The following is a 125,378-nucleotide window of genomic DNA, read 5'->3' as shown; positions in this document are numbered from 1 at the left end:
AAGGAGCTGGACTTCGTGCAGACCCTGATGGCCGCCTGAGAACCAATGCCTTACCTCCCTGAAAGTGACAACATGAGTGGTGGAGTGGTGAAGAAAACATATTGCACGCTTGCCTTCATGACTAGGGACATCAAGTTTGAGAGTCAAGAGTTATGATGCAATTGCATAAAGCTTTGATTAGGCAGCACTTGGAGAATAGTGTGCAGTTTTCTCCTCCCCATTAAAGAAAGAACGATGAGGCTTTGGGGGAGATAGAGAAGAGGTCTACGGGGATTCTTTCTGGATTAGAGGGCACGTACTGTAAGGACAAACTTGGTTTGTTGTCTCTCATCTGGCAGAGGCTGAGGGGAGAACTGATAGAGGTTTGTTAAATTATGAGGGGCATAGATAGGATAGGCAGTCTGGAGCTTTCTCCCCAGGGTAAAAAACATCTTGAATACCTGAGACCATAGCTTTAAGGCAAAAGGGGAAATGTTTAAGGGGCAAACAAGGGAAAATCTGCAGATGCTGGAAATCTGAGCAACACACACAAAATGCTGAAGGAACCTCAGCAGGCCAGGCAGCATTTTGTGTGTGTTGCTCGAAATGTTTAGGGGGATTTGTGGGGCAAATTTGTCATATTTAGAGTTGTTGACGCCTGGAAGGTGCAGCCTAGGATGCAGATTTAATAGCGATGTTCAAGAGTCTTTCAGAAAGGCATCTGAATACCCAGGAAATGGATTGTGTGCAGACAGTAAGGATTAGTTTAATTTGCCAACACGTTCAGCACAGACAGCCCAAAGGGCCTGTTCCTGTTCTGCTATTCTATGTTTTATATTCATCAGACTTGCCTTGGGCCTCATTATAACAGTGCAAGAGATCACCAGCAGGGTGGTGAGATTAGGAGTGGGAGAGGGGATTAATCTGGTAGTGAACTAAACACAAGTCTGTTACAAGAATCACGCCTTGTAATAATGATCAGTAAGGCACAGAAAATCTGTATTTACCGACTAGTAACTTTTATTGTTTCAACTAAAGAGCGTGTGGGTTCACACTCTTATCTACCTGTGTGCTCCCTACTAGAATCCCTGAGACTCCATGAACAGTCAATGAAGAGAAAGAGTATTACCCAGCAAAGGAGTCTACACTGGCTAGGGGTTGCTCGTGGTCCCGATTTCCACGTGTCCGTGGGATCCTTCTTATCCGCGATGGTTGGTCTCTGGCTGCTGGAGAGTTATTGCCCCTGCGTATTTGGAGCTCCTGAGTCCTATACCTGTTCTTCATCAATTGAACCATTGGATCTCCATCCCATTGACTCAAGGTCACCTGACCTACCTGGGTTACCTTCTTACCAGTCATTGTACAGGGCTACAACCAACATTGTTTCATGGTTCTGTTCACCCCAGCCTTGTGTATTTGTGTCTTTACACTCTGACTGGTCCAAACCAATTGAATGAGGCAACCCAGACGGAGTCTAAGGAGATTTCAGATAATTTCTTTGGTAGGTCTGGCATTTTACATAACAAGTAGCTACTCCTCTGAGAACGTTCTCCGAGTATTGCTCTGATTAGATTGTCCCAGAGTCAAGAATCAGTTCAGAGTCCACGCCCTTTACATAACAAATGGCTACTTGTTTGAGAGTGGTCTCAGGTTTAGCAGATCATTACCTGAAGCTTCCTGTGTCCACCTTCAGTTGCTGATTAGATTATCCAAGAGCAAGAATCAGTTTAGAGTCCATAAAAAGTGGGAAACAAAGACAACTGGCTTGTCTGGGGTGCTTCCCCTGTCCTTGATTAGACTATAGTTTCTTCTGGCCAACAAGTCTTTCTCAGAGCAATCACCCAGCCTGTGTTCACATTGTGAAAATGGAATGCAGTACACCAGCATGGAAGACATTCATGTGCAAGACTGTTTGGTTCCCTGCATTGTGGGAAAGAGAAAGGTGAAAGGAAAGGTTTAGTCATATCCCACATTTAAATGGGAATCTGAAGTCAGTGAGTTAGAGTGATTTTTGGGTTTTACACATATAGCAAATAACTCCAACCACCAATCTTCAAATCTGAATATGGATTGTGGATTTAATTTAAAATGCAGCTCTGAACAATCCATTCCTAAAAGCCTTGAGTCACATACCAGACAACGCTGATTATAATTCGTTTAGATGTCTGTGGTGTGGGTGCGAATTGGGAGGTGTGAAGTTTGTGTGTAGTTTCAAAGAAAGAAATGTGGAAGCATTGTAAATATGGAATTGTCCTTTGATGTTTAGCACATAAAATGTCGGGTAGCGTTGGGTTAGCAGACCTTTCCACCGAAGGTTCTCAATATGATTCCTGCTTCATATCTACCAGTAGTACTCTATGGTGACTTAATTCATGCAACAACAAGGTGGATATTTTTTAAATATTGGCAATGCTCCTGGTTGGGTGGAAGCCTTCAGTTAAAGCAGTTTGGGTAGAATCCAGATGAGCTCAATGGCTCCCATGTTTGCTTTGACCATTAAAATATGGAGGAACCATCATGAACTTCCACATCCCCTGATGATCCAATGATTTCAGTCTCTGAAGCTGATGTGTGAACTTCCTTCAGGAGGGAGAATCTATGAAAAGGTCTGTCCCAGTCAAAGTACCTGACCATGTACTAAAGACCTGTGCTGACTGGTGTGTTCACTGAGATCCTTACTCTTTTGCTTTGGCAGTGTATGGTACCCAACTACTTCAAGCAGGCTTCAATCATACCGGAGCCCAAGAAGAGCGTGGTGAACTGCCTCAGTGCCTGTCGTCCAGTAGCACTTACATCCACAGAGATGAAGTGTTTTGAGAGGTTGGTGACGAAACATATTAACTCGTGTCTGAGAGGTGACTTGTAGTCATAGTCATAGTCATACTTTATAGATCCCGGGGGAAGTTGGTTTTCATTACAGTTGCACCATAAATAATTAAATAGTAATATGTAAATTATGCCAGGAAATAAGTCCAGGACCAGTCTATTGGCTCAGGGTGACTGACCCTCCAAGGGAGGAGTTGTAAAGTTTGATGGCCACAGGCAGGAATGACTTCCTATGACAGTCAGTGTTGCATCTCGGTGGAATGAGTCTCTGGCTGAATGTATTCCTGTGCCCAACCAGGACATTACGTAGTGGATGGGAGACATTGTCCAAGATGGCATGCAACTTGGACAGCATCCTCTTTTCAGACACCACCGTCAGAGAGTCCAGTTCCATCCCCACAACATCACTGGCCTTATGAAACTGGAGTATCCTCTCCAGTTTGCCTACAGGAGCAATAGGTTCACAGCAGATGCCATTTCATTGGCTCTTCTCTCAACCCTGAAATATCTGGACAGCAACGATGAATAGATTACGATTCTCTTCATCAACTACAGCTCAGCATTCAGTACCATCATCCCCTCAAAACTAATCAATAATATCCTAGACCTTGGCTTCAATACCTCCTAGTGCAATTGGATCCTCTATTTCCTCACCTGCAGACCTCAGCCAGTTCAGATTGTCAACAACATCTCCTCCACAATCTCCGTCAGCACAGGTGCACCACAAGGTTGTGTGCTCAGCTCCCAGCTCTACTCACTTTACACTTATAACTGTATGGCTAAGCACACCTCCAATGTCACATTCAAGTTTGCTGATGACAGTGCTGTCGTAGGCTGAATCAAAGGTGGTGATGAGTCAGGGAGATTGAACCTCTCACTCAATATCAGCAGGACCGAGGTACCGATGATAGACTTCAGGAAGATGAAACCAGAGGATCATGAGCCCGTCTTCATTGGAGGATTAGAAATGAAAAGGGTTGGCAACTTTAAAGCCATAGGCATTACTTCAGGGGACCTGTTCTGGGTCCTGCATGTAAGTGTAGTTGTGAGGAAGGCTCGGCAGTTTGGGGGTTTGCTGAGAATTGGCACGATGTCTAGAACTTTGGCAGGCTTCTGTAGGTATGTGGTGGAGGTTGTACTGATGGCTGTGTCATGGCCTGGTGTGGAAGTGCCAATGGAAAGTTCTACAAAGGGTGGTGGATGTGGCCCATTCTATCATGGGTGATGCCCTCCCAACAACTGAGCACATCTACGTGAAGCGCTGTCACGGGAGGGCAGTGTCCTTCACTGGGGACCCCCGCCACCCTGGACATCCTCTCCTCTTGCTGCTGCCATCAGGAGGAGGGTGCAGGGGCATTAGAACTTGCACCTCCAGGTTTAGGAACGGTTGCTACCCCTCAACCATCAGGCTCTAGGAAAAAAGGGGGAAATCTTCACTCAACTTCACTTGGCCATCGTTGAAACATTCTCACGGACACCACACTCACTTTCAGGGACTCTTTATCTCAGGTTCTTGACATTTATTGCTTATTTATTTATATTATTGTTTCTTCTTTTTGCATTTGCTCAGTTTGCTCCCTTCTGCACTCTGGTTGAAGACTCTAGTTTGGCGGTTGCTCATTGATTCTGTTATAGTTACTATTCTATAGATTCATTGAGCATGCCCACAGGAGGATGAATCTCAGGGTTGTATATAGTGATATATTTGTACATTGATAATAAAACTTACTTTGAAGTTTGAACCCTTTCCTTTTTGTAGATTCAAGTCCCACTCGGTGTTTTTAACACGCTCTGCCTCTTTGTATGTTTGATACCGTTTTGAACAAGTGACCGCCGTAAAATGTTCCATGTTGTTTGAGACTATTGTGCTTGCCAGTGACCTTGATCTACTACTGCGCTCGGGCACCAGAATCCAGCAACAGTTCTGTTCCAACATGTAAATGGCTCACCAAGCCCAACTGAGCACATCTAGTTTAGATCATCAGTCAATTTGAAACAAGAATGGCTGAGCAGACTTGGTGGGCCCAGTAGTTTAATTCTGCTCTTTTATCTTATGATCTTATGGATTAAGTTCCAAGCTATCTCAGAATAGCACAGCATAAACACAAGAGATTCTGCAGATGCTGGAAATCCAGAGTAAGACACACAAAACGCTGGAGAAACTCCACAGGTGAAGCAGCATCCATGGAGAGGAAACTTTTCGGCCTGAGTCACACCGTGGGGACTGGGGAGGACGAGGGCCAGAATAAGAAGGTGGTAGGAGGGGAAGGAGTATAAGCAGCAGGCGATAGGTGAGACCAGGTCAGGGGTCAAGTGGGTGGGTGAGCGAGGAGGGATGAAATGAGAAGCTGGGATGTGATAGGTGGAAAAGGTAAAGGGATGAAAATAAATGAATCTGATAGGGCAGGAGAGTTGGACCATGGAAGACAGAGAAGGAGGAGGGGCACCAGAAGGAGGCGATAGGCAGGTGAGGAGAAAAGGGGTAAGAGGGCAGCCAGAATGGGGAGTGGAAAAACAGAGATGAAGTCCTGAAGAAGAGTCTCAGTCCAAAACGTCAACTGTTTATTTGTCTCCACAGATGCCACCTGACCTGCTGGTTGCCTCAGCATTTCTTGTGTGTTACTCAGAACAGCACAGCACCAACTTAGTTCAGGTTTCCACGCAAGAGAGCGAAGTCCAACCTAAACCTTGCGGAGCAGAACAAAAGGAATGCTGCACCATCAGAGGTGGTAACTCTGGTGCAAGTTTACCCTTCATTCACTTTTCTCATGAGCAGGTAAAAGATTACTGCCATAATTTTACTTATTGGATTGCAAAAAAAATTATTCTTGAATCAGTATCAACATAACAAGTTATTTCCTTATTAATGCAGAACTTGACAGAATATTAATGTGTGGAAAATGTCTGCTCTGTTTCCATCTCCACTCCACTTTAAGTGTTTAGCTAGGCAACAGCTCAAGATGTAATAAACAGTGATATTTTAGGTATGCCTACTCTGTATATTAGTGCTATTCTACCAAGAGTGCATTGAATGTTCTGCTATGACTGCACTGATTAAAGTAGGAAGCTGGTGTCCCTGATAGTCAAACAATATGCTGGAAGAACTCAGTGGGTTGAACAACATCTATAGGAGGAAAGGAATTGTTGATGTTTTGGGTCAAGATCCTGCATCAGGATGAAGTGTTGCCAATTTCTTTCATCCCACATGTGATGCTTGATCTTCTGAATGCCTCCAGAATATTGTTTGTCACTTCAGATTTCAGCATCTGCAGTCTCTTGTGTCTCTGGAGCCCCTGGCACTTCCCTCGGATTCCTCTCCCATTTCCGGGACTGGCTAGTGGATGAATCTTTGATTGCTGACAAAACCATGCTTATGAGGGTTCTCAAAATAGAAGAAGGAAGAAGAGGAAATTTGCCAAAGGGCCACAAGAGGCGAGCCTTGGTGAAAATATGAGAGGCTTTATGTAAAGCTCTGGCATAAGGGCTTGAACTGTGGAGTCGCAGAAGAGAGCAACCATTTGAAAAAGCATCTGTTTGCAATTATGGGTTAAGATCCAGTTGCTATGATAACAGTTACTGGTTTAGTCTAGCTCACATTAGATTTTCTGACCAATAGTAACCTCTCATATGTTAACTGTGGCTTCTGTAGACTATGATTTTGTATACTTTTAGCACAGATGAAAATATGTTTTAAATGATCAATGTTCCTTTTGTTCTTAGAGGAGGTGTTCTAACAATGTAGGAACTGTTTCTAAGACTATTTGCACACACAAAAGACTCCTTATCATTGTAATGCTTTGTATTGCATCCAAAAGCCACAAAGCACAACGGACTTTACCACTGAAGGAAGGGAGACAAATGAAGTGTATTATTAATGGGGTGTATGGGGTGTCAGGGAGGGGTAGCACCTCTGGTGGGGGAGCAGGTCGCGTCCTTTTCAGGGCGGCTTGTCCACCTTTGGTCCCCACCTGGCACTCAGCTCTCACCTGTGGCTCCCCGTAGCTGTTTGCATGCGACAGCAGCCACACCCCGGGCAACGGCTTCGACAAGCTGGCTAAACCAGGTGAGGGTAGCTGACGGGTCTCAAACCCTCGGTGAGATAGGGAGTTGTCTATCCCTGCATGTGAAGACAGACTCTGGTGGACTGAGCGGACAAGACCAACGGAAGGTCCAACAGTCAAGAAGGCGGTCTCTGCAAGCGTCGTGGAACGTGTAGAGCAGGACAAGACACAGAAGACGTCCTGGTCATCCACTGCGCCTAGTCCCATCTCCAGCCGTCTAGACTCTGTCTTGCCACTGGATCCAGATGGGAATTGGGAAGAGAGAGTGAGGCTGACGCTGTGCAACTCTCCTTCACTTAAATCCAAATCACGCGCTGGTCTCGACACCATCATTGTGGTGTCGAGGTCTTCATCGGCGACAACGATGGACAAACAACAGCAATTATTAATTGTATTATAAACACAGATGCTGACCGGCATGTTGAGTTTTTTTTTGTTTCTATTTCAGATTTTCAGCAGTTCTTTTTTCAAATCTCCCCTTCCAAGTGAGGGTTTTGTTTAAGAAACCACTCTGAGCGGGTCAGGTATGGACCTGACACTGCCAAACAGTACTGGTGTGCCAGATCTTTCATGGTGTAGCACTGGGATGTTAAATACAAGAACGTTAGTTGTAACTGGGATTTAGTAGTCTGCAAAAGCTACAAAACAGGAGCAGGAATAACCTGTTTGGTTCCTTGAACCTGCTCCGCCATTCTATAGAATATAAAACAGTTCAGTGCAGGAACAGGCCCTTCGGCCTACAATGTGGAGTGGAATCAATTAAATTAGTAATCAAATGACCAACTAAACTAATCAATTCTGCAAACACAATGCCCATATCCTTCCGTTTTCCTCACATTCATGTGCCCACCCGAAGTCCCTAATGTATCTGCCTCCACCTCCACCCCAGGAGTAGTTTATTCATTTAGAGATACAGCACAGTAACAGACCCTTTGTGGCCCACTGAACCCGTGCTGCCCACTTACACCCAAGTGATCAATCAACCTGCCAAGCTACTCTGGAATGTGGGAGGAAACCGGAGTACCTGGAGGAAACCTATGCAGTCGGGGGGGAGGGGGAACGTATGAGCTACTTACAGACAGTGGTGGTATTGAAGCCTGTAGTAGCGTCACGTTTCTGTGCCGCCCTACAATAAATCGTGGCTTCTTTAACTGCAGTTTCAACTCCACATTTCTGCCTACCCTGGTAGATGTACAACCCCTGACTTCTGACCAGTGAGCTTGAGAGCAACGCACTCAAAATGCTGGAGCAACTCAGCGGGACAGGCAGCATCCATAGAAATAAATAAGCAGTCGATGTTTAGGGGCAAGACCCTTCTTCAGGACCGAAAAGGAAGGGGAGCAATCCCAACCTTACCATCAAACCCGCGGACAAAGGGGGTACTGTGATAATGTGGTGCCGTGACCTCTACCGTGCTGAGGCCAGGCAGCAGCTCTCAGATACCCTTTCATACCTACCCCCTGAAGAGAACCCCACTCTGGACTATCAGAAAACTGTCTCCAACACCATCACTCATCTCATCAACTCACTGCCACCAAGCTCATAGTTCCCTTACCCTGCACTGCTGGCTTCTACCTCCTGCCCAAGATCCACAAACCTGACTGTCCATGTAGGCCCATTGTCTCTGCCTGATCTGAACTCGTGTCCTCATCCCTCGACTCCATTCCATTTCTCTTGGTTCAGTTCCTTCCCACCTCCATCCGTGACACTTCTCGTGCTCCCGACCTCAGTAACTTCCAAATCCCAGGCCCTAACCACCTCATTTTTACCATGAACACAGGCCCAGAGCCATCAAAGATGCAAACTTATTATGCTGATATGTATATGTTTTTCATTGTGAAGCATGTGATTGCTGCAAATAAAAGTCAGGTGGTAAGGAGAAATTTTGACATCCATTAAATGTAATTTGTAGCTCTTGAGTTAATTGTGGCTTAAGTCGGAAAACATTACCAATGACATAAGTTAGTACAACATTACATGTGAGGATAGCTCTATCACTACATACCACAGGATTATAAAATTGGTACAGATCTATCATCGTGTAACAATGGAGTACACTACTAGTTGGTTCAGGTTTATCACCTTACAATACTGGGTTCAGTTTTGCTTCTTGCTTTTCTCCTTTAAGACAAACTTCCCTTCATTTCACATGGCCTGTGAGGAACTTTAAATGATTTTATTATATTAAGATTCAAGATTGTTAATGTCAATTCCAGTACACAAGGGTAAAGGAAAACAAAATAATTGTTACTCCGGATCAAATGCAGCACAGGAAAAAAACACAATGGGATAAAGGACATGATAATTTAATAAAACAATAAATATAAACACATAAGGTAGCTTATTTACATAGATTGATTGTATGTACATAAAGTGACGCCAGGTTCAGGGGTGTCTGTACATAAGGTGACTGACAGGAAATGATAAAGTAGTGGTGGGTGGGTTAGTGGGTGGAGGTGTTGACCAACCTTACTGCTTGGGGGAAGTAACCATTCTTGATTCTGATGGTGTGGATGCTAAATAGCCTCCTTCCTGATGGGAGTGGGATAAACAGCCCACGGGAAGGGTGTGTGCGTGTGTGATCCTTCATGATGTTACTGGCCCTTTCCCGGAACCTTTCTGTTTATATGTCCTTGATGGCAGGTAGAGTGGTGCCAGTGGTGCCCGTTGTAGAGCTTCTCCGGTTCTTGCAGGGCAGTTTCTGTACCATGCGGTGATGCAGCATGTTAGGATGCTCTCCACTGCACATCTGTAGAAGGTCATGAGTATTGATGCGCGTAGCTCGGCTCTCCTCAGCCTCCTGAGAAAGTAGAGGTTTGGTGAGCTTTCTTGATTGTGTAGGATGTCTTCTGGGTTAAATCCGCAATGTAAATGTTCATGGTTGTATAATAAAAAGAGTTTGCCTTTCACAATTTTTTTATAGCCAATAATGTAAGATCATCATTGTAATTTCAGAAATATGGCAGCTAGTTTATTTTATTCACCGAACAAAAGGCCCTGAACTCTGGACCCCTCAATGATGGGACAAGGCCTCAAACTCAGGTCTCACCGGTTTGCAAACCCACAGGGTCCTTGGATCTTGTTCCTCCTGCCAGCATAGAACTCCATCTCTGGAACCGGCCATCAGCTTGCTGACGTGGGGGTGAGGGGGGTGATGTGGGGTGAATACCACCCCTTGTTCATACTGGTCTATCAGCCCGACATCCCAGTCCAGTTTGCAAATGCCCCACGTCTACGTCGCTGGCTTTTGAACATGGAACGGAAACTTACTTTTGCCTGTCCTCTAATTCCCCTATATCAGTATTCTTAAACCCTAACCTGACCACAAATTTCCTTCTCTGTCTCCAAAACTATTCCGATAAACCTTAAAAAAACCACTAAAAGTCAATTTAACCTGAGTCGTGATCTCATCAGAAGTTGCAGCTTGGCACCATCTTGGTACTGGCAATGAGACAATAATGTTGGCTTGGAGGCTTAAGTATTGTTACTATTCTGTTCAAGTAATGCTAGTAATGTTTTATTTAATGCTTCAAATATCACAGAAGGTCACTATTTAGTGCAGTCAGCTCATACAAAGGAGCATTTCATTCCTCTCCACGTATTTCCCTATAATTATTGTCTCTCTCACACATCCAGCAACTCTTCTTTGATTCTTTTCTGCTGTTTACTATCCTACCTACTGCCCATCACACTGCTGGCATTTAGGGCAGCAATGAAGTCCTCCACCTCTGGCTGTGTTCAGGGCTTCCTTCATCATGTCAGTAGCTTCCTCTCAGTTTTCACTACTGTCAGTCATGCAGGGGTAGACAACCATGACTGACAAGGAAAGTTAAGGACTGCATAAAAACCAAAGAAAAGGCATATAATGTTGCAAAAGTGACTGGAAAGTTGGATGATTGGGAAGTTTTTAAAATCCAACAAAAAGCAACTAAAAAAGCAGTAAGAAGGGAAAAGATGAAAGGTGAGGGCAAACCAACCAACAACACAAAGCAGGATACTTAAAGTTTTTTTCAGTGTGATATAAAGAATAAAAAGGAGGTGAGAGTTGATACTGGACCACTGGAAAATGATGCTGATGAGGTAATAATGGGGGACAAAAATGGCGGATGAACTTAATAAGTACTTTGCATCAGTCTTCACTGTGGAAGACATTAGCAGTGTGCCAGATGTCTGTGAGTGTCAGGGAACAAGAGTGAGCGCTATTGCTATTACAAAGGAAAAAGTGCTAGGCAAACTCAAAGGTTTTGCGGTGGATAAGTCACCTGGACCAGATGGACTACATTCCAGAGTTCTGAAAGAGGTTGCTGATGAGATAGCAGATGCATTGGTTATGATCTTTCAAGAATCAATTAGTTCTGGCATGGTTCCAGAGGATTGGGAAGAAGCAGGATCTCCCAGTAGCCACTCATTTTAATTCCACATCCCATTCCAATTCTGATATGTCTGTTTATGGCCTCCACTACTGTTGCAACGGGGCCAGACTCAGGTTGGAGGAACAACACCTTATATTCCGTCTGGGTAGCCTCCAACCTGATGGCATGAACATCAATTTCTTGAACTTCTGATAATGACCACCCCCTTACCATTCCCCATTCCCTTTTCCCTCTCTCATCTTATCTCCTTGCCTGCCCATTTCCTCTCTCTGGTGCTCCTCCCCCCCTTTTCTTTCTTCCATGGCCTTCTGTCCTCTCATATCAGATTCCCCCATCTCCAGCCCTGTATCTCTTTCACCAATCAACTTCCTAGCTCTTTACTTCACTCCTCCCCCTCCTGGTTTCACCTATCACCCTATGTTTTTCCCTCCCCTCACCCCCACCTTTTAACTCTACTCTCATCTTTTTCCCTCCAGTCCTGCTGAAGGGTCTCGGCTTGAAACTTCGACTGTACTCTTTTCCATAGATGCTGCCTGGCCTGCTGAGTTCCTCCAGCATCTTATGTGTGTTGCTTGGATTTCCAGCATCGGCAGACTTTCTCTTGTTTGTGAGAGACAGTGGGTGTCATTTACTTGGATTCTCAGAAGGCATTTGACAAGGTGTCACACATGAGGCTGCTTAACAAGATAAAATCCTGTGGCATTACAAGAAAGATAATGGCGTGGATAGAGGAATGGCTGACAGGAAAGAGACAGTGAGTGGGAATAAACGGAGGCTTTTCTGGTTGGCTGTCAATGACGAGTGGTGTTCCTCAGGGATCAGTATTGGAACCACTACTTTTCACATTGTTAGTCAGTGATTTAGATAATGGAATTAAAGACTTTGTGGCTAAGTTTGCAGATGATAGAAAGATAGGTGGGGGGGGGGGTATATAGTGCTGAGGAAGCAATGTGATTGCAGCAGGATTTACACAAATTGGAATAATGGGCAAAAAAGTGGCAGATGGAATATAGTGTTGGGAAATATATGATGATGCTTTTTGGTAAAAGGAACAAAAATGCAGACTATTATCTAAATGGGAAGAAAATTCAAACATCAAAGGTGCAAAGGGACTTAGGAGTCCTTGTGTAAACTCCTAGAAGTTTAATTTACAGTTTGAGTCTGTGGTAAAGAAGACAAAAGCAATGTTGACATTCATTTTGAAGGAACTCGAATTCAAAAACAAGAAGATAACACTGAGCCTTTATAAGACACTAGTCAGACTGCACTTGGAGTATTATTAACAGTTTTGGGCCCATATCTTACAAAAGAGGTGATGTCATTGGAGACAGTCCAGAGGAGGTTCAAATGGATGATTCTAGGAATGAAGGGGTTAACACATGAGGAGCATTTGGCAGCTTTAGGCTTGTACTCACTGGAATTTGGAAGAATGCAGGGTGGTGGTGGTGGGGGGGGGGGGGATCTCATTGAAACCTACCGAATGTTGAAAGGACTAGATAAGGTGGATGTGGAGAGGATGTGTCCTCTAGTGGAGGTATCCAGAACTAGAGGGCACAGCCTCAAAATTGAGGGGTGACCTTTTAGAGTTAAGGAGGAATTTTTTTTAGCCAGGGAGTATTAAATTTGTAGGATACTCTGCCTCAGACAGCTGTGGGTATATTTAAAGTGAGTATTGATAGATTCCTGATTGGTCAGGGCATCAAAGGTTATGGCAAGAAGGCAGATATAGGGGGTTGAGTGGGATCTGGATCGGCCATGATGGAATGGCGGAGCAGACTCAATGGGCTGAATGGCCTAATTCTGCTTTTATGTCTTGTGGTTTTATGGTCTTAAGTCCCAGCTGGAGACTCAGGAATACCACTGCACTCACATGCAGAAAGGTTCTTCATTGCTGTTTTGGTAACAATTTTGTTTTACCAGTCGTGGTTGTTTGCCCTGAGCTGAACCTCCGAACCCGGAGGACTGGTGGACCACTCTATGTCTGGTCTCTACCCTTTGACCTGTTTGGCATGGGTGACCCTACCAAGAGCCAAAGCATAAAGCCCTGACTCCAGCCAACATAGCTCTCCGGTTCATTGAGGCATGCAAGAATCCAAACTCTACAACTAAGTTGTGGTTCTTTTGGAGGTTTTTTTGGCTATTTGCAGTTAGCTGATTAACTTATCAGTACCTAACCCTAATGGTATCCCTAATGCACTCAAGGCAAACCCAGACATTCCTAGAGTAAAAGAGCCCACTTCCTCACAAACTGTACCTGAGGTCAAGATCGAACTTGGTTCTCTTGGGGCTGAGAGATGGCAGCATTAAATGTTGCACCAACCTTCATTCACTTGAGATGTTCGTCACTTTATCAGTTTCTTCTCTCATCTGACAGATTCTGCTTCTGACAGGGCAGAAGCTCCTTTGTGCTGGTGACATCTCTCCCATGTCGATGTTATGACATTCTCAACAGCTTATTGTATCCATTTGTCCTTTCTATAATGGGAATTAGGAGTAACACTCATGCTCTACACTCTTGGAACAAACTGACCACATGACTTCATGGGATTTGCTGTGTTCTCAAGCAACCAGGACCCCCGTCCAAACTTTGACAAGAATAAAACAGGTTTGCACAGGGCTTAATGCATGTCTGATTTTTTACGGACTGAACGTTACGACAGTGAATGATGGGTGCTTTGATGACAATTGAGCCATCTATCTCTCTCTTCTGGGTGACAATGAAATTCTTGGAACTTGCATTAAATTTGAATTGGTGAACAGAACAGGAAATGACTGTGCAATATCATCTGTTGAGAAGTACTCAATGTCTTCCAGTGTGATTAATGCAGCCTGCAATGTCTTCTTTTTTGGTTTGCTGAACTGAAACACATCTTGATTTTCCGCTCCATGAACAGTGACCACAGCACACTTGAGGATTGTGGCTGAGGGGAGAGGCAGATGGCATGTGTAGTCTATGAGCTGCCTGATTGGTAAAGGGTGGGTTGGCCCAATTCCTCCTTTACTCAGGCAAACAACTGACCCTTCTGTGAAAAGTTGCATCAGCCTCTGAGCAGGGGAATTTTTTTTAACTAGTTCTTTGCCTTATACCAAGAAGGTCTTAACAAGGAGTCTGACTTTGCTAATCCTTGGTTCATTGAGTTATATTTCCTGCTTAAATGTGTAGTAAGGAAAATATGTTTGTTTGTTTATTTATTTATTGAGCTACAGTGTGGAGTAGGTCTTTCTAAGCCCCTTTGAGCCACACTGCACAGCAACCCACTGATTTAACCTTAATCTAATCATGGGACAATTTACAACGACCAATTAATCTACCAATGGATACATCTTTGGACTGTGGGAGGAAACCAGAGCACCTAGAGGAAACCCACGTGGTCATGGGGAGAACGTACAAACTCCTTACAGGCAATTGAACCCGGTTAGCCTGTACTGTGTAAAACATTGTGCTAACCTCTATACTACCCTGCTGCCCTCCCCCTCTTAATAGAGCTGCCGCCTCACTGTAAGAGGCGCGGGATTCCTTGTACAATATCACACAGTGAAGGTAGCCTTGTCCATCCTGGTGATGGTTAATACCTGTCGTGGAGTAGTAATGGACTATAGTTTGTACAGGAGCTATTGGTCCGCATTTTGGAGCCGGTAGGGTTTACTTGGAAAGGACTGAAAATTGCTTAAACCACTATCACTGTTGGTGTGGAGTTTAGACATTCTCCTTACATGAGTTTCCTCTAGGTGTTCTAGTCTCCTCTCCATCCCAAGGACGTACGGTTTGGTAGGTGAATTGGTCATTATAAATTGCCTCTAGTGTTTACATGAGTGTTAGAATATGGGGAGATTTCATGACCTGAAGATGATAACAATGATGACAATGTTATGGAGCGAATGAAAAAATAGGATTAAAGTAGGATTAGAGTATGTGGGTAGTTAAAACAACCATGACTTGATAAACTGAAGGACTTCTTATATTTCTATGATCGAACAAAAAATTAACATGTAATTGATGTTTCTGTCTCCTGAGTCCCCAAGAGCTTCATTCACCAGTTTCTGTGCAGTTTTAGGTTCTTCAGGCAAAGTGACTTCCAGATCACATTATTGAGGTTACATGTTGAGCTTTGCTCTTTAATATGGAGGTGGCTTTTACAGTTTGTTTCACGGAGACTGGAAGGAGCTAATTTTCAGGAACCTAGAGCAGTGGTCCCCAACCACCAGGCCGCAGACCGGTACCGAGCTGCGAGGAAACGATATGAGTCAGCTGCACCTTTCCTCATTCCCTGTCACACATTGTTGATCTTGAAATAACCTACCAAATCATACCAAATAACACATAAAACCTAAAATAACACTAACATATAGTAAAAGCAGGAATGATATGATAAAATACACAGCCTATATAAAGTAGAAGTAATGTATGTACAGTATAGTTTCGCTTAACAGAATTGGGAAGATTAAGCCGAAACCGATTTGTAGAAAAAAAATTGGCATGTACACACATGTGCATGTCATGTATGCGCACACAGGCGCCCGCGCAAGGCTTCATGGTCATGGTAGTATTTCTCGGGGTAAACACAAGTGTCCCGTATTTGACTGTTACTTTTGTCCCTTATTTGGGAGTGGGAAAGTTGGCAAACCTACTTGAACACCAACCGCACCCCCCAGTCGGCCGGTCTGCAAGAATATTGTCAATATTAAACTGGTCCGCGGTGCACGAAAGGTTGGGGACCCCTGACCTAGAGGTTGAATACTGATTTCCATGTCGCATGTTGTATAGAGGCTGAATTGTCCCAGGCAGTTTCAGAGTTTCTGAAAAATTGTCAATCGTCAGAATTGTGGAATCTCAATAGGACACCTTACCTTAGTGCCTGTGTGCATAATGGAGCTTCTGTTCCTCTTTTGGGTACAAAACTAATGAGAGAGTTGGGTATTGCTTTCAGATCAGAAACTTGGTGAGTTTCTGAATGGTAAAGTGTGATCTATTAGGGGGTGGTGGGGGAAGGTTCACAGGTGTGAAGATAAGCAGCAGGAATTTGCACTTACAACATTTTTCACAGGCTCAGAACATCTCAAAATATTTTATCAGCAGTTCGTTCTTTTTGAAGCTACATGTATCACTGTTACATTTAGGGAATGTGGAAATCAATGTGGAAACTGCAAAATAACAGAAATAACAAAGTAACAATGATCACATCAACTGAGCCTTAGCGATATTAGGCTGAAGGATAAAAGTTGGGTGAGGTCATTAAGGCACATGGACAATTCCAAGACATAGGTCAGTTTACTGTTTATTGAATACAGCTTGACATTCAACAATGTCATTCCGTCATATTAATGGCCAATCCTTAAAACCAGGGCTGCTGTACAACTGGATTTTCAATTTCCTTATAGGCGATCACAGTGTGGTTTGATAATAACCTTTCCTTCTTGCCGATTAATCAACACAGGCGTACCTCAAGGATGCGTGCTTAGCCTACTGGCCTTCTCTCCCTATGACTACATGGCTAGGCTCAGCTCAAGTGCCATCTATACATCTACTGATGACACCACTGTTGCTGATGAAATCTAGGATGATGACGAGGAGGCTTGCAAGAATGCGATAGATCATCTGGTTGAGTAGAGTTGCAACAAAACCTTTGCACTCAGCAAGACTAAGAAATGTATTGTGGGAAGCCGATAGAACACAGACTAGTCCACATTTAGGGCTCTGAGGTGGAAAGAGTGAGGCACTGACATCTCGGAAAATCTATTTTGCACCCAGCAATCATGAAGAAGGCACGCTAATGCCTCTACTTCATTTGGAGTTTGAGGAGATTTGGTATGTCAAAAAAGACTCTTAAGAATTTTTATAGATGTACAGTGGGGAGCATTCTGACTGGTTGGTCCACATCTTGGTCTGGAGGCACCAATGCACAGGATTGCAAGAGGCTGCAGAGGGTTGTAGACTCCACCGCAGACACAACCCTCCCCACCATTGAGGACATCTTCATAAGATGGTAGTTCAGGGTGGTTGCATCCATCATCCTCATGAAATGGGGCGTATCCTCTTTTTGTTCCTATAATCAGGGAGGCAGTACAAGAGCCTGAAGACCCACACTCAATGTTTTAGGAACACCTTCTTTCTCACCAAGATCAGATTTCTGAACAGTCCACAACCCTATGAACACTACCTCATTAATGGAGACACAAGCGTGATTGCAGATACTGGAACGGGGTAAGGCACAAAAGGTCACGATGAAGGGTCTCATCCCAAAATGTTGACTCTTCATTTCCCTGCATAGATGCTGCCCGAGCTGCTGAAGTCCTCCTGCATTTTATGTGTTTTATTTCCTTATTATTCCTTTCCTTTGGACTACTTATTTATGTAACTTATAGATTTTAGGTTTTACATTGTTCTGTTGCTGCAACACATTTTATGTCAAATGTTGGTGATTATGAACCTAATTCTGATTCAGTGAGATCTCCTCTGCTCATCTTTGAAGATGATCTGAGAGTGTTGCTGGGAGCTGGGTTTAACAACTAGTCTGTTTTCTGAAACGGCACCTGACCGACTGTGCAGTCCTACAAGCTGGGGCTGGCATTCAGGGTGTTAAGTGCAGAGGTAGCCCTTGCACCAGCAGGCAGGAAGTAACAAGCAGGCAGTCAGTAAGCACCTCAGCATCTTGGACTCTGGAGGCTGTTTTAAGCAAGCAGCTCAGAAGACATTTGATAAAGAACGCTTTGTTTTAGTGACGTGGTCTGGATGTGATTTGCATCCACATCTGATGAGTGTTCTGTTGTTGCTTGCAGGCTCTTTACAAAGGAGCCTTCATCCAGCTGTATCCAATTACATTGCTTGCTCCCTCATCCCAAAGTGAAAACATAAGTTTGGGACAAAATGGTAAGAACGATTCCAGTCCTCCAAGCACAATGCTAATTCAGCGACCTCACTGACCTTCCTGTGGAAGCCATTGGCATGGACAGTCCTCAGGTGACTTGTGCCATATGACCTACGAAGCTTTTCGTGCCATTCCATAAGACCCTGGGTGAACTTCTATCTCAACTTCACTCTCCTTCTCTACCTCATCTTCCTTGTTGAGGTTACAGATGAGAGTCAAGATTTGTCACATACACATTAAAAATGAACAGTGAAATGCATCATTTTGTGTCAATGACCAACACAGTGCTGGGAGCAGCCTGCAAATGTCGCCATGATTCAGATGCCATCATACGATGCCCACAACTTTCCAGTCCTGAACGTATGTCTTTGGAATGTGGGAGGAAACCAGAGCACTCAGAGGAAACCCATGTGATCACGGGGAGAATGTACAGACTACAGAGAGCGGCAGGAATCAAACTACTATCGGTGATCGCTGGCACCGTAAAGTGATTGCACTAACCACTCTGCTTACTGTGCCACCCCATTGGTATAAAGATTCAAGACTCAAAATTGTTTCACGTCATTTTCAGTATACAAATGTAAAGGAGAACAAAATAATTGTTACTTCAGATCTGACACAGCTCAAGAAAAGTAGAATAAGATAAAGAACACAAGAATAATAAAGCACAATAAATATAAATAAATAAGATATCTTGTGTACATAGATTAATTGTAAGTCCATAAAGTGACGTTGGACACAGGAGTATTGGTACATAAGGTGACTCTTCTAGGAAATGATGAAATAGTGGTGGTTGGGGGCATGAAGGGGTGGGTTATTGGGTTGAGGTGTTGATCAGCCTTACTTCTTGGGGAAAGTATCTGTTTATGAGCCTGAAGTGGATGCTACCTAGCCTCTCCCCAGATAGGAGTGGGACAAACAGTCCATGTACAGGGTGATGGGGTCCCTTATGACATTACAAGCCCCCTCTTGTTTGTTATGTCTCCCCTCTTGCTGTGAAATGGAGACACCCCTTTGTCTCTTATTAGGGAGAGAGCGAGAGCTTGTGGTATGTTGAATACCGGGTGAATGAGTAGTCTTTGGGGTACTGCAAGTCTGTGTCTTTACTGTTGCTTTGCTGCATGCTTGAGTGCTTAGTGGTGGTTGCCGATGCTTTCTTTTTTTGCTGGTGGGGGGAGGGGGGAATATTGCTTTGCTGCTGCTTACGTGCAGGAAGGGGGGAGCTGGGGGGGACTTTGGGGTTCTAACATTTAACTGTCATTCAAACTTTGGGGGCACTCCTCTGTTTTCGTAGATGTTTGCGAAGAAAAAGCGTTTCAGGATGTATATTGTATACGTTTCTCTGACATTAAATGTACCTATTGAAACCTTTGAAACCATTTCTGTACATATGTCCATGATGGTGGGTAATTTCATTGTAGGATATAAACAGAATGGACTTCAAGTCAGGTTCTGCCCTTTAATTAGATCACAACTAATGTGCATCTTCATTTTCGCTGCCTTAGTTACATCACATGTACTAAATGACATTGCCTAACAAAACCTATCCATTGCAGTCAAATATCTTCATTTGACTACCCTACCCTGAATTTCCCAACAGCTTTAAAAACTTTTGTGGGGAACGTAGTTCTGATTTCCCCGGCAGCTGTTGAAAGTTGCTTCCTGATGTCACTGACAGCTTTAATTCGCTTTCTCCTCCTTTATTCTCCCACTGAAGGATATATTTTCTTTCTGAGCTGGGGATATGAAAGAATCTGCAGTTAGTTGTTTAGGGGGTTGCAGGAAGTAGTAAGAAATTATTCTGAGGTGATTTAAAGAGGCTGTCAGAACCTTTAATCGCTTTAAACAATAAAATGAATTCCTCTGGCAATTTCTACTTCTTGTTTCAGTTCATGGCAGTAATTTTATTTTCAAAATGGTATCTTATTTCCCTCTGAAACAATTTCTGTCTGTGAGACCTTCTTTGTTTTTCACAAACAATATATTGGCTCATTTGATTGAGCTTATTTTGAAAATGTCTATGCTATTACACTGTGGATATTTACAGTATAGAACAATGTTCCATTGGGTTCTGCAGCATGGGATGTTTAACAGGGACTATGTACATCCCATGTGCCTTTGTCAGCAAGACCAAGAACCTGATTGTGGACATTAGGAAGCTGAAGTCATGCAAATATGCATTAGTCCCCATTGAAGAGTCTGTGATGGAAAGGATGAGCAGCTTCAAGTTCCTGGGTGTGTCAGCATCTTGGAGGACTTATCCTGGCTGTGCCATGTAGATACAGTCATGAAGGAGGCCCAGCAGAATTTCTACTTCTTAGAGTAATGTTATCAAAGGTTCCAAGAAACTGCTATGGCTGTATGGTGGAAAGTACAGTATTCTCATGGGTTGTATCACAGCCTAGTATGGAATCTCCAATGCACAGGAAAGCTAGAGAGAGGGGGATTTAGCCATTTTCATCACAGATACAATTCCCCCACCATTGAGGACATCTACAAGAGGTGATGTCTTAGGAAGATGGTATCCATCTTCAGCGTCACCCCCACCATCTGGGCTATGTCCTCTTCTCAATGCTGCCATCAGGCAGGAGCTACACATCAAAGTTCAGCAACAACTTCTTCCCCATTGCCATCAGCTCTTGAACCCACCTGGTAACCTTACAGATCAAACTCTAATATTTGTCGATCTCTCTCAAACTTGCCTTAGTGTCGTTATATTTATTTTGTCATGTAAGCTATTAATAATTTACATATGTTAATGTAAATTAATATTAACTTACATTTGTCATGCCTGTAATGTACTATGCTGCTTCTGCAAAAAGCTAATTTTCTTGGCATTTGTACCCTGAGTATGACTGCCTATGACAACAGATTTGACTTGTTGTAATGAAGCACATTTGAATAACAGTATTGAAGTACAAGAGTTTCTGCCTTTCTGCTTTACCGAGCTGGTCTATGCACCTTTTGTTGTAACGTAACAGTTTGGCATAGTTGGCGAAGGACCAAGCGAGTGTGATAGTAAGCAGAAATGTTTAGAAATAAGAGTAAGAAGGAAGAATGTGTGAACAGTAAGATAGTTAGTACTGGGGTGGACCAATAGCTCTGCAGGGATTGGCAGCCGGGCCAATTTGCTGGTGGACCATGGTGCACCAGTGGAACGGCCCCCTCGAGGGGGTGACAAGTCATCTTGTGTCCCTACCAAAGAGGTTAGGGCTCCCCGGAAAGAAGAGGGCGAGCCAGAGAGGGGCCTTTTTGCTGCCGGCGGCCATCTTAAAACAACACAAGAAATCTCTCAGAAAGAGGAGGAAATTGGGAGTCTTAAACATGAAGGTGGAGGTACTGAATCAGTGCTGCATGATCATGGTGGGGACCACCAGGTTGGCGCAGACCTGGGCTGAGGAACTGGAGGAAGAGAATGTCGACATCACCTGCTTCCCGGCCGAGTTTCGGCAGCAGGAAATGACCTGAAGAGCTAATTGACAACTGGACCCTGTGAAGGTTCGGGCTGTTATTTTATGGGGCTATGACCCAGACACCTGAGATGGGGATATTTCTTGGGAGGGGGGTGGAAGGTGGGCCAATCTAATCTGACCAGGAAGTTCAAGTTCAAGTTTCATTGTCATTACACCATACATGAACACCCATGAATACAGCCAAACAGTGTATGTACACAACCAAACAGCCAAGGTGCAAACCACAGTACCAGCAGTCATATACAACACAAGGCAGTCACACAAAAAACCGTAGTCCAAGCCCCTGACTCCATGATTGTTGCAGCAGTCTGCAGTCAAACACAATAGAGCTTGTCTTCTGTGAGCGAACACTGGGGGGCAGCACTGACCCCAGCTTGGACATTGCCACTGGTGGAGCGCACCGACAGTGATGAGAGGGAAACGTAGTCACCAAACCATGGGGTAAGCAATGCCCTACGATGAATGGTTGAGGAGTATAAGTCTGTGGGAGAGAGTAGTGGTCACAGTAAAGTTCAACCATCCTTCCCTGTTACATAGGGATTTAAATTCTCAGAAAGAGTGCAATGCAGCAGAGGAAATGACTAATGCTCTCCATCAGTGGCCCTGATCACTGGTATTTCTGAGGGTGGGGAGCACCTACTAGAGGATCAAAAGTTCTCCTCAACCATGGTAGGATACCTGGTTAAAACCGGCATCCGCCTAGTAGAAGTAAATAATTATACTGATGGAGAGGGATCCCACCTGACCCGTAAGGAGATGATTTTGTCCCTGAAGCAATGGGTGGATGGGATACCCACCACTGTCTTTTATGCTTCATGGAGTGACCCTTGTCAAAATAAAAAGGGGGAGTTGTCACGGGGCGGGGGGATAAGGGAGTGTTGCTGATCCCTTACCCAGTAGAGGAAGTGCATCCTCCCTGTACCTCTCCTGAAAGGTGCTGGAGAAAGCTCTCCAAGAACCCCAGCAGCGGGTAGTGCCCTCCTGCTCAGCTCCCGCAGGGGGATGGTCAGAACTCCCTGTATATATTCTCAGTGCCCCTTTTCCCAGCCAGGAGACCTGAGATCTGATGTGCCTACTGTGGTACATCGGAAAAGGGAAATGCCCGATGATGGGTGGCAATTGTTGATACCGAGGCTGAGCATACTCACATCTCAGGTGTCACAAGGTGATGACTGAAGACTGGGAGGGTCTCTTATCCCAGCCTGGGCAGCTGCAGTAATGGTGGCTATCTGCTCGGATCAACCAGGACCTATGTTACTGCTGAATGCAGCATCCCACGAGTGCGTTTTGCATATGAACGTGCTGAAAGGTGGGTTATTTTGCTTTTGGGAAGGCTTGAGTGATGGTACTGGTGAGGCTGGCCACGTGGGAGCCTCTTGACATCCCACCCCCTGCCAAGGAGGTGAACCTCAAGCAGTACCGAATCCCGAGTTGCACCAAGGAGATCAAGGAAACAGTGGAAGCATTGTTGAAGGTGTGGGCTATTCGGCCGAAAATGTCACCCTACTACAGCCCAGTGTGGCAAGAAAGGAAGGGGGATGGAATGTGGTGAATGACGATAGACTTTAGGTATTTGATTAAGCATGTCCCAACCCTCGTATAAGCTGTCTTGAATATAGTGACCATTGTAGAAGACATAGGAGGTAGGGAGGGGAAGCATTGGTTTGCTATAGTGGATTTTGCCAACACTTTCTTTTCCATTTCCCTGAGCCCTGAGTCCCAAGACCAGTTTGCCTTTACAAGTGAAGGCAGACAGTATACCTTTTGGTGGTCTTTCACAGGGATATGTGCACAGCCCGGTCTTGTGCCATGGTTTTATAGTGAGAACTACAAGAGATCTTGCTTGACCCAAACATCTCAGTATCCCACTACATAGATGATATCCTATTGCAAGGGCCCTCGGAGGAGATGGTGGGGGAGGCACCAGAGAAGGTAGTTACTTTCCTGAGGGAGAGGCGATGGTCTATTAACCCTGACAAGATCCAGGACCCAAGCCAGAATGTGTTAATACTGGGATTCTGGTCTTTGGAAAATACCGGAAAAGGCCAAGCGAAAAATATTGGGAGCAGAGATCCCTACCTCTAAAGAGAAGACCCAGCATTCTGTGGGGCTACTTGGGTACTGGCAACGATAAATTCCCCACCTAATGATGATACTGAGACCATTATATTGGGTATCTCTGAAAAAGACCCCTTTCCAGTAGGGTCCTGACCAGCAAGCCACCTTTTGAGACCACCAGACAAGGTGTTGAACAGGCCCTCCCCCAGCCCTGAGGAAACATGGGATATCTTTCGAACAACAGGCCTCCTTAGCCTTAAAAAAAGGAGTGACCAGGCACTGCACTCCTTCTGATGAAAGTACTTCCAGTGTTGTCGGGAAAGTTGTTCCACACGTTAACGGTGAGGAGGTAATTCCATATATCTTGGACGTAGGATGTTGTGTGACTTTGAGGGGGATCTGCGCTTGGTGGTGTTTCCATGTCCCTCTTGGCCATAGAAATGACAAGTTTGCGAGATGTTGTTGCAGTCGCCTAGGTGAGTAACTGGGGTTCTCCTTGCAACAAAGGAGGATTTGTTAGAACTAAACAAAACCATGAAGGAGTTTGATAAGGTACATATGGAGAAACATATGTCCCATTTTGACGTATCAACCCATGGCTTCCTCTTCTGCCTTGAGGCCACACTCAGGCTGGATGAGCAATACATCATATTCCAGTTGGATAACCTCCAAACTGATGGTAAAAATCACTGATTTCTCTGACTTCTGGTAATTTCTCTCCCCCTTCACCTTCTCTCTTTTTCCATTCCCCACTCTAATCCTCACCTCACCCTTTCTCTTCTCCTCACTTACCCATCACCTCCCTCTAGTTATCCTCCTCTTTCCCTTCCTTTCATGGTTCACTGTCCTCTCCTATCAAATTCTTCCTTCTTCAGCCCTATAGCTCCTCCACCTATCACCTCCCAGCTTCTTACTTCATCACCCACCTTGCCCCGCACCAGATAATACTCCTCCCTCTCCCCCCACCATCTTGTTCTGGTTTCTGCTCCCTTCCTTTCCAGTCCTGATGAAGGGTCTCAGTCCAGAACATCGACTGTTTATTCCCTTCCTACCTAACTTAGATGCTACCTAACTTGCTGAGTTTCTCCAGTGTTTTTGTGTATGTTGCATAAAATTTCCGGCTTCTACAGAATCTCTTGCTTGTATGGAGAAACTGTTTCCTTGGCAGAACGGTTCATCTCTTTTGATCCATTGATGGACAGATTGGGATTTGTTTGTCTGGTGAATGGCAAGAACAGGATCATAGACAGAAAAACTCCAAAGACTTCAAATTTAAGGACAGTTGCAAATGATTTTAAAACTACATCTAGAAACATTTTTTAAACAGCCTGAGTTAATATGGCCTTCAAAATCATGTTGTAACTTTGGAGAAAACAGAGATAATAGCATTTTCAATAGAGCATTAACAAACTTCTTAACCAAGTAAGCTTTGTCAGGGTACAGGGAAAGAGCGTGGCCAGTGTGATTATCTGGATGGATTATCAATAAGCTATAACAGGCACAAGGGGCTTTGTGCCCACAAGGTTTAAACATTCTATGGTAAATGCAAGTCATTCTCCTCAGCAAATTGACAATTCTGGAACTTAATTAATTCTCAAAAGTAGGTCACCTGTCTTTGTGAAGAAGTTCCTCTTTTTATTAGAGAGTTCCAACTGTTTGAGTCACACCTGTGGAACTATTATGGATGGCAGATAGATGACAGATTGATCAACAGTCCATATTAATCCTAAATCCACTGTAAAACTGCCGTGCCACTGTGCCCCATTACTTCACTCACTGTTGCTGCAGGCCTATCACTCCTCCATGCTGTGGAATCCCCTTACAGTTCACCCACAACGATTAAAAAAAAAGATCTGTTGGAGTAATTTATGAAACTGGACTAATTGTGATGAAAAGACAAAAGAAATTGTGCTGTAATTATTTAGTTTATCTAATATATATATTCCCGCCGCTGTCCATAAGGAGTTTGCACGTTCTCCCCGTGACTGTGTGGGCTTCCTCCCGGTACTCCAGTTTCCTCCAGGTACTCCACTTTCTTCCCGGTACTCCAGTTTCCTCCCGGTACTCCAGTTTCCTCCAGGTACTCCACTTTCTTCCAGGTACTCCAGTTTCCTCTCAGTATTCCACTTTCTTCCCGGTACTCCAGTTTCCTCCCGGTACTCCAGTTTCCTCCAGGTACTCCACTTTCTTCCAGGTACTCCAGTTTCCTCCCAGTACTCCAGTTTCCTCCAGGTACTCCACTTTCTTCCCGGTACTCCAGTTTCCTCCCGGTACTCCAGTTTCCTCCAGGTACTCCAGTTTCTTCCCAATACTCCAGTTTCCTCCAGGTACTCCTGTTTCCTCCCGGTACTCCAGTTTCCTCCAGATACTCCAGTTACTCCAGTATCCTCCAGATACTCCAGTTTCCTCCCGGTACTCCAGTTTCCTCCAGATACTCCAGTTACTCCAGTTTCCTCCAGATACTCCAGTTTCCTCCCGGTACTCCAGTTTCCTCCAGATACTCCAGTTTCCTCCAGATACTCCAGTTTCCTCCAGATACTCCAGTTTACTCCTGGTACTCCAGTTTCCTCCAGGTACTCCAGTTTCTTCCCAATACTCCAGTTTCCTCCAGGTACTCCTGTTTCCTCCCGGTACTCCAGTTTCCTCCAGATACTCCAGTTACTCCAGTTTCCTCCCGGTACTCCAGTTTCCTCCCGGTACTCCAGTTTCCTCCAGGTATTCCAGTTTCCTCCCAGTATTCCAGTTTCCTCCAGATACTCCAGTTTCCTCCAGATACTCCAGTTTCCTCCCAGTACTCCAGTTTCCTCCAGGTACTCCAGTTTCCTCCCGGTACTCCAGTTTCCTCCAGGTACTCCAGTTTCCTCCAGGTATTCCAGTTTCCTCCCAGTATTCCAGTTTCCTCCAGATACTCCAGTTTCCTCCAGATACTCCAGTTTCCTCCCAGTACTCCAGTTTCCTCCAGGTACTCCAGTTTCCTCCAGATACTCCAGTTTCCTCCAGATACTCCAGTTTACTCCCGGTACTCCAGTTTACTCCCGGTACTCCAGTTTCCTCCAGGTACTCTAGTTTCCTCCCACAGTCAAAAGATGTACAATCGGTAGGCTAATTTGTCATTGTAAATTGTCCCATGATCAGGCTAGCATTAAATTGGGGGACTGCTGGGCAACATGGCTTGAAGGGTCAGAAGGGCCGACTACATGCTGAATCTCAATAAATAAATAACTATTATTTATTGATTGTATTTATAGTTTTTTATAATTATGTATTGCACTGTTGCTGTATAACAATACATTTCATAACATATGCCGGTGATATAAAACCTGATTCTGATGTATTTTGTGAATGATGAAACATATTTGGCTGTCATGAAGTTGCATAAGTGTGTTTACTTTTTTCTTTCTATTAATCTTTCTCTTCCTCTGTGTATTTTTCTCTTTCCTTTCCCTCTTGCTCTCCTCTCTCTTTCTCTCTCTCTCTGTCTTTTTCTCCACAGACCAGAGAAGCTCTCTTTCGTGCGCAAGTATAGTACATGTTGTCACACACTATGTAAACAGAAACAAGTGGGCAGACACACACACACACAAAGGCAAGTTCAGACTGTGGGGGAAACCAGCGGGAGGAAGAGCATGCAAGTGCATTCACATGAACCATCAGAATGTGCTAATTCAATTTTGTTGTTGTTTAATGACTTTGTGTGAGAATGAATTGAATAGAATTTGTACAAAAGGGGACTTCTATATGTACTTGTTATTGTAATCTATAGTTTTTATTATTATGTATTGCAGTGTACTGCTGGCTGATTCTGATATTTTTGTTTGGCCTGCTTTAACTGGTTATTTTCCCTTCCCCAATCCTATCACAGGGAATAATGAGTTAGTAGGGAAGCAGCAGCAAATTCGTTGGTATGATCCTCAAATCCCATTGGAAGATCAACAATGTAAAAAATGGACATTTGTCTGCCTGAAATTTGCTGGTCTTCTAGTTCAACGGAACATCCTGAAGAGATGCATAGAGGCTTGGTGCAGCCAGTCCAAAGGCTTTGTGAGGAAGGACGACAGCCCACGATCAAGTCCCAGAGGAAAAATCTTTTCAACATTCGAGGTGTGTATTATCCAATCAGGCCTCCTGAGATGGGTGTTCAGTGCCCCCTGCAGTCTGTAAGGGGTTTGTGCATTCCCCCCATGACCGTATGGGTTTCCTCCAGTGGCTCTGGTTTCCTCCCTCAATACAAAGACACGTCAGGGTTGGTAAGGTGTGGGCATACTCTACTGGTGCCGGAGGCACCATGACAGTTGTGGGCTGCCCCCAACACATTCTGAATGCAAGCGGCGTACTTCACTGTATGTTTTGATGTTTCAGTGTACTCCGTACGTGACAAATAAAGCTAATCTCTTTAATGGTGCTTTGTACAAAGAGGAAGGTGTCTGCGTGACAGTCTCGGTCTCACTCTCACTCCTTGCTCCCGGTGGAAGGTCCCTGCGTTTGAATGGTCTTCCTTTCCCTCGACGCTGTCGGAGGATGGTGTTAACCAGCATAGTTTGTGAACCGGACTCTGTGTTTCTCTTCGTCATGTCTTTCTGCTCGCTCCTTTTTTGGTGGCTATTTTGTGTGATTTTGGTAGAGGCAGCCTGCAGATAATGAACGACCCTGCACTGCATTGAACTGAACTGAGCTGAGCCGAAAATGCCTGGACTCCTTTGAAGACTTTGTGGATTGGTGTTTTGTGTTCTGCGTTTTGTGTGTGTGCGTGTGTGTGTGTGTGTGTGTGTGTGTGGGGGGGGGGAGTGCAGTTTAGTGTTTTTCTTTGAACAAGCTCCATGGTTTTCTTTGTTTCATAGCTGTCTGTGGGAAGACGAATTCCCGAGTTGTATACTACCTACATACTTGCTTACCTACTGCCCATTACGCTATTGGCGTTTAGGACAGCACTGAAGGTCCTCCATTTCTGGCAGTGTTCAGGGCTTCCTTCATCATGTCAGCAGCTCAGTTTTCCTGCAAATCCCAGGTGGAGACTCAAGGGTACCATCATGCGCAGATGTAGAAGGATTCTTCATTGCTGTTTCTGTAACAATGCTGTTTTACCAGTCAGGGTTGTTAGCCCTGAGCTGAACCCCAGAATCTGGAGGACCCGTGGACCACTCTTAGCCTGGCCTCTAGCCTTTGACCTGTTTGGCATGGGTGATCCTACCCACAGCTAAAGTAGAAAGCCCTGACTCCAGCCAGTGTAGCTCTCCGTATCATTGAGGTATGATGGCCTCCAAAACAACACAAGATTGTGGTCCTCTTGGTGGTATTGGCACTAATGGATGAAACAAACCCCGTGACAAAAGACAGATTGACCAACTGTCCATATTAATCCTAGATCCACTGAAAATCTGAAGTACCACTGTGTCCCATTGCTTTATTCACTGTTGCTGCAGGCCTATTACTCCTCCACACTGTGGAATTCCCCCATGGTATGAGATGTTGAATAATAGTTCACCCCCAACAAATAAATAAGTGACCTTACCAAGAGCCAAACACAAACCACCAACTCCAGCCAACATAGTTCTCCGGGTCATTGAGGCTCGCAAGCCTCCAAACCATGACAAGCTGGAGTACTCTTGGAGGACTGCATAATACTTCGATAAGAAATGTACTTTGAATCTTTGAAACTACAAAAGAACCAATAATATTATGAATGCATGGACCAGATGCCACTGTGGCTGTCAAGAAAAGCCATGCACTGGTTTTGTATTTCCTGCACACATATTTGTTATGAACGGAGTTTATTCTTGAAATAAAAAAAACATGTTCCTCTGTCAGTTTCTGGACTACTTTGGACTTTGATGTTGCATCCAATAAAATTGATCAAAAATTATACTGCTGGGTCAAAGTCTCAACAATCCCTCACGTCAGTAGTTCCAAGTATCAGTGATGAGATTCTTCTAACATGATTTCAGGTCCTTGTTAAGCCATTACAGAGAACATAAGAGTTTATAAGGTGATTATGTTCAGTCATTCAGGATGACTTAATGATTTAACAAAGTTGATAGACCTCTTACATCAGCTGATTGGTGTAGGAACTCAGAACAACAGAGAATAAAATTGGCGCTGGCATATTCAGTAGGATTTCAGGAAGCATTTACATTAAAGGCAGTGGAAATTTGAAACGCTCTTCAATGAAACCAGAGGGACAGTGGTAGTAAACTAAAAAACAGTCAAACCTGGGATTGATGCATCTTTGTTGTACAGGGATATTATGTAGTGTGGGCTATACAAAGATGCCCTAGGGGTTAGAAGTAAGTATAGTTGCTATTACTAAGAAGAAGATGCTTATGAAACTGGAAGGTCTGAAGGTAGTTAAGTCACCTAGACCAGATGGACTGCACCCTTGTGTTCTGAAAGAGGTAGCTCTGGAGGTATTAGCAGTGATCTTTTAAGAACTGTGTTGAAGAGAAATTACTTTAGCCAGAGGGTGATGAATCTGTGGAATTCATTGACACATATGACTGTGGAGGCCAAGTCACCAAGTATACTTAATGTGGAGGTTGATAGGTCGGCGATTAGTAAGGGTGTCCGAGGTTCCAGGGAGGAAGCGGAAGAATGGTGCCAAAAGAGAGAACTCAGTTGGACAAATGATCCATTTCTGCTCTTATGTTCTATGTTTTTATGGTCAAATGATGTACCTGTGACCTGGGCAAAAGATATGTATACAAGGCAAAGAACAAAATATCACTCCTGGTAGTAAGTCAAATAAAACTCATGCTACCTGGGGTAAAGTGACTCATTCTTATGGTAACAGTGGTATGGACCATGCTAAATTCCGAAGCAACCGACCTGCAAAAGTTATCAGCCACAGTATTCAGGTGATACTGTACCATCAATAATTTAAGGCAAAAATGAACATAAATTGAAAATGAATAGTCAAGTAAACCACAGGTCTCAGACTCCTTAATTTTTCTCTTTGCATATTGGGTGTTTGAAGGTCTTTTTTCATAGTCATAGTCATACTTTATTGATCCCAGGGGAAATTGGTTTTCGTTACAGTTGCACCATAAATAATTAAATAGTAATAAAACCATAAATAATTAAATAGTAATATGTAAATTATGCCAGGAAATAAGTCCAGGACCAGCCTATTGGCTCAGGGTGTCTGACCCTCCAAGGGAGGAGTTGTAAAGTTTGATGGCCACAGGCAGGAATGACTTCTTATGACGCTCTGTGTTGCATCTCGGTGGAATGAGTCTCTGGGTGAATGTACTCCTGTGCCCAACCAGTACATTATGTAGTGGATGGGAGACATTGTCCAAAATGGCATGCAACTTGGACAGCATCCAACTTTCAGACACCACCGTCAAAGAGTCCAGTTCCATCCCCACAACATCACTGGCCTTACAAATGAGTTTGTTGGTTCTGTTGGTGTCTGCTACCCTCAGCCTGCTGCCCCAGCACACAACAGCAAACATGATAGCACTGGCCACCACAGACTCGTAGAACATCCTCAGCATCGTCTGACAGATGTTAAAGGACCTCAGTCTCCTCAGGAAATAGAGACGGCTCTGACCCTTCTTGTAGACAGCCTCAGTGTTCTTTGACCAGTCCAGTTTATTGTCAATTCGTATCCCCAGGTATTTGTAATCCTCCACCATGTCCACACTGACCCTTTGGATGGAAACAGGGGTCACCAGTGCCTTAGCTCTCCTCAGGTCTACCACCAGCTCCTTAGTCTTTTTCACATTAAGCTGCAGATAATTCTGCTCACACCATGTGACAAAGTTTCCTACTGTAGCCCTGTACTCAGCCTCATCTCCCTTGCTGATGCATCCAACTGTGGCAGAGTCATCAGAAAACTTCTGAAGATGACAAGACTCTGTGCAGTAGTTGAAGTCCGAGGTGTAAATGGTGAAGAGAAAGGGAGACAAGACAGTCCCCTGTGGAGCCCCAGTGCTGCTGATCACTCTGTCGGACACACAGTGTTGCAAGCACACGTACTGTGGTCTGCCAGTCAGGTAATCAAGAATCCATGACACCAGGAAAGCATCCACCTGCATCGCTGTCAGCTTCTCCCCCAGCAGAGCAGGGCGGATGGTGTTGAATGCACTGGAGAAGTCAAAAAACATGACCCTCACAGGGCTCACTGGCTTGTCCAGGTGAGCGTAGACACGGTTCAGCAGGTAGACGATGGCATCCTCAACTCCTAGTCAGACTTCCTCCTAGTAAACTGGAGGGGATCTAAGTGCGGCCTAACCATAGGCTGGAGCAGCTCCAGAACAAGTCTCTCCAGGGTCTTCATGATGTGGGAGGTCAATGCCACCGGTCTGTAGTCATTGAGGCTGCTGGGGCGCGGCATCTTCGGCACAGGGACGAGGCAGGAGATCTTCCACAGCACAGGAACCCTCCGGAGCCTCAGGCTCAGGTTGAAGACATGGTGAAGTACTCCACATAGCTGAGGGGTACAGGCTTTGAGCACCCTGGTACTGACACCATCCGGTCCTGCAGCCTTGCTTGGGTTGAGACGTTTCAGCTGTCTTCTCACCTGTTCAGCTGTGAAGCCCACCATGGTGGTTTCGTGTGGGGAAGGGGTATAGTCATGAGAGCAGGGTGGGGGACTGTGAGAAGGGGTAGGAGGGGAGAGTGGAATATGTGTTGGTTGGGGGCCGACAACAGATGACTCATGTGGGGGTTGGGCAGTGGCCACAATGTCAAATCTGTTAAAGAACAGGTTAAGTTCATTGGCCCTGTCCACACTGCCTTCAGCTCCTCTGTTGCTAGTTTGCCGGAACCCAGTGATGGTCCTCATCCCACTCCAGACCTCTCTCATGTTGCTCTGCTGGAGTTTCCACTCAAGCTTCCTCCTATACCCGTCTTTAGCCTCCCTGATTCTGTCTTTCAGGTCCCTCTGTATTGCCCTCAGCTGCTCCTTATTTCCATCTCTAAACGCCCTCTTTTTAGCGTTTAGGATGTCCTTAATGTCCTTTGTTACCCATGTCTTGTTATTTGAATAACAAAAGACAGTTCTTGTCGGAACATTGCAGTCCACACTGCAATGGTCACTTATTGGTCACTTTGGGTTTCTTTGTTTCATGTCTGTCTGTTAGGAGACAAGTCTCAAGATTGTAAAATGTATACATACTTTGATGTATAAATGTACTTTGAACTTGGGTCTTAAATGGTCTGATGCAAAGAGAGGGGTTGTTGCAAAATGCAGAGATGCCTTAACAGCTTCAAATTCCAAGAAGTACAATTGTGGTAATGCTAGATATGTGGATAAGTGATAAATGAGCAGATGGGCTGTGGAAAGGATAAGACAAGTAGGGCAGAAGGCTTCTGTGGAGCACAAGCCAGCTGGTTTTAGACAGAGACTTAGTGGCTTCCCTCTGTGCTGTGTTCTGCTGCTTCTATGAGTCATACTTTGATGTAATACTTGAACTTGAATGTAGGCAGTTATATTCCTGAGGTGCACAAACAAGGCTGTCAGCTAACTCCATGAACTGGTATTATTTGGACTAGTTCCTTAGTGCAAGCTAAATGCAGAATAGTCTCTTCCTTAAAAGTTAATGGGAAAAGGGCCTTTGAATGTTTTTATGGCAGTTACTTAAGTTTTTATAAACAATGGGTAGTTCCCATGGCAGGCGAGAATGTGGATTGGATATTACAAATGCTATCCTCTTGCATGGTGGGCCAGGATTGAGGAGTCAGTGATTCTTGGCCCTAATTTGTATTTTCATCCTCAATGATCCCAGTGCTTGCCAATGTAAGGGAGGCTGGCAGCAGAAACACTGGTGTAGTCAGGGAGTTTAGCAGACTGAATACAGGGCTCCTATATAACTTGCGCCACACTTTACGGCACTAGCGACATGGGTTCGATTCCAGCTGTTGCCTGTAATGAGCTTGTACGTTCTCCGCGTAAGCTTCCTCTGGGTGTTCCTACAGTCCAAGGAGATACTGGTTAGTAGGCTAATTGATCATTGTAAATTGTCCTGTGATTAGGCGAGGGTTAAATGGGGGGTTGCTAGGTGGCATGGCTCGAAGGGCTGGATGTGCCCACTCCACATTTTATCTCGATTAGAAAATAAAAAGTACTGCCCACCTGGACGAGCCAGCGAGCATTGTGAGGGTCATGTTTTTTGACTTCTCCAGTGCATTCAACACCATCCGCCCTGCTCTGCTGGGGGAGAAGCTGACAGCGATGCAGGTGAATGCTTCCCTGGTGTCATGGATTCTTGATTACCTGACTGGCAGACCACAGTACGTGTGCTTGCAACACTGTGTGTCCGACAGAGTGATCAGCAGCACTGGGGCTCCACAGGGGACAGTCTTGTCTCCCTTTCTCTTCACCATTTACACCTCAGACTTCAACTACTGCACAGAGTCTTGTCATCTTCAGAAGTTTTCTGATGACTCTGCCACAGTTGGATGCATCAGCAAGGGAGATGAGGCTGAGTACAGGGCTACGGTAGGAAACTTTGTCACATGGTGTGAGCAGAATTATCTGCAGCTTAATGTGAAAAAGACTAAGGAGCTGGTGGTAGACCTGAGGAGAGCTAAGGCACTGGTGACCCCTGTTTCCTTCCAGGGGGTCAGTGTGGACATGGTGGAGGATTACAAATACGTGGGGTTACGAATTGACAATAAACTGGACTGGTCAAAGAACACTGAGGCTGTCTACAAGAAGGGTCAGAGCCGTCTCTATTTCCTGAGGAGACTGAGGTCCTTTAACATCTGCTGGACGATGCTGAGAATGTTCTACGAGTCTGTGGTGGCCAGTGCTATCATGTTTGCTGTTGTGTGCTGGGACAGAATCAACAAACTCATTTGTGAGGCCAGTGATGTTGTGGGGATGGAACTGGACTCTCTGATGGTGTTTTTTGAAAAGAGGATGCTGTCCAAGTGGCATGCCGTTTTGGACAATGTCTCCCATCCACTACATAATGTACTGGGTGGGCACAGGAGTACATTCACCCAGAGACTCATTCCACCGAGATGCAACACAGAGCGTCATAGGAAGTCATTCCTGCCTGTGGCCATCAAACTTTACAACTCCTCCCTTGGAGGGTCAGACACCCTGAGCCAATAGGCTGGTCCTGGACTTATTTCCTGGCATAATTTACATATTACTATTTAATTATTTATGGTTTTATACTATTTAACTATTTATGGTGCAACTGTAACGAAAACCAATTTCCCCTGGGATCAATAAAGTATGACTATGACTATGACTATGACTCTGCCGGTGAAAATAGGGTTAAGTTTTCCGCTCCCTCTTTCACAATAAACGACCCGCTGTTTTCACAGGGGTGGGGTCTAGCTACTATAATCTTCAAAGCACTTTCAGCTGCTTAACCACTTTGTACAGATCTGTGAACAAATGATTTGGTAATTGTTGAGTAAGTGTGTGGGTGTGGGAGCATTTCTTTTCCTTGTAATAGATATATGTTAGTTATGAAATTTGTTGCGAGAGAACACTACACGTACATTGCTGTGCCCCTTCTTCATATGATCCATATTATTCTATTTCGATTTCATTAGCATGACACCAATTTTCCTTTTGCACACATACCCTGAACAAAATGTCTGAGAGGATTTCACATTCCGTATATAGTGAGGCCTTAAACTGGCAAGGCGGGCTGAATATCTCACTCCTGCTTGTACTTCTTACATCCTTTACCATGTATATGTGCAATATTCTACCAAAGGCCTTCTGCTAGTAAGCTAGTGTTTACCCACTTGACCTGCAGCTGCCCAGGAGAGAGGTGTCAAAGTTGTGGCGCTCTACTGGAGTGCCAGAGGCAATATGGTGTGGCGTCCATGCTGGCACAGGTGCTGCCCTCGCGTGTTTGCTCAGCAAAAGACAAGGTGTATTGTGTTTGACTGCAGACTGCTGGAACATTCATGGACTCGGGAGCTTGGATTATATATATTTTTCTGTGTGACTGTATTTTATTGTTGTCATACAGTATATAGTACGTACTGCAGCTGGCTGGTGGTATACTAGCCTCAGCACCGGATTTCGAGGTGATTGGTCCCAGGATTGAACCCGGCCGGCTCTTTGGCTCCTTGCACACTTTTCATCCATGCTGGTTGAGCATCGAGCTGGCAACTCTCAGCCCCGGATCGACACTGTTTTGTTTGGTTGTATTCATGGGTATTTGTGAATAGTTGAATGACAATTAAACTTGAACTTGATTGTAGGCAGTTATATTCCTAAGGTGTGCAAACAAGGCTGTCAGAGTTCTTCTTGCTGGGGGACAGTAGGGATTTGATCAGAAGAAAAGACAAGACCCAAGGTTGGTATGACATCAGAGACTACAGATGCTGGAATATGGATTAAAGAAAAACAGTTGGAGGTACTCAGCAGGTCAAGCAGCGTTTGTGGAGGCAAAGAAATGGCTGACATTTTTGGTCTGGTCCTGATGCCATGTCTCAACCTGAAGTGTCCACCATTTCATTGTCTCCACAGATGCTGCTAAACACACTAAGCTCCTCCAGTAGTTTGTTGTTGCAGTTGATATGACAAATTGGCATTGACCTTGGATGGAACCTTGTAAGCCATATTAAGATGGTGAAATAGGTCACTAATTTCTGATTGCTTCTTTCTCTCCTTTCTCTTCTGGATGAGGGGTTTGACGCTTTTCCTCGTGGATTCCAACAAGCAACTGGAAGTATGTTGATCTAAACCAGTCCAGTCATGAGGAGCCAACTACCGCTCAGCCAGGAAGCCATCATCTTCCGAAACTTTATCTGACACAGAGTCATGGAATGATACAGCATGGGAATATGCCATTTGGCCCAACTCATCCATGCCTACCATGTTACCTACCTGTTAGACCCATTTGCCTGTAATGAACCCACATCCCTCTAAAACTTTCCTATCCATGTACCTTTCCACATGTCCCTTAAATGATATAATTGTATCCACCTCTACCACCTCCTCTGACAACTCATGCCATATACGCACCGCCCTTTGTGTGGAAAAAATTGCCCCTCAGATACCCTTTCTCCATCTCATCTTAAATCTGTGCCCTCTAGTCTGAAACTCCTCTGCTCTGAGAGAAAGACTCACCAATCACCTCATGATTTCATATACTTCTATTAGGACACCCCTTAGCCTCTTACACTTTAGGAAAAACACCCTGGAGAATCCAGTTTCTCCTTATAGCTCATGTCGTCTAGATCTAGTAACATCCTTAAGAATTGTTTCTGCACCCTTTTCAGCTTAATGACATCCTTTCTATGACTAGGTAGTCAGAACTGCACATAATACTCAAAGTGTGGTTTCACCAACATCTTGTACAATTGTAACATGTATCAAAGCCGTGACTGATGAAGGCATACGTGCCAATGCTTATTGCACTAGTCTGTCTGACTGTGTCTTCACTTTCATAAAACCATGTATTTGTATCCTAACTCTTGTGTGCTGTCATTTATAGCTTCTCAGGTCAAGTCTGCAGGTTCTGGAAGACAGTGGCCTTTGTAATCTTCAAATCAGCAAGTAGAATTTACTGATCTGAAATAGATCTGGCAGCAAGACTGTTACAGAACCATCCTCATCCTTAAAGATACTTTGCATATTGTTCATATAGATAATTTCATCATAATCTGTATTGATAGGATGGTATGCAAACCAAGTTTTTTTTTGTTTGCATTTAAAACTTGCAAAGGTGCATGGAGGTACTGAAAGGTAAAGTGGTAACTGAATGCAGAATGAAGTATTACAGCAACAATGAAAGTGCAGTGCAGGTGGGCAATAAGGTGTAAGGTGCTAACGGAGAAAATTATGAGGCCAGGTGCCAATCTCCTTGTACTAGGGGACTGATCATTCTGGAAGTTAGAGAAGTCGATGCTCTTGCCCAGGTTGAAGGCTACCGAATTGGAATATGAATTGCTCCTTGAACCTGAGAGTTGGATATCCAGCATCTGCAGAACCCTTTGTGTTAACGAATTTATCTAGAAATTTAATCACATGACCAATTGAATACTTCCCTAGTACAATAAGATGGATTATTGACCTCACAGTCTACCTTGTAGTATTCTTAATGTCTACATTTTCTCTGTACTGTACCACTTACCCTTCATTCTGGTGTTGTTTTCCCTTGTACTGCCTCAATATACCATTGTAATGAATTCATCATTGTGGACGGTAAGCAAGACATGTTTTTCATTGTACCTCGGTACACGTGACAACAGTAACCACTTTTTCCAATTTACTATCTCCTACACAAAAGAATAGATTGTTTTGTGAAGAAGGCTGTGGAGGGGTTAAAAAAAGTACCATCCATGATTGAATGGTGGAGCAGACTCAATGGGCCTATTTCTGCTCCTATGTCATGTCAAATAGTAGAAATCAAAGTAAATTCATTATCAAAGTATATATATGTCACCATATACTACCCTGAGATACATTATCTTGCAGGCACTCACATCAGATACAAAGAAACACAATGGAATCAATGAAAAAATACACGCAAAGATGGACAACCAATTTGCAAAAGAAATCTGACACCTGTTTCCATAAAAGGCTGTGAAAAATCCAAACTGCGAGATCAGAGAAGATGGGGCAGAGAATAGTTAAGTGAAATTGTGATACAGATCAACAAATGTGAGCTAATGAGTGGCAGACAGAGTGGAGAGCCAAATATGATTCTTAATCTCTGCACATGTTATGATCTTTTGTAGCTCGAGGCTTGCCACTGAGCAAGGTGGTTGTGAATCAGCAGTGAAGTGAACTGCAGGAACCACGAACAAAGTATCCAGTGGGGAGGAATGCACCACGCGGGTTTCTATTACGTGAACAGGAGAAAGTCTGCCGAGGCAGGAAATCCAAAGCAACACCCACAAAGTGCTGGAGGAACTCAGCATGCCAGGCTATGGAAATGAAAATAAACAGTCGACGTTTCAGGCCGAGACTCTCCTTCAGGACTGGGAAGGAGGGTGCCAGAATAAAGAGGTGGTGGAGGGAAAGTGGCGAGCTGGAAGGTGATAGGTGAAGCCAGGAGGATGGGAAACGTCAAGGGATAGAGACAAAAGAATCTGACAGGAGATGAGAGTGGATCATTGGAAAAAATAGGCAGGTGAGAAGAGGTAAAAGTTCAGAGTTGGGTGGCGATGGAGGGGATTTGATAATCAGAAGGAGAAATTGATATTCATGCTATCAGATTGGAAGCTACATGCCAGACTTCCTGGGGAACCCATCATTATCATCATCATCAGGTGCCGTGCCCAGTTTGAGCTTTGACTGCCATGGCCCACACACTCCTGTTTCAGGTCAAGTGGATCAATTCATTGGTATTCATTTCCAGTTCTCTGGCTGCTGTCTCCATCATCATTTGTCTTTGTCTTCCTCTTGCTTTCTTCCCTTCAATCTTTCCCATAATTACCGTGCATTCTAACTCCTCTTTCCTAATCACATGTCCAATGAAGTTACGTTGTCTTTTCATGATCTCACACATTATTTCTCTTTTTGTGTTTGCTCTGTTCATGACATCCTTGTTAGATATTCATTTCGTCCATGATATTCTTTGCATACTCCTCAAAAACCACATCTCTGCTGCTACAATTCGTTTCCTCATGTTATTAGATATTGTCCAACATTCTGAACCATATAACATAACTGGATAAACGTAACCTTTCAGTACTCTGAGGCGGGTTGTCATGCCTAGTTTAGTATTGGTCAGTATGCTCTTCATTCTCGTAAAGGTGTCTTTTGCCATCCCTATTCTTCTTTTAATGTAGCAAAAGTTCTGTACTTGTTTTATGTCTTCCCCATTTATTCTCAGCCTGCATATGGGATTCTTCCTCTTTTTGGATATCACCATACATTCTGTCTTTTTACAATTGATAGGTAGACCCATTTTTGCACTTTCTTCAACAATTATATCAATTAAGTTTTGTAGTTCTTCCTCCGTACTTGCAATTAACAGTGTCATCTGCATATCTGAAATTATTGATGTTTTCACCGCCAACTTTGATTCCTAAGGTGTCTCTTATTTTTTGTAATATTGTTTCACTGTATACATTAAACAAATCAGGGGAGAAAACACACCCTTGTCTAACACCTCTCTTGATTTTCGTAAACTGACTCACTTCTCCATCTATTCTTACAGCGGCAGTTTGTTCCCAGTACAGATTTCTGATTAGGCGGAGGTCTTTCGAATCTAGATCTAGAGTTTTCTGTAATATTTCAAATAACTTATTGTGCTTCACTTTATCAAATGCTTTTGTGTAGTCGATAAAACAAACAAATGAATCTTTTTGCACTTGAATAACTCGTTCTGATAGTATCCTTAACATCAATACGGGGAAACCATAGTTAAACTGAAATTCTTGAACAGCCCGGAGGCGATTTCGCCTCATCCACTGAATTCCTAGTATGATGCTTTATCACCGCCCCCCCCCTCACCCAGGCGATTCCGCCCTCAAACAGGGGTCAAGGAAGCAAAAATAAAACCAAGAGGGACACGGCGGGTCGACCAGCATCGGATGAGGCAGGGTCTCCGCACAAAGCGCTCCCCTAACTCAGCTCGCAAACAGGAGAAAGTCTGCAGATGCTGGAAATCCAAACAACACACATAAAACGCTGGAGGAACTCAGCAGGTCAGGCGGCATCGATGAAAACGAGGACTGTTTATGCTATTCCGCGAGGTCCTCCGGTAGCCTTCCTTCTCGGGTATCTACATATACGTATTTTGCTCCAGGTTCCAATATCTGTCACTTCCTATGTCCAGCGAGGAAAGGGTTTGGTTTTGGATGATGTGTGAAGTGTGTAAGCGTCAGGAGTACTCGTCAAATCTCGAAGGCTAGACTTCCTGCTTAGGCTGCAATGCACTTTACAATTAGCCTGCTTGCGAGCAAAGGGGGAGGAGTGAAGTTAGCGCGATTCATACTTCGCGTCTGGAGTGGAAAGCTGAGGCCGCGCTCTGTCTAACAGCAGCTCAGCGAAAGGTCTGTAGTTCCAGCCTGCGCTTCGCTTTTTATGTAATGGGCTTAAGCTAAATAATGTATTTTCACTATCTTGATGAAGGGTCTCGGCCCAGAACGTCGACTCTTTTTCCCTTTCGAGAGAAGAGGTGCTTTCTGATCTGCTGAATTCCTTCAGCATTTTGTATGTGTTACTCTTACACTTCTTGTGTGCATTAATAAAAAAAACCTGGTAAATCTCAATTCTCCATCTATAGTTGGAAAACTTGTTGTTTTTGGCGTGGACCATCACGTAGAGCGGTTTTCTGTCTACTTAGTGGTTGTCAGCGTGCAGTCAGTCCCGTGCGCTTTGTTTGAGGGAACGGTAGTGGCTCTCAGCGTCCCGTCTGCGGTTTTGCCGGGGTAACCATCCTCCCCTGTGGGCTACCCACCTGCACGCGTTTCCTTCAGTCCCCACTGTTACAGCAAAACGCCTCGCTTACCATCGAGTTGCTTTTTATTCTGACTTTCTGAACGAACAGTCATATTGAAGGTTTCCTGTTTCGGTGCCTCATCCGGCCACGTGTAAAATTGGGTACTCGGACTGGGAGTTATTGCTGCGAGCACATTTTCTGCTCGACACTACAGTAGGTCGCATAGGAAGTAAACGCGGAGAGTTGACGCCACTTCATGAAGGTAGCTGAGCAGAAATTGAAGCTCCTAGGGGGTTTGTCAGGGAAAGGGGGAGACTTGAACGGGGTTTGGGTGTTTGGTGGGTGATCTGGGGAAATTAATGGTAGCTTGACTGTGCTGAGGAGAGGTTGTCATTGCTCGAGATGACATTTGGGATATTGGGGAGAGTAGGGGGAGGCAGGTTCAGGATTACTGAAGAGAGCAAGCGACGGGCTAAAGGTACTAGGGGAAGTTCCTGGGGAGAATTGGAGATTGGTCAGAGGCCACTGAGATCTTCAGTGATCGTCAGGGATACTGGGGAGAGTTCAGGTGAGTTGATAGTTGCTCAGAGATAGTCGCGGTGAGTATTGCTGGTTAGTTAGCTGGAGATCTTAGAGATGGTGGTTCTTCGAGGGTCTTGAGGTGATTTGCTGAGCAGTTGGAACCTCTGGAAAAATTGGGTGTTGGGGAGAATTGGGATTTGGTCAGACGCCCCGAGAGGGTTTCTGGTTTATTACGCGTACCGGCAAGCATTGGTGGCTTCAGAGATCTTGAACGCTGGGTGGATGTCCTGGGGAAGGTAAGTGATTGAAGAGAGGTGCTGGGGTGAGTTTGTGCACGGTTAGGGTAGGAGGGAGAATTGAAATTATGGATACAGGTGAGAGTTCATCTGAAAACTGGTAAGAGATGTTGTTGATTAGATTTACTGTAAAGAAATAACACTTAGGTGTACCAGGCAGAGTTCACGTTGATTGGATGTATTATAAAAAGTTTGTTCTTGAGTGGAGAGAACTGCTGGTTGTTTAGATGACTGGAGAACATTGCTGCTTGATTGGAAGATGTGGGAGTGTTGGTGGTCAGCTGGAGGATCCAGAGAGAGTTAGTTGGTGATTGGTTGAAGGACCTGGAGAGAGTTGATTGAAAGACCTAGGGAGAGTTGGTGTTGTTTAGAGGTCATGTGGAGAGTTAGTTGCATAATTAAGGGCCCTGGAGACAGTTGGGGATTGGTTGGGTGCCCTGGGCAGGGTTGATGGTCGGTAGGAAGTCCAGGATAGAGGTTGGTGTTGGCAACAGGTCCAGGGGAGATTTGGTGGCTGACTGGGGAATGGGGATGGGTTGATGGACAGTCAGAGGCCCTGGCTAGAGTTACCGGTTGGTGAGAGGACCTGGGAGAGTTGCATGAGTCCAGTGAGAAGAGTCCAGTTCATGAGATGTCTTGGGCTAAATTCATGGTTAGAAAGAGACCCAGGGAAAGTTGGTATTTGGTAAACAGCACAAGGGGAAGGTAAAATTATGGATATTGGAGACAGTTGGTGTTGGATTAGGTTGAGGAGAATTGTTTATAAGGAGATGTGCTGGTTCATTGATGGGTTGAATTGATGAATTGATGGTTATTCTGGGGAGGATGTAATTAGCTGGAGGTTTTGAGGATGATTGCTGGTTGTTGAAGTTCTAGGCATCTGGTGGAGGATATTTGGAGATTGGTTATAGATGACAGGCTGAGAGTGGATGCTGATTGGCTGGTAGGCTGGCATTGGAAGAGAGTAGGTGATCATTTAGGGGCATTTATGGTAAAGTTATTGTGTGGACAGGCTGTAGGGACAGCTGGTAACTTGGGAGGATTTGGTACTTGGCAGTGAATATTGGGGAAATTTTGATTATGCAAGGAAATTCAGTGGAGAGTTATTGATTGGTCAAAGGCTGGATCTGCAAACAGTTTTTATTTATTATGACACAACTGGGAGCTATTAATATTACTAAAATGCTTTTGTTATTCGTACAATGAAGGATTTACTTTGCACATGGTTGGAAGTTTAGGAATGTCATTTTCAAGTGTTCTGATGCAGTGTGTGGGATTTAGGATCTACTTTGGAACTTGTAAGGAGGTGATATGTGTCTCAGTAAACAAGTGCTGAATGTGTTTTGTGGGCTTCCCTGTCCTCTCCATACAGTGAATTGTTGACATGGAAAGTCCAATAATACTATTGAGGCACTCATTTTGTTTCTCGAAATGGAGACACATGACACTGCATCGGCTAGAACCTGAAGCACACATGAAACTCTGAAGGAACTCTGCAGGTTAGGCAACTTCAAAGGATGAAATGTCAACTGTCTGTTTCCACTCATAGATGCTGCCTGACCTGCTGAATTTCTCCAGTGTTTTGTATGTTACACACTTTCTCAAGCTTGCTTATTCCCTGTTTCCATTCACTCACACTGGAGTCTGCTTTGGTTGACAGGGTGCTGGATTTTCACGGTCATTTATGTGAAATCTTCCTGGTTCCGCCCCAAGTTTCCTGTACTGAGATGGATGCTCCCAACCAAAGCATGCCCAGGGCAGAGCAGTTAATCACCTGCTCCTCCATCGGGATTCTTGGCATTGCCTTGGGTACTTAGTCAGGTAACCTCCACTGTTGATGGCCACGCTCCTTCATAAAGTGCCCTCTTTGCCGAGGGAATGAAGGAAGCAAGGGAAATGGAAAGGAAAAGGAGGCATGCCTGAGGAAATTTGCCTCCTGTGAATAATAGTGGCTGATGGACAATGCGGAGGATTGACATATGGGGAAGGGGCAATTGGGGTCAGAATGAGGGTTATGGTGAGGAGTACAGTAGGATTTACATTGTTGGTTAGGACTGGTAGGACAGGGCAGCATGGTAGCATAGCTGTTACTGTTATGGCGCCAGTGACCCAGAACTGATTCTCACCACGGTCTGTAAGCAAGTTGGACATTCTCCCCATGACTATGTGAGTTTCCTCCGGGTGCTGTGGTTGCCTTCTACATTCTAAGGACTTGCGGGTTTTAGCTTAATTGGACACATGGGCTCATTGGGCTGGAAGGGCTCGATACTCTGCAGTATCTTTAAATAAGTACAAGTGCATTGTTTTGTATTGATGAGGGATATTGGAAAAGTTTCGGAAATCAACCACAACCGTGTTAAGAGACTATGCTGGTGGACTGGGTTAGAGTTTTACTTCTTACAAATATGGGTGTAAACCTCTTGCCCATTGAGGTATATTTCAAGCAAAATTCAGACTGAAGTTGGTTCACTTGGATCTCGCTCTCTCCCAGTGCAGGAGTGGAGTGGGAGTAGTAGTGGTCAGCATAAGGTTTTGCAACGTGTGTGGGCTCAGTTCCATTGCTGTCTGTAAGGAGTTTATACTTTCTCCCTGTGATCGTGTGGGTTTCCTCCAGGTGCTCCGATTTCCTCCCACATTCTAAAGGTGCACTGGTCAGTAGGTTTATTGGCTGTTATAAATTGTGTTGTGGTTAGGCTAGGGTTAAAAAGGTGGGTTGCTGAGAGGTGCAGCTCATTGGGCAGCAGGACCTGTTCCGCACTGTGCCTCTAAATAAATAAATGGTATTTGCACACCTTTCCTTAAGGCAAAAAGGCCACTCAGTTATCCTGCACATGGACCAGGAACCGTGTAATCAACTACAACTACTTCATGTACGAGGGTTAGAAGTACTTTCTATAGCGCAGCACACACAGAATGCTGGAGGAACTCAGCAAGTCGGGCAGCGTCTATACAGTCGATATTTCAGGCCGAGACCTTTCATCAGGACTTAACTGTTCGTGATGAAGGGTCTCGGCCCAAAATGCTGATTGTTAGTTCCTCTCCTTAGATGTTGCCTGGTTTACCGAGTTCTTCCAGCATTTTATATGTGTTGTTCAAGATTTCCAGCTTCTGCAGAACGCCTTGTTTTCTATAGTGCAGTGTTAATGAAGCCTTTCCAAAGTCAACAAAATGCCCTTCGACTTACGTTTTTTTCTCTCCAGGTGAGTGTTACTGATTCCTCTGACATACCTTACATATCACGTGTTTAAAAGGTCACATACTTAGTTGCTTAAATTCTCAATTGCAAAGAATTAAATTTTGATTTACTGAAGGGTTCTCAAGTTCAAAGTGTTCAAATGACACCAAAGAAATCGCTTGGTATAAATGTTTTCTTTTACAAGTATGAAGTGCTTTACACAAGGATTGTGATGAAACTTCCATCTTTTAAAGGAAAAATGTAAAAACATTTGTAGCCGAGGGAGGTCGTAAAAATTGGAGGCGCTGAGATTAGTATTGGCTTTCTGTTTCAAAAAACCAATATATATACATAGACTGGGTTAAATGGCTGTCTATAGTTTCTAACAATAAACGATATGGGTAGTGGCTGAGACTAGTACACCATTAATATTCCATCTACCTCTCCATGACTCAGTAATGCTCTTGCTCCTCACTGCTTCAGGGGACATTTTGGAGAGTCTCAGTAATGGAAAGAATGACACACGTTGGGAAAAATGGAGGGAAGAAGATGAAAAGAACATAAGACATAAGTGTGGAATCTGGCCATTCAGCCCATTGAGTTTGCTGTGGCTGATGGCTGATTTAGATTAGATTAGATTCAACTTTATTGTCATTGTGCCAAGTACAGATACAAAACCAATGAAATGCAGTTAGCATCTGACCAGAAATGCAAAGAATAGTGTTATTTACAAAATAACTGTGAATAAAAAGTAAGTGCTACAGCACACAAATATGGAAGTACTGAGACAGTACAATATGGGTGCAATACTGCTTGTTGTTGTTCGTCCATCGTTGACGTCGAAGAAGACCTCGACACCATAATGATGGTGTTGAGACTAGCGCGTGATTTGGATTTAAGTGAGGGAGAGTTGCGCAGCGTCAGCCTCACTCTCTCTTCCCAATTCCCATCTGGATCCAGTGGCAAGACAGAGTCTAGACGGCTGAAGATGGGACTAGGCGCAGTGGATGACCAGGACGTCTTCTGTGTCTTGTCCTGCTCTACACGTTCCACGACGCTTGCAGAGACCGCCTTCTTGACCGTTGGACCTTCTGCTGGTCTCGTCCGCTCAATCCGCCGGAGTCTGTCTTCACATGCTGGGATAGACAACTCCCTATCTCACCGAGGGTTTGAGACCCGTCGGCTACCCTCACCTGGTTTAGCCGGCTTGTCGAAGCTGTTGCCTGGGGTGTGGCCGCTGTCGCATGCAAACAGCTACGGGGAGCCACAGGTGAGAGCTGAGTGCCAGGTGGGGACCAAAGGTGGACTAATACCCCACCAAAGGTGGGGTATATGGGGTGTCACGGAGGGGTAGCACCTCTGGTGGGGGAATACTGCTTAGCGCTGTGATGAGAAGTTCAGCAGGGTCACAGCCTCAGGGAAGAAGCTCTTCCTGTGCCTGCTGGTGTGGGAGCGGAGGCTCCTGTAGCACCTACTGGATGGGAGGAGAGTAAAAAGTCCATGGTTAGGGTGAGATGCATCCCTGATAATGCTTTATTACCTCTCTCGACCCCATTCTCCTGCCTTCTCCCTCTAACCTTTGACACCCTTGCTAATCAAGAACCTATCAACCTCTGCTTTAAACATACCCATTGACTTTGCCTCCATAGCAGTGAATTTCACAGATTCGTCACCCACCGGCTAAAGAAATTCCTCCTTATCTCTGTTCAAAGGGACGGCCTTCACTCCTGAGCTGTGTCCTCTGCTCCTAGAACCCCCTTCCCCCACCCCACTATACAAATAACCTCTCCATGTCCACTTTATCTAGACCTTTCAATATTTGAAAGGCTTCAGTGAGATCCCCCTCATTTTGCTAAATTCTGGCGAGTACAGGCCAGAGCCATCGAATCATCACAGAGGGAGAGGCGAAGAGTGGAGGGGGAGAGGGACTGGGAAATGCTGATGGAGTTTTGGTGACAGAGAGGACAAGACAGGGAGTAGCACAGATTAGAAGTCACTAAAACAGTGGGAAAATATCTAGGTTGTGAGGAACAAATAGAGAGAATCAAACCCAGCATGAGAGTGATTTGCAGGAGCCATCACGTGTACAGGTGAGAATCGTCAGACAGTGTTTCTGACCTGTAGCTGATTGCTCAGGTTTCAGCAATGTTCTGAATGTGCTGGGGGCATGTTAGTGGTTAGTACACTTTTGTGAGATCGAATGGGGGAAGGAATTTGCAAGTACCTGTAATCATCAGGTTTGTGGTATGGGAGGAAATTAAGGTTGGACTGAACCGATGTTCCCAGTGGAGAAGCAGAGAGTTAATATCCAATGTCTTGGCTATGACTGGTAATTTTGGAGGTATGGCACAGATATAAAAGTAGTTTAAGAGAATGCAAGTGGTTTCAAAAAGTGCAATTACAGTATAAAGGTATGCAACTAGTTTTTTTTTTAATTGTAGAATGGAAAATGGAAAGGTGTAAAAAAAAATTCCTGAAGTAGGACCAAGCAAAATACGTTTGGGAACTCTGGTATGAGCCAAGTTGTGAAAGGTGTACAGGATTCGAGGTGCCCTGGGGCTGGAGTTGCTGCGTCTTTGTGCTTTGTGTCTGTCCGTAACCATGAGGCAGTAAAGGCCGCCTTTGATCAGCTGATTCACTGAGGCGGGTTCCCACATTCAGCTCAATTACTTCTTTCATCAAACGAATAACTTCGCAGAATATTGACATTACTTCCACCTCTTTGCTGTGTGACAGAGTGCAACTAATTAATCCGCAGTTAACAAATGTTTCTCCAAATCTCTGCTCCGTGGTCACAGTTGGATGCTGCTCTCCTGGGCTAGCAACGGGTGAGAGGAAGGGTGATGCAAAGTGTCACTGTTATTTGAGATGCAGACAGTATGTTCTTGCAAGAATAACCTCTGCTTGTCTCTTGTTTGTAATATTTTCTTGGAAATTATTTCTTACCCTTTGCCCTTGGACTCCTGACATCTGTTTCTGCATTTCTGAAGTCTCCTCTGCATCTTGGCGACTGCTCTTTCTCTCTCCACCCTCCCCTCTCCCCACACCTCCCCTCCTCCACCCCTGACTCACTCTCTCTACCTCTCTCACTCTCTCTCTCTCTCATCAGCTCCATTCTGATTCCCTTCATAATTAACAGGATATATTAACAGGAGCTAACCATCCTGAGAACAAGCATGTTTTTGGGAAGAAACTGGCCCGCCCAAAGGAAACTCATGTGGTTACAGGGATGATTGCAGACTCCACACAGACAGCACCAGAGGTCAGGATTGAACCCAGGTTCACTGGAGATGTGAGAGAGCAGTGCGCTCAGCTGCATCACCGTGCCGCCCTGACAGATCTCTAGAAATTTCTTCATTGATTTTCTTCTCTACTGCCCTGTCTCATAAAAAGATAAGAAACAGGAGCAGGAGTAGGCCATCTGGCTCGTCGAGCCTGCTCCACCATTCAATAAGATCATGGCTGATCTGACCATGAACTCATCTCCACCCACCTGCCTTTTCCCCACAACCCTTAATTCCCCTACTGTGCAAAAATCTATCCAACCTTGTCTTAAATACTGAGGTAGCCTCCACTTCTTCAATGGGCAGAGAATTCCACATCTCCATCTACTCTTTTTTACTCTTTTCTCTCCTCCTCCCCCTCCCCTTCTTTCACTTACACTTAATCCAAATTCGCTCTAGTGCAAAATTTTGCACCCCAATGTTGAATTGTTTAGTCCTGTTTGTGCAACTGGTGGATGAGTTGAATCTGTTTGCTTTTCTAAATTATGAAGTTAAAACATTGCGTTTGTAAAAGCAGATACTGTAGATAACTGACTCGCAGAGAAACAGAATGTTCTGGAAAGGAGATAAGTCTGATGGACCTGAATGACCTTGATTTCTATGTCGTCACAACGTTGGAGGTGAAATCCCAGCTGGCTGCCTATTTCCTGAATCGAAGTCTGAACGATACTTGTTGCAACTTATCTGCAAATTTGAGTTCATCCAGAATCCTGCTTTTAATATTCCATATCCTGTTGATAACTAAACATCTCTCTGAACTTTGTTTTCCAGATTATTGATTTTTTTAATTACTCAATCTCAAGTTCTTGAAATCCTTCACATTGAAGGTTTATTATCAAAGAACATCTTTGTTACCATCTTGCAGATATTTATAGGAAACATAATTAAATACAACAGAATTTAGAGACAAAATACATAAAGACAGGCAAACAATACAATTGAAGGCAAATTGTACAAACAAAAAAAAATAATGCTGAGAATATTTTACTTAGAAATACATTGAGGAACAGACCCTTCCTTGCTTTGCACCAGCCTAATCACAGAACAATTTACCATGAGCAATTAACCTACTTGCTGGTCTATCTTTGGACTGTGGGAGGAAACAGAAGCACTTGGAGGAAATCCATGCGCACACAGGAAGAATATACAAACTTTCTTACAGAGGACACTGGAATTGAACTCCGAATTCTGTGCTAACTGGTAGACTACGTTGAATCTAATAGTCTTTTGAAAGTGAGTCTGGAGGTGTCACAACCACGGATTGCGCAGCGCGGTAGATACGGCAATTGTGCTTGTGAATTTGCACGTGGCAGCTAATTATTATTTAATCGTGATAGTACTTAACCACATACTTGTCATTGTAGTGCTTGTCAAGACTTGGACAGAGCATAGCAATGCTTCGCTGCTGTTTTGCTTTTGGCCTTCCCTGAGATATTGGACTTTCAAGTCAACTGACTCTGAAGACTAGCGGTATTCGTTTAACATAGAGTTAGATGTTAGAGCAATCATTACCCCTTATGTTTGAATCCAAATCTAGGGGCCATTAACTAAAACTCTCTAAAGGAACAGGAAACCTACACTGCGGCTGGAAAGGACATCTAAACATTAAACGAATACCGCTAGTCTTCAGAGTCAGTTGAATTGAAAGTCCAATATCTCAGGGAAGGCGGAAAGCAGAACAGCAGTGAAGTGTTGCAATGGTCTGTCCCAGTCTCAACAAGCACTACAATGACGAGTGTGGAGTTAAATACTATCACGATTAAATAATAATTAGCTGACACGTGCAAGTTCACAAGTGCAATTGCCTTATCTGCTACACTGCCCAATCCGTGGTTGTGACAGGAGGATATGGAATCAGTTCCAAGTTGTGGTGAGTGAAGCTATATCCACACCGAGCATGAGCCTGATGTTTGCAGAGTAATAACTATTCCTGAACCTGGTGGTATGGGACCTGAGGAATCTGTACCTCCTCCGGGTGGTAGCAGTGGGAAGAGTGCGTGGGGGTCTTCAAAGGTGGATGCTGCTTTCTTGTCGCTGCACTCCATGTTTAGTGCTAGGGAAGGCTTTCCCTGCACGGACTGGGCTGCATCCACCACTGTCTGTAAACTTTTCCATTCCTGGGCATTGGTGTTTCCATACCAGGCTGTGATGCAAACAGTCCAGATACTCTCCACTGTGCATCTATAGAAGCTATATAGTATGCATATTCATCAAACCTCCCTGCTTGCCTGCTTCTCTCCTTCCCTTCATGGGGCTCAAATCCTGCCTTTTTGCCCAAACTTCTGATCATCCGACCCTAATGGTCTAAGTGTTGGTGGGCCTTGCTGGGAGTTCCGTGTGGAATTGCTAATATCTCCCTAGGTGAGTACATGCCGTCGCTGGGACCGCCACATACATGAAGATGTCCGGATCTGCATTCTGACTTTGGACTTTGCATGGAGCCCAACTTTGGAGCGGGAGCTTCTGATATCGCCCAGCCGTTACTAATCAGAATCAGTTTTATTATCACTGATAAATGTGATGAAATTTGTTGTTTTATTGCAGCAGTACAGTGCGAGACTGCAAGGTCAAATTCCTATATGGTAAAATTTTAAAAACAGATAATCATCATCATTATGTATCACATTGTATAATGTGGATGATCATGCTCTATGACCGTGATTGTTCTTGGCAAATTCTACAGAAGTGGTTTGCCATTGCCGCCTTCTGGGCTGTGTCTTTACAAAACGGGTGACCCCAGCCATTATCAATACTCTTCAGAGATTGTTGGCATGGTGTCAGTGGTCGCCTAACCAGGAGATGTGCTGTGCACCAGCTGCTCATATGACCATCCACTACCTGCTCCCATGGTTTTACATGACCCTGATCGGGGGGGGGGGTGTGGATTGTGGGGCTAAACAGGAGCTGCACCTCACCCAAGGGTGATCTGCAGGCTAGAGTAGGGAAGGAGCACCTTACACCTCCTTTGGAAGAAACGCATCTCCACCATGACACCCAGAAAAATAGATAAGTAATGCAAACGAGGAATAACGAGGTAGTGTTTGTGGATTCGTGGACTGTTCAGAAATCTGATGGCAGAGAAGAAGCAGCTGTTCCTAAAACACTGAGTGTGGGTCTTCAGGCTCCTGTACATTGCCATCAAAACCTCTGCCAGGCACAGGAATTGTGTGGGCATTCATTTATATAGCAGTATAGAACACTGAAGGGGAAAATATTTGTTTGTGTTTGCTTGTTTGATTTAATGTTTTAAATTATTTACTTAATTGCTATTTCATTTTTCCTTAAGTATTTTGAAATGTTTGCTATTAGTGAGTAAACTGATTGTCATCCCGTCCTTTTGACCCTGGATTTGGATTCAGACATAAGGGGTAATGATCGCGCCAACATCTAACTCTACAACATATTTAAAGGCCTCTGGCTGAGAGCTTTGTCAAATGGCAAAGCTAGTGTGTGTGTCTGCTGTGTGTCAAAGATTTTCCAGATGAGTTTTGAAGGTTATTATACTGGCTCGCTGGTGCAGACCAGATTACATTTCAAAGTTCAAAGTAGGTTTATTATCAAAGTGCATTACAGTTTGTATATTATCACATACAGCCCTGAGATTCATTTTCTTGCAGGCATACACAGAAACACAATAGAATCAATGAAAGCTGTTTCCACAAGATGGACAAACAACCAACGTGCAAACGGCAACAAACTGTGTAAATACAAAAATGAAAAAAAACCCCAATAAATATCAAGAACGTGAGATAAAGAGTCCTTGAAAAGGGAGTCTATAGCTTGTGTAAACGGTTTAGTGAAGGGGCAAGTCAAGTTATCTCTCCTGGTTCAAGAGCCTGATGGTTGAGGGATCATAACTGATCCTGAACCGATGGTGTGGTCCTGAGGCTCCTGTACCACATTCATGATGGCAGCAGTGAGAAGAGAGCATGGAATGGGTGCTGGGGGTCTCTGATAGATGCTGCTTTCCTGCGACAGCACTCCATGTAGATTTGCCCAATGGTGGGGAGGGCTTTACCAGTGATGGACTGAGCTGTATCCACTTCCTTCTGTGGGATTTTCCATTCAAGGGCATTGGTGTTTCTATAGCAGGCTGTCTGTGATGGAGCCAGTCAATATACTCCCACAACGTATCCATGGAAGTTTGTCAAATTTTTAGATGTCACGCCAAATCGTTGTGAACTATGGAAGTAGAGGTGTTGCCATGGTTTCTTCATCATGACACTCACGTGCTGGGCCCAGGGCAGATCCTCTGAAATGATTACTCCGAGTATTCTAAGGTTGCTGACCCTCTCTAATTCTAATCACCGATGAGAACTTGCTTATGGACTTTTGGTTTCCTCCTCCCGAATCAATAATCCGCTCCGGTCTTGCTGACATTTGAGTGAGAGTTTGTTGTGGCACCACTCTTTCTCAGCCAGATTTATGATTTCCTTCCTATATGCTGATCATCACCAGCTTTGATTCAGCCAACAACAGCGATGTTGTCGGCAAAGTTGAATATGCATTTACTGAAGACCCAAGTGCCAGTAATGCTTTGATACCCAGCTGTAGACTGATGCTGGCCGGAAGGATTGGTTTTGAACATCGAATGTGGTTCAGTTCAGGACAATGTGGAATACAAGCTTTGCTCAGGAAAGTCTTGGTCAACATTTTCGTTGTGACTCTGTATAAAATGTGACTGCACTGCTGTAAAGTGCCTTGAGTATTGTGTTAACTATGTTACATCAGTGGTCCCCAACCACCGGGCCGCAAAGCATGTGCTACCAGGCCGCGAGGAAACTATATGAGTCAGCTGCACCTTTCCTCATTCCTCGTCACGCCCACTGTTGAACTTGAACGCACGCGAGGACATCAGTCGGTCATTAACCTACAACTACTCGATAAGTAAAAAACAAACGTCGCTTGAGAGTTTCTTTGGAAGAGATAGTAGGGGACATAAAAGGCCTAACGATGAGCATAACACAGAGACAGCTAAGGCCGAGACTGCAAAAAATAAAGAAAGCTTTTTTCAACAGAAAATACGAGGAGTCGTACATAAAATATGGCTTTATTGCGTCCGGTGACTCGCACGCTCCAAGCGACCTGTGTGTGATATGTGGAGACAAGCTGTCTAATGAGGCAATGAAGCTCTCAAAACTGCTTCAGCACCTTGAGTCCAAGCACCCTGCACTTAAAGACAAACCCATTGAGTTTTTTTGAGTGGAAAAAACGTGAGCAAGTGGAACAGAAGCAAGTGCTGAGAGCGACCACCTCCACAAATGCTGCTGCTCTGACAGTGTTGTACTTAGTGGCTAGCCTTATTGCTAAGGCTAAGAAGACTTTCACTGTTGGTGAAGAACTGATTCTGCCTGCTGCCAAGGACATGTGCCGTGAACTGTTGGGAGAAGCTGCAGCTAACAAGATGACACAGGTTTCTCTTTCAGCAACCACAGTTTCAAGGAGAATCGATGACACAGCGGAGGACATGGAAACACAGCTGTTGGAACAGCTTAACGAGTCTGGTTTCAAAGAGGTTGCTCCTGAATGCCAGTCTACACACTGTGTCACACACAGGGAAATGCTGGCTAGTGGAAAAATGTCACCTGATCTTAACAGCGTATTGAGTGACGTTGTTGAAGTTATCAATCACATCAGAGCAAAAGCCCTTAACTCATGTCTGTTTGAGCAGCTTTGCGAGGAAATGGATACAGAGCACAAACGCCTTCTCTTTCACACTGAAGTCAGGTGACTATCAAGGGGGAAGAGCCCTGGCCAGGGTTTTTGAGTTAAGAGAGTTGCTACAGAGATTTCTTTCAGGAAAAAAGTCACCACTGGCAGCACATTTCAGTGACGAGGAGTGGATAGCAAAACTCGCTTATCTGTGTGACATCTTCAACCTGCTCAATAAACTCAATTTTTCACTTCAGGGGAGAATGACAACTGTCTTCAAGTTGGCAGATAAAGTGTCTGCTTTCAAAGCCAAACTGGAACTGTGGGGATGGCGAGTGGACAGGGGCATATTTGATATGTTCCCAACATTAGCTGGGATTTTGGGAGAGACTGAGGTTACACCGTCCTTCTCACAGCTGGTGCGCGATCACCTAACTTCGCTGTCAACAGAATTTGAGCGTTACTTCTCAACCGCAAATGACCCAAGACGTGCAAAGGAATGGGTCCGTGACCCATTTGTGAAGGTCCCTGGTGACTCATCCATGTCAGCGTAGGAAGAAGATCAACTCCTTGAGCTTGCAAATGACGGTAGGCTGAAAAGTATGTTTGACATAACATCTCTGCCGGCATTCTGGATCAAAGTCAAGGCTGAATATCCTGAGATAGCCACGAAGGCACTGAAAACATTACTTCCATTTCCAACATCATATCTCTGCAAAGCGGCGTTTTCTGCTATGAATGCCACAAAAACTAAATTGCGGAATGGACTGGACATAAAGAACCTCCTTATGACTTGTACAACAGGAATTCTGCAGATGCTGGAAATTCAAGCAACACACATCAAAGTTGCTGGTGAACGCAGCAGGCCAAGCAGCATCTGTAGGAAGAGGTGCAGTCGACGTTTCAGGCCGAGACCCTTCGTCAGGACTAACTGAAGGAAGAGTGAGTAAGGGATTTGAAAGTTGGAGGGGAAGGGGGAGATCCAAAATGATAGGAGAAGACAGGTGGGGGAGGGATAGAGCCAAGAGCTGGACAGGTGATAGGCAAAAGGGGATACGAGAGGATCATGGGACAAGAGGTCCGGGAAGAAAGACAAGGGGGGGGGACCCAGAGGATGGGCAAGAGGTATATTCAGAGGGACAGAAGGAGAAAAAAGAGAGTGAGAGAAAGAATGTGTGCATAAAAATAAGTAACAGATGGGGTGCGAGGGGGAGGTGGGGCCTTAGCGGAAGTTAGAGAAGTTGATGTTCATGCCATCAGGTTGGAGGCTACCCAGACGGAATATAAGGTGTTGTTCCTCCAACCTGAGTGTGGCTTCATCTCTACAGTAGAGGAGGCCGTAGATAGACATGTCAGAATGGGAATGGGATGTGGAATTAAAATGTGTGGCCACTGGGAGATCCTGCTTTCTCTGGCGGACAGAGCGTAGGTGTTCAGCAAAGCGGTCTCCCAGTCTGCGTCGGGTCTCACCAATATATAAAAGGCCACATCGGGAGCACCGGACGCAGTATATCACCCCAGTCGACTCACAGGTGAAGTGTTGCCTCACCTGGAAGGACTGTTTGGGGCCCTGAATGGTGGTAAGGGAGGAAGTGTAAGGGCATGTGTAGCATTTGTTCCGCTTACACGGATAAGTGCCAGGAGGGAGATCAGTGGGGAGGGATGGGGGGGACGAATAGACGAGGGAGTTGTGTAGGGAGCGATCCCTGCGGAATGCAGAGGGGGGGGAGGGAAAGATGTGCTTAGTGGTGGGATCCCGTTGGAGGTGGCGGAAGTTACGGAGAATAATATGTTGGACCCGGAGGCTGGTGGGGTGGTAGGTGAGGACCAGGGGAACCCTATTCCTAGTGGGGTGGCGGGAGGATGGAGTGAGAGCAGATGTACGTGAAATGGGGGAGATGCGTTTAAGAGCAGAGTTGATAGTGGAGGAAGTGAAGGCCCTTTCTTTAAAAAAGGAAGACATCTCCCTCGTCCTAGAATGAAAAGCCTCATCCTGAGAGCAGATGTGGCGGAGACGGAGGAATTGCGAGAAGGGGATGGCATTTTTGCAAGAGACAGGGTGAGAAGAGGAATAGTCCAGATAGCTGTGAGAGTCAGTAGGCTTATAGTAGACATCAGTGGATAAGCTGTCTCCAGAGACAGAGACAGAAAGATCTAGAAAGGGGAGGGAGGTGTCGGAAATGGACCAGGTAAACTTGAGGGCAGGGTGAAAGTTGGAGGCAAAGTTATTAAAGTCAACGAGTTCTGCATGTGTGCCTACTTCTTCGGCAAGGACTCTTCCACCCCCACTGATGACCCCTTCTCCCGTCTTCAACCCTCCTCTTCTTCATGGACACCCCGCTCTGGTCTTCTGCCTGCTCTGGATCTCTTTATCGCTAATTGCCGACGGGACATCAATCGTCTCGACTTTACCGCACCTTGTCCCCATTCCAACCTCACTCCGTTGGAACGCTCTGCTCTCCACTCCCTCCGCACTAATCCTAACCTTATTATTAAACCCGCCGATAAGGGGGGTGCTGTTGTAGTCTGGCGTACTGACCTCTACCTTGCCGAGGCACAGCGACAACTCGTGGATACCTCCTCTTATTTACCCCTCGATCGTGACCCCACTAAGGAGCACCAGGCCATTGTCTCCCACACCATCACCGACTTTATCCGCTCAGGGGATCTCCCATCCACTGCTACCAACCTTATAGTTCCCACACCCCGCACTTCCCGTTTCTACCTCCTACCCAAGATCCACAAACCTGCCTGTCCTGGCCGACCTATTGTCTCAGCTTGCTCCTGCCCCACCGAACTTGTTTCTGCATACCTCGACACTGTTTTATCACCCCTTGTTCAATCCTTTCCGACCTATGTTTGTGACGCCTCTCACGCTCTTAAACTTTTCAATGATTTTAAGTTCCCTGGCCCCCACTGCTTTATTTTCACCATGGATGTCCAGTCCTTATATACTTCCATCCCCCATCAGGAAGGTCTCAAAGCTCTACGCTTCTTTTTGGATTCCAGACCTAATCAGCTCCCCTCTACCACCACTTTGCTCCGTCTAGCGGAATTAGTCCTTACTCTTAATAATTTCTCCTTTGGCTCCTCCTACTTCCTCCAAACTAAAGGTGTAGCTATGGGCACCCGTATGGGTCATAGCTATGCCTGCCTTTTTGTTGGGTTTGTGGAACAATCTATGTTCCGTGCCTATTCTGGTATCTGTCCCCCACTTTTCCTTCGCTACCTCGACGACTGCATTGGCGCTGCTTCCTGCACGCATGCAGAACTCGTTGACTTTATTAACTTTGCCTCCAACTTTCACCCTGCCCTCAAGTTTACCTGGTCCATTTCCGACACCTTCCTCCCCTTTCTAGATCTTTCTGTCTTTGTCTCTGGAGACAGCTTATCCACTGATGTCTACTATAAGCCTACTGACTCTCACAGCTATCTGGACTATTCCTCTTCTCACCCTGTCTCTTGCAAAAACGCCATCCCCTTCTCGCAATTCCTCCGTCTCCGCCACATCTGCTCTCAGGATGAGGCTTTTCATTCTAGGACGAGGGAGATGTCTTCCTTTTTTAAAGAAAGGGGCTTCCCTTCCTCCACTATCAACTCTGCTCCTAAACGCATCTCCCCCATTTCACGTACATCTGCTCTCACTCCATCCTCCCACCACCCCCCTAGGAATAGGGTTCCCCTGGTCCTCACCTACCACCCCACCAGCCTCTGGGTCCAACATATTATTCTCCGTAACTTCTGCCACCTCCAATGGGATCCCACCACTAAGCACATCTTTCCCTCCGCCCCCCTGCATTCCGCAGGGATCGCTCCCTACACAACTCCCTCGTCCATTCGTCCCCCCCATCCCTCCCCACTGATCTCCCTCCTGGCACTTATCCGTGTAAGCGGAACAAGTGCTACACATGCCCTTACACTTCCTCCCTTACCACCATTCAGGGCCCCAAACAGTCCTTCCAGGTGAGGCAACACTTCACCTGTGAGTCGACTGGGGTGATATACTGCGTCCGGTGCTCCCGATGTGGCCTTTTATATATTGGTGAGACCCGACGCAGACTGGGAGACCGCTTTGCTGAACACCTACGCTCTGTCCGCCAGAGAAAGCAGGATCTCCCAGTGGCCACACATTTTAATTCCACATCCCATTCCCATTCTGACATGTCTATCCACGGCCTCCTCTACTGTAGAGATGAAGCCACACTCAGGTTGGAGGAACAACACCTTATATTCCGTCTGGGTAGCCTCCAACCTGATGGCATGAACATCGACTTCTCTAACTTCCGCTAAGGCCCCACCTCCCCCTCGCACCCCATCTGTTACTTATTTTTATGCACACATTCTTTCTCTCACTCTCTTTTTTCTCCCTCTGTCGCTCTGACTATACCCCTTGCCCATCCTCTGGGTACCCCCCCTTGTCTTTCTTCCCGGACCTCCTGTCCCATGATCCTCTCGTATCCCCTTTTGCCTATCACCTGTCCAGCTCTTGGCTCTATCCCTCCCCCTCCTGTCTTCTCCTATCATTTTGGATCTCCCCCTTCCCCTCCAACTTTCAAATCCCTTACTCACTCTTCCTTCAGTTAGTCCTGACGAAGGGTCTCGGCCTGAAACGTCGACTGCACCTCTTCCTACAGATGCTGCCTGGCCTGCTGCGTTCACCAGCAACTTTGATGTGTGTTCCTTATGACTTATAATTGACTTATCACTATATTCATGCGAGGAAAATATGCGCTGTGTGTTTAATATTAAATTCGTTAGATAAACCCTTTTAGAAACAAAATTGAGTTTATTAGTCTTATAGTTGACTTATCACTTATATTCGGGTCCTGATTAACACCTCCCCCCCGCACCCCCCGGGTCGGCTGGTCTGCAAGAATATTGTCAATATTAAACTGGTCCGCGGTGCAAAAAAGCTTGGGGATCCCTGTGTTATATAAACACAATGTGGTGTTAGTGTTAGTGGCAAAGTATTTGAATTTAGTTCTACACACCTTGATAAGCCCCTCCTCTTGTCCAGAAACCTTCGTTGAGCCCTGGATCTCATTGTTTGAAGCCTGTGATCAAAGGTTGTGTACTTGACACATGCCTATGAATGCATTGCCCTTGTCTTATGTTTCAACATTTAAATGGTGGAGCCTGTTACGCTGGCTATTATTTATCTACCAAAGTGAGGAGAATCAGCTGGAATGAGGAGCTCAGCATTCCTCTTGTTCAAAATGAACTGTAAATATTTGTGAGAGTTTTGTCCTTAAGCTTTGGGAAATGATTCAATATTTGTTTTCTCGATAAAGATAACTCAAATGATACAACAGAATGTTGGATCTGGGTGCTGTGAAATTGGCCTCAGCCACACTAGCATCATTTTGATCAGAGCTGAGGCATGAAACTAGATTTTGTCAGTTATGCGGTGCAGAGACTGTTCTTTATGGTTCAAAGTAAATTTATTATCAAAGTACGTATGTCACCATATACTACCATATACATTTTCTTGTGGGCCTTCTCAGTAGATACAAAGAAATAGAATCAATGAAAAACAACATGCAGGCAAACAAACAGTTTGCAAAAGATGACAAACTGTGCAAATACAAAAATGAATAATATAGATAACATAAGCTGCAAAGACCTTGAAAGTGTGTTCGTTGGTTGTGGAATCTGTTCACTGTTGAGGTGAGTGAAGTTGTCCATGCTGGTTCAATAGCCTGATGGTTGAAAGGTAATAACTGTTCCTGAACCTGGTGATGTGGAACCTGAGGCTCCTGTGCCTCCCTCTCGATGGCAGTAACGAGAAGAGAGTATAGCCTTGGATGGGTGCGGGTCCTTAATGATGGATCCTGCTTCTCTGTGGCAGCCCTCCTTATAACTGTGCTCAATAGTGGGGAGGGCGTACTATCCACCTCCACCTCCGATTCCTGATGGTGATGCAGTCAGTCAAATTGCAACGGACAGGTAGAGTTCCCCTTATGCGAAAATCCAAAATCCAAAAACAAAAATTTTTCGAGCACTGACATGACGTCGTTGTCGTTAGGTTGCAACTGGAATTTCCAGTTGGCGGAGGATTTCCCTCCACACCGCTCTGACATATTGGAAAATCATGTACTGCTGTAAGCCTTTGTCTTCTGCTGGGAGAGTTTAAAGAGATCACCACCTCTTGCAGTGGATGACCAGGATGACTAAGTGCCTTGTTGTGATCTTAGCGCTCCACAAACGCCTGTGGCCTGCCTTCTTGACCGTTGGATCATTTGTCAGTCTCCTCCACTCAATGTGCCAGGGCCAGACTTCACACGCTGGGACAGGCAGATCCCCTACCTCACCGAGGGTCAAAGACCCATCGGCTACCTTCACCTGGTTTGGCCCGTCTGCCGAGACGGTTTACTGGGGTGTGGCCGCTGCGCGTGCTACAGCTACTTGGAGCCACAGGTGAGAGCTGAGCATCAGGTGAGGACCAGAAGTGGACGAGCTGCCCTGAAAAAGCGCACGACAGGCCCCCCCACCAGAGGTGCTACCACTCCCTAGACACCCCACACACCCATGACGTCACAAATGGAAAATTCCACAAGGTTTTTGGGAGTTTCCCAGACGATGTGACATATGTAATGAAGACAAGTTAATGAAAATACTGCATAAAGTGAAACATTGGGACCCCACAGAGCTGTGCTCTCAAGTACACTCCCTATAAACTCATGGCTGCATTGCTGGATCCTGCTCTTAACTCCACCTATAAAATTGTGGGTGATGTCACCATAGGGAGCCTTATCTCAAATCATGATCAATCAGAGTACAGGAGAGAAAAAAAGAGCCTGGTGACGTGTGTCATGAAAACAGCCTCATCCTTAATGTCAGCAAAACAAAACTGTTGGTTGTTGACTTCAGGCTGGAAGGTAGGGATGCTTCCGTTTTCTTGTCTGCATTAACAGACCTGAGGTTGAGAAGGTTGAGAGCTCTAGGTTACCAAGAGTGCATATCACCAACACCTCGAACCTGTCCAACCACATTGAACCACAGCTAAGGAAGATCACCAGTGCCTCTACTTCCTCAGGTGGGTCAAGAAATTTGGCACATCCCTTCGACCCTCTCCAATTTTGATCAATGCTCCACAGAAAGCATCCTATTCAGATATGTCGCAGATTGTTATGCCAACCGTGTTGCCCGTGACTGCAAGAAAATGTAGAAAGTTGTGGATACAGTTCAGAAAATCAAGGAAACCAGTTTCCCCTCCATGGACTTCTCGCTGCCCCAGTAAATCACCCAGCACTGTCAAAGACCCCACCTATCCCAGACAGCGTACCCCCTCCTAATGGACAGAAAAGATAAAAGCCTTCTAACCCACTGTTATGACTGTTGAATGGTTCCCTGGTACAATAAGATAGACTCTTAATCTTACAGTTTACTCTGTACCTTGCAACTTATTGTCTACCTGCACTACACTTCCTCTGTAACCAACACTTTGTTCTACATTCTGTATTGTTTTATCTTGTGCTACCTCAATGCACTGCTGGAATGAATTGATCTGTATGAATGGTAGCCAAGTCATACACAAGGAATTCTGCAGATACTGGAAATCCAAAGCAACACAAACTAAATGCTAACAAGAGGAATTCTGCAGATGCTGGAAATTCAAGCAACACGCATCAAAGTTGCTGGTGAACGCAGCAGGCCAGGCAGCATCTCTAGGAAGAGGTACAGTCGACGTTTCAGGCCGAGACCCTTCGTCAGGACTAGCTGAAGGAAGAGTTAGTAAGAGATTTGAAAGTGGGAGGGGGAGGGGGAGATCCAAAATGATAGGAGGAGACAGGAGGGGGAGGGATGGAGCCAAGAGCTGGACAGGTGATTGGCAAAGGGGATATGAGAGGATCATAGGACAAGAGGTCCGGGGAGTAGGAAAAGGGGGGGGAACCCAGAGGATGGGCAAGGGGTATAGTCATAGGGACAGAGGGAGAAAAAGGAAAGTGAGCGAAAGAACGTGTGTATAAAAATAAATAACGGATGGGGTACGAGGGGGAGGTGGGGCATTAGCGGAAGTTGGAGAAGTTAATGTTCATGCCATCAGGTTGGAGGCTATCCAGATGGAATATAAGGCGTTGTTCCTACAACCTGAGTGTGGCTTCATCTTTACAGTAGAGGAGGCCGTGAATAGACATGTCAGAATGGGAATGGGATGTGGAATTAAAATGTGTGGCCACTGGGAGATCCTGCTTTCTCTGGCGGACAGAGCGTAGGTGTTCAGCAAAACGGTCTCCCAGTCTGCGTCGGGTCTCGCCAATATATAGAAGGCCACATCAGGAGCACTGGACGCAGTGTATCACCCCAGCCGACTCACAGGTGAAGTGTCGCCTCACCTGGAAGGACTGTCTGGGGCCCTGAATGGTGGTAAGGGAGGAAGTGTAAGGGCATGTGTAGTACTTGTTCCGATTACGAGGATAAGTGCCAGGAGGGAGATCAGTGGGGAGGGATGGGGGGGACGAATGGACAAGGGAGTCGCGTAGGGAGCCATCCCTGCGGAAAGCAGAGAGAGATGGGGAGGGAAAGATGTGCTTAGTGGTGGGATCCTGTTGGAGGTGGCGGAAGTTATGGAGAATAATATGTTGGACCCGGAGGCTGGTGGGGTGGTAGGTGAGGACCAGGGGAACCCTATTCCTAGTGGGGTGGCGGGAGGATGGAGTGAGAGCAGATGTGTGTGAAATGGGGGAGATGCGTTTGAGAGCAGAGTTGATGGTGGAGGAAGGGAAGCCCCTTTCTTTAAAAAAGGAGGACATCTCCCTTGTCCTGGAATGAAAAGCCTCATCCTGAGAGCAGATGCGGTGGAGACGGAGGAATTGCAAGTAGGGGATGGCATTTTTGCAAGAGACAGGGTGAGAAGAGGAGTAGTCCAGATAGCTGTGAGAGTCAGTAGGCTTATAGTAGACATCAGTGGATAAGCTGTCTCCAGAGATAGAGACAATGATCTAGAAAGGGGAGGGAGGTGTCGGAAATGGACCAGGTAAACTTGAGGGCAGGGTGAAAGTTGGAGGCAAAGTTGATAAAGTCAATGGGCTCAGCATGCGTGCAGGAAGCAGCGCCAATGCAGTCGTCGATGTAGCGAAGGAAAAGTGGGGGACAGATACCAGAACAGGTTCGGAACATAGATTGTTCCACAAAGCCAAGAAAAAGGCAGGCATAGCTAGGACCCATGCGGGTGCCCATAGCTACACCTTTAGTTTGGAGGAAGTGGGAGGAGCCAAAGGAGAAGTTATTAAGAGTAAGGACTAATTCCGCTAGACAGAGTAGAGTGGTGGTAGAGGGGAACAGATTAGGTCTGGAGGAACTCAACTGGTCAGGCCGCATCTATGGAAATGAATAAACAGTCGACGTATGGGGCTAAGTCCCTTCTTTGGGACTGAAAAGGAAGGGGAAGACGCCAGAATAAAAAAGGATGGGGGGGGGGCGTAGTGGAAGGAAGATAGCCAGAAGGTGATAAGTGAAGCTGGGTGGGTGGGAAAAGTAAAGGGCTGGAGAGAAGAGTCTGATTGGATGGAGAGTGGACTGTTGGAGCAAGGAAAGGAGGAGGGGACCCAGGGGGAGGTGATAGGTGAGAAAAGGAAAGAGGTGAGAGTGGGGAACAGACCACAAGCATGCAATCCCTCCATCATTAACGAACAGTTGCAGCAGTGTGTACTATCTACAAGATGCACTGCAAAAACACACCAAAGTTCCTAAGGCAGCACCTTCCAGACCCACAACCACTACTATCTAGAACAGGGGTCGGCAACCTTTTTGCCTCTGGGAGCCAGATCGTGTATTAATGAGCGGACGGTGGGCCAGCTAAATGCCATAAAAACTTGAAATATGGGAATTATCCATTTAAATACATCTAGTTATGTTTTGCCTCAGATTAATGAATAACGCATGCTAGAAAATCATTTGTGCTTAACCAAGGATGCCAATTAGTAATCAAGGAACTTAGTTTAGTTGCAATTTATTTCAATCAAGGCATATTTTGAATATATTAAAAGGACACAAAGAATCTTTAAACATAAAACGTATGAACATGATGCATTGAATGGTGGTAAATTAAGTATAATAAAAACGAAAATTCTAATGCAAACAGTCAATAAATCAATGTGAAACTTCATGCTGTTTGTTGCTTGAAAGCTTCTCAATATTGGGTGTCAGACTTGTTGATGCCAAGAGCAAGACATTATCCAGATGGGCATCAGTCAATCTTGTTCTCAAATGGTTCTTGGTGAAAATAATTGCTCACACAGATAAGTGCTGCCAAACAATGATGCCATCTATTTTGCATGGTCCACTAAGTTAGGGTACTTCCCACTTGGATGAATATATTTTCTATAGAAGTCAAGCATTGACACATCTTCAGAATGAAATTTCGATCTCAATATGTCGTCACACTGCATCTCAATCAATTCCATTTGAAAAATTTCTGATGCGGTGTCCACTTTTTAAGACAGTACGCTTTGAGACTTAGTAGCTGGCAAGGGTATTTCCCTTATTTTCACCGTGTTTCTTGGCAAAAAATGACATTTGTTTTCCGAATCTAGCCTTCATTCTCTCAACTTCATCCTTCCTTGCTTGCCCAGTAAACTTGTTAAAATTTCCACTATGGCGGGTCTTGTAATGTCGCCTGATATTTGCCACCTTTTTCACAGCAACATTTTCTAGGCAAATGAGACAAACTAATTTCCCAGGTTGCTCAATGAAGAAGTAATCTAGTGTCAAAGTGACTTCGAAATTTCGGCACTCAGTGTCTACCTTCCTGCGTTTTGCATACATCGCCATTGGAATTTTTTTCTTCAATTTTATTTCGAAATGCGAGTTATTCAACAAGTATCGTAGCACATGTAAATATCGGGATATTTAGCGTGGATTTCTTGTTAAAATACAGTGACGCTGTTTCTGTTTACAAATTTGAGCGATCCCATCTCTCCGCGTCCGCGGAGAGTATCTAATACATATTAATAAGGTAGTCTGCCTTCCCGTCATTTGTATATGCCAGTGTTTGGTTTGGAACAAAATGGAACCTGGGGCCAGTGTAACAAGACGCCATGCATGTCCATTAGTGTGGTTGCGTGAAACACTCAGAATAAGGAAAAATCGCTTGCGAGCTGGATAGGCATAGTATCCCAATATTTGCTCGCGGGACGGTCAAAATACCTTTGTGGGCCAGATCTGGCCCGCGGGCCGTAGGTTGCCTACCCCTGATCTAGAAGGACGAGAACAGCAGCTACCTGGGAACACCACCACTTGGAAATCCCGCTCTAAGTCACTCACCATCCTGACTTTGGAAACATTTTGCCATTCCTTCATTGTCACTGAGTCAAAATCATAGAATTCCCTTCCTGACCCACACCTCAGGGACTGCAGCGGTTCACAAGGCAGCTCATCACCACCTTCTCAAGGGCAAAAAGGGATGGGCAATAAATGCTGGCTGAGCTGATGACTCCCACATCCCACAAATGAATACATTTTTAAAAATGTGGCAGTAGTGAACCAATTCATCTCATCTGCAATATTCATGCGCAAGGTATCTGAGATGCCATTCTTTGTCATTGGTATTCTCCACCACAATGAGTAGATGATACTTCATTACTTGAATTCTTATTTCCGTGCTGTTATTTATTTTGTTAATGCCTGTGTGTGTGTTTTTTTTTCATTTCAGTAATCTCAGCTCCGGCATCAACTGAAGTCCAAGGATGCCTCCTGCAGTTGGAGGACCGCAGGAGTACACCCCACCAGATGGCGGATGGGGATGGGCCGTGGTGTTCGGATCCTTTATCTCCATTGGTTTCTCCTACGCTTTTCCTAAAGCCATAACGGTCTTCTTCAAGGAAATCAAAGAGATCTTTAATTCCACTGACAGCCAGGTTTCCTGGATCTCTTCTATAATGCTGGCGGTGATGTACGCTGGTGGTGAGTGTGCAAAAAGGGGAGGATACAGGGGCTGACCTGCAAAATATACTTGCATTTGGATAACACCTAGAATGATATTTAGTTAACGTCAGCCATTATTTATGAGCATCCTCTCATAATAAACCAATTCTACAGCAGACTGGTCAGCAGAGAAAGCTCATTAGTAGCAGTCTCGATATGTATGTGTCTGGGACAAAGACACAGAAATATCATTGTAGACACTCCCAACCTTTACCAAATGCCCCCTTCTAGAAAGCGCTATAGTGTTATTAAAGCAAGAACTTCACACCATCTCAAAAGTTTCTTCCTCCAGGCAGTTAATTGGATCAGCCATCCAGTTAGTTCCCCCACTCCCCACCCCCTCTATATATTACCTCAGTCACTGCACTGTTCTACAAACACTTTAAACCACTTTTTATAATGCTGTTTACATTGTAAATACATGCTGGTATTAGGCACATCTTGTTCCATATCTGTCCTTAAAACCTCTACATTTATTTTTATATAATTCTTTATTCTTTCTGATTGTTGACTGCTATTGTTTTTGCTGCATGTCACACCAACATGTCACAGCAAATTCCTAATACATGTGAACAAAGTTGATTTTCGGTCCTTGACCCATCTTGCGCCATCTCAGCCTTTGGCTGCATTCAGCTAAGTATTTTTTCCTCTATATGTAAGATGGGAAACACTGCAATCTGTTTTTTTTTAACAACAACAAACTTCCAGGAGGAGCATTGTGATAAATTACATTGATGGAATAGCACAGCAGTCTCGATGGGCCGAATGGCCCAATCCTGCTCCGATGTCTTATGGACTGGCTCCTCTGAGGTTTAAGTGATGCTGAATGAAGGATAAATACAGGCCAGGGAAACTACCCCTGGGTCTTTTGTTAAATAATCTGGGGTTGGGCTTAATATTTCATCTAAAAGGGGCACCTTTGTCAGTTCTGCAACATCTCCATACCATCAGTCTGGATTACATGCACATTACATGCAGAAATAGAGTCATATCCGGCAGAGACTTTATGCTTGTGGTCCAGGTGCATCGCTATATCAGGGGCTCCCAATCTTGTTTTATGCCGTAGACCCCTACCATTAACCGAGGGGCCCGCGGATCCCAAGTTGGGAAGCCCTACTATACCTGAACCTGCTTGATTCTGAAAATTACAGTACATTCAACTTAGATCAAATTTTTGACCATTCCTAATTTTTCTCAGTGCTATTCAATTTAGCCCACACCACTGTTCTGTCTCCTAAACACTGCACATTTCCCCTTTTCCAACAGACATCCCATATCCTGTTGAGGAAACTATTAAATCTGCTTTCTCCACAACAGTTAATGGTGTATTTTTGGCCATTGCTCTCCCAGTTAATTATCTATGTTTTCTTTTGCCATTTGTTCTAAATCTATGCCTTCAGCTTACTGAAACTTCTGTCATATTTACATACTTCACAAAATTCTTCACAGTTTTGCATGCTTTTGTTAACTCTTGCTTAACCTTCTCTGCTGTTACAAGAACAGGATTAGCTTTCTCTGTGCTCTAGATAATTACAATCATTCGTTCTTGGCACTTGTTTATATTACATAGAACTTGGCGTGAGTGTTGGCAGATGATCACAAATATTGATGAGCCACCAACCCATTGTATTTTAATAACATGGAGTTGGTGGACAAATGGATCTTGTTCTGTGCTCTATGACTCCAAGACTCTATAGTTGTATAATTGTGAGCAAATCCACTCTATTCTGTCATAAATAACACTAATGCGGACATGCTTTGCATCTTAAATATCAATCTATTATTTTTCTTGGACTCGTGGATCTTTCACTGCTCCATGAGAGCATAAGAAACTGAAGGAGGGGAGGTCCCTTTTATGTATTTTTGCCGTTAAGTAAGACCATGACTAAGATTTTACCTCAGTACCGTTTGCTTGTCCTATCCCTAGGATCTATCAACCTCAGCAACTAAGCCTCAACTGTTCCTTTGGGTAGTGAATGTCAGACATTCACCACCTTCTGTAAAATGAAGCTTCTCATTGAAATCTGTACGGTGTTTATTGTGAGACTGACCATCGCTTCTGGACACCGCAGCCAAGGGGAAACATCATCCATGCTCTTCCTTGTAAAGCCCTGTAAATACTTTTCGCATTACCAATAAATACCTGGACTGGATTCAACTTGTAAACACATGGTCAACTGTGGATTTCTGCTTTGATTGGCCAACAGCCACTTAGAAATCCAAAAGAATGCATTTGCTTGTCTAGTTGCCTGAAAAAGGGATGGGGGTTGTCCGTTTTCCCCAATCAGAAGCCAAGTTTGGCCTTGCCCTCTGATACTTCCTGCTTTTTGTGCTACTGACTGGCTGGCCTCATTTGCACAGCCAGCAGGCAACAGAAAAGTAGGACTTTTGTTCCAGAACCTCTGGTTGCAAAGTTCTGTGAACCACTGCCCATGTATGCTGCAAGCAAAATCAGAGTAGAGTGATTGACTTTCACCTTTCAATTAAAAATGTGCTGTGGTGTTGTTGAGTAGTCCAGGTACAGGGATGGCTTGTTGAGTTTTGCCCCATCACATTCTAATGATTATCCATCATTATTGTGGTACAGACACTGTACAGCACTGTAGTGTAAGAAACCACTCATACCGTGGAATATTCTGTGTGGTGTGCTGACTGTACGGAATTTGCCTGTTAAAACACGTGATTTTCCGGACGTTCTGGCTTTCTCCCACATTGGAATTGACTTATTATTGTCAAATGTATCAAGATACAGTGAAAAGCTGTTATACAGATCAATTCAGTGCTTTGAGGTAGAACAAGGTAGCACAAAAACAATGCAGAATGAAGTAATACAGATACAGGGAAACAATAAGGTGCAAGATCATAACGAGTTAGATTGTGAGGTCAAGATCCAACATTGTACTAGGGAACTATGTAATAGACGTTACAGCCAGATAGAAACTGTCCTTGAGCTTGGTGGCAGGCACTTTCAGGGTTTTGTACCTTTTGCTGAAAGGAAGAGGTGAGAAGAAGGAGTGTCCAAGGTGGATGGGGTCTTTGGTTCTGCTGCTGCTTTACTGAGGCATTTCACGGAAGGGAGGCTGGTTTCTGTGATGTGTTGAGCTGTGTCCACAACTCTCTGCAGTTTCTTGCAGTCACATGCAGAGCAGTTCCCATACCAAGCTGTAATGCTTCCAGGTAGGATGTTTTCCATGGCGCAGCGATAGAAAATGGTAAGGGTTGACGTGGACGTGCAGAATTTCTTTAGCCTTCTGAAGAAGTAGTGGTGTTGGTGACCTCTCCAGGCTATCATACCTATGTGGTTGGACTGGAGCAGGCTGTTGGTGATATTCACTCATGCTGGGAGCATTTATATCACTCTGCATCTTGAAGTCAATGCCCAGCTCTTTTGTTCTGTTGGCATTAAGGGAGAGGTCTAGACACCATGTCACTAACCTCTCTATCTCCTTCATGTAGTCCAACTCATTGCTAGTTGAAATTCAGCCCACTATGGTGGTATCATCTACAAACTTGTAGATGAATTTAGAGCAGAATCTGGTCATGCATGTCAAAGTGTTCGGATATGGTCCAAGTGCAGAGAGAGAGACATTGAAGTGGGTCAATAGTTCATTGACTTCCTGCAGAATTTAAGAGAAAAGAAAAACAATAAATGCTATGTCAACAAGGTTGTTAACCAAAACTCTCAAACTCAATGTTAATGTCAACACTGCAGCTGGAAGCAATAACTAAATGCTAAATTCCTTTTAAGGCATCAGTTGAAACGGTAATTCTCTTTCTTGTACAAGGAAGAGGGTAAGCAAAGAGCGTAAATGTTGCTGTGCTTTTGGTCAAGTCTCGACAAGACTAGAACGAAAAGAAAGGAGTTCAATGCCACCATAATGAAACAGTATTTAGCTGGAACATGCACACTCACGAGTACGATCGTTGAACCTGTTCTGTAGCCTGCCTGCACGGGCGCGTAGACTGCACAGCAGCGTCTGTGGTTGTGACAATGCAGTCATGAGTGCATAAGGAGTAGGGTGGGGGGGGTGCAAATGATAAAATCTCTTGGAGCACCACAGTTTAGAATAATTGTTGTGGAGGTGTTGCTGCCTATTTGTATTGATTGTAGTCTGTCGGTCAGGAAGTTAAAGATCCAGTAGTAGAGGGATGCATTTTCTCCCAGGGTCCTATGTTTGGTGATTACATCCCAAACGTCTGCGGGTTGCCTCCTTCTGTGTAGGGGGATGGTATAATTGTGGGGCAGCAGGGTAGTGTCGTGGTTAGGACACTTTACAGTACAGGTGACCTGAGTTTAATTCCCACAGCTGCCTGGAAGGAGTTTGTATGTTCTCCCCGTGACCGCATGGGTTTCCTCCCACAGTCCCAAGATGTACTGGTCGGTAGGTTAATTGGTCATTGTGAATTGTCCAGTGATTAAGCTAGGATTAAATTGGGATTGCTGAGCGGTGTGGCTTGAGGGGCCAAAAGGGCCTATTTTGTGCTGTATCTCAAGAAATAAATAAATAATCCAGGGAGAGTTGAGAAAGTGACAAGAATAAAAATAGGATAATTGTTGAATGGGAGAAAAGGAGTGGTTTATGGTTGATGTAAATGCAGTGAGCTCAAGAGCCTATTTTCCTGGTGTCTGTCCCGATGAGAAATTAGCTATTTAGTTAAAATACTTTACGTTCTGAATAATGGTTTGCCATTTCCCACCTTACCATCTCAATCTACCTTTTAGTAGACCTGTAGGTCCTTATCAAGCTCTTGAAATTCTCCCTAAGGTGTGGAGCCTAGAATTAGACACAGTTTTTCAGCTGAGGCTTATGCAATGATTTTTTTAAAAATATATTTACGGTAATCTGCTCACTTTCTTACTCTAAGGAAACCTAGTCATCTCTAAACTGAGAGATTTGCAGTATCAGAATACTGGCTTTTGGCTCAGGAGAGATTTCTGACAGAGCAAATGACATGTTCTGGATTGGACGACGGAGTAAAGGACTTACTGTTGAGTCACGGGAAGAGATGGAGAACGAATAGTGCAGGAACGCTGCCGACAAAAGATTCAACAAGTTCAAATTCAAGTTTATTGTCATTCAACCATCCACATGTACACAACTAAACGAAACACAGTTCCTCTGGGACCAAAGTGCAAAACACAGTGCATACATCACATTCAGTGCATCAAATAATACTAACACAATAATATTAACAGATTTTTAAAAAGTGTTTCATAGATGTACAAGTTGACATAAACTGCATATGGTTAGATATGCAACAGTATGCTGTTACTGGCACTGTTCTGAATGATGTGTACGGGGTGGTAGCAGGGTATTCAGAAGTCTCACAGCCTGGGGGAAGCAGCTGTTTCTTGTCCTTGTACTGTGGTACCTTCTGCCTGATGGCAGGTGGTCAAAGAGATTGTGGGACAGATGGGGGAGGGGGGGGTTCCTTGATAATGTTGAGGGCCATGCTGCTGACATGTGTCCTGGATAGGAAGGAGAGAAACCCTGATGATTCTTTCAGCAGTCCTCACAATCTGTTGCATGGTCTTTTGGTCGGATGCCTTGTATTTCCCATAGCAGACGGTAATACAGCTGGTCGGGATACTCTCAGTGGCACTCTGCTAGAACATGGTTAGAATGGAGGGGAACAGAACTATTTAACAGCATTACCATGACTACATTAACATTAATAGTTGGCACGTAAGTGATATGCTGAAGGCCTATTTCTGCGCTGTACAACGCTTTGACTTTCTAACAGGAGGCCCTAAGCTACTTAATGCACTTAAAGTTATTCCAAACAAATCTCGGATCATGCTAGCCTTGGAATGAATCCAGATTGCACTTTCTGTTGGTTTAATCAAGCTGGAGAAGAAGAAGGGATTACTAATAGGTTCACAGTCACACTTCGGTCCCCAGACCGCTTTGAATACATTACTGATCTAATTTACACCCCCCCACCCCCAGTTTTTAATTATGTTTGACAATGTCCTTCATTTAATTCCTCTGAAGAAATTGTGTTGATATGTGACTTAGATTCTGGTAACAGTTATGACTGGCATATCGCCATTTTCTGTGTAGATATGCCACGGTCTGTTTTCATTATCACAGATCTTCCTGCTACTCGCTGTTCAACAGGATGTGGCAGCAGTATATGAAGCTGCCTTCATGTATTTCCCCTCTCTATGCCTCCCCAATGGCTTTTGTATTCATTTTTGGTCCCTGGATATCGCCAGCAAGGCCAGTGTTTGTTGCCCATCCTAAGTTGCCCTTTAGAAGGTGGTGATTAGTCAGCTTTATGAACCTCTGCAGTCCTGGGCAGATTCTCCTGCAGTGCTGTTGGAAAAGGAGAACCTAGAGTGAGATGATGGTGCATTCCCAAGTCATGATCGTAGGAGGGAATCTGCAGATAGTGGTGTTCAATTGAGCCTTCAGCCCTTCTAACCTTCTTGGTTAAGGTTGTGGTACCCTGGCTAAGTAACTGTAGCGTATTTTGTAGGTGTTAGGGTAACGCAGTTATAGCGCCAATAATCACTGATTTGACTTCTATTCCTGCCGTTGTCTGTAAGAGTTTGTGCACTCTCCGCATGACCACATGAGTTTCCTCCAGGTGCTCTGGTTTCTTCCCACAGTCCAAAGCTAGGTGGGTTAAGAAGGGTTAGTAAGTTGTGGGAATACAGTGTTGACGGTGGAAGCAGTTGGAGTATTGGTTGTTGAAGCAAACCATATGCTTCGAAGTACTTGTGACAAATAAAGCTGATTTTAAATCTTCAGTGTGTAGCCACTTCAAGATCCAAGATCGTTTATTGTCATTCTTCAGTAAATAAAAGTAAAGGAGAACAAAATAAATTATTACTCCAGATCCGATGCAGCATAAAGAACACAACAGGCAAAATAAACACAATAAATCTAAATATAAAAGCAATCCTATAAAATACAACGTATGTGTAACTGCTGTATTCACAGACTGATTTATGTACATAAAGTGATGCTAGATGATGTGGATGTAGAGGTGGCGGGGTAGGTGAATGGGTGGAGGTGTGGATCAGCCTGACGGCTTGGGAGAAGTCACTGTTTTTGAGTCTAGTGGTCCTGGTTTGGATGCTGCGTAGCTTCATCCATGATGGGACTGAAGTGAATGCTTCGGGTGATTGCTTTGTCATGGATCGCTTTGAACTTCTTGTGAATTGTTGGCTCTGCGCTGATCAGGCAAGTGGAGAGTACACCATCAGTGGTTCAATACTTCCATTTAATATCAGAGAATGTATACAGTATACAACCTGAAATTTTTACTCTTCATAGACATCCATGAAACAGAGAGAAAAAGCATCCAAAAAATGAATGCTGAAAAATGTTGACATCTCCAAAGCTCCCCTCCCCTTCCCAGGCACAAGCAGCAGCAAACGCATCAACTCTCCCCCCACTTGCTCCAGCAAAAGCATCAACTCTCTCCCCACCTCCTTCCCCAACTTGCTCCAGCATTCCCACCTCCCACCACTCACCATGCAAACAATAGCAAATCCCCAGAGACCATGAGAGTCCATCGAGGAATGCAGCCCATCCCAACACTTAAGATGTCTCAAACAGGTTCTCTCTCTCACTAACTTGTAGATGGAAAAATGGGCAATGGGGTGTCCGTTGTTGAACCATGACTGTTTACCCAGCCTTTTTCCTGCTCTTGTAGCCACGGTAAATAGGCGGCTGATCCAGCTGAGTTTCTGGTCAATGACAACCCCGGGATATTGTATATGAGATATTTAATGGTGGTAATATCTTTGGGTGTCATGGTAGTGTTGCAGTTAGTTTAGTGATGTTACAGTGCCAGCAGCCCAGGTTCGGTTCTGCCACTGTCTGTAATGAGGTTGGACGTTCTCCCCATGACCATGTGGAATTTCTCCGGGTGCTCCGGTTTCCTCCTGCATTCCGAAGACAAGTGGGTTATTCAGGTGACTGAGTGGCACGGGTTTGTTGTGCTGGAAGGGCCTGTCACTGTGCTGTATCTCCAAAAATGAGAAGAAATAAGGGAGGTTAAATTCTCTTATCGGAGAGAACTACTGTATGGCACTTTTGTAGTGTAAATATTACTTGCCACCTTTCAGCTCCTGTCTAAATCTTGCCACATGTAAGTGGGCCTCCTTAATTTCTTGAGAAGTCACAAATAAAGTTTAATTTTGTGCATCCGTTTGTGAAAATCTTCACTTCAGATCTTAACGATGGAAGGAAGGTTATTGGTGATGATAGCTGGGCCTATAACATTGCCCTAAGGAACCCCTGCAGTGATGCTTTGGGCTGGGATGTTTGACACACCACAATCATAATCATCTTACTTTGTATGAAGTATGACTCCAGCCTTCGGGGTATTTCCTACTTGATGCCACAATTGGTTAAATGTTGCCTTGATAACCAAGGCTGTGATGAGATCTGATGGTAAGCTGTTCTGGCAAAACTGAAGCTAGGTATTATTGAATAGATTCAAAAAGTTCAAAATAATTTATTATCAATGTATGTATAAATTATACAACCTTGAGATTTGTCCCTCACTTTAGGACCTGGGCCCTGTTGCTTCGATGATCTCTGGGCTGGAGCCCACCGCCACGTTCCGGCCTGTATCCGACCTTTCCAAATTGGCCCGGTGCTTAGATTGATCAAACCTTGCTCTGGATTTTGGTGGCCGGGCTCCAAAACTCCTCTGCTCTGACTTTTCTCTGCTTCGCACACCCCAGCTCTGTCTCGAACGTGACTTCGGTCTGACTACTTCTCCTCGGCTATGCCTCGACCCTCGGTATAGCCTCACCTTCGCTCGCCTCTTCATTGTTTGCAGTGGTAGTTTACCACAATTTTCCACTGGAAAAAAGTTATTACTAAAGTATTTAGTTTTATTTCTTGCTCTATGAACTGCCAGTAAGCTGTTGCCCATCTTCAGTAGCAGCATCCTAATCCGGATGTTTAACCGGAAATAACTGGAAGGTTATTGGTGAGTGAGTACTGATGATGGCTTCTGTCCCTTTGCTGATTACCGACAGTTTATCACTGAGGTGGTAATTAGGCAGACCAGATCAGTCTTCTTTATTTTGTGAATAGGTCATACTGGTACAGTGTGACTGGAAGGACAATTAGTTGCCAGTCTGGCAAACAGAAGAACTGGACATGGGTTGCCTGCTGTGTTATGTCCACAGAGAAAGTTATGCTTCCCCTGACGGCCCTTAATTGCAGAAGGGAAGAAATTGTTTTTTTGAAACTAAACTATAGTGACATGTGTGTACTTTGATAATAAATTTACTTTTGAACTTTGACTGGTTGTGTTTTCTTTGGTCTAGTTGCTGAATTAAAGAAAATACTTATATTTGTAAAACAATCTGTTTCAAAGTACTTTACGTTGATAAGAGTGTGGTGGCATATGACAATAGAAAGGAAGTCTCAACCTTTTGATTCAGCCTTTTATCAACTGAAAATAACAAGCGTTTTACATCCAGTAAAGAGTTTTTTGAAGTGTCGTCAGTGTTTTATGAAGTGTAGTGACTCTATTGTACACTATTAGGTTGACAAACAGCATGTGATATTGAGCAAGTAAACTGTTTCAATGATGTTGATTGAGAGAAGTATTGAACAAAATGATGGCGAGAACTTTCTGAGCCACTTAATAAATAATTCAAGACAACAGTTTGCATCAGTCTGAGCAGGTGGACTGATGTTGCACTTAATGTCTGAGGGTATTATGTAATGTGAACTTAATTCTCTGGGGGGGTGACTTGGATCCAAAAGTTCTGTCACAGTTATTTCCATTCAGCCACAGTTGACACGTGGTAACTCAGTGTAGACTGCAGTGCTATAATTTCTTTCTCTCGGAGCTGCAATGCTGGAAGGATTGATTCATTCTGCTGCTGGATGGCCCTAGTAATTGCTCTGAATGCCACTTCTGAAATATTTTGGACCAGTTTTCTTTCCAGCTTGTGCTGATGAGAAACAGAGCCATTGAAATTGTTTTTTTTCCCTCTCTGTTTACAGCGTTTACACTTTATTGGAACAGTAAATTGGAAACATTTGGCAGTTTATGGGATTTTTTTATTTGGCGGTGGTTTTGTGCAGTTTCCAAGCCCTAATGCTAGAGATGAACTATACTGCATTTGGACTAGATGAATATTTGATGGGACAATTCAAAGGGCCCCTTACTCTATTTTGAACATGCACTAGACTTTGCTTGGGAATATTTGATGTGAAAATATAGGGGAAGTATCGTGCTCTAAAATTTAAAACCATCCAGCTGAAGAGTTTTGTCCTGAAATGTCGACTGTACTTTTTTCCATAGATGCTGCCTGGCCTGCTGAGTTCCTCCAGTATTTTGTGTATGTTGTTCTAAAATCGTTCTAGTTCGTACCCTACAGTTATCTAAATGAACAAGCATAGTATTATTTTGTGTTATTTATTTAATTGGGTTCTCTTTATCTAGTTTTAGGACTTGTGTGAAGATTGATCACATTTTGGGTCATATTTATGCAGAAATAGAGAAAATTCTAAAGGGTTCACAAACTTCCGAGCACCACTGTATGATTCTCTTGACCTTTCTCCTCCCTTTGTGCATTGTTGAGCCATTAATGCTGCTCTCATTTTCGGATAAAGAGAAAGTTCTTTAGCCAGAGGGTGGTAAATCTGTGGAATTCATTACTGTGGAGACCAAGTCATTGTGAGTTTACTAAGGTCTGGGAGACAGCCAGAGAATGGGGTTGAGAGATAAATAAATAGGCCATGATCGAATGGCAGAGCACACTTGATGGGTTGAATGGCCTAATTCTGCAAGTGGTGGTCATATGGATTCATGTGGCTGAGCTTCTCAGTGGAATACTCTTCTTCAATTTTCTGAATTGAATTCTGCTGAGGGAGTAAAATTTCCTTGGAATTGGATGAGAATGAGGCTCCTGGAATATACTTCATCCATTTCTGTCAGGCAGAAATACTGTCCCATCTGCATTCTTCCGAGTATCAAGGTGACCAGCTCCTGGGCTTTGCTAACGAAACAACACTCAGCCTTAAGGGTGGCCGCAAAGCCTCCAGTTAATGACACTTCCTGTACCTGTGTTTATCCAGGGCACTCGCTTTTCACACCACTGATATACCCAGTCATGCTTCCTTCCCTGCATTAGCTTCTCATTAATTAGAAATAAATCACTTAAGCGCTCTCTCCAATTTCCTCCTCCTGTCAATTGATTATTGACCACCAGTCTTAGTCTCTTTCTAATCGCCCACAGATTCCCTGCTCTTTAAAGTATATCTGGCTTTAATTTGAGAATTATGGCTTTCTAAGTGGGTTGTGTGCAATTAGGAAGCTCTTTAAGCACCCTGGCCTTTGGTGATGGATCGTCGGATGGACTGCATTGAATTTAACAGTCTAAAGAAGATTCACAAAGATCTGGGAGCTTGTAGCAAAACACAAAGGGCAAAAGCTCTTTTTTTTCAGGAGGAGATGTGAAGAAGTGACCTAATGAAAGGTTAAATAGGTAGACATCTGTGGTTGTCTAAAACTCCGTGTCGTCAATATAATGATCGCCAATTAATCAGATCAGGACATCAGACAATCTTACACAGTAATTAGGATGAGGAGCATAGGAACATTGACCTCAAAAAGGAATGGTTCTAGCAAATAGCAGATGAATTAAAGGGAAGTTAAATTAGTTCATGAGAGTGAAAGGGATACAAGATAATCTCTCAAGTTTCACACTACATCCTACTTTGATATTCATAATTAGATTTTTTTATTACATGTATATCAAAACATATAGTGAAATGTGTCATTTGTGTTCACAACACACCCAAGGATGTGCTGAGAGCAGTCTCCAAGTGTCGCTACACGTTCCTGCATCAACCTAGCATGCACACAGTGTTCAGCAGGACAACACAGTCAGCAACAGTGACCTCAGAGCAGAACAAGATTCCAGCAGCAAAACGAGCCCCTTTCCCAACCTCACACACAGACAGGCCCCAAACCCAGGCCAGGCTGCCTCTGGGCCTCTAGTGAGGCCCTGAACTCTCAAACTCACAGATATTCCTGGGCACTTATCACACGTGCTCATCATTCACGTATGCAGCTAGCACAATCTAAATTGTCTCTTCATCCTGATCATATATAGAGTTTGCAATGAGAGCCCAATAACAATTTACATTTATATGGCGCTTCTAACAATGTAAAGCATTCCAAGGTGCTTCACATGAACAATTTATCAAATAAAATTTGCCATTAGGCAGGAGGAGATATGACAACTAGTGACCTGAAACTCGATTTCAAGGACCATCTTAAAAAATGAGCGAGAGATGGGAAGGGTTGATAAAGAAATGAGAAAACTTTGTGTCAAGACAACAAATGGTCCACAGAGTTTGCAAAGAAAATGAGACAAATATTCTGATTTTTTTAGGAAACTATTAGCAGGAGATCTTGGGAGGACTCCTTTTTTTCCCATAAAGCACCAGAGGCTTTTTAAGATTTTCCCCAAATCTTGTTGTAAAAGGAGAGTTAAGTCACATGTGGAGCCAGAATTGGTGACATTGCAGTTGCCCACCATGACTCACCTACCCTGATAAATGGCAAAATAATTTGTGTGAACACGTTAACCCTAACTCTGACTTTAGAAAACATATAGAGAGGTTTCTCAAGCTAATCAAAACATTCTTTTAATATCTGTTTATTTTAATCCTTTCTTAGGAAGAGAGTCTCAAACAAAGTTACACGATAAAGGGGGAGGTAATTTAAAACTGAGATCCAAAGGTATTTATTCAGGGAGTCATGAATCTGTGGAATTCTCTTGAGGTTGGATCATAGAAGGTAGTTAAAGAGGAGGTAGATGAGCTTTGAATGATTGAGAATTCAGGGCTATGGGAAACTACAACAGAAGAGGAGATGAGACCCAAAAAAGTCAAGGATAAAAATTAAAGATTAAAAGTTAGCTTTATTTGTCGTAAAAATGAAACATACAATGAAATGTGTTGTTTATGTCAAATAAAATCAAAGAACTTTCTTGTATTTTTTAAATGTGAAGGGTTGTTTTTATGCAAAAGAGAGCATCATAATATATACAGGGACTGACTTTTTGATGCAGTCCAGTTCTATGTGGGCAGAAAGATAGAAGTCCTCCTCTGACCTCCAGCCAGTCCCATTCTAATAATTTTCCAAACTGACTATTTATTTCAGGCATCCGTTAGTCTTGCAAGACCATGGATCTGAACCTGGAAAGTCTTCACTCTCCAAGGTGCAGGCCTGGGCAAGGTTGTATGGAAGACCAGCAGTTGCCCATGCTGCAAGTCTCCCCTCTCCACGACACCAATATTGTCCAAGGGAAGGGCATTAGGACCCATACAGCTTGGCACCAGTGTCATCGCAGAGCAATGTGTGTCTTGCTCAAGGACACAACACATTACCTTGGCTGGGGCTCGAACTCACGACCTTCAGGTTGCTAGTCCAATGCCTTAACCACTTGGGCACGTGCCCACCAAACTGACTATTGATCTTAATTATACAGCTAGAAGTGGAACGCTAGGGTGGTTGTCCTCAGAACAGAGGAAATTGTGAGGAGATCTGATAGAGGTGTTTACAATCACGAAGGATATAGGTAGATAGAGAGAAATTTTTGTTGGGTGGGGAGTTAAGAATTAGAGGGTATTAAATAATGGAGACCAGCAAAAGAATTAAATGTAACATGAATGGAGTTTAGTTGGGCACGATAATGGAGGAAGATTCAATCATCATGTTCAACATGGAGCTGAGAAAGGAACAAGTTAGCAAAGCCTTGGAGAGAGGGACAAGTTGTTACATAGAGGTGTTAGAGGCTTAACAGGATAAATGGCCCTCTTCAGTGCTACCATCATTCTGTGAAATATACTGTAGCTCCTCTCAACAGAATCGCTTCAGGAGCATCAATCTAGATTATTTGTGTTTCAAACTCTTCAGGGGGACTTGAACCCTCAACCTTCTGAGCTAAAGGGAAGTGAGCTGACTGCTGTTCCATGTCTTCTTGCCTCACAGGGTTGATAGGCTGATCTTTGACCTTGTGAGTGGTGCTGGAATAAATGAGGGACAAGACCATTTGAACAAGGCAGATGCAGGCCTATGTTTTGAGGACTGTATGCTGAGTTAAATTGTTGTGGTGATGTGATAAGAGAGAGAGATGGTACCTGGTCTTCAGGGGCCGCTTTCGAACCCAGCATTTCATGCAGTTTTAGTCCATACAACCAGGTATGGATCTCAAAGGAGCAAGCATCAATCAGCAAAGTGTCACGTATTTATTATGACACACAGAAGGCCAAGTTCTCAGAGCAATCCTAACAACATCAGCCTCTCACTTATTTCCCTGTAAATGCTGTCTCTCATAGCTCCATCGTGATTCTCTTGACATTTTAAAAGGATATTTCACAGGAGCTAATTATCTGCTAATAAACATGTTTTTGGGAAGAAACTGGAGCAGCTGATGGAAACTCATGTGGTCATAGGGAGGATTTGCAAACTCCACGCAGGCAGCACCAGAGGTCAGATTTGAACCAAGGCTCACTGGAGATGTGAGACAGCAGCACCATCTGCTGCATCACTGTGTCACCCTTATAAATCCCTAATAAGTGTAAATATTGATTTTTCTTCTCTCTCCCCCACACCTCCTCACAGCACCAAACGATTGAAAGGTCAGTGGTTAATTCCTGCTGCTGTCTGCGCCTTCTCCCTGTGACTATGTGGGTTTCCTCCCACATTCCGCAGATGTGGGTTTACAGTTAGGAAATTGTGGCCATGATACGTTGGCCTGGAAGCATGGTGACACTTGCAAGCAGCACCCCCCACCCCCCCCATCCCGTCCTCAGATTGTGTTGTCTGTTGATGCAAATGATGCGTTTCACTGTATGCTTCAATGTACAATGCTCATCTTTAATCTTTAAATGATCTGTGGCATTCCCACAGACTCCTGAGGGCGTCAGGCCCCATGATGGCTTCAAGTAGAGAAGGAAGGTGTGGGCTGGTGTCATGGATCCCGGCGTAAACCCTTCACAATGGTGGAAGCAGCATGCCCCTTCACAAATTACACTTGCCTGCCCTGTTCCATCTGTAGAATTAACCCTGTTAATCCATTATTCCCTCATTGACCACCTAGAAAGCCCACAGTAGCACAATAGAAGCAAGTCTGAAGGATTGTCTAGCACTCTCCTATGTTTGAGGGGCTCTATTGATGCAGCTTAAATCTTGAGAGCACTGGCTATTGTCGCAGACTCCTGGCGGCCTATTCTTCACACTCGTGACACTAAGCGTCATGGGCTTGGGTGTTTTTAAAGGATTCTCTGGCTCTAACTTCAGTGGGAGATCAAAGTATCTGGGAAGTGGTGTATGTAAATCAACACCGTATTAGGTGTTAATGCACATATCTAATCAGCCAATCTTGTTGCAATAATGCAATGCACAAAGGCACACAAACATGGTCAATAGGTTCAGTTGTTGTTCAGACCAAACATCAGAATGTGGAAGAAAAGTGACCGTGACTGTGGAAAGGTTGTTGGTGCCAGATTTGAGTATCTCAGAAACTGCTGATCTGCGATTTTCACGCACAACAATCTCTGGCGTTTACAGAGAATGGTGCAAATAAAGTGGTCACTTGAATGTATTCTTCGCACGGTTATTTTCCACAAGTGACAATGAGAGTAATGGGTTTGCAATTTTTTAGGGGATTTGCTGGCCCCAACTTCTGTGGGAGATCCAAGGATCCATGCTGAGAAGTAGTGTAAATCTAACAGAAATACACTTTCCTTACAGTTCAATGAAGAAGTACTTTATTTGAAGTGCTCTATTGTGCTCTGTAGCCAAAGAACCAGCATCTATGATTAGGTTATGCAATAGCAGGTGAAATGTTGAGCAAACCTCTTGCAGGATGTGATGTCATTTGAGGGGATGTGGGTGAAAACTGATCCTCCTTCAATATAATAATGTTGGACATCTTATATACATGTTGTTTAAAACCTTACAGGTGATCTCTGACAGTGTCACTGATCCTCAGTACTGTGCTAGAAATGACAGCCAGGCTTTGTGTTCAAATCTTAATACTGAGGTTTGAACCCACAGCCATTAGCCCGAAAGATGAGAATACTGCACCTAACCTAGGCTATTGTAGATAATCTGGTAGTTTAGCATGTGGTTCATGACCATTTAATAAAATTTGAATAAAGCAGCTGTGAAGTTTAGCGGTCCATTGTGAGTCTAGCTTTGTGAACAAGAAACCCTTTGTGTTTTTTTTTGCTTTAAGCTTTTGCTACCTCACTTCAGAATCAGAATCAGGTTTCACAACGCAGGAATATATCTTGAAATTTGCTGTCTTTGCGACAGCAATACAATCCAATACATTATAATAGAAAAGAACATTAATTACAGTAAGTGTGTGTGTATGTATGTGTGTGTGTATATATATATATATATATATATATATATAGTAGGTGGTGCAAAAATAGAAATAAAAAAGTGGGTTCAATATCCATTCATCCATTCAGAAATTTAATGGCAGAGGGGAAGAAGCTGTTCCTGAATCACTGAGTGTGTGCCTTTCGGCTTCTGTATCTCCTACCTGATGGTAGCAATGAGAACAAGGCATGTCCTGACTGCTCCTTGAAGATGTTCTGGATACGGAGCTGACTAATTTTACAACTCTCTGCATCTATTTTGATTCTATGCAGTTGAACCTCACCCCCATACCAAATGGTGATGCAGCCAGTTAGAATACTTTCTGCAGTACAGCTATAGAAATTTGCTCGTGTCTTTGGTGACAAACGAAATCTTTGCAGACTCCTAATAAAATATAGCTGCTGTCGTGCCTTCTTTGTAGCTGCATCGATATTTGGGTCCAGGATAGATCCTCAGCGATCTTGACACCCGGGAACTTGAAATTGCACACTGTTTCGACTTCTGATGAAAATCAAATAAATCTGGAATAAAAGACCTAGAAAAAGCCTGAAACACTCTGCATCTATGAAAAGAGCAAGAGAATTAATGTTTCATGTCTCAATTTCACTAAAACTGAGATAGTAAGAAAATAATTCAGAATTAGATAGCAGAGAGGGTGATGTTGTGACTGTGATCTAAGTCACTGGAGAGATACCTAAGCTGCTGATATAGATGTTTATTTATCACAACAACCAGGCATTCTTTTGGAGATCCTCTTGGTGTAGAGTCTCTCAAACACAAAGTGCATCACGTTTTTATACCCTTAAGATTAAAAGTAACAGTAGGTGATTCAATACAATCTCAAGGGTTACAATGACGTTGTTTACTTCAATATTTTGGGTTGACAATGTTTCCTTTGAATTACATTGGCATATCTGCACTCACATCCTTTGGCAGATGCACAGTAGCAGCTTCACTGCATGGTACAGAATCTGCACTGCAGCAGACAGGAAGGTTCTACAGCAGGTAGTTAAAACTGCCCGTGCATCACCAGCTCCAGCCTCCCTGCCATCAAAGACATATATATACAGAAACGTGCCAGAAAAAGGCAAGCAAGATCATGAACAATCCCACCCACCCTGCTCATCGGGGAGGAGGCTACGTGACGACTACACCAGGACTACTAGACTCAAAAACGGTTACTTTCCCGGCAGAAAGGCTGATCAACACCTCCACCCAGTAACCCACTCCACTACACCCCACCAAAAGGTACTTCTTCATTTCATATCAGAGTCCCTTTATGTACAGACGCTCCTGTGCCTAGAGTCACTTTATGGACATACTTTACAATCAATCTATGTACGTAATCTATATTTATTGTTTTTGTTTTGTGTTGCATCGTATCCAGGGTAACATTTATTTTGTTCCCTTTTACACTTGTGTACTGGAAATGACATTAAGCAATCCTGAATCTTGAATCTCTACAGTGGGAAACACCTGAATGTTCAACCACTTTTGCTGGGACAAAGTATTTCATAATGAATTAATTGATTTCTTGAACTTCCATAATTACCCCCCCCCCACCTTCCCATTCCCCATTCTTGTTTCTCTCTCAAACTTTCTCTTCTTACCTGCCCATCACCTCCCTCTGGTGCTCCTCTCCCCTCACTTTCTTCCATGGTGTTCTGTCCTGTTATCGGGTTCCTTCTTCTCCAGCTCCTTATCTCTTCCAGTAATCAACTTCCCGGCTCTTTACTTCACCTCCCTCTCCTCTCCCAGTTTGACCTGTTACCACCTCCTTGTACTTCTTTCTCACCTCCCCCCACCTTCTCACTCTGACTTCTTTCCCCTTCCTTTCCAGTCCTGATGAAGGGTCTCGGCTCAAAACGTCGACTGTTTATTCCCATCTAGAGATACTGCCTGACCTGCTGAGCTCCTCCAGCACATTAAGACAGCACGGTACAGTACCGGCGATCAGAGTTCAGTCCCTGCCGTTGACTGTTCTCCTCGTGACTGTATGGGTTTCCACCAGGTGCTCTGGTGTCCTCCCGCAGTCCAAAGATGTACCGGTTGGGAGGTTAATTGGTCGTTGTAAATTGTCCCGTGATCAGGCTGGGGTTAAATCAGGGGACTGCTGGGCAGCATGGCTTGAAGGACCAGAAGGGCCTATTCCATGCTGTATCTTAGTAAATAAAAACATAAAATTGTTTGCATTACTCAAATTAATGTTGTTTAGGACTGATTCTGAGTACACAAATATCCAACGACCGATAGATCAACGATACCCCGTCACCAAGTTTGATACGTTAAGTGACAACATCAGTTTGGTCTGCCAGTTTGAACTCAAGTCATAATGGTGCAAACCAGTGTTAACTGATTTGATCGTAGGCCAGTGAACCTAACCTATTATTATGTTGTGTTACACTTGATTGATGCAGTCATGAAAGTCTCACGGTCACTTCATTTTGCAAACCATATCTCCTTACAGCTCAAACACGAGGAATTCTGCAGATGCTGGAAATTCAAGCAGCACACATCAAAGTTGCTGGTGAACGCAGCAGGCCGGGCAGCATCTCTAGGAAGAGGTACAGTTGACATTTCAGGCCGAGACCCTTCGTCAGGACTAACTGAAGGAAGAGCTAGTAAGAGATTTGAAAGTGGGAGGGGGAGGGGGAGATCCAAAATGATAGGAGAAGACAGGAGGGGGAGGGATGGAGCCAAGAGCTGGACAGGTGATTGGCAAAAGGATCCTCTGTGTTTTTCCCCCCTCCCCCTTTTCCTTTTCCCTGGGCCTCCTGTCCCATGATCCTCTCATATCCCTTTTGCCAATCACCTGTCCTGCTCTTGGCTCCATCCCTCCCCCTCCTGTCTTCTCCTATCATTTCGGATCTCCCCCTCCCCCTCCCACTTTCAAATCTCTTACTAGCTCTTCTTTCAGTTAGCCCTGATGAAGGGTCTCGGCCCGAAACGTCGACTGTACCTCTTCCTAGAGATGCTGCCTGGCCTGCTGCATTCACCAGCAACTTTTATGTGTGTTGCTTGAAATTCCAGCATCTGCAGATTTCCTCGTGTTGTGTTTGCAAAGCTGTCCTTTTAACTTCAGACTGATTATTGCTTGCCATTTACATCAGAATTGAAGACTGGCTCTTGCTTGAATTAATATCTGCTATACTCACATAACTCCTGAATATTGTCTAACAGATGGGGCAAATGAATGTTACAGCAAAGTTGAGACCAGGGTTACTGAGGTGAATCGTGTTTTCATTTCTTGTATCCAGTTAATCTAATTAACTGTAGGTTTTGTCAGAGGCTGTGTTTGTTAATCGTATTAAGTTGAAATGGAGCCACAAAAACACACCAAGTCTGTTGGCTCCAGCACTTATTTCCAGCTTCAACTGACACATGTGAGCAGCTTAGGTGGAGCAGGGGATTCCGACAAGTACAGAATAATATTGGCAATGGTTTAATATTGCCACGTGTATCTAGAAACTGTGAAAAGCTTGCCTTGTGTACTATTCACACAGATCAAATCATTACATGGTAAAATGAGCAAGAATAACATTAAACAATAACAATGCAGAATAAAGTGTAAAAGCTGCCAGAAGAGTACAGTTTAGAGAAACAATTAAGTGCAAGATCATAACGAGGTAGATTGATTCTTCAGTTGTTGAGATGGACTCTTGGCCTCACAATTTACCTCGGTATGATCTTACAATTTATCATTTACCTGTATTTCACTTTTACATTTTGCTCTGAATTCTTACTGTTTTACGTGGCCAAGTGGTTAAGGCGTTCGTCTAGTGATCTGAAGGTCGCTAGTTCGAGCCTCAGCTGTGGCAGCGTGTTTGTGTCCTTGAGCAAGGCACTTAACCACACATTGCTCTAGTGTCTGTGTGAAGAGTGGTGCCCCACACAGACTTCCAATCTGTTCCTTGTAAGGCATGAATATGCCCAACGCAGGCCTCTCATGGTCTGAGTCGACATTCCCCGCCCCCCACCTTATACAATGTGTAATAATTTGATCTGTATAAATAGTACATAACATGAGCTTTTCACTTTGACAATAATAAGCCAATACCAATACCAGGAATAAAGTTTGAAGGGGCAGGCTGGATATGAAAGTATGCTGCAGTAGGGCAAGCTTTGTTTTGACTCTGCAAAGCTAATGTACACCTGCTTCAGAAAGGTTTCTATTGTACCATTGTCTAAGAAGGTCTCAGTTACCGGTCTGAATGACTACCACTCAGTAGCACTTCGATTAACAATAAGGGAGTGCTTGGGAGGTTGGTTATGGCGCAAGTCAACTCCTGCCTCAGAGACAACCTGATCTACTTCAGGTTGTCTACTGCCGCAACAGGTCAGCTGCCGATGAGCTTTCTCTGGCTTTGGGTCTCCTGGACAACACGAATTCTTAAATTAGCTTGCTGTTCATTGACTATAGATTGGCGTTAACACAGACAATTCACCCAAATTCATCATTGTGCTTCAAGACCGGGGCCTCAGTAACTCCCCCTGCAACTTGATATTTGACTTCCTCATTGGCAGACCTCAGTCAATTAGGATTGGTAATAACACTTCATCTTCACTGGCCATCAGCGTAGTTGCATCTCTTTAGCCCCTTGCTTTACTCTCTGCATACACGTGAATGCGGATAAACACAGCTCCAATGCCATATCCAAATTCACTAATGGCACCACTTGAGTTGGATGAAACAGATGCTCATGAGTTAGTGTATAAGTGAAATAGGACACCTGGTTAAGTGCTGCTGCAATAGAAACATGCCTATTCAATGCTAGTAAGATTAAACAGCTGGTTATTGATGTCAGCAAGAGGAAGGTGGGTGAACGTACATCAATCTACATTAGAAACCAGCTATGGAGAGAGTCTATAAAGCGCTAGTGTCTTTACATTCCACTAAGGCTTCTTTTACATTCTAAGGAAGCTTGACTTGTCACTAAGCTTCGTAAAGAACATACACAGATGTACTCTTGAAAATATCCTGACTGATTGCATTACAGACTGGGCAATTTGAATGAGCATGACATTTTGATGTTTTAGAAAAAGTAGGGGGGGGAAGTTGAAGAGCTGGGGGAGTTACACTACTAATCAGGGACAATATCACATCTGCAATCAGATGGGACATAAAGGAGAGCTCGTACACTGAGCCTATATGGGTAGAACTCAAAAATGGGAAGGGTACAATCACTGACTGGGTTGTACTACAGACACCAGGACATCGAGGAATAGATATGGAGGAAAGTTAAGGAAGTGTGTATAAACATTATGGTTTGTTGTTATGGGGGACTTCAACTTCTGTAATATAAACAGGGGCCTTCTTAGTGCAGGAGGTTTAGATGGGGTACAATTTGTTAGGTGCATCCAGGAGGGTTTCTTAAATCAATATGTAGATAGTCCAACAAGAGGGGAGGCTGTACCGGACCTGGTGTTATGAGCCTGTACAGGCAGTGAGTGAACAGTTAGGGAACAGTAACCACAGCTCCTTAAGGATAAGATAGTTATGGATGAAGATAAGTATGGGCTTTGTGGGAGAATACTGTATTACAATGGAGCAAGACAATTACATTAGGCATGAACTAGGGAGAGTTAATTGGGATAGCCACATCTGACATATGGAGGGTGTTTAAAGACCAACTGCATAAATTACAGAACAGGTACGTTCCATTAAGAAGGAAGGACAAGGATAGCAAAGTAAGAAAACCTTGGGTGTCAAGAGAGGTGATGTATTTATTTAAGAAGGAAAAAGAAAATGTATCTAAAGCTTAGGAAACTAGAATCAAACAGAGCCCTTGAGGATTATAAAAAAAACCAGAAAAAAATTGAAGAAGAAAATTAGGAAAGCCAGGAAGGGCCAATGAGAAGTCCTTGGCCTTTTAATCCTTGGTAGGATTAAAGCGAAACCCAAGGCATTCTATGCATACATCAAGAGCAAGAAGATAACTAGGAAGGGAGTAGGACCACTCAAGGATAAAGGAAGGACATTTTCTTGAATGCTGAGAATGTGGGTGAGGTCTTTAATGAGCACTTTACAGAAGGACATGGAGGAAAGAGAGATCAGTGCTGGGCATATTAATATGCTAGGGCATTTTGAGGTAAAGGAGGAGGTAGTTTTGGGTCTCTTAAAGAGCATTAAGGTAGATAAGTCCCCAGGGCCTGATGGAATATACCATGATGGTTATTGAGAGAGGCAAGAAAAGAGATTGCTGGGGCCTTGACCAATATCTTCCTGTCCTCTCTAGCCACAGGTGATGTCCCGGAGGACTGGCAAGTAGCTAACATCCTATTATTCAAGAAGTGAACCAAGGATAATCCTGGAAAATAATTTAATCCTTGTTTAATTTATGTTTTTCTTGTGAATGCTGTTTATACGATGCTATGCGCTTGGGATGCCACTACCAGTAAACTTTTCATTGGAACGGTGCATGCACGTACTTGTGCAGATGACAAAGTTGACTTTGACGTAGCAACAAATGGGCTCTGGTTTAGCTAGAGTAGGAGTGGAATGCTGTGCGACCGCATGGTGTTGGGATCAGTGTTCATAGGCTGGCTTGTTCGCAGTTGCAGAGAAACAGCACGGTAGCGTAGTGGTTAGCGCAGTGCTTTACAGTGCCAGCGACCCGGGTTCAATTTCTGCCGCTGCCTGCAAGGAGTTTGTGTGTTCTCCCCGTGACTGCGTGCGTTTTCCCCAGATGCTCCAGTTTCCTCCCACAGTCCAAAGATGTACCAGTTGGTCATTGTAAATTGTCCCGTGATGAGGCTAGGGTTAATTCGGGGGTAGTTGGGCGGTGCAACTTGAAGGGCCTATTCCGCTCTGTATCTCGATAAATAAATAAAGCAGCCTCTTTGGTTTCTCATACTCCCATCATCTACCCCTGCTTCCATCCCCTGTACTGCTTTACCCTTCCTCCACGCACTTTGACAGTGTGCAATTAACTTTTCCAATGGGCACATTTTTGTGACATGGGAGGAAACAGGAGCATCTGGATGAAACCCATGGAGCCACAGGAAGAGCATGCCAATTCCATACAGACCTCACCGGAGGTCAGGATTGAACCAGCTTGTCGGAGCTGTAAAGCATCAGCTCTACCATTGACCCACTGTGTCCCGTAGTGTGTGGAAAAGACCCCAGTGCTACTATTGTGGGGCAGTGGAAGTCTGTTATTCTTAGTTTCTTGGGACATTATATTTTCCACCAGCACCACTAGAAGCTAAAGTAAATGATCTGGTTATTGATCCGCTGCAGTTTTCTGGTCTTTTCATGCCCAAGTTGGCTGTATTTCTACCTTTGCATTAAAATTTCAATGGCTAGTGTTTGACTTACTCGGGATGGAAGAATTTCTGCTCGGTCTAAAAGTCCCATCATATCACCCGACTCTTTGAGTCTTGTACATCCCAGGTAGAAGCAGCCAGATACGAACTAATTACCTGGATATATCCTAACTGACCTTAGATGCTTTGATTTATGATGTGATGGAGAAGGGAGTAAAGTGCGGGCAGTTCTCGAAAACTGCCTGTGGGGAAAGAAAGGGAACTCTCCTTTCAGGTCAATGGAACCGCTCACCTGGACAAAATTCTGCTCTTTTTGATGGGGTTTCTATGTCATTTTACCTTGATTCCCACAAGAAGTTGTTCCGATGACTGGTTGAAATATTAACTTGTCCTTCCCGGAAGTTTGCTTTTGTTGTATCATTGTGTTGGGAATCATCACCCTGTGCACTGGCAATATCAGAACTTAGGTGTGGAGGAAAGACAGAGACTCTGATGTGGAGATGACGATGAGAGTTTATTCAACATAATTCCAAAAGAACATCAGTAGCTTGGTAGAGTGACACTGCGAGAAGTAACATTCCCAAAACTAGGACCCCATGATTAGTGCTAATTGGGCATCTGCTTAAATAATACAAGTGACACGAAATCCCTGAGCCGATCAAAATAATCTTAAGCTTACACAGAAAGCACCAGGAGCACCAGCACCATTACAAAGAGTGAGTTGCTTGAGACAAACACAAGGAACTCTGAAACAATTAATGACTCCCTTTAAACACCAATTAAGCAATTCAGGTGGCTCGAAAAACCTCGAAGCCCAATGCTGTCCAGCAGGTCGGAAGAGCTCATTACCGAAAGGGGTTATGGAACCAAATTGAGTAGTTGAAGTTTAACTCCAGTTCAGCCATGATCTAATCCAATGATGGTCTGACTGAATTAGAAACAAAGGATCTCTTTCTGTCACTATGTTCCTCAAATCCAAGATTGTGGTCCTTTGCTGTGAAGTTTGAAAATATCTTGTTACAAGATTATCCTCAAACCTGGAAGAAGACCTGTCCCCACATAAAGTTGACCTGCTTATTTATAGCCCCCAGTGCCTCTGAGCAAAACTCCCAAATGACTGTCACTTAGGGAGACAGAAACCATCTAAGAGTCAGCTAAACTTGCTGGGTAGATTGGCATATGGGTTAGATTATTGTTCCCTCTCCGTTTTCATGCTAATCACTCTCACACTCTCCCTCAGGCCCTATCAGCAGTATCCTGGTGAACAGGTATGGAAGTCGGCCAGTGGTGCTACTGGGTGGACTGCTGGCGAGCTTGGGCATGATCATCGCTTTCTTTTGCAACAGTATTGTGGAGCTTTACTTCTGCATTGGAGTAATTGGAGGTAAGTGCTGAATAATTGTATCTTGTACCTTGTAGTCCATGTTTGAATGTGGAAATGGTGTGTGAGTGTTCATGTAAAAACAGGGAATACTGCCAATATAATTACATTGCCTGGTTATCATTCTATTGCTGTTTACTGAGAGTCTTGTGTTAAGTACCAGAGTAATATTTAACCACAATAGTCCCTGCATCCATATTGCAAATCAGATTTAACTTCCGCTCTACTTTCATTTGGTGTGAGCACTTCTGTTTGTGGTTGGGGCGGGGATGTTAGTAATGCGGTGGAGTTGTTTTCAATAAGAGGATCCTTCCAGTCAGAGTCTGATATTGCCAGTGACACTGCAAATTGGCAAGGCTGGTGGATAAGAGAGGGGCACTTTGTTATCCCCACAGTGACTGTCCCTCTCTTTTGCACACATTTCTATATTGTATTCTATATTAGCTTCACTCCTGGCCTGTGCTTTCCCACTTGGCCTTTGCCCCATCTCCCTGCCATCACCTCACACATACCCTGTCACTTTTATTCTCCCCTATTGACTCTCAAGCGTGTGTGCACACACTCACACCTCTCCTCTGTCCGTTTCCTGTACTCTTTCCTGTGGCTCTGTCTGGCCTTGTCTTGCTGGATTCAGTTCACATATTTATCAGAATTCAATGCATCTGAATCAGAATCAGGTTTATTATCACTGATATATTCGTGGAATTTCTTGTTTTGTGGTAGCAGTACAACAAAATACTATATGTTACAATAAGAAATATGAAGGGTGATTGATGAGTTCGTGGCCTAAGGTAGAAGGAGTCAATTTTAGAAAACCTAGCACATTTATTTTTCAATATAGTCCCCTCCTACATTTACACACTTAGTCCAGCGGTCGTGGAGCATACGGATCTTGGACCTCCAGAAAGTGTCCACAGGTGGGTGATTGATAAGTTCGTGGCCTATAGTAGAAGGAAATGAGTTATACAGTTCTCATTACATGCACATGCAGTTCAACTCTTCGAGTGATTATACGGAAAGTTTGAAGTTAATAACTCATCTCCTTCAACCGTAGGCAACGAACTTATCAATCACCCCTGATGAGTTATTAACTTCAAACTTTCTGCATAATCACTCAAAGAGAAATGAGATAGAAATCTGAAATTAGGGATTTCAACATTCATCCTCTCGGGGTGTAGACCAGCTAGCTAGAGTGTGAGATACTGTTTGGCTCATTTACATTTAGCCTCGTGTTGGCCATGGAGGAGGTTGAGGGCAGACAGGTCGCTGAGAGAATGGGGAGCACATTAAAATGGCTCACAACTAAGAGACAGTCAGCCATGGTGGACAGGACGCAAGTGTTCGGCAAAGAGGCCACCTAGCTGTGAAGAGTTACAGAGATGGGGTTGGAGAAAGAGTAGAGTACTACAGAACCACAGGAGGATTTAAAAGCAATGAAGAGGGCTGGAGATGAGCATTAGGCTGCAGTGTGGACATTAATAAATAGTGCAGACAGGGAAGATTTCCTGAAGAATTCCTTCCCCCCTGCCCACCCTGATTTTAGAAATTTGTGTATTTACTTAATGTAATGCTCAACACTGATACTTTAAAACAAATATTTTCCAGGTCTCGGACTTGCATTCAACTTGCAACCAGCACTGACCATTATTGGGAAGTACTTCTACAAGAAACGTCCTCTGGCTAATGGGCTAGCCATGGCTGGCAGCCCGGTGGTCCTCAGCACCCTGGCACCTCTCAACCAATACCTTTATGACAATTACTCGTGGAAAGGAGGCTTCCTGATCCTGGGTGGGATCCTGCTGAACTGCTGTGTGGCCGGTTCACTCATGCGCCCCATTGGCCTCCCGGCGACCAACACCCCGAAAGTATCTGGGAGCGTCAAACAAGAAGAGGGAGTAAATTCTGACCTTCTGAAAAAAGAGCCAGAACCAAAGCTCAGTGTCTTCCAAACCATCAACAAGTACCTGGATCTGTCGTTGTTTAAGCACAGGGGTTTCCTGATCTACTTGTCCGGCAATGTCATCATGTTTTTCGGTCTGTTTGCCCCTCTGGTATTCTTATCTTCCTATGCCAAAAACATGGGCATTGATGAGTATAAAGCAGCTTTCCTGCTCTCCATCCTGGCCTTTGTGGACATGTTTGCCCGGCCATCCATGGGATTTGTAGCCAACACCAAGTGGGTGAGACCAAAGGTCCAGTACTTCTTCTCTTTCTCTGTGCTGTACAATGGTATCTGCCACGTCTTGATGCCCTTGGCGACTGACTACACCGGTCTGGTCATATACACCATCTTCTTCGGTTTTGCCTTCGGCATGCTGAGCGCCGTCCTGTTCGAGACGTTGATGGACCTGGTGGGGGCACAGAGGTTCTCCAGTGCAGTGGGGCTGGTCACCATTGTAGAGTGCTGCCCTGTGCTATTAGGACCTCCTGTTCTAGGTAAGCTGGGTTGGGAATGGGGCTAGATGCTGTGGGGGGAGTTATAGGTCATGACCTTACGGAATGGTATAAAGCGCATTGTCTATTACCTCCTTGGCAAAGCATTCTGATTGGTCACACTCTTCTGTTTCTTACCTATGGTAAAAGCATCCGTTAGTCTTGCGAGACCATGGATCTGCGCCTGGAAAATCTTCACTCTCCAGGGCGCAGGCCTGGGCAAGGTTGTGTGGAAAACCGGCAGTTGCCCATGCTGCACGACACTGATGTTGTCCAAGGGAAGGGCATTAGGACCCATACAGCTTGGTACCAGTGTCGTTGCAGAGCAATGTGTGATTAAGTGCCTTGCTCAAGGACACAACACGTTGCCTCGGCTGGGGCTTGAACTCACGACCTTCAGGTTGCTAGTCCAGTGCCTTAACCACTTGACCACGTGCCCAGAATCTGCTTACCTATGACGCAGAAAATTTGTCTTTTATTATATATTCGATTCTTTTTGGAGAGTCACAGTTGAAACTCTCCAAAAGCCCCAGAACAAAACAGCTTAAAGGAATATATTCTCATATTGCCTCTGGATTTTGCCAATTACCTTAAATCTGTCTCGACAGATTCTTGGCCCTGATATTGTTGATGTAAATAAAATCTTCCCTATATCTGCCCTGTTCTGAGAACAATGCCAGCTTCTGCAGTTCCCTCAAATAAGAGAGGAAACTGTTGAAAGTTATTTTGCAGCAGCCCAGCCTGAAATGAAAAGCAGTCAATTCACATTTGGACAAGTGTCAAAGGAATGGTCATTATAATGGGGTGGTCTTGGGAGAGAGGTGGCGTCCATACAGAGTAGAGTGTGGACGGGAACTGTGCAGTGGGTGGACGGATTGCAGAGAGATTCAACTGTAAATTTGGAGAGGATGGATGATGAGTAGGTTGGGGGCTAGGACATTTGGCAACAGGGAGATTGAGGATGGAGGGAGAATGGGAAACTACACTGGGAAATAGGATGAAGTGATGATTTTGGGCAGCTTTGTGCAAAGTTAAAAAAAAGATTCTGCAGATGCTGGAAATCCAGGGTAGCACACACAGAATGCTGGGAGAACTCAGCAGCTCAGGCAGCATGAGTTCATACGTTCTCCTTGTCACGGCCTGGGTTTCCCCTGGCTGCTCTGGTGTCCTCCCACAGTCCAAAGATGTACCGGTTGGCAGATTAATTGATCATTGTAAATTGTCCCCTGATTAAGCTAGGATTAAATCAGGGGATGCTGTGCAGCGTGGCTTGTAGTGGGTAAGGGCCTATTCTGAGCAGTGTCTCGTAAAAAAAAACGTCTGTGGATAGAAATAAAGAGTAGATGTTTTGGGCTGAGACCCTTCATCAGGACAGGAAAGGTAGGGGGAAGAAGCCAGAATAAGAAGGTGTGGTGGGGGAAGGAGTACAAGCTGGAAGATGATAGGCAAAGCCAGGTGAGGGGAAAGTAGGTGCGTGGGGGAGAGGGGATGAAGTTCTGAATTTTTCTGTTGTTTGCATGATTTGTTTTTTTCAACTCTTTCTCTGTGCACTGGGGGTTGGTCTTTTTTTAAATGGCTTCTTTCGGGTTTCTTGCGACTGCCTGTTAGGCAAACAAATCTCAAGGTTGTACAATGTATACGTTTGTTGATAATAAATGCACTCTGAATCTTTGAGAATGTTGGGGAGGGAGATACAATAGGGTGGGGTATTTGACTATGTTGGGATGGTACTATGGATCAGACTTGCACTGTGAGTTGACGTGGGCTACAGGTAGAATGTACAATGATAGAGCTGTCTTTGTATTGCAGGAAAGCTGAAGGACACGTATGATGCCTTTCACTACGTGTACATAGCCTGTGGAGTGGTTTTGATCGTCGCGAGCATCTACCTGTTCATTGGCAATGCAGTGAATTACTGGCTGCTGGAGAAAGAGAGGCAAGAGGAAGAGCGGAAGTCAAAACATGAAGCAACAATTGACCTGAATGAGACCAAACTGGACATTTTAAACGCAAGCCCAGCTTTCCAAGATGCAGGTGGAGATTCGGACACAGTTATTTGAGGGTGGGAAGCATTCTGTTTGTTTTTTTACAATTTGATTACCTTGGAGTCCTGCCAGTTTTCACCGCACCCCCCACACTCTTTCACACCTGGGCTTCTGGAGTGATTGCTGGCAAGTTAAAGTTAGCGAATATTTATTATTGGGGCATAATCACCAGTAATCTCCTTCCCCACCCTTCTTCACTTCTCCCCCTTCTTGTCAACAGTTCTTCTCATCCTAGGATGCCAAGCTCCTCATACTGGAGTCTCCAGGAATTAAAGATATATTTCCTGTACTCAATTCAGAACAATCTTGGGAGTCAAAGACAAAAATGACTGCAGAATTAGAACAATTTTATGTGATTGTAGACATGTAAAAAATGGCCGTGTTGTAAAGATAAAAGATTAGCTTTATTTATCACATCTACATCGAAATGTACGGTGAAAAGTGCCATTTGCGTCAACAACTAACGCAGTTCAAGGATGAGCTGCAGACCGACCACAAGTGGCTCCATGATGGGTGATCAAGAGGTTGTGTGTTGAAATCTGTCATATTGTATCTGGCATCCTTAGGGAGAATGAAATGGAGGGCGTGTAATGATGTGACAAAGGTGCTGATCCAGCTAACTTGTCCTTAATAACTTGGGCATTACCACGTAATTGATCCCATAAGGCTTTGAGAACTTTGAGAGACACAACAACCAGGCCGATTTGATGATGGGGTGGAAGGAGGGGGAGCATTGATATCAAGGAAGTAGCGCTCTTTTTAAAGTCCTTCCACCCGAGCTCTACTTAGCATCTAGAAATTAACCTAAATACTATGCTACTATGTTGCACTCATAGTCTTGTTTTACCATTCATCCCTTGCCTCTAGAGTTGTGGATATTTCGAAATGTGAGGCAGGTTCCACTTACTGGCTCATATATTGTGTGAGCTGGCAGCCTTGTCCAAAAGTCCACTATTTCCCGGGAATAGAGCCACCTCCTAAATACCTAACGTGGGCTCTGTGTTAGAACTTCAACCTGGCCCTCTCTGGCATTAGCAGTGCTGGGATTTTTCCCATCCTGTCTCTCCCCGTGTAAGGGTGGGTCAATATTAAACCAACCTTAGCACCAGGAACATTTACATTAATAATTACTAGAATCTCAAGCCAAATGCATGCCTCCCTCTCATCACTGGAACCTGCCTGTTCAGGCTATTGGTTGAGAATGTGGAAAATGCTGCAGGTTGTGTCTGAAAATAAGTCTTTGGACATGTTTAATATTAAATCAGTGTGCCTGAAAATTAATCTTTGGACATGTTTAATATCAAACCAGTGTGTCCGGAAATTTTAACAGAGGGTTCAGCCAGAGTCCAAGGCTGAAGAGAGAGTTCAACCTGTCCTGGGCCTTGAATCTGTCGGAGTCCAAGGGCATGAATTGGAACCAGATTTCAGGCTGGTGTGGGAAAAGATGAGGAACACTAGTGTAGAGAAGCTGGTGTGAAGTCTTGGACAGCCTCCTTTTCTTGTTAAGTAATGATGCTCTTCTTTAAATGTTAAAACATTCACTTCATTGGATCATGGAATCACAAAACGATTGAACTTTATGAGCGTGGATATTTTTTCCAAAGTTTACTCACTGATTATCTGTAGGACTTTATTCTTTGTTCTGGCTGGATATGCAGTTGAAGCCCCGGGATTTTTAGGTCACTGCCAAGAACACTATGTTGCATGGAATTTATGAAGAATCCATGGAACAGGTTTAGCTCAAACAACCTATGTTGGTGTTTGTGCTTCCACTCGACCTAGCCCAACTTCAAACTTACCAGCATATCCTTCAATTCATTCCTCCCTTGCTTTCTTAGCTGAGTTTTCCCATATATACATATATGCTTTTGTTACCATCTTCTGCCTGCAGCATTAAGTTCTGACCATACTCTGGATAAAGAAATCTCTTCTGAGTTCACTATTTGGTTTGATAGAGTCCAGCCTTGATTTTGATGTCTCGCACAGTAAAAAAAAGACACATCTCCATATCTATTTTAGTATGGATTTGTTGGGCTGAATGGCCTCCTGTGCCTTAATACATTACTTCATGAGTGCAACCCCTGTTGGAATTGTGAAGACGAAGGGTTTATCAGCTCTCTTCTAAGAAAACAGTCTTTCTTGATAGAAATAGCCATCCAATTATGTTAGTGAGATTTTTGTAAATAGTGGCACTTCTGCAATTATTCTCTATCCTTTTGTGTAATAAGGAGATCAAAGTACTTCCATTTGCCATCCATTCAAGCTTCCACATATTTAATATAATAATAGCATTATAGAGCTGTACAGAACAGAAACAGCCACCTCAGACCACCAGTTCAATGCTCTCTCTTTTATCCATTGCACTAATCCCATTTGTCCGCATTAGGACTGTGTCGTTTTACACCTTGCCTATTTAAGTGCCTGCCTAAATGTTGTTTAAGTGGAGTGATTTTATCTAATTCCACCACCTCCTGTGATAAAGAATTCCAGATTTCAATCACGCTCACTTTCTCCTCAAATCCTCTTTAAAATTCTTTCCTCTCGCCTTAAACTTAGATTAGATTATGAGAACACTCAGTCCTCTTTTATTGTCATTTAGAAATTTATACATGCATTAAGAAATGATACAATGTTTCTCCGGAGTGATATCACAGAAAACAAGACAGACCAAAGACTAACACTGACAGAACCACATAATTATAACATATAGTTACAGCAGTGCAAAGCAATACCATAATTTGATAAAGAACAGACCACAGACACAGTAAAAAAAAGTCTCAAAGTCCCCGAGTCGATCGACTCCCAAGTCCCTCGTAGCAGGCGGCAAAAGGGAGAAACTTCCTGCCATAAACCTCCAGGCACCGTCAACTTGCCGATGCCTTGGAAGCAGCCGACCCCAGCCATCCATCCATCCAAAAACTCCGAGCTTCCGAGCAGCCTCTCCGATACAGCCTCCCAAGTGCCATCCTCTGCTGAGCGCCTTCGACCTCTCCCTGGCCACTGAAACACGCAAAGCCGAGGATTTCGAGGCCTTCAGCTCCGGAGATTCCGGTTACCACACAGTAGCAGCGGTAGCAAAGCAGACATTTCAGAAGTTTTCCAGATGTTCCGCTGTGCTCTCACGTCTGTCTCCATCAAATCAGGATTGTGCACTTATGCCGTCTTGGTTTTAATAACCCTGTCTTGGGAAAATGATTCTTAATATCCGTCCCTTATAATTGTATAAACCGCTATCTAGTTATTCCTTAGCCTCTTTCCCTCCTGGGTTACCCAATCCCTCCATAAAACTAAAGTCTTCCAATTCAAGCAATGTCTTGGTGAATCTCTGTTTTTGTAATTATTTTCCTCTGGAGGTGAATTGCACCATTGATGGTAAGCCTATCATCATCATTGCTCAACCTTAACTGGGTTGTAGGTAGTGAGCTGCCTCCTAGAACCTCCACTGCCTCTGGCAAAGGTGCTCCACAGTAGTTCAGCAGCAAGTTCCAGGATTTCAGCCAGTGAGGACCGGGAGCAGCTGTTCTATTTTGTCAGTGTTGTTTGTACCTTGGAGTGGAATTTGTATCTCTCCTTGTCTTCTTATTACTGAAAGTTGCACATTTCAGGAGTGCTGTCACAGAAGCATTTTATGAAAGTCCCAACAACTACTGACGTTAGAAATCCAAAATAAAAAGTGAAGATGCTGGAGTAACACACGCAAAATGCAGGAGGAACACAGCAGATCAGGCAGCATTAGTGGAAAGGAATAAAGAGCTGACGTTTCGGGCCGAAGCAACCTCACTCTGAAACATCGGCTCATTATTCTTTGCCATAGATGCTGCCTGACTTGCTGACTTCCATCAGCATTTTGTGTGTGTTACAATGGACTTACAAATCTCTTGTGTTTAGAAAATGGTGGAAATGTTCAGCAGGTTAGACTGCAGCTGAGGGAAAAGAAATCAATTTAATGTTTTCAGTGGAATGTCCTTCATTGGAACTGGGACGGTAAGAAAAGAAGTCCAATAAGCTGCAGAGATGGTAGGGTGGTGTGGGGGGGGGGGCGGCAGAGAGGGGGGAGTCTCGTAGGGTAAAATCAGGGTGACCAGCAGAATAAGACACAAGCAGAATTATCAGGTCAGTGAGTGGTTGGCAGCAGCTGGAGAGTGAGAATGTAGGGAAAAGAATGTGCAAGCTGTTAAACTCCGAGCAGGAGGATGTGCCTGGCAGGTCATGCTGGGCATGTTTTCCACTCCTAGAAGGGGAGAAGGAACAAACAGGCTGAGATCAATATCTGACGAGTGGCTTCCTTACAGTGAAGTTGCACTTTATATTTAATACATGCTGTAGCTATGGTATGTTAAGTGGTGGAGGCTATGAATAGTTAAGATGTAGATCAAGTGGGCTGCTCTGTCCTGGATAGTTTTGAGTTCTTGGTGGTTAATGTTGCACCTTCCAGTCAAATCTGTTGTCCTTTTGCCTTGTGCCTTGTAGGTAATAGGAATGCTTTGTCTCAGGGCTCTCAGCCCCTCCTTCTCTATTGTCTTACCCCTTTACTGCTAGGATTTGTGCCGTTTCAGACTTTATTATCTAAGGTTTTTCTTAACCTTGTTGTACACTAGAGTAGAAGTATTTGTCGTTATGCCCAATGACACCAGAAACTCAACCCTACCCACACTCCATCCCATTATTTATGTCACATTCCGTGCTTCTGTTATTTGTATCCCATATCTCCTGTTTTTAAAAATGATCTCGGCTCTATGGCATTTCTTTCTGTGTGCCAAAGCTTTTACAACGGTTTTCCATTTCTCTGTGCGATGTTTGGCTCCATGTGTTGGGAGGTCAGTGTATCTGCACGTCTTGAAGCTGTGATTGGTCCAGTAACCTGGTGCTCTGAATGGTTTGACATCATAGATAGATCATTGGTTTGGCTGGCCTGATGCTTTAGTGAGGAATGTGAATTCTCTACCTCATTTTCTCAAACACAAAGCCAGAAGCCACTGCTTTGGTATTTCAGAGGCGCAGTTTCTATATTCAGTGTGAGCTATTGTTACGGGTTCATTGAACGTTTTGTCCAATATTTCAATTTGTAAAAATCAAAATGAAGATTATATTTTCGTCTTCGCCTTCATGTAACATGAGTTGAATGTGAAATAAACAATGTGATGTTGAACTTGTTGGTACTCTGTGCAGATCCATGCATGCTGTTCAAAGGAAAAATATTAAGTGTGTAAGTCAGTAATTATAATTGCAAAGGCTTAAAAAGTTTTGACAAAACTAGCAAATGTTAATAACATTTCCTAATACCCCCTCGAGGTTAAATAGAGACATTGTTTCAACTTGTTTGTCATGAAATTGCTGATGTTGGGACACAGATAACCCTCGTAAGAAGAACAAAGGAATATTCTCTTTGCTACTAATGGCGCCTCCCCGCCTATTTTTCCACTGCAGAGAATTTGTCTACAACAGCTCACCAACCCCTTCTCTTTTCCTCTCTTTTCTTTCCACTTTTTCTCCTTCACTTTCTTATCCTCTGCCTTTCATCACCAGCACCATTCTTGTCCAGAGTTACACAGAGACAACCCATTTTGTGCCTTACATCCATGGGACCATACTGAGCGTAATTTCTGCAACAGGGCCTGTTTTCACATACACTGGCCATTAGCTTGATACTTCACCTCCAGGAGCACAGGCAATGAGGAACCAGCCACAAATAGGTAAGCGTTTGAAGTCTGTAAATACTTGAAAATGGAATTATGAGTTCCAGGAGTTTCTCCTCTCCTGCCTTTTGTTATCTTCAGCCTGAATTGATATCTTTTGTCCCACGTTTTCCGATTTCCTTCTCCCAATTCCACCCTGGCCCAACTTTGTCCAGCCTAAGACTACTGCCAGGATCCCAAGCTTCAATTTCTTTAAAGCAGCACTGTGACTAAATTACTGCACGTGTATTCAGAGGACTGACTTAAATGTATTATCCGTCAGAGCGGATGGGCAATTTAAATTCAGCCTGTTAAATAAATCTGTGTCTGGAATAAAAAAAATCTCAGAGATGACTAGACTGTTTTTAAAAGTCTGACCAGTGTACTAATGCTCTTGAAAGATGGAAGTCTGCTGACCTGGCCTGGTTTGGTTAATGTCCGACTCCAGATCTATCTCCAGCTGTTAACCGCTTCTGAAATGAATTGGTAAACCTCTTACTTCAGAAGTCATTTAGAATGGGCAATGTTTGTCCATGAATGAATGAGAAAAAAACCCACCTGATAACCAAAATTGGATGTGGCTGGGTTAACATTCCTCATTCCTGTCCAGAATGCAGATCTTTGGGCTGATGTTAATCGGCACAAATTGAACCTGGAATATGTTACAGTTATCTGCTACTATTTTAGTGTTCGCTATATTTTAGAAGGACCTCACATTCTGCTTCTGAAATCCTGACAGGCTGTGGTAAATGGCTCTGTAAGCCAACGATGGCAAGCAATTGACAGTAGACTGGAGCCCTGAATTCATACCAGCTCAAGCTCTGCTCTCCCTCATTGTGAGCCTGTTGAAAGGGATTTGCCAATGGCACAAGTTAACTTCTCATTAGAACATCTATTGAGTTAATCTCTTAGCTCCAACTGGTGGCAGCAGAGAGAATAAATGTTACTGTAATGAGCTCTTTGGGCCTGTACCAGAAGCCGGAGAGGGTTGGGTACCAAGGTTTTTAGAGCACCTGAACTGAGGTCTCATTAGGACAACAAGCTGTTTACAGTTTCCCTGTGTTGTGCATTACATGCATTTAGAATTATATTTTATTTACTTATCTATGATAATATTTTGGTTCATGTGAGGTATTTGATGTGTTTTGTGCGTGCACTGAGGTCCAGAGGAATGTTGTTTCGTTTGGTTGTATGTCTGTGCACCTCCAGGAGGTCCACAACCTTGTAGGGATCGGAGGCTCGTGTCTCTCAGTAACCTGGAGAGCTATGTTGGCTGGAGTCAAGACCTTGTCCTTCGGCTCTTGGTAGGGTCACCTATGCCAAACAGGTCAAAGTGTAGAAGCCAGACTAAGAGTGGTCCATGGGTCCTCCAGCTTCAGGGGTTCAGCTCAGTGTTAGCAACCCTGACTGGTAAAACAAAACTGTTCGGAAACAGCAATGAAGAATCCTTCTATATCTGAGTGCAGTGGTATTCTTGAGTCTCTACCCGGGACTTGCCTGACTGACGGGAGTGAAAACTGAACTGCTGACACGATGAAGGAAGTCCTGAACACCCCAAGTGATGGAGGACCTTCATTGCTGCCCATTCAATAAAAGAAGAGTGAAGATCAAATGTCAATTAATATCTGAAAGTCATTGGAAAAGTCTCTCCTCTCACTGAGTGGCACTTCTCCGCCCCCTTATTTAGGGAGAGGCAGAGCCTGTGGTATGTCGAATTGTCAGGTGAGTGATTAGTTTTTGTGGGTGTGGTGTGCTGATGCTTTTTTTGCTGAAGTAAGTAGGGAGGGAGAGGGCTTGCTGCCACTTGTGCATGGGAGGGGGAGAAGGGGACTTTGGGGCTCTAATGTTTTTACTGTCACTCATTCTTTGCGGTACCTTTCTGTTGTTGTGAATGTCTACGATGAACAAGAATTTCAGGTTGTCTGTTGCATGAAAGATAAAGTTGGTAATTATGTTTCAATAGAATAATAATCTGGTCAAACTCCAACCGCCAAACTGAATAAAAGCGGGCACTTCTGGAAGGATGTTTTGGACTTTGACAAGTTAAATAAGGAAGGCAGTTGACATTAGCTGAAAATTCTTAGGTCCTGAGGATCAAATTCAAAATGGAGTTCATTATCATATGCACAAGTACATACAGTATGTACACAGGTAGAATGAAAAGCTTACTTGTAACAGCATCACAGACACATACTTCATGTAAACAGCATTCACAGAAGTTAAATGGAGGGCTATGAGGGAGGGAAAGGTTAGGTTAAAAAGTCGTCACAACATTGTGGGCCAAAGGGCATTTACTGTGTTGTAGTACTCTATGTTCTAAACATAATGCAACTTTAACTAGAAAGGACACAACTAGAACAAACAAAAACTCCTTTGTAGTGCAAGGTGATTAAACTATTCATAGTTTTGCTGTACTGAGGTAGTGATGAAGGTTGTCCCAGTTTATTCAAGAACCAAACTGTTGAAAGGGAGTAGCCGTTCTTGAACCTAGTGTCGTGAGACCTCAGGTTTCTGTACTTCCTGCCTAATGGTAGCAGCGGGAAGATGACATGGTCCCCATAGTTTTTTTTAAGTGTGTCGTATCAGACGTTCAGCCATTTGTGAAAGGAAAATCATGTCTGACAAATCTCACAGAATTTTTTGAGGATGTAACTAGTAGAGTGGATAGGGGAGAACCAGTGGATGTGGTAACACTCACAACACGCTGGAGGAACTCAGCAGGTCGGGCAGCACCCGTGGAAAAGATTGGTCGACGTTTCGGGCCGGAACCCTTCGTCAGGACTGTAGAGGGAAGGGGCAGTGGATGAGGTATATTTGGATTTTCAAAAGGCTTTTGACAAGGTCCCACACAGGAGATTAGTGTGCAAACTTAAAGCACATGTTATTGGGTATATGGTATTGATGTAGATAGAGAATTGGTTGGCAGACAGGAAGCAAAGAGTGGGAATAAACGGGACCTTTTCAGAATGGCAGGCAGTGACTAGTGGGGTACTGCAAGGGTCAGTGCTGGGACCCCAGTTGTTTACAATATATATTAATGACCTAAATGAGGGAATTAAATGCAGCATCTCCAAGTTTGCGGATGACACGAAGCTGGGCAGCAGTGTTAGCAGTGAGGAGGATGCTAAGAGGATGCAGGGTGACTTGGATAGGTTAGGTGAGTGGGCAAATTCATAGCAGATGCAATTTAATGTGGATAAATGTGAGGTTATCCACTTTGGTGGCAAGAACAGGAAAACAGATTATTATCTGAAAGGTGGCCGATTAGGAAAAGGGGAGGTGCAACGAGACCTGGGTGTCATTATACACCAGTCATTGAAAGTGGGCATGCAGGTACAGCAGGCAGTGAAAAAGGCGAATGGTATGCTGGCATTCATAGCAAGAGGATTCGAGTATAGGAGCAGGGAGGTACTACAGCAGTTGTACAAGGCCTTGGTGAGACCACACCTGGAGTATTGTTTTTAAACGCAAACAACAGGAATTCTGCAGATGCTGGAAATTCAAGCAACACACATCAAAGTTACTGGTGAACGCAGCAGGCCAAGCAGCATCTCTAGGAAGAGGTGCAGTCGACGTTTCAGGCCGAGACGCTTCGTCAGGACTCCTGACGAAGGGTCTCGGCCTGAAACGTCGACTGCACCTCTTCCTAGAGATGCTGCTTGGCCTGCTGCGTTCACCAGCAACTTTGATGTGTGTTGCCTGGAGTATTGTGTGCAGTTTTGGTCCCCTAATCTGAGGAAAGCATTCTTGCCATAGAGGGAGTACAAAGAAGGTTCACCAGATTAATTCCCGGGATGGCAGGACTTTCATATGATGAAAGACTTGATCGACTAGGCTTATACTCGCTGGAATTTAGAAGATTGAGGGGGTATCTTATTGAAACGTATAAAATCCTAAAGGGATTGGACAAGCTAGATGCAGGAAGATTGTTCCCAATGTTGGGGAAGTCCAGAATGAGGGGTCACAGTTTAAGGATAAAGGGGAAGCCTTTTAGGACCGAGATGAGGAAAAACTTCTTCACACAGAGAGTGGTGAATCTGTGGAATTCTCTGCCACAGGAAACAGTTGAGGCCAGTTCATTGGCTATATTTAAGAGGGAGTTAGATATGGTCCTTGTGACTAAAGGGATCAGGGGGTATGGAGAGAAGGCAGGTATAGGGTTCTGAGTCGGATGATCAGCCATGATCATACTGAATGGCGGTGCAGGCTCGAAGGGCCGAATGGCCTACTACTGCACCTATTTTCTATGTTTCTATGTTTCTATTCTTGTCTGGCACTTGGTGTCAGGATTAACCGTGTCACTTTATGAACACTCCTGACTCAACTCTTGTATTTTTTATGAAGCCGAGTGGCTAGCTCGATGCTCAACCCGGCACGGATGGAAAGTGTGCTCCAGGGTGGCCCGACCTGGATTCAAGCTCGGGAACCTTCGCTCCGGAGTCCGGCGCTGATCTCACTGCGCCGCCAGCCAACCAATCCCGTAGTGAGGATCACTGATGACGGATGTTGTCTTCTTGAGGCAATGCCTCCTGTAGATACCACCAATGGTTGGGAGGAATGTATCTGCGATGTATTGGGTGGTGTTCACTATTCTGCAATTCCTCAGACTACAAAAAGTAGTAGATACAGCCCAGACTATCACAGGTAAAGCTGCCCCCACCATTAAGCACATCCACATGGACCGCTGTTGCAGGAAAACAGCATCCATCATTAGGGACCCCCACCACCCCCAGGACATGCTCTCTTCTCGCTGCTGCCATCAGGAAGAAGGTACAGGAGCCCCAGGACTCTCACCACCAGGTTCAGGAATAGTATTACCCCTCAACCATCAGCCTTTTGAACCAAAGAGGATAACTTCACTCAGTTTCACTTGCCTCATCACTGAACCGTTCCCACAACTTGTGGACTCACTTTCACAGGCTCTTCACCTCATGTTTTTAATATTTCTTGCTTGCTTGCTTATTCATTTATTTATGTATTTGCACAGTTTGATGTCTTTTGCACACTGGTTGTATACCCAACTGGTGGGGTCTTTCATTGATTCCAACATGAGTTTTGGATTTACTGAGAATGCCCGCAAGAAAATGAATCTCAGGGTATTATATGGTGACATATATGTACGGTGATAATAAATTTAATTTGATCTTTGAACTTTCAATTGCTGTCCCAGACCATAATGCTCAGAGTCAAGATACTTTCAACAATACGTCAGTAGAGGTTTGTTTGTGTTTGGTGACAAGCCAAACCTCCTTAAACTTTTACAAAGGTAAATACACAGGTGTGTTTGAGATTAAGGAGGTCTTTTGGGGGTATTTAAATTCTTGGATGAGATTCAAAAGGTAGATTGAAAGAGATTGGTGTGGTGAGACAAATGTAGAAATTATGCCTAGTTTCAGTAATGGTAACTGTGAAAACTGAAGGGTCTCGGCCTGAAACGTCAACTGCGCCTCTTCCTATAGATGTTGCCTGGCCTGCTGCGTTCACCAGCAACTTTGATGTATGTTGCTTGAATTTCCAGCATCTGCAGAATTCCTGTTGTTAGATTGTGTTAAACACCCACTTGACATACTGATGTTCATTAATGAATGAAGTCTTCTCTCTATAACTGTCTGGACCATGTGTGACCTCAGACACTGAAATGAGGTTGACACTTAACAGCTTCATGGGCAATTAGGAATGTGCAATCAACGTTGACAGTACCATCCAAGTCACAGAGCCGTAGAGAGCTTCAGCACAGAAACTGGTCCATCGACAGCAATCGGTCCAGAACTGTTATTCTAGTCTCATCAAACTACATCTGGAACCTAGTCCTCCATCCATGTACTTACCCAAACTCCTCTGAAATATTGCAATTGAACCCGCATCCACCGTTTCCCCGGGCAGCTCATTCCACACTCACAACACCTTTTGAGTGAAGAAATTCCCCTTAAGTATTTCACCTTTTACCTTTAACCTATGACCCCTAGTTCTAGTCTCATCCAACTAAAGTGGGGAAAGCCTACTAAAGTTTATCCCCTATACTCCTCATTATTTTATATATCTCATGAAAGAAAATCTAAAGCTGAGATGGTGTCAGGAAGCATTTCATACACAGTATGGTGGAACTCTGGAATTCATCTCTCCTCCAGAAAGCTATTGAACTGAGGGGTTCAGTGAATAATGCAGAACTTGCAGAGTTTTGAGTAGTAAGGGTGCCAAGGGTAGTGGAAGAAAGATTAGTAAATATAATTAAGGATTGGATTACCCTTGAACCAGCTAAATAGCTCTTCAGGAATTGTTCTTTGAATGACCTCTATTCAAAGGCACCAACCTACTGCCCTCCACTGTGCCTATTGTCTTGTTTATTATTTATTGTAATGCCTGCACTGTTTTGTGCACTTTATGCAGTCCTGAGTAGGTCTGTAGTCTAGTGTAGTTTTTGTGTTGTTTTACGTAGCACCATGGTCCCGAAAAACATTGTTTTGTTTTTACTGTGTACTGTACGAGCAATTATGGTCGAAATGACAATAAAAAATGACTTGACTTGACCTGACTCTTACTGTGTTTCCAGTAACAGAGTGACATTTAAGTATCAAGTATACAGAGTTTAAAGAGGACTATTTATTACTGGTTTACCAAGGAGATCTGTATTTGGTGACTAACGTTCTGTGTGCCAGGTCATCTGAGAGGCCTCGTGCTGCTATTTATGGATTCCCAAAATCACTCCATGACCAGTGGTCCCAGTAGTATTGGGTGCTTTAGCTAATGTTCAGCCAAGCTGTCGAAGTTGGGTTTATTGCCATTTGCACAAGTACATGTTAGTGTAGACACAATGATAAACTTGCTGCAATATCAGAGGCACATATAAATCAGAATTGACTAGAAAAACATAAACATAAATTATACACAATTTTTTACGTAATTAGAGAAAAACAAAGACCAAGTCTATTGTTAGTGCAAAGTGATCAAAGCAGTCATAACGTTGCTATAGTGATTAGGCGTGTGCTGGTTGGTTCAAGAAACAAATGGTTGAAGGGAAGTAGCTGTTCTTCCATTTTATGCCAGAGTATTTCTAAAATGCCTGTTTACAGTCGGGTTTTGAGACTGTGGATTGACTGAGGTCAGTGTGAGAAACCCAGCCCATACCATTCACATTAAAGAATTTCCCAAGACAGTTTCCAGTTACTTTGAGCAAACAATTGCCAAGGGCATAAATTTGCTAGCATTCATCATGCTTCTCAGCTTCTTTCTTATTTTCTGTGTTTAAAATTTTTCTCTGCTTCTCTTGGAAGGATTATGAGTTTCTGAAGGGTGAAGAGGTGTGGGGAAACAGCAGGAGGGGTTGGGAGCGGGGATAGATATGTGTTCCAGAACACTGACACATGACTGGAGGGGAGCTCTACAGAGCCATGTTGGCACTGCTCCTGGTTTTATTTTACATAAACACTTCTACGCATCAAGAAAAATGAATATGTTGTCTTCATTTTGGGTCAGCGCATAATATACTGAAATCACATGCCAAGGAATTAACAATGATCTAAATCAAAACAAATGCAGATGCTGGAAATCTGAAACAGCGTCGGGTCTTGGACTGAAAACGTTATCTCTTCATCTCTTTCCACAGATACTATACAACCTGGGCTTTTCCAGCATTTTCGGTTTTTATGGGACGGCATGATAGCGTAATGGTTTACATAACACTGTACAGTACCAGTGACCCAGGCTGAACTCCCGCCACTGTCTGTAAGGAGTTTGTACATTCTCCCTGTGACCTTGTGGGCTTTCCTCCCACAGTGATTAGGGCGATTGCTGGGCGGCGTGACTCAAAGGGCCTGTTCTGCACTGTATCAACATAAATAAATAAACACACACACAATCTAAAACTGCAGAGAAGGTTAGATAGTCTGAATGTCCTAATTCTGCTCCTAAATCGTATAATCTGATACGGTACTCTTGGACAGGACTGATGAATATGCCTGAAAACGAGAGATTCTGGAGATGCTGTAAATCCCGATGAAGGGGCTCAGCATGAAACATCGATTGTTTGTTCCTCTCCATAGATGCTGCCCAACCTGCTGAGTTCCTCCAGCATTGTGTGTGTGTGTGTGTGTGTGTGTGTGTGTGTTTGTGTGTGTGTGTGTGTGTGTGTATGTGTGTTTGTGTGTATGTGTGTGTGTGTATGTGTGTGTGTGTGTGTGTGTGTTTGTGTGTGTGTGTGTGTGTTTGTGTGTGTGTGTGTATGTGTGTGTGTGTGTGTGTATTTGTGTGTGTGTGTGTGTGTGTATGTGTGTGTGTGTGTGTGTGTGTGTGTGTGTGTGTGTGTGTGTATGTGTGTGTGTGTGTGTGTGTGTTTGTGTGTGTGTGTGTGTGTGTGTATGTGTGTTTGTGTGTATGTGTGTGTGTGTGTGTGTATGTGTGTGTGTGTGTGTGTGTGTGTGTGTGTGTGTGTGTGTGTGTGTGTGTTTGTGTGTGTGTGTTTGTGTGTGTGTGTGTGTGTGTGTGTGTGTGTGTGTGTGTGTTTGTGTGTGTGTGTGTATGTGTGTGTGTATGTGTGTGTGTGTGTATGTGTGTGTGTATGTGTGTGTGTGTGTTTGTGTGTGTGTGTGTGTGTGTGTATGTGTGTGTGTGTGTGTGTGTGTGTGTGTATGTGTGTGTGTGTGTGTGTGTGTGTGTGTGTGTGTGTATGTGTGTGTGTGTTGCTGTTGGAAGTGCCTAATTGAAGCTGAGGCATCAAAGTCCATCTATTCTCTCAGATGATTATAAAGGATGGTCTGGTTAAAAGTGAAGGAGAGGGATGTTCTCCTTACATCCCTTGGCCTATTTATTCCCTTGAATTTACATGAGTAACCCAGTCACAATGACAGTTCATAATCGGCAACTCTGTGAGCTCCAGAAACCACTTGAACCCACCGCCATTCAGTATGATCATGGCTGATCATCCATCTCAGAACCCTGTACCTGCCTTCTCTCCATACCCCCTGATTCCTTCAGCCACAAGGGCCATATCTAACTCCCTCTTGTTTAGCCAATGAACTGGCCTCAACTGTTTCCTGTGGCAGAGAATTCCACAGATTCACCACTCTCTGTGTGAAGAAGTCTTTCCTCATCTCAGTCCTAAAAGGCTTCCTCTTTATCCTCAAACTGTGACCCCTCGTTCTGGACTTCCCCAACATTTTGATCATTAATGCCCAGTACTTCTCAGTACTTCCAACCATTGGGTACATCTAGATGAACGCCGTTGCAGGAAAGCAGTGTCCATCATCAAAGATCATCACCGCCCAGGTTATGCTCCTTTCTCGTTACTGCCATCAGGACTCTCACCGCCAGGTTCAAGAACAGTTACTACCCCTTAGCCGTCAGGCTCTATACACATACCACCCTCTGGCTAAAGAAATTCCACCTCATCTCTGTTCTAAAGGTATGTCCTAGTTTTCTGAGTTGTGCCCTCTGGTCTGAGACTGTCCCACTATGGAAACATCCTCTCCATGTCCAGTCTATCTAGGCCTTTTAGGTTGCTTGATGTGCCAATCACGTGAGTTGCTTTGTCCTGGATGGTGTTGAGTTTTCTGAGAGCATTGCCATCAGCAAGCGAGAATTCCAACTTACCTCAGGCTTCTGAGTTTGCAAATGGTGTCAACTAGGGATTTCAAGAGGTGAGTTAGTCACAGAATAATGCCCTGACTTTTTATGGTAGCCAGAGTCGTTATGAGGCGAGTCCAGTTGAGATTCTCATCATTGGAGATGAGGTGATTAGATCTGGTGCCAAATCGTCTTTGTGAAGCCCATATTTGGTGCTTATGTGCGGGTTGTTGGTGAGTAAGCACCATTAGAAAACTTTAGGTCCCACACCACTAGGTTCATTACTCTACAATCATCACACTCCCAAACCGGTATGAATAACTTAAATATCCACCACCCTGAACTGATGCTACGACCTCCAAGTTTACGTCAAGGACTCTTAACAATTCATAGTCATAGTCATACTTTATTGATCCTGAGGGAAATTGGTTTTCGTTACAGTTGCACCATAAATAATTAAATAGTAATAAAACCATAAATAATTAAATAGTAATATGTAAATTATGCCAGGAAATAAGTCCAGGACCAGCCTATTGGCTCAGGGTGTCTGACCCTCCAAGGGAGGAGTTGTAAACTTTGATGGCCACAGGCAGGAAAGACTTCCTATGACAGTCAGTGTTGCATCTCGGTGGAATGAGTCTCTGGTTGAATGTACTCCTGTGCCCAACCAGGACATTATGTAGTGGATGGGAGACATTGTCCAAGATGGCATGCAACTTGGACAGCATCTTCTTTTCAGACACCACCGTCAGAGAGTCCAGTTCCATCCCCACAACATCACTGTCATCATTCATGTTCTCAGTATTAATTTTATTTGCACAGTTTGTCTTCTTTGACACATTGTTTATTTGTCAGTCTTTGTTTATGTTTAGCTTTTCATAAATTGTATTGTATTTTTTATGCCTGCAGGAAAATGAATCTCAAGGTACTAAGTGGTAACACACTGTAAACATACTTTGGCAAGAGATTTACTTTGAGCTTTGATTTGGTAATGCTGTAGATGACAGCTTTCCATCACCTTGCCAACGATTGACGGTAGACTGAGTAGTAATTAGCCAGATTGAATTTCAGTCCTGGTGAAGGGTTGTAGCCCAAAATGCAACAGTTTATTCCTCTCCACTGATGCTGATAGACCTGCTGAGTTCCTCGAGCATTTTGTGTGTCGCTTTGGGTTGGATTTGTGTATGAACAGGGTATATCAGGGCATTTTCTACATTGTTGGGTAGATGTCAGTGTTGTAACTATACTGGCACTGCTTGGCTAGAGGTGCAGCTAATTCTGAAAGATAGGCTGTTTGTACTACAGGATACAGAATAATCTGCAGATGCTGGGGTCAAAGCAACACTCACAACATGCTGGAGGAACTCAGCAGGTCGGGCAGCATCCGTGGAAAAGATTGGTCGATGTTTCAGGCGGGAACCTTTTTCTTGCTCTTGTGTCCTGATGAAGGGTTCCGGCCCGAAACGTCGACCAATCTTTTCCACAGTTGCTGCCTGACCTGCTGAGTTCCTCCAGCATGTTGTGAGTGTTCCTTGTACTACAAAATATTGTATGGTTGTCCTGCTGGTTGTATCATAATGTATCCAGGAAGGAGTCTGGCACAACGTTGATAGTGCAATTCTGTGAGGATTACTATGTCAGACTGTGGCTTGACTAGTCCATGAATCAACCCTCTCAGGTTAGACATCCACTTCAATATGTTCACGAGGAGGACTTTACAAGTTCAACTGGTCTGGGAAATACTTTCCATATCAGTGCACTGGTCAATACAGGTACACCCAAAGCACATTAGAATCAACAGAGTGAAGGAGCAACACCTTATATTCCATCTGGGTTCCCTCCAACTTAATAGTATGAATATTGATTAATCCTTCTGGTGAACAAAATTCCCACCCCTCTATTCCCCACTTCTTACCTGCCTATCATCTCCTCCTGGATCCCCACCTCCTTCCCTTTCTCCTGCAGTCCACTCTCCTCTCCTATTAGATTATTTCTTATCCAGCCCTTTACCTTACTATCCACTTGGCTTCACCTATCACCCTCCAGCTAGGCTCCTTCTCCCCCCACCCCCCATTTAATTCAGGCATCTTCTTCCTCAGTCCTGAAGAAGGGTCTCGGCCCGAAATGTCGACTGTTCACTCTGTTCCCTAGATGCTGCCTGATCTGCCGAGTTCCTCCAGCATTTTGTGTGAGTCAACAGAGAAATTTAAAATGTAGTTAATTTAAACATAATAGAATAAAAGATAAGATGGTAGAGCACCAGACCAGAGCAGGTCCTGTGGCCCATATTTTCCGTACTGACCAAGATGCCATGCCAAACTAATCCCATCTGCTTGCACATGTTTGCTACCTCTCCTGTTCACATGCTCGTGCACAGGAGGAATATCAAAAGGATGCCAGTGAACATACCCATTTTTCAATTTGCATAACCACCAAAACATCAAATGAGTTTAAATATTTCAGCTGTCAATGGAACAAATGTTCTCGCAGGTGAAATCAACGTGGATTCGAGGCTGAGAGATAGTAACAGCTGGAATCAAATATAATGGCGCACAACAGCCTCAGTAGAAGCAACTTATAGTGGGAGGGAAATAGAGGAACCTCCGGAAGGTCCTTCATACAGATTGTTTTCTTGCTCTTGGTCTGCTGCACATTCAGTGTGAGCAAAGGATCTGATTCTCGGTAGCAGTTCACAAATAAGAGAAACTCTGCAGATCCTGACGAAGGGTCTCGGCCTGAAACGTCGACTGCGCCTCTTCCTATAGATGCTGCCTGGCCTGCTGCGTTCACCAGCAACTTTGATGTGTGAAACTCTGCAGATGCTGGAAATCTGAGCAATACACACAAAATGCTGGCGGAACTCAGCAGGCAAGGCAGCATCTATGGAAAAAGGTTTTGGCCCGAAACATCGACTGTACTTTTTTTCCTTGGTTCTGTGCTTTGTCACACGTTTTCCAATTGGCCCCTGCTGTTGTCCGTTTTCTTACTTTTATTTCTTCTTTATTTGCCCCACATCTGAAATATTGAACCATGGGCAAAGTTCTACTGTCTACTTCCAGTGTTACACTGCCCGTTACGTCTGCTTCCAGTTTATAATTCCTTTTGCTTCTCAGCGGTCTGTTCACTAACATTTCCCATTTCATCTACCCTTTCTTTATTGTATGGTCTCCAAATTGTTCTGACTCATTATTTATCCCTTCATCCCAAATTCCCAGTTCTCCTTTCCCCAAGTCGCTCCTGTTTCCATTGATTCTTCAGCCACTGGTTCTCTCTCACTTTCATGGAACATAGAAATTTAATGTTCTGTTGGTTCTTTAACAAGGACAAATTTTGTGTGGGTAAAAATGCTAGAACTATTTTATTTACAGATTTATAGAATGGCTTCAGCTCAACTACATTTTACTTGGGACACAATAGCCTTCCAAGAGATCATGTGTGTGTGTCCTGTTCACCAATGTCACTTCCAGTTCCAAGTGAACCACCCGCATTGCACACTGGAAACTGAAGTTCTTTATTGCGTACACACATCTTCTCCCTTTAAAGAAAATAAACACAACTCTATGTCCTCATAATCCTGCAAGACACAATAATGCTTTCCAACAAAGATATTTTTTGTACGTTAACTTCAATTATAATCAGCAAATACAGGCTCCAATTCACTCAGTCACTCTCAATCCATCTCTGTAGAGGCTCAATGATCCCTTTTGGACTGCTATTTGATTTCACAGATTTGGTATTTGCTTTCCTTTGCTTCATTAATTCCAGTGTCCCTCTGAGAACTCTGATCTACATGTTCATTTCTTTCACATCCTTCTCCCAAGATCCTATCCAATTGTCTCTGTTCTTGTTCTGATTGTGTGACCGTAATGTGTTCCACATGCCTCTTAATGGAGCCCTGGACTACATCCATGTAATCAGTGAGTCATGCTTTTGACACCATGTTATGTTTGCTAGAGACCTGGAGCCTCTACTACAGACAAGAAGCGGTGTCTCAACGCCTTCCACCTTCGTAGCCTGAGACGCATCCTGGACATCATGTGGACTGACCGAGTCACCTACAATGAGGTCCTGGCCCACACTCAGATACTCAGCCTCTTCACCCTGTTCCAACAACGCCATCTCCGCTGGCTGGGCCACGTACACCGCATGTCAGACGGGAGGATCCCGAAAGATCTGCTGTACGGGGAACTGGCCTCCAGCAAGAGAGTACAAGGGCGGCCCCATCTTAGTTTCAAAGACGTTTGCAAGAGAGATTTGAAGTCATTGAAAATGAACGTTGAGAGGTGGGATAACATCGCAAGCGATCGCTCTCACGGCGGCTGGAACTACGCAGAGATCTAAAAAGAGGAGAAGAGAAGCTGAGGCTTGCTGCTGAAGAAAAGCGCACTCGTCGGAAAAACAGCACCAAGACAACACTGGAGGACAGCGCCTTCAAGTGCAGTCGCTGCAGCCAAGACTGTCACTCTGGTATGGGTCTCTACAGCCACAACAGATGCTGTTCTAACACAGACTGAAAAAAGTCTTTCCAGGCGCAGATCCATGGTCTCGCGAGACTAACGGATGCCACCTACAATGTTCGCTCTTTAACAAAGACAAACTTTGCGTGGGTAAAAACACTAGAATGATTTAATTTGCAGATTTACAGAATGGCTTCACCTCGGCTACATTTTACTTCAGGCACCCCAGCCCGCCAAGTCCATGTGCATGTGTGCACGTATGTGTGTTCGTGTGTGCGTGTACGTGTGTCCTGTTCACTAATGTCGCTTCTGGTTTCATGTGAACCACCCACAATGCACACTGGGAACCAAAGTTCTTCATTATGCACACATAATAACACAATGGCACAGTCCAGGCCCTTTGACCTACAATGTTGTACTGACCTTTTAATGTACTCTATGATAAATCCAGTCTTCTCTTCCTCTACAGCCCTCCATTTTTCTATCACCGGTGAGCTGAATTTCCTATCAACTGCCACTTTTCCCCTTAACTGTGCTATGACTCAGCCTTTACTGCAGTATTCTCTGTCATTCTTGTTGGGGGAATGCTTCTTGTACACACTGCAAGCATCTGCGATTTGTTTTAATTTTTAATATTGAACAACTGGGCTTTGAGAAATGACCCTTTAAATGAGTTGCTGCAAAACCAGGCAAAATATGTTCTTGAAGTTTTTCTGCCTGTACTCTGGGTAGAAGATAAGATTCACAAATTATTAATAGTAAATATCTTGTATTTAGCAGACCAGTAAAGCATAAAAGCTTTAGTGAGGGTGTAGGGTAACTACTCTGTAAATAGAAAAAGAAGAACTTTCTTTGATGATCAGTGGGTTAACAACTTTGTTTTTCTCAATAAAATCTTAATTATCATTGGTTTTTGATTGTGCAAACAAGAAATGGGCATTCATCAGTGCTCCTTCAACTGCCATGCATGACGAGAACATGGTGATTGCACAAGTTAGTCAGAATTGGCCAGTGGTAGATTGAAAAAGAATGAGGGATACAGTAATTATAAACTGTATAGGAGATGGTGCTTGTGGATGTTGTCATCGTGGCTATCCCTCGAGGTCGGGGATGATGGTCTTCGTTCTATTGATCTATTTATGGGCTCTCAAGTGGCTTATGAGTCCAATTTTGGCTTTGAAAGTTCTTCCGCATTCAGGACAGGTAGTTCCAGATGGCAGATCGGGCTTTGATTGTTGCTGCCTCTCTTTCCATTTTCTTCTCTTTTCTTCTAATTCTGCACATCTGTTGGCTTCGAAAGTTGCTGTTCCTCCTCGGATGACGGCTTGCCAGAGTTTCCTGTCCTGGGAACTGGTTTCCCAATTGTTGATGTCAATGTTACATTTCTTCATGTTGGCTATTAAGATGTCTTTGAATCTCTTCTGTTGTCCGTCTCTTTTACATTTGCCTTCTTTAAGCTGGGAGTAGAAGATTTGTTTCGGCAGACGTTCGTCTTTCATCCAAACAACATGACTGCTCCATCTTAGCTGGTTCTTAGTTGGTGGATGTAGGAGGTATATGAATGATGGCTACCACTGTAGTGCCACTGCCTCCTAACCTCTCTTGTATATAATAGATGAGAGGTATTCTATAGATGTTATTTAAACATACATGAGCTATGCATGACAAAGGATGTATTGGATGCAAAAGTATGAAATTGTGCATCTCTATAAAGATTTTCTGAAATAAAGTTTTTAAGTGTTATTGAAAACTAATAGGCTTTTGCATATGTTAATTATGATTTCACATTTGTTAAAGACCATGTCTTGAAGCTGTGGGGGCACTAAACCAGACTGATGCATTACATTGTTTGCATCTGTTTCTAGTGCAGACTGTACAGCAGTGACCAGATAGAAATTGGGCCAGCGATCTGCGGACTGAATTTCCAGTGACTGACAGGGGCCATGTGGGGTGAGTCATGAGGGTTTCTATCGAGCAGATAAGGTCAGCTTTTTGGGATCAGCTGTTGCTATAGCCCCTTCTGGAAATGGAAAATTAATGTACAGGGAGATCCTCAAAAGAAATATAACAGAAAGAACAGAATTAGCAGTGCCTTTAATGTGGTAAAACTATTCCAAGGCATTTATGGCAGCATTGTGATAACATGAAGAGGCAATTCAAATTAGTTGTTGCGTAATCAGTCAAAGTATACTCTTTAAGTCCTTATCTGTGAGCCTGACAAAAGGAGAGATAGCCAGGTTAATAATTGTGCTCATGCTCCCCATTGAGCTAGCTGTTTTTTAAATCAGCATGCCATAGAGGGAGGGGTAATTACTTTGTAAATGGACAGATAAAATACGAGTCAGTGGATTCACGACTGCTTACCATAATGAAGACCTAATTGCGGATGGCAAGTGTCTTTATTGATAGTACTTTGAACAAGAAACTTGCAATCACCATTGTTTCAACATACATCAAAGTTGCTGGTGAACGCAGCAGGCCCGGCAGCATCTCTAGGAAGAGGTACAGTCGACGTTTCCTGACGAAGGGTCTCGGCCTGAAACGTCGACTGTACCTTTTCCTAGAGATGCTGCCTGGCCTGCTGCGTTCACCAGCAACTTTGATGTGTGTTGCTTGAATTTCCAGCATCTGCAGAATTCCTGTTGTAATCACTATTGTTTCATGAATTGCCATATATAAAACTTTGTGTTCATCCTCACAAAGAAATGTTGATTCCATGAGTGTGTCTGAATTGGCCAATGGCACACTGAAAGGAATGAGGGGAGAATGTTAATCACTAAATAAAGGTGATGAAACTGAAGAAAACTGAATGGATGAAGGTCAAATTATTGTAAATCCAGATTTCTATCATGCCAGTGGATTCAGAGATTCAGAGTCAAAGTGGTTGGTTAGGTAACAAATCTGCATGCAGTATTTGAAGTGTGGAACAAACTTATTGGGCTGACTTTGTTTTTCTTATCTTCCCATGACCACTGTTAGCTATGAACAGAGTTCCTGTTTGGCTGGGTTTTGTGGTTAATATACTCATTTTAGGCGCCTGTTATACATTGTATAGAAGAGGGTGGTGCATGCAAGCAAGTTTGGACGGAGGTTACTGTTTAGTGCCATTCCCTCTCATAAAGTGTATCATTGAATGTAATGTAAACAAGGGTAAGTGGATTCTGAATAGTTTGGAATGTATTGGATGTTTGAAGTGTTTGCACAAATTGTGCATGCCTTTAAATTTTCTTTAAAATAAAGTATTTAATTTTGTAATTAAAAATGGAAATTTGTCTTTGAACATGTCAATGTATGGCTTTCCACAACCATTTCCTGATACTGGTCAGCACTGAACCTGATATGTGCAACCGTATTGTGTTTGCACCTATTTCTAGAGCAGATACACAGCACAGTTTATGCTGAGCATCTAGGGTCAGTATTTTGGGACTAACTGTTGCCCCTACTCTGCTCTATGTATACTCATCACTGCAGGGCCACTTCCTTCTGTAACTCTGTCTACAACAGGGGTTCCCAGCCTGAGGTTCATGCTTAGTGGTGCTGGTCCATGGCTTAAAAAAGGCTGGGAAACCCTCATCTACAAGTTTGCAGGCGATACACCATTGTGGGCGTCATCTCAAATAGCAATGAGTCAGAGAACAGGAAGAAGTAAGAGAGCTTAATGACAATGGCGTTATGACACCCTTCTCCTCAATGTAAACAAAATAAACAAGTTAGTCATTGACTTCAGAAAGGGGGGCGGAGCACATGTTCCCGTCTACTTCAACAGTGTTGAGAGCTTCAAGTGCCGAGGTGTGAATATCACCAATGGCCTGTCCTGGTCTAACCACATTGATGCCATGGCCAAGTAAGCTCACAATGCCTCCACTTCTTCAAGAGGCTAAATAATTTTGGCATATCCCCATCGAGCCTTGCCAATTCTTATCAATACTCCATAGAGAGCATCATACTTGCACTGCAAGGAACTGCAGAGAGTTGTAGACACAGTTCAGCACACCACAGGAACTAACCTCCCGTCCATGCATTCTATCTATACTTCCTGCTGCCTCAGTAAAGCAGCCAGCACAATCAGGCGCTATCCACCTCAGACATTGTCACTTCTCCCTTGTCTCATCAGACAGGAGATAAAAATCCTGAATGCATGAACCACCAGGCTTAAGGACAGTTTCTATACCAATGTTATCAGTCTCTTGAATTGACCTCCTGTATGATAAAATGGACTCTTCACCTCACAATCTACCTGATTATGATTTTGCACTTCATCATTTAGCTACTGTACTACACTTTTTTTGGGTAGATTTTACACTGTACTCTACATTGTTATTGTTTTACCTCATTGTACCTCAGTGCACGATGCAATGATTTGATCTATATGAACAGTATGCAAGAAAAGCATACATTCATCTTGGTACGTTTGACAATTAAAAACCAATACCAATAATATCACGCCTTTTTGAAAAAGAAGATATAGGGGAATTTTCTGAATAAACATAACAGAATCAGAAGTGGAAAGTGGCCAGAGCGTGAGCGGGCCAGTGAAGGAGTGGAGCTTTCAGGCTTTGACTCGAGAGATTCTGGAAGTTTCGGCAGTTGGTCTGTGCAATCAAGTCAATCAAGATTTGAATAGATCAGCAGAAAGCCGTTGATTAGACAATCAAGATTTGAATAGCTCAGACTCAGCAGAAAGCAGCTGATTGGGCAGTCGAAGTCAGGTGACCAAACATTTTGAAAAGCTCAAACAGATAAATAGAGGGATAGCTCAAGCAAAGCGGCCAGAGCATGAGTGGGCCAGTGAAGGAGTGGAGCTTTCAGGCTTTGACTTGAGAGACTTCGACGAGAAGAGCCGGAGGGCAAGCTAGCTCGCAGTTAGTTTTTACAATGTCTCCTGTGACGGTGATGTGCCTCTCATGTGAGATGTGGCAGTCTTGGGGGAACTCCCCTCTCCCGCAGAGTCACATCTGCCAGAAGTGCAGACGGCTGGGTGATCTGGAAAACCGTGTAAGGAATCTGGAGCAGCAGCTGGATGACCTTCGACTCATAAGGGAGAATGAGGCAGTCATAGATGAGAGCTACAGGGAGGTAGTCACACCTAGGCTGTCGGAAGCAGGTCGTTGGGTGACAGTCAGAGGGGGGAAAGCGAAGGTGAACAGACAGGTAGTGCAGAGCAGCCCTGTAGCCATTCCCCTGAATAATAAGTTTACCATCCTGGATACTGCTGGCGGGGACGACCAACCAGGTGTGAGCCATGGTGGCAGGGCCTCCGGCACTGAGTCTGACCCTGTGGTGCAGAAGGGTGGGACGGAGAAGCAGAGAGCTGTCGTCATTGGAGACTCTATAGTCAGGGGAGCAGACAGGAGATTTTGTGGACGTGAGAAGGACAGCCGCATGGTTTGTTGCCTCCTGGGTGCTAGGGTCCGGGATGTCTCTGACTGGGTGCACGACATTCTGGTACGAGAGGGAAAGCAACCAGAAGTCGTGATACATGTTGGGACCAACGACATAGGCAGGAAGAGGGATGAGGTCCTGAAGTGTGAGTTTCGGGAACTAGGCAGAAGGCTGAAGAACAGGACCTCAAGAGTGACGTTCTCAGGATGGCTGCCAGTGCTACGTGACAGTGATGGTAAGAATTGGAGGAGATGGCAGTTGAATGCGTGGCTGAGGAGTTGGTGCAGGGAGCAGGGTTTTAGATTTTTAGATCATTGGGATCTCTTCTGGGGAAGGTGGGACCTGTACAGATTGAATGCGTTGCACCTGAACTCGAGGGAGAGCAATATCCTTGCAGGTAGGTTTTGCTAGCATGGTTCGGGAGGGTTTAAACTAATTTGCAAGGGGGCTGGGACCCACAGCGATAGAGCAATGAAAGAAGTGCATGGAGTAAAGCCAGATCTAACATACAGATTGGCTTTGAGGAAAGAGAAGCAGAATAAATGGTGTAAAGACAGTAAGGTAGAAGGGCTGAAATGTGTGTACCTCAATGCAAGAAGCATCAGGAACAAAGGTGATGAACTGAGAGCTTGGATACATACATGGAATTATGATGTAGTGGCCATTACAGAAACTTGGCTGGCACCAGGGCAGGAATGGATTCTCAATATTCCTGGATTTCAGTGCTTTAAAAGGGATAGAGAGGGTGGAAAAAGGGGAGGAGGGGTGGCATTACTGGTCAGGGATACTATTACAGCTACAGAAAGGGTGGGTAATGTAGCAGGATCCTCTTTTGAGTCAATATGGGTGGAAGTCAGGAACAGGAAGGGAGCAGTTACTCTATTGGGGGTATTCTATAGGCCCCCTGGTAGCAGCAGAGATACAGAGGAGCAGATTGGGAGGCAGATTTTGGAAAGGTGCAAAAATAACAGGGTTGTTATCATGGGTGACTTTAACTTCCCTAATATTGATTGGCACCTGATTAGTTCCAAGGGTTTAGATGGGGCAGAGTTTGTTAAGTGTGTCCAGGACGGATTCCTGTCACAGTATGTGGACAGGCCGACCAGGGGGAATGCCATACTAGATCTAGTACTAGGTAATGAACCGGGTCAGCTCACAGATCTCTCAGTGGGTGAGCATCTGGGGGACAGTGACCACTGCTCCCTGGCCTTTAGCATTATCATGGAAAAGGATAGAATCAGAGAGGACAGGAAAATTTTTAATTGGGGAAAGGCAAATTATGAGGCTTTAAGGCTAGAACTTGCGGGTGTGAATTGGGATGATGTTTTTGCAGGGAAATGTACTATGGACATGTGGTCGATGTTTAGAGATCTCTTGCGGGATGTAAGGGATAAATTTGTCCTGGTGAGGAAGATAAAGAATGGTAGGGTGAAGGAACCATGGGTGACAAGTGAAGTGGAAAATCTAGTCAGGTGGAAGAAGGCAGCATACATGAGGTTTAGGAAGCAAGGATTAGATGGGTCTATTGAGGAATATAGGGAAGCAAGAAAGGAGCTTAAGAAGGAGCTAAGAAGAGCAAGAAGGGGACATGAAAAGGCCTTGGCGAGTAGGGTAAAGGAAAACCCCAAGGCATTCTTCAATTATGTGAAGAAAAAAAGGATGACAGGAGTGAAGGTAGGACCGATTAGAGATAAAGGTGGGAAGATGTGCCTGGAGGCTGTGGAAGTGAGTGAGGTCCTCAGTGAATACTTCTCTTCGGTATTCCCCAATGAGAGGGACAATATGAGTGAGGTTGATGTTCTGGAGCATATTGATATTAAGGGAGAGGAGGTGTTGGAGTTGTTAAAATACATTAGGACAGATAAGTCCCCGGGGTCTGACGGAATATTCCCCAGGTTGCTCCACAAGGTGAGAGAAGAGATTGCTGAGCCTCTGGCTAGGATCTTTATGTCCTAGTTGTCCACGGGAATGGTACCGGAGGATTGGAGGGAGGCGAATGTTGTCCCCTTGTTCAAAAAAGGTAGTAGGGATAGTCCGGGTAATTATAGACCAGTGAGCCTTACGTCTGTGGTGGGAAAGCTGTTGGAAAAGATTCTTAGAGATGGGATCTATAGGCATTTAGAGAATCATGGTCTGATCAGGGACAGTCAGCATGGCTTTGTGAAGGGCAGATCGTGTCTAACAAGCCTGATAGAGTTCTTTGAGGAGGTGACCAGGCATATAGATGAGGGTAGTGCAGTGGATGTGATCTATATGGATTTTAGTAAGGCATTTGACAAGGTTCCACACGGTAGGCTTATTCAGAAAGTTAGAAGGCATGGGATCCAGGGAAGTTTGGCCAGGTGGATTCAGAATTGGCTTACCTGCAGAAGGCAGAGGGTGGTGGTGGAGGGAGTACATTCAGATTGGAGGATTGTGACTAGTGGTGTCCCACAAGGATCTGTTCTGGGACCTCTACTTTTCATGATTTTTATTAACGACCTGGATATGGGGGTAGAAGGGTGGGTTGGCAAGTTTGCAGACGACACAAAGGTTGGTGGTGTTGTAGACAGTGTAGAGGATTGTCAAAGATTGCAGAGAGACATTGATAGGATGCAGAAGTGGGCTGAGAAGTGGCAGATGGAGTTCAACCCTGAGAAGTGTGAGGTGGTACACTTTGGAAGGACAAACTCCAAGGCAGAGTACAAAGTAAATGGCAGGAAACTTGGTAGTGTGGAGGAGCAGAGGGATCTGGGGGTACATGTCCACAGATCCCTGAAAGTTGCCTCACAGGTGGATAGGGTAGTTAAGAAAGCTTATGGGGTGTTAGCTTTCATAAGTTGAGGGATAGAGTTTAAGAGTCGCGATGTAATGATGCAGCTCTATAAAACTCTGGTTAGGCCACACTTGGAGTACTGTGTCCAGTTCTGGTCACCTCACTATAGGAAGGATGTCAAAGCATTGGAAAGGGTACAGAGGAGATTTACCAGGATGCTGCCTGGTTTAGAGAGTATGCATTATGATCAGAGATTAAGGGAGCTAGGGCTTTGCTCTTTGGAGAGAAGGAGGATGAGAGGAGACATAGAGGTGTACAAGATAATAAGAGGAATAGATAGAGTGGATAGCCAGCGCCTCTTCCCCAGGGCACCACTGCTCAATACAAGAGGACATGGCTTTAAGGTAAGGGGTGGGAAGTTCAAGGGGGATATTAGAGGAAGGTTTTTTACTCAGAGTGGTTGGTGCGTGGAATGCACACCTGAGTCAGTGGTGGAGGCAGATACACTAGTGAAGTTTAAGAGACTACTAGACAGGTATATGGAGGAATTTAAAGTGGGGGCTTATATGGGAGGCAGGGTTTGAGGGTCGGCACAACATTGTGGGCCGAAGGGCCTGTAGTGTGCTGTACTATTCTATGTTCTATTAAAAGTCACTTGTATTTATACAGTGACTTTGTTGTAAGTATATCGTCCAGGCGTATTTGATGATAAAGTAAGGAGATATTGAGATAGTGGATTAAAATGCTTGATCCAAAAGGCAGATTTTAAGAAGTGATTGAAAGGAGAAGCGGGGAGTGGAAAAACAAGGAGGAAAGAATTCCAGAGCTTTGTGCCAGACAGCTAAAGGAAGAGCTGTTAAACACAAACCAACAAAATCTGGTGTGTATACAAGGGACTGGAGCATTAAATGTTTAACTTATTTTTAATTTATGCTTTTCTTGTGAGTGCTGCTTATATGAAGCGACACACTCGGATGCTGGAGGAACTCAGAAGGTCAGGCAGCAGCTATGGAAGAGAGTAAACAGTCGATTCTTTGGGCTGAGAACCTTCTTCAAGACTGAGAAGGAGTGGTGGGGGGGGAGATGCTAGAATAAAAGGTGGTGGGGGGGAGTGGATGGAGGCCAGTTGGAAAGTGATAGGTGAAGCCCAGTGGGTGGGGAAGGCCAATAGCTGGAGAAGAAAGAACCTGATAGGAGAGGAGAGTGGACAATAGGAGAAAGGGAAGGAGGAGCAGATTGAGGAGAAGTGAAAGGTCGAAGTGGGCGATAGAGGAAGTTGGGGGGGTGTGTGTGTGTGGGGTGGAATTTGTTCACGGGAAGGTGAAATCGATACTTATGCCATCAGGTTGGAGGCTACTATAAGGTGTTGCTCCTCCATCATGAGGGTGGCTTCATCTTGGCACAAGAAGAGGCCATGGATCAACATAAACACGAGGAATTCTGCAGATGCTGGAAATTCAAGCAACACACATCAAAGTTGCTGGTGAACGCAGCAGGCCAAGCAGCATCTCTAGGAAGAGGTACAGTTGACGTTTCGGGCCGAGACCCTTCGTCAGGACTAACTGAAAGAAGAGCTAGTAAGAGATTTGAAAGTGGGAGGGGGAGGGGGAGATCCAAAATGATAGGAGAAGACAGGAGGGGGAGGGATGGAGCCAAGAGCTGGACAGGTGATTGGCAAAAGGGCTATGAGAGGATCATGGGACAGGAGGCCCAGGGAAAAGGAAAGGGGGGGGGAACCCAGAGGATGGGCAAGGGGTATAGTCAGAGGGACAGAGGGAGAAAAAGGAGAGAGAGAAAAAGAATGTGTGTGTATATCAATAAATATCGGATGGGGTACAAGGAGGAGGTGGGGCATTAGCGGAAGTTAGAGAGGTCAATGTTCATGCCATCAGGTTGGAGGCTACCCAGACGGAATATAAGGTGTTGTTCCTCCAACCTGAGTGTGGCTTCATCTTTACAGTAGAGGAGGCCGTGGATAGACATATCAGAATGGGAATGGGATGTGGAATTAAAATGTGTGGCCACTGGGAGATCCTGCTTTCTCTGGCGGACAGAGCGTAGGTGTTCAGTGAAACGATCCCGCAGTCTGTGTTGGGTCTCGCCAATATATAGAAGGCCACATCGGGAGCACTGGACACAGTATCACTTGTTCCGCTTACAAGGATAAGTGCCAGGAGTGAGTGCCCCACTTTTCCTTCGCTACATCGACGACTGCATTGGCGTTACTTC

At 44.2% G+C, this 125,378-nt stretch overlaps 1 protein-coding gene across 6 annotated transcripts; it reads left to right on the top strand.

The window, feature by feature from the left end:
- The first annotated feature begins 27,506 nt into the window (after window positions 1–27,506).
- LOC134355480 (monocarboxylate transporter 1-like) lies at window positions 27,507–102,743 on the top strand. 6 transcript variants are annotated; one of them, XM_063065421.1, is made up of 5 exons: window positions 27,507–27,737; window positions 65,531–65,781; window positions 90,704–90,847; window positions 92,450–93,280; window positions 95,087–102,743. In XM_063065421.1, the coding sequence occupies exons 2-5, from the start codon at window positions 65,565–65,567 to the stop codon at window positions 95,335–95,337; spliced, it is 1,443 nt and encodes a 480-aa protein (XP_062921491.1). In that variant the 5' UTR covers window positions 27,507–27,737; window positions 65,531–65,564; the 3' UTR covers window positions 95,338–102,743. The 6 variants fall into 6 exon arrangements, with proteins under 6 accessions (XP_062921491.1, XP_062921487.1, XP_062921490.1 ...); XM_063065417.1 differs by lacking the exon at window positions 27,507–27,737 and adding an exon at window positions 40,055–40,211; XM_063065420.1 differs by lacking the exon at window positions 27,507–27,737 and adding an exon at window positions 40,266–40,284.
- The last annotated feature ends 22,635 nt before the right edge of the window (window positions 102,744–125,378 follow it).

This window comes from Mobula hypostoma, chromosome 13 (genome assembly GCF_963921235.1).
Source record: "Mobula hypostoma chromosome 13, sMobHyp1.1, whole genome shotgun sequence".
Classification (NCBI taxonomy): Eukaryota; Metazoa; Chordata; class Chondrichthyes; order Myliobatiformes; family Myliobatidae; genus Mobula; species Mobula hypostoma.
The sequence above is the reverse complement of the archived record's forward strand: the minus strand, read 5'-3'. Positions and strand labels throughout refer to the sequence as shown.

Coding starts and splice junctions, on each gene's coding strand:
- LOC134355480 (XM_063065421.1), top strand. CDS start 65,565: ATGCCTCCTGCAGTTGGAGGACCGCAGGAGTACACCCCACCAGATGGC. Junction 65,782..90,703: donor GGCGGTGATGTACGCTGGTG/GTGAGTGTGCAA, acceptor ACTCTCCCTCAG/GCCCTATCAGCAGTATCCTG. Junction 90,848..92,449: donor CTGCATTGGAGTAATTGGAG/GTAAGTGCTGAA, acceptor AATATTTTCCAG/GTCTCGGACTTGCATTCAAC.